Genomic DNA, 126,802 nt, shown 5'->3' with positions numbered 1-126,802 from the left:
GTCTATCACAGTAGTCCCCCCATAGTCTGTAGTGGAGCTCAGGGGACGAGTCAAAAAGGGTTTTGGGTTCACCATTTCCATGTGATTTAGGTGAGCAGGAAGTGGCAAAGGAAGACATTAGGGAATTGGTTGATTGATTGATCATTAATTATTATTCAATTAATCAATTAAAGGACAAGTATTTTTTCAAGGCTAGCCTGTAGCAAGTGAACGAGGCAGAGGAGAGGAATGGAGAGGCATACACGAGATGGATGAGGAGGAAAAACTAGGAAGAACAACAGGGTACTGAGGATGCTGTCAGGTCTTCTGATGGGAGGCCATTTTTGTATTTGTCCACAGCAGGGAGCGGTTGTCTACTAGTTTGTCTACAGGGAAGCCCACAATGAAGGGCAGGTTTGGGTGACCCCAAGGGATTCAGGGTCTACAAGGTCATCACCTCCCACCTTTGCCAGAAGGGATCATTCTCCTCGTAGTCATTATTTGCCACGCTGGGGTAATGCGGTTGTTCCGGTCGCTCGCTCAGGTAGCTAGCATAGAAAAATTGAGCAGCAAAGTTCATCCTGGACAGTCCCTCTTCTCTCTTAGGCTATAATCCAAGTGTTTTCCCTGTCTCTTTCTCTCTCCCTCTTTCTCTGAATCCCTCTATTCCTTCAACCGCTGCAGTGAGTCCGAGGGAGAGGACACTGACTGGTCATGCTCCCACGGTCTAACATTCTCTGCCCTGGGTCCCTCCCCTCCTTTCGTTCACCCAGGGCTTATTTAAGGACGGATTACCCTCAGACACATGCCTGGTGGCCCAGCGGCCAGTCTCTTCGCTCTATTCCTTGGCTCCAGACTGGGATTTACAACCCCCCCCCTCCTCCTTCTGTGACGTAGCACTAATCAGACAGTGTAAGGAGACTTACAGTAAGATGCAGACTTAAGGCTTATCTGGGGGACAAAGATCTTGGCTCACCCTTGGAGACAGCAGTGATTTGGGGATCAGAGATGAGGAATAATGGGGTGCCAGTGCCACAGGTAGCCTAGCCTTAAAGTCACCATATCAGGATTTTCAACATCTTGTAGCTATATATTTGCAATATGGATTATGTTCCATTAGCAGCCATGAGACTGAGCAGACTTCTGTCTGTGTCTAATACACCACCGAAGTTGCATTGAGACGTTTACCCCTGTGATGTCACTGACTTGCCTAAACTCTGAAAGTGAAAGCTAGGTTTTTAGCTGCTACCCTCAGTGGCCTTGACATTGTCCTTGCTCAAGGACACTTCGACACTAACTCTGGGGGAGCCTGGGATCGAACTGGGAACCTCGCAGTTCCCATCCAATCGCTCTACTGACCACTATACCGCTGAGCCACTGCCGAGACATGAACCAGATAATTGCCTTGCTTCACGCCCACTTGGGTGATTAGAGGGAAAGAGTAAAACTCTCTCCTATGGTACCTCAAATACCTTTGAGGCCGTTGAGCTTAATCCCTAACCACTCCATTCAAGCTGGTTAGTGTTCAACTGTAGATCATTATCGACATAACGCCTACTTCTTGATGTGAACATAAAGCAGTGTGTGAAAGCAGTGTTACAAATTATGCCATAGTGTAACTGTATTAAATGGGATTAGCAACACTGCAGATACAAAGAAAGCGAGAGTAAGGAGGTAGAGAGATGGGCAGATGGCCAATCGGCAGATAGATTGAAAGGGCTATAGGGAGGAAGGATAAGTCATAGTAGATAGGGTGCAGCCAGCTCACAGCAGGTATCGTAGATCCTATTCAGTCAGGATAAGTCCAACGTATCCCTCCTCTTTGAACTGAGTATACGGTCAATGATGCAGAGGAGCAGACGTGCATCATGAGAATTAGGGAAGATGTAAAATACTGCATGCACAGGGCCCCACAATAAATATCTAGGGCGGATGTGTGTAAAACCTTCAAAAAGTATATATACACAAAAGGCACCTGGCCAATATGGTGTACTCAGCCAAGTACTCAAAGCATGTGCAGATATCTTTACTAGCATCTATAACGTTACTCTACTCAACTGTAGCATGCTTCGAAAAAACGTCCCTGTACCTAAGAAAGCAAAAGCTCTCTCTGAATGATTACCACCCTGTTGCACTTACTGTACTCGAGTGCCTTGAGTGTTTAGAAGATTGGATGTACTGTATAGTGCACTGGTTCTCAACATGGGGTCCTTGAGGGGGTTCCAGGGGGTCCCCAGCAAAATGAGGAACAGTTTAAACACACACTATATTTTTTTCTGGCTATTCGAAAACAGCCCATCTGCAAGCTCACCACTCACAATGCACAATGTGACGCGTTGTGAACTTGTAGATCGAGTATTTTGGGAACATTTTGACAAATGTTGAATCTCTTATCCTTCTTCCCTGGTACAACATGTTTTCAAATGGAGATTCACGGCCAATGCATCAATTTAGGGGTCCTTGACACGAAAATGTTTAAGAACCACTGGTGTAATGGACAAGCTGGGATGCCCTGTGTGAGGTCATTAATGTCAAGTCTTTTAAGTCATCTTTATTTATATAGCACATTTAAAAGCAACAGGAGTTAAGTTACCCACCCAGTGGCACTCACTGACTTTGTAGAGACTTGGAGATATTTTTCACACATGAAATATCTTTGCTTCTTGTCTGGTCTTTGTTATGTTTATGGTCTTTTTTTCTGCTGTCTGTCACACAACATACAGTATCAGCGTGACCAGGTGATCCTCTGTGTGTGGCTAGCATGTGTCTACTGGCCATGCATGTTTGAGAGATTATCCTCACAAACTGACCTTTGGCACACATTACAATGACTACCTGTATTTGTTACGTCCTATTGTCAAAATGTCAAAAGATGTTTGATTTTTGATTGAACTGTATTAATGACCATCACGCCAGACGTCTCTGGTCCTATGTCAAAGAGGCCAGCTTCTGAAGGTGTTCTGTATACACAAATCCACGCGACACCGCAGCAATGGCCGCCTACTGCCTGTAGGCGGCCATTGCTGCGTCTGTTGCGCGTCTGTGGATTCGTCTATTGGGGCAGGTGAAAATGATACAGGTACATTCGTCAGTATGCTTAGACTCGCTGCACTCGCATGCTGCCAAGCCGTGGTCCAAAAATAAACAAACTGTCCCGGCGATATTGTCAGCGAGGTGGCTCTGTATACTTTATGATAGTCAGTCACTCATATTTGATACAGTCTGTTTCTGGCAGGGGAAAAAAAAGAATTTGGCCGCGGTAACATTAGCGTTTTCTCGCCGTCAGTTGATGCTTCATATCCATATGAGTCAAAACGCCGGAATCATTAGTTTAATTTTGGAACACAGTTCTTATATGACGCAATATTAAACAAGTCTATGGGAATTCTGAATGGGGGAAAAAAACACGACCCAGGTAGGAATGTGTAAATTCCGTCAGACTTCGGTGCTCTATTGCCAGCATGGTAGGTCTTCACCTTTGACACCATCTCCCGGGTCCCACATGTAGCGATAGATATGTGTGAAACCCACCATCTTCGACTCCTTCCAAGATGCCGCCAGAAATGTGTATGTGTGTAATAGACAGGTCCTCAGGGATAGAACGGAGCATCTCTTGTGACACCTTATTGTAGGGATGCCTGGACTTGAGTCTTGGAGCTTGGAGGCGGCGCTATCGTTGTTGTATCATATTTCTGGGCTTTCCTTTTCAGGGCGAGGGTAGCAGCCTCACATCTGAGGTGCTTGGACTGGCAGGTGGAACAAGGGTGGGCTTCAGGCAGCCAGCTATAATCTGGAGGGCATTGTTAATGGCAAAATCAACCTTTTTTCCGTGTGGGCTTCTGCTCCAGGCTGGGGCGCAGTATTCGGCTGCATAGAAGACCAGGGCTTGCATGGACATTCGTAGTGTTGGAGGCTCCACAGGTTGCACTGGCCGCCCTGGAGAGGGACAACACCAGACAAAGTTCTTGTCTGCATCCAGGCACAGTGCTGTCCCAAGAGGAGGATCATGGGGAGAGAGTGGTGGTGTATTACAGCTGGTCCCTTGGTCACCCAGAGCTGCAGGTGGTGCAGGCTCGGGCTCTGAAACACTTCTGCACTTACCTGTATGGCCAATGGTTCCTGCTGCAGAAAGACCACGCCTCCCTCGCAGCTTCCGAGAGACTGAAGGACACCTGACCTGGTGGTTCAAGATGCTCCAGGGCTATGATTTTGCGGTGCGGCACCAAGCGGAATGTCTCTGTGGAACTCCATGGACCTATAATGTCAGCAACTGGAGATACAGAGCATGGTGGCGGTGACACCTATTATTAATTGGATTAGCTGCAGCTGTGTTGCTTACATCAGTGGTTCTTAACCTTTTCAGGCCGCGACCCCCGAAAATAATCATATTTGAACTATGGACCCCCCACCCTGACAAGCACTTGGAATGTAGGCACTGAGGCGTTACATTTAGTTTGACTTGTTCCACAGATACATATTTTGAAAATAGCCGATCTATAAGCTCACAATGCCTCGCAACAAGCTTGTAGATTGGCTTTTATTTTATTTTTTGCCTCTTTCTTATATTATTTGATAATTTGGCCAATGTTGGCCAGTTTGTTGAATAACCTTTGCTGCAGTAATGGTCTTTTTCATGTCTTTTCATTTAATTTCTTTCCTTTTCAGGTATTAAAGAGGTCTTAAAATTCATTAAATTGTCCCTTTACTGTCATCTCGGGACCCCCCCCAAAATCCTGGGGGGTCCTGACCCACAGGTTGAGAACCACTGGCTTACATCACAGTGTTATGCAGCCTTTTCCTTTTGCTTGAGAGTGTTGAACCTGAAGTGGACAACAAACTACTAAATCAGCCTAGGGTTTCATGCCCTCAGGTGGTCTTTGACAGGTCATGATCTGTGCCCTCTTCCTCTCATCCTTACTCTCTTGACCCCCTTGCTCTCTTTTGCTCCACTTGTTTTTTCTTAATCTGTAGAGCCGCTTAAAGGCCAGTCAATGATCACTTAACTAAACGCGCGCGCGCGTGTGTGTGTGTGTGTGTGTGTGTGTGTGTGTGTGTGTGTGTGCACGAAAGACGGAGGATTTAGAGGGAGTTAGAGAGTCGATTGATATGACAACAATAACCTAACCCAAACAATGCGTTTATTAAGGGCATTTTATAGAGACGGAATTGATTGATACATTTGTCCGCTCAGACAGAATTCACACCAAACAAATTGACCTTTGGCATACATTGCAATATCATGTCCTACTACTGTCAAATATCACACTACCCTTATAACTGCCTTATGAACACAAAGAACTTGGAGTTCTCACTCATAAACATGTCCCCCCTCCCCCCCCCCACTTAATTTCCAGTTAAGATGAAACATCTTAAACATTGATAAGTCATTCTTATGTTAGGTCAAGTTTAAAATCTAAGTTAGATTAAAAAACAAAAAAAAGATAAGACAAAACTTCACAAAAACTTTTCTCTCTTTAAAACCGCAAAGTTTGGCTCGGATTTTTTCATAAGGCCCCCCCTGAAAGAAAAGTCCCCTCCCTTGTAAAAAAAAAAGAAAAAAAGAGAGAGAGAGAGAGAGAGAGAGAGAGGGAGAGAGAGAGAGAGAGAGAGAATATCTTCCCGCCCCCTTCACCCCTCAACCACCCCCCCCTCCCAGATAGTGGGCTTTTGTTCTGCATACATAAAATGTTTTCATTAGGAAACTGGGCGCAACCGAACCGAGTGAGAGAGGGAGAGAAGGGAGTAAGAGAGCAAACGCCGGGCAAAGAGACGGCAGAAGAGGAAGAGTTTAAGAGTTTAGAGGAAGAGTTTGGTAGGGGTAAAGAAGTTGTGCCACAGTCCAGTTCAGCTTCCAAGGAGACTTTGGGCACTGGGTACTGTGTAAGTATATTGCTTTTCTCCACTTATCATGCTTGTCTCACCCACCCACACCCACACCCACACCCACACACACACACACACACACACACACACACACACACACACACACACACACACACAATTTAAAGTTAAATTAACACAGGATTTTGCAGTGTAAGTGTGTTCCAGTTTTGATGCACATTGATTTTATATCACTTCACAAGTGAACTGTGCTAGCTCAGTTATTAGACTCTCAATGTTAAATTACCACTAAGCATTTTACTGGGTGTCTGCGCGCGCACATGCACACACACACACACACACACACACACACACACACACACACACACACACACACACACACACACACACACACACACACACACACACACACACACACACACACACACACACACACACACACACACACACACACTCCAGTATTTCCCAGCATGTGTGCGACAGTGACTAACTATTTCTCCTTCTCGTCACAGCAGCTGCTCTCCAGGTTGTCACTGCACCATGCCCCGCCCCTCCACCTCACTGGTTGGACTCCTCTGTCTCCTCATTGGCTGTGTTGTGGCAGGTAAGGTTCTCAAACTTTAATTAATGTAGTTGGCCGCAGACCCCCATCTGAAAATATTATACAAGATTTGTGTTGTTAAAATGTTTCCAAAATATTCAAACGTTTTCACAGTTTTCAAGATAAATAGCAGATCTACAAGTTCACAGTGCATCACATATTTGCGATGCATTGTAAGCATATAGATCTGCGGTTTTCAAATAACCAATGTATAGGGTTAAAGTGGATGAACTGATTTTGATGTTATATTAACACATTTTCCTGGGGGCCCACTGGAACCACCTCAAGGACCCATTGAGGTGCCCGGACCCCACTTAGAGAACCACTGCCATAGATTTATATTATACAGTAACTCTGGTTGTTGTCAAAAGGGCACAGCAGATGGGAAAGAAAGCCATCCCAGAGTAGATTATTGGTTCCTTCAGTCTGTTAAATGGTGGGTTGATTGTACTCTGGAGAGCAGGCTTCCTGGAACAGGTGATCTGTGTTGTGGAAATAGCTTATGATTCAGTGTAAAAAGAAGCTTTTCTGTGAAAACTAACCTGGGAGGGGCTGTCGGTTGATGGAATGCCTCAGTCATTTCTATAAAAAGTTTCTACTGCATGTTTTTGTCATTCACACTAGTGTGAATGACAGCAGCCAGTGTATACAGTATTTAAGAGGATTAACACACACTTTCTATAAGTGTGTGTGGGTGATTGTTGGACGAACATACATGACGCGGTATTCACATTATGAGTTTGCTTGTGTATGCATAAAACGCATGTGTGTGTGTGTGTGTGTGTGTGTGTGTGTGTGTGTGTGTGTGTGTGTGTGTGTGTGTGTGTGTGTGTGTGTGTGACCGTGTGTGACCGTGTGTGACCGTGCGTGCATGCTTGTTACTGGATGGGTGAGCCAGCACACATATGTTTCCAATTTCACCGTAACTGTGACGATACTTAATTGAATATAACGTCAGCACAGCCCCTAAAAGCAGTCCTTCACTTCCATATCCATATATGTCCCTCTTCATTCCCTGAACCAGACAGTTTTTAAGCGTTGTTTACCTACAAATTCCATGGAAACTCACAAAAAAAGAAAAACGCTGGCCGCTCCTCCACAGCGAGCTCTGTGCAACATCAACTGGCTCTGTGTGTGAAATACAGTGACTTCATGATGCAAAAATGGCCGAGTGTAGCAATTCTCACTCACTCACTCGCTCGCACGCACGCACGCACGCACGCACACACACACACACACACACACACACACACACACACACACACACACACACACACACACACACACACACACACACACACACACACACACACACAGAGAGCTCTGCGCAAGGTTGAACTAATCTAGCTTATTCTTGAGTGAGTGACGTAACTAGTTGATGTGAGCGTACTTTGGGTGGGTCCCACCATTCTATTAGGTAAATGTTGGCTTGTACGGGACCTCACTGTTGCTTGGACCTAGCGCTTTGGCCCAGGCTGTGTTCTCCATTACTCAATCCACTGAAGTCACCCTCCTGTGGACTGATGTTGGAGCAGACAGACTGGGCCAAGAGTACATGTATGTGTGTTAACGTACATGGACGCACTTGGGCATCGCTCAAACATGCTTCTCTCTCTCTCTCTCTCTCTCTCTCTCTCTCTCTCTCTCTCTCTCTGTGTAAAGTCAGTGTATTAGATCATGACTCCAGTGAGACCCTGTTTTGTTTTCCTATGATCTGTTTCCTTGCAGCACAGAGAGGCAGGGTGGATGGAGGGGGTATACTTAAAGGAGACATCCGGGCATTTTAAGTGTTATCTTTGATGTGTGGCAAATCACTCACCAACGTAGAAATGCCCATTGAGTTACTCCACAGATCCCCCTGTCGACCCCCACCGTTGGCATAATAGGAGGCGCGTGAATAGCCCAAATTCGCCTATTTTAACAAATGCAAAGTCTGTTTTTTTTCTCCTAGCACTCATAACAGAACGAGCTAACGCTGGCTGCTTGTCTCTCTGCCTGGCAACACCAGGTTGCCAGGTTCGGAGAGAAACCAGCAACGAGCGTTAGCTCGTTCTGTTATTAGCGGTTAGCTTGTCGGGACTTTCAGCGCCTGTAAGGGTATCATGGGACTCCCCAATGAGTGCTAGGAGAAAAAAAACAGACTTTGCATTTGTTAAAATAGGCGAATTTGGGCTATTCACGCGCCTCCTATTATGCCAACGGTGGGGGTCGACAGGGGGATCTGTGGAGTAACTCAATGGGCATTTCTACGTTGGGGGTGCATTTCGCCTTTCCGACATGTCGCCTTTCCGACGTTAAAGGTATACGCGGGAGTTCAGAGGTAAATAAACACCAGCAGTACTTTTCCCCGACCACCAGGGGGTGACGCAGGAGGGAGTTCCATAGCGAGGTACTTTTGAAGGGATTGGTGCCCGAAAACAGGTTGCTTTATTGGGATACAATATGCGGAAATTCCCGCCCTGCTGGTTCTCTGATTTTTTATTTTTAAATAGGCTCTTTCATGATAAATTGACCACATATATGAAGTTAAACAACTAAATTCTATCCACACGCTATCTTAAAAGTAAATTCTGTGCCTCAAAAACGAAGTTTGAGAGCGTTTTAAAACCGAAAGTAAATGTTCATACGGACACGGACGCGCACGGACGCGCACATGCGTGCGTTAATTTACGTCCCGGACATAAACATAGAACACATAAACATTAGGGAAAATACGGATTTCAGAAGGAGGACTGTGTTTCAATGGAGGAAAACACCCCAGCATCATTATATAGTGGCTGATAGAGGGGAAAAAAATGCAAAATATATATATATATATATATTTTAAATTTAGGCTTAATGTTCCCTACAATACCTTTAACGAACCCTATACCTAACCCTAACCCTAACCCTAACCGCACGCGGAAGCCACTAGTCGGAGTGGCGAGATGTCGGAATGGAAGGAGCACCCCCTACGTTGGTGAGTGATTTGCCACACATCAAAGATAACACTTAAAATGCGTGGATGTCTCCTTTAAGCTAGCATACCCACACAGCCTCTGGACAGCTGTAAGCTTGATTGGAGTTGCACAGCAAAAATTGCCATTCTATAAGCTCACAACGTGTCACATCACGACATGTTGTGAGCTTATACTGTAGATCTGATATTTTTGCTGCGATACTCCGTCGTATGATGGATAAATTAAGCTGTAGGCTAGCCTGCTCTTTGGACTGCTACGGTGCAAAACCAGGCCAGGAGCACGCTTTGCTACAGTATATGAGCTGAAGGTCATGGTACAAACCACTGAACATTTATCGCTCGTTTCATGTCTTTAGCAGATTGCAGCCAGTACATTTATCATTGTCAAGCAAAGAGTTGGTGAGCTTTGCCAAGGGGCCTTGCTGCACCAGAGTGAATTTAAGTACACCTTAAGCTGCCTCTGGCTGGGAACATACAGCAAGATTAGTTCACACAACTATCTTTAATTCGTAATCACAAATTATGTTGAGCTTTAGACTTTAGAGTAATTTTGCAGTCCGCAAGTGCTTTCACTTTTGGATACTATCTCCCAGAGAGTGTTGAGTATACATCCCATATAGGCGGTCAGCTAATAAGTAAACTAACCCTAACCCTAACCCTAATAAGTCAATTATCATGGCTCGCTCCTACAAAAAATATTTTTCATACAGTTCCATCAGCAGGGTTTGTTCCACTGCTGAGAAGAACTACACTCTTGTTTTTGCTTGTTTCTGCGATTTACTGTATCTTCTTTTCGATAAATCGACTGTTCTTCTAGGCTGCTTACGGGCTACTCCATCACCATGTGCAAGATTGTTCAAGCCTGGTTTGAGTTGACTAATGTCGACTAAGACATGGCTTAATTGTGTTAATGAAAAAGCTTGAGTCAACGTTAATTGCTTTTTCAATTTCAATCAAGATTTAATTAGCAACGTTGATAGACTACACGGTACACCCCTGGCAGACAACCATGAGCATTCACGAGCCAGAGGCCACCGGAGACTCGTACTCTGCTCACTACATACCATAGCATGGAGGGATGATTGCTCTGAGACTGGCTTGTCTCCCGTACAAGTTAGGATATCCGACTGAACAATACTGTAACTTCATTGTTCAGTCAGTCAGTCAGTCAGTCAAAGACATCTGTCTATTGGGCTGGCCCTGCTGGTCCAGCAAAAAATGGACTTGTAACAAGGGATGACATCTGGTGTGTTTCTTCACTGCAAAAGAATATCGTCACTGTCGGGCAAAAACCCTGTATCTCCATATTTCAACTTTGTTTTTATTTTTTGGCATAAATAAACGTAAAATCTCCTCATACAAGTGTGTCGCACAAAAATAGAATAGTGAGAATAGCAGATCTACAAGCTCACAATGAGGCATTGTGAGCTAAATCAGCTATTTTCACTATTTTACTTTATTTTTTTACAATAATAAAAAGGAACGGTTTTGGACATACAAGGTTTCCACCCGACAGTGACGATATGGAGAAGTGTCTTATCTCCCATCCATTCTTTGGTTTTCCTTGGCTTGCTTCCTGGATGTACTTGGCACACCTCAGGGCTGTGTAATGGAGCCTGTAAAATGTTACCGCAGGATTTTGTTGTAAAAACACGCCAGTCCACTGCAAAGACAAGACTATGCATTGGGGGATAGTCAGAGGCCAGATGAATAACAAAAGTCCCACATCTCTCAATGCTTTCTAACAGGGAGGAAATAGACAGTTATTAAGATATAAGATTCAAAAGATAATTGTCTATTCATGCAGGCAAAAAGGCAAAGTTTGTCCTAAGGTTTTCTGGCTTATTGCATAACAGGCAGAAATGCAGTTCAGAATGGATGTAAGAATAGAGATTATCTACACCTATGAGTGGAATGGATAGGCTGGATCTATTTTAGTTATGTTTTTATGTGTATTCTATTCTTACTATACATTTTAAGATGCCTAAAGTTGAATGGCATTGCAGTCTAAGCTTATTGCGAACGCGGAAGGAGGCGCCTCCGACCAAGTGGAGCATACTATGACACTCGGCTCGGCTTGTGTGTCTGTCTGTGTGCAGTATGTGTGCAGCCGCGCCCCCATGTCACTCACGCTCTCATTGGCTGCCCCCATGTGAGTCACGCTCTCATTGCCTGCATGCACTACAGTGTGGCTGAAATTCGCCTGTGCCCTTGGGTGACTAATTACACTCCTCTGAGAAAAATATAGCAGCGACAGTCAAAAATAACACATCTACAAGCATCTACAGGAGTTCATCTATTGGGATATCTAAGAATTCCATGTCATTTGTGCATATTTCAGGCCGGATGGCAAGTAATTGCTCATTCCTTTCTATTCTTCTTATTGTTATTTTCGAGCTGCGTCTTACTTGTACATTTTAATGAAGTAACCAGCCAGAAGAATGCTGTGTTTGAGCTGTTTTGTTTGTGGTCTCTGGATTGTTGGGGTTTCTGGGACAAATGTTTTTGTAAGCCTGTGTATGAATCTCTAAATAGTGTCTGTGAAAAGGGCACACTTGAATGATGACAAAAAGGGGTACAAAAGGATTACTTTCAGCAAAAAAGTGTAGTCCGACAAACAGTGTATTTTCAACTGCAAAAACATAAAACTGCACTGACCTGGATCTCCTGCACAAGTGCTGAATTATTTGTATTATTCTTTTTTACCACTGAGCTAATACTGTAGAGAGCCTGCCTGCTTGCTCTAGGGAGAAATTTAATTTCAAACCAAAAACAGGATTGTGTCTGTCAAACATCATGTCCCACCTAGAGAAGAAGACAGCCAGCACCCAATAAATGTCCTTTTCACATTATTTCACATTTATTTACCTCACCTAGGCCGAGCAATCGGTCTTACTCTTCCTCAGCGTTGTGCCAAGACAACAGGAAGTGAGGTTTAAGTAGTATATGATGCAATCAAGTCCAAATGAATACGAATGTGGCAAACTGTCATCACCTAGAAAGCTACCAATGATGACTACATTATTTACAAGATACCAGGATAGGACAATTACTGTGAAAACATTCAATGAATAAAAAAACCAAACATGACTACATGAATAGAAGACTAGGTACAGTATACACCTAAGGTACCTGAAAGGCTAACAAACCTGACAAGCAGGTATTCAGCTGACTCACACAATTCACCAATATTATGCACATGGTACAAAAATACAATATGCAATACAACATACAATATCACACACTGAGAATAATAATATCTGTCCCAATGTGGCATAAACTAGTTTTGCTCACTTTGATCAATCAAATTGCTCTTATAATTTACAGAATTCAAGTTGGAGGGAAGAGTTCTAGTGCTTCTAGTGTAGTAGCAGGAAATATAAGTACACATTACTTCAGTATGACAAAAATTGGCCCATAAAAAATGATTCCCACAATGGTAGAGTGGAATGAGTCAAAGTATTTAACAAAAGTCGAGAGCTCTCGGAGACTGGCTGCCACATGCAAATAAAGCCTCCGGGATATGAGACATGTGTTCCCTTTATACACAACAAGAGAACACAAATGCTAAATTTACAAATTGTTACTCTGACAGACTACCAGCAGGTGAAAACATGGTTTGCTTACTAAACTGAGTGGTAAATAGACCTGCATAGTGAACAGATGTCCTCTTCGTAGAGGCTCATAGTTGCAGTTGGATTGGATGGCACTGGATGCTTGCCGCCTGATCTAGACATGATGCTAGCTAATCACAAAAGTTTGACCACATAATCAAATGTATGAGAGGGATTTAACACTCCAAGGTATGCAGAGAAGAGAACCAAAGAAATCCAATTTGTGGAGATGACACTTCTTTGCCTCTCCATTCCACAACATCTCAGCACACGCGCACACACGCACACACACACACACACACACACACACACACACACACACACACACACACACACACACACACACACACACACACACACACACACACACACACACACACACACACACATGAATTATTTCCTCTAACTGTTTCCAAATACAAATAAATCTGAAGTTCTGCTTTCAGCATTCCTTCATCGAATTGGATACGAAAATGAAAACTCACACTCATTTCATAAACAGCAACGCGAAGTACAGTACTGGAGCGTGGTCCAACCGCAGTCATTAAGACTGTGAGGGCGTTAGGAAATGGGAGAATGAAGGTTTCCATCTAAATCTGTTGGCTTCAAAGAGAAACACATAATTGGAAACACATCTTTTACAGCAAGAGGAAATAAGGGGAACAATAGTAGCCTAACTTTCCCCTTACTTTGTTGTACTTTGAAGCCTTGATTCTAACCAAGACCACTGTGGTTCAACTCAGATCCTCGAATGTGACCATATTCCGCAGCTTATCTTCCAGATAATAATACATCTATATAATTTTTCACATGTATATAAGAGTCATAGCTTTTAGGAAAGATGCCAATGTTGGTAGATTACATTTAACATCTTATTTTTAAATAATGTCTTGTTGTTGTGCTGGTGTGTATTTTGGATCCCAATAATTGTCTCCGCCAGGAGGAGACTATGTTTTCACTTTCCGCCCCCCCCCCCCTCGGCCAAGCTAACATTGGTCAAGCCTCACGTGACACGTGACAATACGTTGAAAGAGTGTGCTCTGATTGGCTAGTGAGACGCATGACGTATAGCGGCCTATAAATAGATGTGTCACTTTGAAAGAGTCTTGGTCTCTTTCAAAGTGAGGTAAGACAGGAATAATCACGAAATGGCTGAGAAATGGCGGAGCAATACATTATGTAGACACACTGGTGTCATCACAATACGTAATATAAATAGCTTGCCTTAGACAGGATTAATCAAGAACAGTACTTTCCAGTCACAGTTGATGACACAGTGCAACTAACTCTTATTATGCAAACTGAAGAAGCTAATCATTGTCTGCAAACTGATGAAGAAGCAAAGGCGCAACGCCTATCATCAAAGTTCCAATCTTGGAATAATTTCCAATATTTGCTGGCGGAGACTTGTGCTCCGAGGAGCACATTTTCTAGTTATAAATGTATTTACTATTTTATTTATGCGATATGTTGTCATGGGCTTCAAAATTTCAAATTGAGTTCTGTTGTGTGTGATGCATGATTTCGCTGATTGTGGATCAGAACAGTTGTCCATGTTAAACTGGGTCAGATCCCACTGACGGCTGGAGGTTATCTGATCTCTGCTCAGTTTACCAGGAGAGCAAAGTCAGCAGAAAGGCTCAGTGCCAGGTCTGTGGTGGTTCGGGACTGCAAGCTGCCTGCTGAGTGTAATAGCAAACATGTGGAGTTAGCAGAGAAGAGAGAGAAAGACAGACAGACAGACAGACTGACAGAAGGAAATAATGAAATAGAGAGGGTGTGGACTGGTGGAGGTGGGGTAACATCATGGTTTTCCAGTCATAAACAGTTCCTCATAAAGGTGATTTTTTTCGTTGTGCTTTTCTTTTATTGTATGACAAAAAGCTTTAAAGAATTTGTGGTCTGGCTTTGTTTCATTACTTACTTACATTCTTACTTACTCAGCAACAAAGGATCTCCATTCCTGTCTGTTTCGGGTGAGCTTTTCAATGGTACTCCAGGTCTGGTTCAGGGCCTTGATTTCTGCCTCCATTGTTCATGGCCACGCCTCTTTGTGTCTTCCTCTCTTTCAATTTCCTCCTGGTGTCCAGTGAAGCTATTCACTGGTTCTTGTCATGTCATAGTGTTTTTGATATGTCCAATCCCTCTCCACCGCCTTCTCATGATGATGGTGTCTACAGTATGTTCTATTGATGGCAGCGAGTGAGAACTAGGCCAGAGGATGCGCAGGATTTGGCTGTGGCTCCTATGGAATGATAAGAGAGGAGAGATTGCGACCTGTCATGAGCGTTCTGAGCTGTATAGTATAGACATTTTGTATCATGCCTTTCAGTAAATGACCATCTTCTTTTATCTTTAGATAAAACATCACATTCTGTTTTACATAGAAATAATTGATTCACAAAATCAACAACATGGCAAGCAAATATTGTCAGTAGAGTGTTCAGAACCAGACCTTCATGCTTGGGTGATGTCGTGCCATACACTCTGTTGTCCATGGCCTGTTCCGATCACATGCACACCTATCAGACAATCCCTTTGTCCACTCGCAGTCCACATAGTCCCCTAATGAACCAAGAGATCTGCCATCCATTTGAATCAAAAGGACAGAAGAGAAAAAAGGGCCTCAGTGACTGAATTGGATGGAGTGTGTGCTTGTCAATTAATCCTAAAAACAGCATACACCTGAGTAAACACTACAGTCTGTAGCGGCTTAAGTAGGGGAATAAACTGAAGCCAAATTTAAACTGCAAATCACATTCTTTCATATGGAAATCTGTTTTTCTTTGGCAATAGATTGAAGAAGCATTATGGCGTGTCTCTGTAGTTTCAAAGCAGTTTGTTTCTTGTGTATACCTCTAAATACCTGTATGCTGTGTATTTGCTTGACCTGCAGGGCCGGACTATAACCTCAAGCCCAGAGCACTGCGCTCCAGTGCCTGCCAGGATCACAGTTCTCTTCACAGCCGCCTGGATGTAGTGGAGAAGGTATGAAATAATACATGCTCTATGCTTCCCGAGCTTTCCTTACAGTAGGTCCTTGGTGGTTTGAATTCTCAGGATTCTGGGATGTTTGGCCCATTGTTGGCAACATTATCAAATGTCAACCTCTATTCCAGCTGAGGGTGCCAAAAAAAATCCTCAGAATTTCCTGTAAAGGATTTGATTCTGACAAAGACATGGCTTCACTCGGTTTAAGCAACTCTGCATAAATCACGTGTGGCTACTTTTTCTTTATTATAGTCATATCTCGCAAAACATTTTGAATGCTCAAGTTTTCAGTTTCAGTCCCAAAAAACTCAAACCTCTCTGCGTGAGGGCATGACCGTCTACAGCATGAATAACTGTATTATTTATACATAAGAGTGGCTCCATTATTCATATGAATGAATGACTGTATTATTCATGTGGCAAAGTATTAATCCATTATGAAGTTTAAGACCCATTGTGCTCACCCACAAATAAATCTCCTTTTATTTCAACCTGGTGCTGGATCCAATGCATAGTAAAGAGACTCCAATGGAATTCAATATGATCCACACTCAGGGAAAAATATTAATCTGTCTTTTTTATTTATACATCTTTAAAAAAAAACATGATGTCCATTTTGTGTGCAGCCAAACTCTTTGGCTTCTGTCTTCCTCAATAGCTCCCTGCCCAACAGTTTGAGCCCAAGGCCTCTTTCTGTCTTAGACCCAATCCACTAAAACAGATCCTACTACAGTATACTGGATATGCTAATTAGATGAAGGAATCTATTACTTGCTTTTGAAAATAAATACAACCAGTTTGATTATTTGTTGCAAAGGACTAGACCAGTGTTTCTAGCATCCTTATTCTGGGGGGAACATTCGCCCTAAATAGCAGATCTACAAGCTTGCGTTAACTTGAGACGTGTTGTGAGCTTGTGGATCGGCTATTTTTGGCATTTGGTGTAGAAAGACAAAAGCGGTCCGAGTATACAGTTGCAACTCAGGTTTTACTAAGAATAGATGGTTTAATCTGTGGTTAAACCATTATGCACGTGACAACCGCACAAACATGTCTTATGCTTTTCTGCAGAAAGTCGAAGAGACAGTAGGGAAGTTGGAGGCAGAGCTGTCTATTCTACAGGATGCCATTGAGGCCCCAGAGTGGAGCCCCCTCCTGGACACTAGCGGGAAGCCAACGGTGGACATCTTTGACGACCCGGGAGAGAGGGTTCCCTCCTGAGCCAACTGAGGACGCAAGGGAGACTGGACCAGCGAGCAAACATCCAGTGGGGCCAAGCACAACACAAAAGCTCTTGCACTTGGACGATGTTTAAATTATGAGCCAGCCGTTTGATTGACATGTGCAATCCCGGAAGCTGACTTTGATGCCACGCCTGTAGTTTGCAAAGTGTTGTAAATGTGCTGCGTAGGGTATATTTTCTTGTGTATCAAAGCAAAGCCTCTAACCCCAGGAGAGCAGACAGGGCTTATGTATACAGCAGTAAGGCTGATAGATCACGACACTAATGCTTACTGTACTTGTCAGTGTTATATATATTCACTCTAGCTATTCCTGGGACAACCCTCATCCCTTCTCCTGTCATTTAGTCACAGGCCCATTCTCTCCACAGTCAACAGTGTTCCAGCACAGAGGCATGTTTACAATGCTGTTTCCGAGGGACTCATTCACTTTTATACAGTACCATGGCTGGGCTCTCGCACCCATGTCTCTTTGTTGCCCTCTACTGTCTATGAATAGCTCCACGTGTATAACTGTATAACAAAATGTGCCTTTTCAGTACTTTGCGGTGTATCTAAAGTGAGCACTGACTTTGACACAAGGACACACAAGAAGAGTTACAGAGATTACTGGAAGGAGTTTTATTTCTTTATCAAAGCAGTTAAAGCAGCATGTCTGTTTGTTTAGTTTTTTTTTAAATACAGTAGAGCAGTTGAAGGTACAGAATACAAGGCTTTTTAGACTGGAGAACTGCAAGTGAATATAGTAAAAATCCTGCAGTACAGAACATTATGCAAAAGAGGATCATAAAAGGAGAAAAGAGTGGCATAAAATCCAACTTTTTTTTTCTTCTTGATTCATTTTCTAAATAAGGGCACTGATTTACAAAATGTATCCACAATGCAAAGACATCTATGTTCCCTTAGAGCGTTAGGTTTTTTTGAAATCGTTAAGATGGGAGACATGCTGTTGCTGATCAAACACAAGCACAACGCCTTTAGAAACAACTCATGGCAATACAGTATGCTCACCACTATGGAATCCCACACACAAATACACAGGAAACATGTTGGGAGGAATCGCAAGCAAATGTCCAATTAAGGAGTCATCACTGACATCGAGGAGCAAACGGCAACACTATAGATTAGTATTGCAACTTGGACAAAGCTACACTTAAATTATCAATCAAAATCATTTCTTACTCATTTACAAATGATTAACATATAATTACAAAGCCACTTCAGGCTTATGTTTTTTTCTGATGGTGTCTAGACAGATTTAAGGAGAAGCCTTAAGAAGTAACAGAGTTTAACATGTTTTGATGACACAGCAGATAAAGTATTGGGGTGGAGGCAGAACCGGGACCCACTTCTCCTTTGTTTGCTGCAGAGACACTTAAAAATAGCTACAAACACAAACGCCGACTTACACGTCCATTCATCCACCAAGGGTTCAAAGCATTAAGACAACCTACGGGATGCCAGAAGGTACAGTACTGCATATCATCTAATAAAAAGTATCATGCCATCCATATAACACTGGGATTATATGATTTGTACAGTTGTAAATGTTCTTCAGTAAACTCACTGACCAGATGAAGATCATGGCATAGGCCAGGGCTACAGTGTGACCAGGCGAGCAACAGTACCGCTGAGGTATGCTACAGTAAGTGTCAGAAGCTTATACATGCACAAATCAGCCAATCATGGCTCAAGTTCTACGCTTCTGCAAAAAACAGGCTTATACTGTAAATGTACATGCAAAAAAAGCACAGGGTTTGAGAATATTAATGTAATTAATGCAGTTATCTTTTCATGACATATTTGAATGGAGTTTCCACTGTATTTTGTATGCAGCTCCTTAATCTAATCGTCAATCAATCAATCTTTGAGGTGCACCCCATATCCCAAATATCATTTTAAAATGTTATACTGTACATAATATTAATGTGCTTGTATAAATGTTTGTGTCACTTGCAGTAGGAGCACTGAATTGATGTTGTACCAGGAAAAGAGACATACATTCACACACTCAAAGAGTTCCTTAGAAATGGTTATGCAAATGGTAGAAAAGCTTTGGCGTATTTTGCCTACAAGTTGTGCCTGCACACTTGGAAAAGAAGATCGGAATGAGACCGTATGAGCGTTTGGCTTCACACAACTCCTCCATTAGTTTACACGTTATGTAAGCAGTCCCACATAAAACTGTGGTGAGATAATCTTTTTTTAATCATCTATGCTATTTACAGGTTTCTTGATTTTATTAGGCCTTAGTGTTTTAAGGTGGACTTTGCTACATGTTCTCAGGTGTCCAGACTGAGATTAATGGCACCACCTTAAATGTACCACTAACACTACTATAGGAACTTTATCTACACAAGTCAAGTTACCAAGAGCACTGCTACTTCAATATCACCCCACAGCAATTCCCAATGATAGACCTTTACAATTAACAAGCACTGTCAAGAGATCAAATTTAACTAATAATCATAGTCTGTATGCTTTATTTTACAATGTCTTCATTCTATTGTATTAACGTGTATTAACCAGTGGAAAAATAATCTAAGTACATTGCAACACTGTGCTAGTACTTAGGGAAAAGTGCTCTTGCATTGCTACTCAGCACATTACACACGAGGGAGATTGACATTAATCAGTTTAACTTGTGCGTTATTGTGTACTTGCTGACTGCAGATTTCCATAAAATACATAGGCTAATACACTGGGAATAAGGCTAATGTAAACTCAAGTGTTACCAAATCTTCTTATAGATATTTATAGACGATATGTGTTTTATTGATTGGAAATTATTCCTTGGAGCAATGGCTCTGAATGAGTTGCAGCCACAGTTCAGTGCCAGAATGCTGCATCTTGGCAACCATTATAGAGAGAGTAAAAAGTTAAATCGTTCTCCTTAATTACATAAATTACAGTACCTTGATACCATAAAATGCGAGGGGAAAACCTTCACCAATTAGAGTAGCTATTTTTTGTGACAAATCCAACTAGCATGTTGATGCAAATGTATGGCTACAATACAATGGATGAATTATCAACCAGCACCACTAGATTGTGTTTTACAGTATCAGAAACGACATCGTAAGCATCAAAGAAGTCATGAAGCCTCTCTGTACCAGATGGCTTGTGTTATAAGCATCTACTGGAAGGCTGTTCCCCTTTATCTGGAAGTAGCTTTTATCCTCCCACGAAATGGAATTACACTTGGCAGAGAAATAACTGCGAATCCTTGTGTTTGCCATAAGTACGGCATCAGTGAAATAGGACAAAAGCATTCAGACTGAGGGTAAACATCAAATGCAGTGCCATAGGTGTTCAGAATCAGGGTGTGTGTACAGTATACTGTGTGGGTGATATAAGAGAGCAATTAATGCACGGCGGGGACAGCAAGAGAGAAACTAAGAGTTCTACGTCTCTGATACTGTGAGTCTATTCCAAAGTCATGGTCCCCCCATAATGCTATGAACAGGACATATTCGTCTGTATAGAGAAGTTTAGAGTGGAGGGGAGATTTCTCAGGGGAAAAAACTACAGAAAATCGCCTTAACCATGGGCTCCTATTGCACCATCTAGAACAGTCTGTCTTACTGCTTGTGTAAAACAACCTCTCTCTCAAAAAAGTTACTTATACCGTACTATAATGCTATACCGTACGTTGCATAGAAATTAGAGCTTACTCTAGGGCGGGCAGGCAAGGCCTTTCCAGATTCTGCGGTGCTCCCACAGGTTCATTCATGCCATACTGGAAAAGATGCTGCTACAGAGGGAAAACAAACTAAACAAAACTAGGAAAATGAGTGAGCCATTTTGGATCCTGCCATGTGTCGGTCGCCACCTCTTTGTGTTCCTCGGCTTCCTGGCTACACAGAGGACAGTTGTGAGAGAGTCATGGCATGGCACAAACACTTGCAGCAGCCAGAGAGAGAGAGAGAGAGAGACAGAGAAAGACACCGCCATGAGACCACCACCGTGTTTGGCGTCAGCACGGTGCTCGCTAGCAGCTACCGGGGGAGGAGCAGACGGAGCCGCACATGCTCAGTTTGGAGGAGGACTCAGCCTCGGGCTCAGGCCCGTCGTCATCGCCGCCTTCGGCCTCTCCGTCATCGCCGCCTTCGGCCTCTCCGTCCCCGTCGCCATCGTCTGCCCCCGCCTCACCGCCCTCACATTCTCCACCCTCTGACTGGCCTTCTTCCAGGCGTTTCTTCAACCTGACACACACACACACACACACACACACACACACACACACACACACACACACACACACACACACACACACACACACACACACACACACACACACACACACACACACACACACACACACACACACACACACACACACACACACACACACAGGTTTCAAATCATATTCACAGACACATAAAAGATAGAAGGAAAACAGAAGAGAATGCAATACAAAAGAGAAACGTTAAGCTTTTGAATGTGATGAGGTCTGTTACACCAGCCTGTGATCAGCATAATTCTGCAGAATGTGCTCTGTTTGTTTAAATAGAACTCCACTGACATTAATTAGAGCATTACAAGATGTCCTCTCGCCACACAAGAAAGCTTCCAAATAAATGCTGCAGTGGCACCTCATTCAATAATGAATGAGGTGATAATTTAGTCTAGAGCAGAACCAATATTCTGTTCCCCATGATGGCAAATTAGGCTCATATTCTGAGCAACACATACAGTTTATATGGTATGGTCTCAAAAAACAACATCTGCGATTTATATAGCAGACCTGGGATTTACAGTATATAGTGTTAATTTTGTCAACTAAAACTATAACAAAAACATTTCGGCGACTATATTTTTTCACTGACGAAAACTAAATAAAAACTAAGCTATGATGATTAAAGCTATGATTAAATAAATAAATTGAAGAATCAGACAGATCTATCTTGATCACATGACTATAGAGATAATGTGTACCGATTTGCGTGATGTTTGGACAAAATCTGTAGAAGTAATATCAAAAAATGAGCTTTGGCCTCCTGGTGGCACTTCAATAGGGCAATATCAAAAGGGTGGCATTTTTTCCTCAACGTAGTGCGAATGTGCGTGCAAAGTTTCACCAAAATCGTGAAAGACGTTCATGATTTGTGGTATTTTGTTCAAAACAAGTCATTATTTTTGGGGCCACTCCTGCAAAGTTAATTTGTCAATCTTATCCAATCAGTATGGATGGAAAATCTAACAGATTTGTCTTGATCACAGACTATAGAGATCATGTGTACCGATTTGCGTGACATTTTTACAAAATCTGTCAGATGTGAAAAATGCAGGGCAAAGGTTTTTCCTTGGCCTCTAGGGAGTGCGCATACAAAGTTTTACGCAGATCGGTGCAGTTATAGGTACAAACGTGAATCGGCCTGTTATAGCGCCACCATGAGGCTGATTGGAAAATATTCAAGTGGCATTTCTTCCTCGGCATAGTGGGAATGTGGTGCAACATTTTACCGAAATCGCACGCTGCGTTCATTATTTGAGCCATTTTGTTCAAAACGGAGCACTCCAGCAAACTTTAGAAGCCAATCTTAGCCAATCAGGATGAAATATGACAAATCTGAATGATCCGTTTTGTTTAATGAAGCAAGAAGCAACAGTGAATTGAGACACAAAATAAAGTGTTATTGTCAGACACCCCCTCGGTAGACATTCCGTGAATGTAAGTAAGTAAGTAAGTAAGTCAATTTTATTTATAAAGCACCTTTCGAAACAAAGTTACAAAGTGCTATACAGTGGCAAGCAATAAAACAATCAAGTAAAACAAGTTACAACAAGGCACATGAGAGCAATAACACAATAAGAAGTCAAAAAACAGAAAGAAAACATTGACCTACACTGGTGGGACAGGTAAGAACTTCATAAGACAAAATGCTTCCGAAACAAATGTGTTTTAAAACCGTGAACTGACTCAGCATTTTTTATCACTAAAGGCAGAGCGTTCCACAATGTGGGAGCAACCACTGCAAAGGCCCGGTCACCCTTAGTTTTAAGTTTGGACACGGGTATCTCCAGAAGTCCGAAGACCTGAGAGATCTCACATTGGGCTTTGAGTGCAGTAAGTCTGTGATATAAATAGGGGCCAGGCCATGTAGTGCTTTGTAGGTTATCAAAAGGATTTTAAAATCAATTCTAGCCTTAATGGGCAGCCAGTGAAGTGCAGCCAATACTGGTGTTATATGTGCTCTACGATTGGTGTTGGTGAGAATTCTGGCAGCGGTATTCTGTACTAGTTGTAGTCGATGAATAGAGGAGCGGCTAAGGGAAGTATAGAGTCCATTACAGTAGTCAAGACGGGAAGAGACAAAGGCATGTATGATTTTTTCCAGGTCCTGAGAAGAATGCAGTTTGTTGTTACACACACTGCCAGAGGCAGGCTTGAGGCGGCTCAGGTGGGCAATTTTCGTGCCCCCCTCCCCCACACACCTGCATGAGACACAAGCTCCATTATGTTTGGAAATAAAACAGTGAAATAAACAACTTATAATGTAAGTTTACACCATATGGCAGCGAGTGGAGTTGTCAGTGTTGTCAGGGAGTGAACAAACACTGCTAAAAGACATCTGTGGCAGTTGAAGGAGAAGTTGTCATAATTAACAACTGTGTTTTCTTTCCAGTTGAGTGGATTATCCAGGTGAGTTAGCTTAGCTACCGACAGTTATTTATGATAATAGCATGAACATTCCCATGCATGCATGATGCAACAGAGCTGAATTGTGTGTAATTATTTAACTTTTATGATTTTACTTGGTATTACTACTCGAATATAAGATTTGTGTTTTTTCAAAAATATTCCACATTTCTCACTTTTTTTGTTTTGAAAATACAACTTGTAGATCGTCTATTTTCAAATAGCCAGTGTATATAGGTTTAAGTGCTCTTGTGGCCTAGTCGCTTCTTTAGGGCTTTAGTCGCTTCTTTATCGGCAACACTGGTACGTGCATGTGTGTGTGTGTGTGCGTACGTACATGTGTGCGTACCTTTGTGTTTCAGTTGTAGTTGAATCTAATCTGTACTGGTAAAATGTCAGTGGTTCTCAAAGTGGGGTCCCTGGAACCCCATGGGGTCCTTAAGGGGGTTCCCCAGCCAAATTAGTTAATAAATCAGTTTAACTCTTTACTTTACCTATTTTATTCCTCAGCTATTCAAAAATATCCAGTCTACAAGCCCACAACACATCGTAATGCGACACGTTGTGGGCTTGTAGATCGGCTATTTTTGAAAATAAATGACACCAAATACTATGGGGACCCCTGGCACCAATTATTTTCAAATGGCGGACCACAGAGGGTCCTTGGCATGAAAAGGTTTGTTTGTTGTTAAAAAAGAAAAAGAGGAGTGATAATTGAAATTAACAGACCATTAATATGCTTGAAGTTGCTGTGTGCATGGGTCATATACACATGATGACCTTTTCAAGGTCTGAATTCTGCAAATGATGAAAATAAGGACTTCATTTTAGCAATGTTTATCAGTTGTAAGAAGCATGATTGTACAACTCTTGTCACTTGAGTCAAGTGACTTGACCACTGAAGGACAAGTCACATCTACAGTATGTATACTAGTAAGTAAGTAGGCCTACTCAGTGCTGAATCAGGCATTATCGTGTTCTTTTGTAAGTGCAGTTTTACCGTAATCGCAGTAATGGTGACATCATTTACAGTAATAAAAACATAAAATGTTGAAATACGCATTGACGGTGACGATACTAGGAAATCCTTGGCTGTGTTTGTGTTTATATGTCGCGTCCATAACAAAGAGTAGAAAAATACAGGGTAAGAGTCTAATAAACTATTAAGAAGTTTTTTGTTCTATTTTCTGAACAGTATTTTGTGAAAATGATGTTGTAATAATATACACATCAACATTATATTATAATAGGCTAGTTGTATTGTCTTAATAATTAGAATCTTCAAAATGTGACATATTTTAAGATGATACAGTTAGCACAGTCATATCTTAAATCCAATACCTGCAAAGGCCTTATTTAATTGGTTTAAATACATTATTTTATTATTTTTTTGACTAAAACTGGACTGAAACCGTACAGTTTCCTTCTACACAAACTAGACTAAAATGATCAAGGATAGCAATGTCTAAAATGTGACTAAAACTAATCATATTTTTTTGTCCAAAAGTCTAAGACTAAGCTTCCACAAATAACACTGATATACAGTAGCACAAAGGGATGATTGTCACCACATACCAAGGATGGAAAATAAGGCCCTAGTATCGAATAAGAACGTGTTTCGAATCAAAGTTATGGAGACTCCTCAGACTGACTCAGAATGCTATACCCCTGAAGCCGTGTTAAACCCATGACAATAGTAATAAATGCAGTGCACAGCAGCACGCCAATCTGCAAAGGATCATTGTGCCTGGGCGGATTACTTGAGCAAAGCTAGCTCTATTCTTTTCATGCCCTGACATTTTTGTTTCATGGTGAACATAAAATGCTTTTAGCTTTGCATAAATACTAGATCCGCCCCTCATATCTTCTAGGACAGTTCCCTCTGGGATTCTGTTCAGTGGCGGTGTTTAGAGTCGTTTCTGTCCCAGATTTGACCACAAGTATGGTTCAAGTGTAGGGCAGCTATAAATTGTTTTTCTTCATATACATATACATGTCACAAAACACTAATACACTATCATGATGAAATCATGACTGGTGTGCTTTCATAACAAAAACACGTGTTATTGTGGTGTTATACTACTTGGGAAAGAACACTGAGGAAGCAGTGACTCGAGTCCTGTGACACACACATATGATATAGAGATATAGACACATAATTATGCTTCATTTATAGCCATGCATGACATGAACTTGTCGTCTCTTTTTGGCGTGAATGCAGATGTTGTGGTCTTACTTTACACGGTTGAAGATCATGAACTCTTGCTGCACCACTTCAAGGCACTCTTGTAAGTAGTCGTTCTCCTATAGGGGAACAAAGGAACACTCATGAGAGCTCTCTTCCTACTCATCATCTCCATTCTCATTATTATCATCAACATTTTCTTGTTCTTCTCATCGTTACCATTATTATCCAACACTGTCATTATCCTCTTCATCACCTTTAATGTTAGCATCTCCCTTTCATTTCATCACCTTGCCAAGAGCAGGGTTATTATAATTTAGCATTTTTCATTAGTTATTATTTTTATTTCATTTTTGTTTTTCAATTTCAGTTTAGATATGTTTTTTAAACTAGTTTAGTTTAGTTTTTACTTTTTTTAAATGCCTAGTTTTTGTTAAATTTGTATTACTTTTAGTGTTTTTTTATTGTAATATGGATTATTCAGGGGCAAGAAAATTCAACAAGGACAGAAAAGTTGCAATAAAGTTTTAGTTAGCTTTGTAAACACAATACAGTTTCAGTTAATACTTTTTTTTGGTAATGCCTCATTTTCTTTTTATTTCAGTTCACTAAAATATTTTTACAATTCTAGTTCTAGTTATTGTGTTAGTTTTAGTTAAGTAAAACTAACGCCAACCAAGAGACATTTGGAGACATACGGTCAAATTGTCATAATCTTCATCATCATCTTTATCTTCGCCACACAACGCCTTGCAAACAGTCCAGAATTATCCTGCACTCTGTCAGCCCACTGCCTGACCTCACCGCCCCATTAAATAACAATTCATGATTTGTTTGTTCACTGTCTTCAAATGGTTGTTTGGCCCAAGACGAAAATAGAAGTTCTTTTTACAAAAACACCTAGGGCCGTTATTTAAATAGTTGATATAGTCATTTGTGTAAAGGTAGCTTGTATACTCATGGAGTTACATCACTAAACGTATAGGGTGTCCCAAATGGGGGGGGATGAAACCGTCCTAATTAAATCTACAATATCACATTGATTAGTTTTATTTTCAATTCACTAATCAAGGTTGGAAAAATGTTAACAAATTCCCTAAAATATCCCTAAAATGTATGAAAATCTTAAATTAAATTAGAAATTGTATGCAACTTCAACAACAGTGCAGAGAAATATGCAGGCCTACAGTAGAACTACTAACAATTATTTAGCAAACCTGGCTGTCAGTTGATGAAGATTTGAAGAAGCCCATGTGGGCAATAAAATGCAGATAGAACAATTGGAGCTAAATACTGCAGTATAACTTGACTTGACAAATATGTTAAATGATATAAACTCAGTCAGGTTTTAAACCTCTCAGAGCTTCCATTGTGAATCTAGATGGCCAGGGTTTATTTTTTTGTTTTCTAGGTGTATAACAATATATATCACTTCCACCACTTTTGCAGTAAAATATTTTTATACAAGAATCCATTTCATGTATGGGAGGCCTTAGAGATGAGGAAAAACAATGTTGTGTTTGGTCCTACCTCCGTTAGGGGTATCTCGAAAACTGAAGCCCTTTTTGGCTGTTTGTCACTGCCCTACATCTAAGCTCACAAGAGTGCTCCTGGCACACACGTTCTGTGTGTACTGTAACACACAGACTGACTTTAATAACTTTGATGCCATAATGACTGGCTGATGAGAGCCGTCCGTTTCTCATAAATATAGAGGATATTTTCCATCCATGGTAAACAGTCCCCAGTAATAAGGTTAAGAGGAGTCTTGAAAACAAAGGAAGCTGGGGATTACTCATAATTCTAATTCAATTTATTTATTCCAAACTTGATGTCATTTCTTCTTTTGTTTCAGAAACAAATTGCCTACATAGATAATAAGGGCTGTGATTTCCTTTTTGAGTTAAAGTCTTTTGGTGCAGCGCCTAAAATAACCCTGCTAGTGCCTATTTTGAGACGGGTAGATGATCAGGATAAAGGCAGACAATAGCTCACTAAGCAATGCTGCCAGCCATCTGCCAGTTACTCGTGCTTGTCTTTTTACAGTCAGTTACTGTAGTTGGTATTTGACACAGCCGAATGTGTAACACTGTGTGCGGTTATATTTAGCTATGGTTCAGCAACATTCTAAAAATATAGGCTTTGGATGGGAACCTGCAGCTGGGGACAAGTGTAAGCCATGATATGAGAATCATTAGACCTGCCACTCTGGGCGTTTCTATCCTGGAGGTGGGTCTGGTCTGGACTGTTCTGTGCCCTCCCGTGCCTCACTCTGTGCCCTCCTAATAATATACAGTAAAATTGACAGTGTTTATTTAACTCTGACATTGTGATAAAACTGACCCAAATGGACTATTACTGGTCTGAGGGCCTCAGAGTTAAATGAACACAAAGGATTTTACAGTGTGCTGTCTGTAACAGTATTAAAACTGCCTCTGGTACTTTTCCATTTCCCAAATGGTAATCTGATCTGACTTAAGACAGTGAACACGCATTATGTCAAAACAGGAAGGCACAGTACTCTAAAACAGCAAAAAGCCATTTGACTGGATTGTTAAAAATAAAAGAAAAGCATTCTCCGTTATGAAAGACAACTCTGGCATTTTAACTCATTTGGGGGAGGAGGGATGCTTTGGTGTCCAATTCTATTTAGATCAAAAACGTAATATTATTCAAGTGTCTTCTTCTTCTTTTCCTTCTGGCTGTTCCCTTCAGACGTCGCCACAGCCAATCATCTGCCTCCATCTCACCCTGCCCTCTGCCTCCTCTTCTCTCACACCAAGTAACTTCATGTCCTCTTTCACTACATCTATAAATCTCTTTGGTATTCCTCTATAGGCCTCCTGCCTGGTAGTTCCAACCTCAGCATCCGTCTACCATATACTCACTATCCCTCCTCCAGGCCTGTATAATTTTCTGCATATTAATGGGGGAATTGATTCAGTTGGAATCAGAAGATAGAAACGCCCAGAGTGGCAGGTCTAATGATTCTCATATCATGGCTTACACTTGTCCCCAGCTGCAGGTTCCCATCCAAAGCCTATATTTTTAGATTGTTGCTGAACCATAGCTAACAGGGAGGCACAGTACTCTAAAACATAAAAAAGCCATTTGACTGGATTGTTAAAAAGAAAAGAAAAGAAAAGCATTCTCTGTTATAAAAGACAACTCTGGCATTTTAACTCATTTGGGGGAGGAGGGATGCTTTGGTGTCCCATTCTATTTGGATCAAAAAGGTAATATTATTCAAGCATTCTATCAGCCTTCACAAATAATCATTTCCCATCCAAAGCAAAATCCTCTGTTTGTTTAACCTTCAGAGTGAAAAAAGGATGATTTTTTATTATTTAAAATAACAATTTTTTTGCTACGTGACTGTTGGTGAATGCTGATGTAAAGGTTAGACGTAATATGTGAGACATGTTTCCAAGCTCACAGCTCAAATACAGCCTTCTGCCAGTGCTGGGGTATTCAACCGGCAACTCAGTGTTATTCAGTGTTCATCCAGTGTCTTCTTCTTCTTTTCCTTTCGGCTGTTCCCTTCGGACGTCGCCACAGCCAATCATCTGCCTCCATCTCACCCTGCCCTCGGCCTCCTCTTCTCTCACACCAACTAACTTCATGTCCTCTTTCACTACATCCATAAATCTCCTCTTTGGTATTCCTCTATAGGCCTCCAACCTCAGCATCCTTACACCATATACTCACTATCCCTCTGGTAATTGATTAGCAGCACGTTTCTCATCGACAAAACATTCATTCTCTCTGTACATGTCCAGTATAAACAGTCAAATCCTTAGTGTCCTTAATGTAAATCCTTAACTCCAAGAGTGTACAATTCGAACCAAACAGACCCTTCCAGTTACACTGTACTTGTACACTCTGGGAGTTAAAGCAGTGGTTCTCAACCTTTCCTGGATCAGGGCCCACTTGAAAATCTCAAAAGCGTTTGTGGCCCACCCATCTGACCACGTTACGTGGGTGGGCCGCGTGCATTTTCAGAGCATGTTTATTCTAATGATCAATCAATCGATTGGGTTCCGGCTTGGATCATTGGAACTAACGTAGTATACTTTTAAGTGACTATTTACTGGTATCACAAAGAAAAGTATTATTCTTAAGGTTTTAATGAAAATAAATACCATGCAACTTTTTTTACATAATGTTATCATCAAAATCTTACTGTTTTGCCAGTTATTTGGGGGCCCACTTGCAATACCCTTGTGGCCCACCCGTGGTCCCCGGCCCACAGGTTGAAAATCATTTAGTTGAAGCAACACTCAGGATTTGAGGGTGTACACTACAGTGAGTGACTCACAGATTGAGAGTCCTTGCTGTTGTCTCGTGATCGGTTCTTCGCGAGTCTCTTCTTCTTCTTATGCAGTGGCCGGGACTCCAGAATCATCTCCTCCAACTCAAATGTGGGGTCGCAGTGTAGACGACCTTTCTGTTGGACACAACAAATAATCACACAGACACACATAATCGATCAATCAATCAATCAATCAATCAATCAATTAGGGGTTCAACTATCGATTAATTTCTTAGTTGTTTACATTTGCGATTAATCAAATAAAACATTTTTGGGGTAATACTTAAAATGTTTCCACGAATCGACGTGATAAAGTTAATAATTTATTTTAATAATAGACTACACTACATTGATTATTATGCTAACTACTTCTACTCTATTTTATGTTATATTTTGTCTTACAACAGTGAGGCTCAAACATATTAAAAAAAAAGAAAAACTCACAATACGCCACAATATCACATTGAATATTTTATAAAAAAATGTTTTTTATTATAATTAATTGTATCAATTAGTTTGATTAACTGTTGCAGCCCTACCATCAATCAATCAAATGTGATATACCACAGTATGCAGACATGCAACCATAAACGGTGAATTGCACATACTGTAGTGGGCAGTATGAACACACACATGCAAGTAGACATACATGTGAATGAGCACAAAGACAGACACTGTGAGAGCTGCACAGCATGAATGAGCAGCGTTCAATATGCCTTTGTATAATTTATTGGCTCTATACGCTTTCATCACGGTGCAGCAAATACTGCAAATACTGCACATTGTGTAGGCCTACTCTTGCTGACGTACAGATTTACAAAGTGACAATCTATTTGCTTTACATATATCTGCATGCACACGCATGATACTGATATTGTAACTAGCAAAACAATGTACAAGGCTATGTGTGTGGTTTTTCACGCACACCTGCCTGTACCTATACCTCTGTGTGTATGTCTGCTGTGTGACTGACTAAGACTGCACAGTCTACATTTTGAAGGATCCTCCACACTCACATTGGGTACAAAGCCAGCATCCATCTTCTTCTCATAGACGGCGTCCCAATTGACGTCAGCGAGGTAGGGAGATGTCTGCATGTGAGACAGGCTGGAAAAACGATGCTCTGGGTTCACCGTCAACAGCTGGAGGCAAGGGAGAAACACAGGAACACGTGTGTATGTGTGTGTGTGTGTACACGCACGCACGCACGCACGCACGCGCGCACACACACACACACACACACAGTAAAATCCTCAGTGTTTATTTAACTCAAGAGTGTGTGCAAATGGAACCAAATGGACCCTTAGGTGTCCATTTGCTTCCATTTCCACATTTGCATTCAAGCGGAGAGAGCCTGAGGTTCGCTTAACGTGCATCAAAGTGACAGAGTGGAAAAATAAAGTCAATTCATCAAAGCCATTTTAGATAGATTTTCAAAAGCACAGTCCAATGCACGTCCGCAGAAACATGTCGTCTTCTTTTAAAAAACCCTCATCTATTTTTCAGGACGTTTACTAATTTGAAGCCTGACACACAGTCCCCAGTGTGTACTATATGTCCTCAGAACAATCTTCAAGCTATAATTGCATAATATGCTGCCCCCTTATGCATAATTGACATAGCTACCACTTTGTCAAACAGTCTGTCCTTTATTTAGCAATAAAACAGGTCAATCACATATGTGAGTCTGTGTATATCACACCACATATACTAGATAATCCATACATGTGTATAGTCACCAACAGGGGGCACTCTTAATCAGTCAAATCTGACAGAGATCAGTGTGTGTTTCATTGCATCAAAGATCTAATCTGTTTGTGATGGCACATGAGCACAATTTTCCACGGAAAGAAACCCACCACGGGTGATGATACTGCTGTATTCTAACAAAATAACATGCTTTTTATATTGTTTATTGTTTTTTTGCACCTTGTGTTAACTCTTCGTCTTACAGTTTATGGTTTAAAGGCCAATTTGATTTTCTCCTGGAGGGCTCGTTGGGTCCGTCTCCATGGAGTTTATACATGGTAATTGATTAGCAGTCGAGCGGAACAGACTAATGCCATTCGTCCAGAACACTCACAGTCAGAGAGAGAGAGAGAGAGTGTGGACACTAGAGGCAGGTGCTCAGTCAGAATGTGCAAAACAGACACTCACAGTCACACACACACATGAACAGCACACACCACAAGATGGGCATTCACATGAGGTAACAGACACAGACATTCTCTCTCACACACACACTCACTCACACGCACCACAAGATGGACATTCACATGAGGTAACAGACACTCTCTCTCTCTCACACACACACACACACACACACACACACACACACACACACACACACACAGTAACATATGGATGAAGATACACACACACATGCACAAATGCTCTCTTTTCCCTGCCTCTCTCTCTCTCTCTCTTCATCCCTTCCCTCCATCTGTCATTTCCTTCTCCTCCGCCCTAGATGTCCTCTACTCTTTTTCCCTCCATCCCTCCATCCTGCCCCCCCTGCTGCCCCCACCATAGCCTGCCTCCATCATCCCTGTGGCTTGGTCGTCTTTACCCCACTGTGAACCTCCTTATCAACCCTCCCGTCTCCTGTCTTTCGGGTTTCTCCTCCAAAGCTCTGCCTGTTTGACCAAGGTCCATCTGTGTCCATCAGCGGGTCTGATGGACGCAGATGAACATGGTCATTGATTAGCAACCCGTTTCTCATCGACAAAACATTCATTCTCAATCACTTAGGACACAAGAGCAAGCCTTTGAACAACAGATGAAGGACAGGTGCTCTTGCACAATATAATAGTCCCAACGAAGACGAAGTTTATTGCTGATAGCGTGCAAGTTGGCCTTGTAGAAAGAGTAACACTCTAATTGCACTTCGTCGTTTCTTTTTAATGCTATTTTAATCTTTCTATTCTTCATTTCTTATTTTAAGCACTTTGATTTGCCTTTGAATATGAAATGCTATTCAAATTAACTTTCCTGGCCTTGTGTGGCAAAGGATTTCTGAATATTTTGTAGAAAGGCGTTCTTGTATTTATTTTTTCATCATAATTGTTTTGAGGGGGGATTGAATAGTCTTGCTAAGGCAGGCAGCACGTAGCGCTCACCTTCCTCATGAGAGAAACCAGGTCCTTGGGCCAGGCTGGGTTGTACTGTACACTGACTGTACTGAAGAGCTGCATCAGGGACTCCACAGAGTTACTGGCATGGATGTCATAGGGCCTCTGGGAAGGATGGAGGGAGAGAACAACAGAGATGGAGGAGAGGGTGAATGCGTGTGCGAGGTTGGGGGTGGGGGTTTAGCAGGCAAGGGTCCAAAGGGAGGTCAGGCAGATAGAGGCAAAAGAGGAAAGAAGAAGAGATGAAATGAGTGACACGGGAAACAAAGAGAGGGGTGGAATGGAATGAAAACAGGTAGAGCGAGGAATAGGATAGAGAGAATAGGATGAAGAAAATAAAGAGACGGAAGAGGAGAGGAGAAGAGGAAGTAAGGAGAGGCAGGGGAAAGGAAGACAGAGATGGAAAAGAAGAGGGCGGGACGAAAACAAGTAAGGGAGGGGGATAAACAGATGGAGAGAGGTTTAGGTAAGGAAAGGAGGTAAAGAGAGGAGATACAATACAAGACAGGGAAATATATGAGTATAAGCAAAATAAAAAGCATGTATGCTTTTCCATGCTATACCCCTTCCCCACCCAAATGGAAATAAACACAATTTCCCATCGTGCCTCACCCATCCACGCAGCACCTCAAAAGCTGTCACCCCTAGTGACCACCAATCCACTTCAAAGGCATAGCCTGTCCCTCCACTCACAAAGGACTGGAAGATCTCTGGAGCTGTGTGAGGGGAGAAATACTTAGACAGAGACAGCAAAAAAAGTTCCAATTTGCAAAGAGGAACAAAAGATTTAGAGGCCTTTTCATCACCACTCCAAGATATTTCAATCACTCCATGGGTAAGAGAGAAAACACCCCAACCAGGTGCTCACAGGAGAAACAAGTAGCTTAGTGAAAAGTAGTTAAAAGTATCGGAGGTGCTCCTGGATCAAACGGGATAAAACATGAAAAAAGAGGATCCGGCACTCCATAGTAAAAGGAGGAAAAAGCCTTTATTGAAACAAGGCAAACGGCAACATGTTTTGCGACCACAACAGGTCTTCATCGCGATGATGAAGGGCTTTTCTTCATTTTACTATTGTGTCAGGATCCTCTGTTTTTTCACACTACACATTTCTTCTTAAATAGCAAAACTAGCAAATCTACAAACCCACAACTTAAGTGACATGTTGTGAGCCTGAAAATTGCACTATTGAGCAGTCATCTTAGTGTTTAGCATCCAAAAACATTTCTCAACCAAGGCTATGACAGAAGAAGGTACAGAAAACCTACGGGCCAGTCAGGCATGGGAGGTGAAACTGGAACCGGAAGTTCGATGAAATACATTGGAGTCAATGGCAGCCGGCTGAACCAGCTTGTTAACAAACACTATTTCTTAACGATCGCTTCCTTTGTCAGTTAATCGGTTCAGGAATATAAAAGAAGACTTATCACAGGTTTTTTTCCAATCACTTGTTTATCGATTTGCACACTGTATAGTTTTATTGAGGCATCTAAACAGCGGCATATATTATTTCTGGCTCGGCAGTCAAAGATGGACAGTCTCGCGATACTTTCGCGATACTATGTTCAGAAACTGACTTTGTGCTCTTTAGATAGAAAAGAAGCACAGCAGAAAACAATGTGTGATATGTCTTCTTTTATTTTCCTGGGCTGTGTATTTCACAAAGGTCGCAGTCGTTCAGAAATAGTGTTTGTTCTAAGCTGGTCCACTTCATTGACTTCAATGTATTCCACGGCTGCAGTTTGCCTCCCAGTGCCAAGAATCTTTTTTCAGTAGGCTGACAGGAAATGGGGAGAGAGATGGGGAGTGACATGCAGCAAAGGCCGTCGGAATCGGGAGTCGAACCCGTGACACTTTGTCAGGCTGGATTACCAGCCTAGGTAATCTAGACGGTTACGGCAACCGCCCGGGCCCAGGGCAACGAATCTGCCTGCTGGAATTGCTGGATAGCGAAAATGACGTAGATGTCCGTACCTTCTTTTTATTTACCTTGGTCTCAACAGCATGTGTCTCCACAAATATTACAAGAAATATGTGGGTGGTGTACAGTACAGCCTGAATTATGCTTCATTGCGCACCAAAAAATTGCAGATCTACAAGCTCGCAACGTGTTGTGAGCATGTAGATTGGCTATTTTCGGTGTGTGATACAATGCACAATCAGGTATAACTCAGGCTTTAGCAGTCCCTGCAGGTGCAGCAAACCAATGGGGTTTGTGAGTTTTACCCATGTATGGTTTGGTTCCTGCTAAGGCTGTAGCTCTCTCCCCGTCCTTAATTATCGTTGCGATGTTGAAGTCTGTCAAGTGAGCGTGGCCTTTGGGGAGGAAAGGACAACAAAGAGCCCATTAGATGCTGCATTTCTTGAAACAGTTTTCTCGTATTTACTTTCATAAAGTCATTTTCTTCAAGATCCTTTTCAGAGGTACCATTTCAGAGTTAGAGGTGTAATATTTGACATCTCTGTTAAACTCAACCCGGTGTGTTCATGTCTTTTTTTTCTTAACAGTGTGGCAGATTAGATTTCTTTTCTTCATTCTCCCATTTTTATCATTATGCCAGTTCCTCCCACATGTACATAATATGTACATAATATGTACATGTGGGAGGAACTGGCATGATGATAAAAACTATATTATAGTCCCAGTTATTATAGTGACAGTGAGGACTTTCACCGGGAAGACATAACAAATGCGGAGGAACAAGCTATACCTCCCAGTTCCACTCTCTGCTGAACAGGTGCCCTGACCAACCTGTAGGAGTCACGAATGCAATGACAGCGGTCACCCTCCCCTGCCAGCTTTTCATCCACAAACATTGCCAATTTTTTTCGTTGGAGCATCTGGCCAAGCCAGCATGGAGGATTCGGACCCCAGTCTTTGCGGTGGTGGGCAGGAACTTTACCCTGTCCATGCTCCTTTGGCCTTGTTACTGTGGTGAATGAATTGAGCTGTCATTGCTGTCTGTCCTACATGTCACGTCAATTAATCTCTTTTGTGTCTGTCTCTCTATCTGTTGAACTACTCTATCTATTGTCCATCCATCCTTGGTGCTTCTTCAAGCGTGGATAAACAGATGGACACAGCAGGCCTGATTCATATAGGTTTACGAGCAGTTTGTTTCATCCCGTTCAGAGTGCCAGAAGGGTGGGGTATGAAACATTGCTTAACACTAGGAATCCTACAGTATGAATCTAGGATTTGAGATGAAAGAATGTGTATGTCAGTTAAGCAAAACCAGTTTATTACATTGCTTTGTTGAATACTCAGAAAAACAAATAACACACATCGTCCGTTCTTTGGTGCTGAGCTTTTAACTGTATGAAGTGCTTTTAACTTTTAACTGCTTTTAACTGCAACTCACTTTTATGCTCCAAGGTTTATTAAACAAACAGCATATCTGCTGTTTGTTTAATAAGCCTTGGAGCATAAAAGTGAGTTGCGAGCCCTTTGTTGAATACTCAACCTTGATTTGTCAATGAAGGCAATTTGTTATTGTTGAATAACAGACCACTATTCTGCCTTCTGCGGTCTGTTATTGTCGAATAACAAACCACTATTCTGCTTCTGTTTGATATGGAAGTGGAAGGCTGTCATTTCTAAATCAATATTTAATGGGATATTACTGATTTCAGTTGTAAGAAGCATGTATTAATCAGGATAATGTAACAGCAGCCCATCATTTATGGACACTGCCCAGATGTATTTAATTATAATGACCAGCTCATGGTACATTATCCCTTACATAAAGTTATCTGTTAACTGGTGTGTACAGGGTTTACTAATCTACCATACTGATAATCCATGTAGGATAAAAACAAAGCACTGAATTATTAGCTGATGACCTGTGTCACACACACACACACACACACACACACACACACACACACACACACACACACACACACACACACACACACACACACACACACACACACACACACACACACACACACACACACACACACACACACACACACACACACACACAGAGTACAGTTTACATATCCTTACCTTGTTCATCCAACAAGATATTGTCTGGCTTGACATCTCTGGGAGAGACACAAAGAATGAAAGAATGTCAAGTATACAGTGCCAAGTATAACATGCAAGATCCAGTTCTATGCCAATGCTATTGAACAGTGATTAACAACACATCTATTGCCTTGTCACTGTGAATAATTGTTCTGGCTTATCACAGGTTTACAAGTGTAAAAACTGTGTAATTCGTCTTTGTGCAAGCTCCATTGTTTTTGTTATTTCCAAAAAGGAGAAAGAGAAGAGGGGGGGGGGGGGGCAAGGGGAGCAAGGAGAGAAAAAAAAAGGACAAATCAACAAAAGATATCTTCATAATTATATACACATAGCATATCCATCCGGTACAGTATGTACATGAGGTTAGACATAAGGAGCATCAACATAGCAGCAGGTGATACTAGTACAAAAAAAAAAGAATATCAGCACGTTGTACATGAGATTAAGGTGCAAAGAGTTTCAGCGGATTGTCAGATAATACCTGTTTATAGTAGTTCTTTGTGTCTATTACAACAGATTGAGAACATACAGTATACATTAGGGCTGTTCACTGTGTATGTGTTGTGTACTTGTTGTGAGCCTGTGGGAGCTGTTTGCAGGCTAGGGAGGACGTGTGAATTGCATTTGTTGGTGCAATATGTTGAAAAGTGTGTGTGTTCGTGCGTATGAGTGAGAGAAAGAGAGACAAAGAGAGAGAGAGAGACCCCAACCGTTGGCAAAGCGTAACACAGCCATTACTAATCCCAGGAGATTCTTTCAGGTTTGTCCACACATGCTCATTACACTGGGTACCCATGCAGGGGGCACACATGCCACACACACACACAAGTGCTAACGCGCGTCACACACTAACGAACATCTCAACATTTTCTGGCTAGCGCAGCCCCTCTAAGCTTCTCCACAGGCAATTACAAGAGCACACACAGCTTATTTAATTATGCAGTGTGTCGTGCGTGCTGGTGTGAAAAATACACGTCATCTACAGAGAGAAACCGTGCGTGCGCACACACACACACACAATAGGACGCCTCTGTGTCCACAGGGGCTAGTTACTGTATAATGCTAACTTGATCTGCAAAATATCTCTAGGGGAGAGTTACACCACGTGCATGGCCTGAGCTGCCAAGTGTCACAGGTCTTCAGGAGCTGAATAGAGTGATATACAGTGCATGTGTATGCCATACATATTCATGGGAGGAAATTGAGTTTGAGTGCCACCTACTGTGCCACTTGGTTTGACGTAAAACATTACACTTTGTGACAGACTTGGAAACAATTTGATTCAAGCTGGAAAACAAGTCATGCAGATTGTTTTGTATATCTCCAGCGTGTCACAATCTGATAGGTACAATATAACACTTTAAGGTATCAAAAGATAAAGTAGAGCATAGAGCACTAAAGGAGGAAAAGAGGAGAGGAGGAAGGACAAGAAAGGCAAATAAAGGAGGACGGAGACACAAACTAAAACTGACCTAAAGGTTCAGCCCGTGTTAGGATATGTCCGTCCACTCCTAAATATACTTGCAATATACAGTACAGGTATACTAGCTGCAAGGTGAAAGCAAATGGGAATTATATGCGTGAATAAACATCTATGCCAATACTGGGCTCCTGCAATACTGGAGGTTGTATTTTCACGACAGGCAGGCCTTGCGACTCGTGAGGTGTGCCCGAGTGAGTTGCTAGGCAAGTGAGCGCCTGTGCCAAGCAGTCGACAAACGTGCCTTCCGAGTTGGCAAGTTATGGTGGACAAAATAGGTTATCACCCGTTTCAAAATTCCACATATGCAGGATGTTGATTGAAACAGTATGTGTGCTCCACCATCCCTGGTGTGAAAGTAAATGACTGACTAATGTCTTGGTAGAAACTGCACGAACCCCTGGCATTTATTGAAACTTGGCTGGAGACAATTTACTGAGTTATAATGAGTTGGCTATTGATGGCCTCACCACACCGTTTCATGTGGATCAGGATAAACTGAGAACAAGAAAAGAGCGTGGTGGTGGAGTGTGTATACAGTATGTCAATAAGAGCTCATGCGATACAGTGATATTCAGGGGAAAAATCAGCAAACCTGATCTCCTTGCTCTCTCCCTCCACCTCTACCTGCCTCGTGAATTCCTCCATCTATTCTAGGCATCCTTAATGAGTTTTTTTTTTACAGGATCTGTTGAGGAGAAACACCAGGTCAACAAAAAGGTGAAACAGGCCATCAACCAATCCAAAACCCATTACAAAAACAAGATTGAGCGAAAGTTTCAGAAAGGTAATTACAGGGCAGCGTGGCAGGGAATTAAAATCAATTCAAGAGGCCTGACCTGGCTGGCATCCAATATGGTGTAGCTCAGACACAGCCTCATGCCATCCACCACACTAAGCTATAGCCTCACTGGATCGAGCGGTGGTCCCGCTGCCGTGGAAATCCTCAGCCATCATTTCCATCCACAAATAGGACACGGCTTGCTTCTTCAACGACCATAGGACCATTGCTCTCACATCTCAGGTCATGATGACGGTAGGTTGTAGGGTGAGAGACAGCTGATTCAAGGCTCATAACTAGCCTGCTGTGTATCAAACCTGCTGTGTATCGAAACGAGGCACACAGGATAAATCAGCCATCCGCACACACATACTCACAGAGTGCACTGTCTGGACAGAACATTACTGCTCTCCCCTGAAACATTTTGTTCATATGAACAGATGCAGTCTCTGCTTCAACAGTTAAGCATGGCAAGTTGCACTGTATGATTTTGTATCACACTGGACAACAAAGACCTTGTTACTTCAAGAACCCTGCTGTCATCTGTCCACCATTGAACCCGTTAGTTACAGAGGTCCCAGAGAAGGTGGTCCCACATCCTAGGGTGCTAAACTGTTCCTGAACTTCCTGCTAGACACCATTCAGTCACTTGGAGCAGAGTGGAGCTGTGGCCAGGCTTCTATTTGTGGATTTCTCTTCTAGCTTTCACACTATGCAGCCTGTCAAAAAACTGGACAACTCAATACAATCTAGACTACAGTCTGATTTCATGGATTATGGATTTTCTTAACAGACAGACCTCAGAGAGGCCTTACAAGTGGCATTTTATCAGACACACTGTGCACGTGCAAAGGCTCACCACAAGGGTGCCTACTATCGCCCCCACCTGTTCATTCTCTACACTACTGACAGTAAGAGCATCCATCCCAACCATCAGCTCATCAAATTCGCTGACGACACGATCCTTCTCTCCTTCCTGTCAGGGTACGGTCTGAACTAAGGCTGCAACTATTGATTATCCTCTTAGCGATTATTCTATTTATTACTTTTTCGAATAATCGAGAAACGCATTTAAAAAATATATGTTTATAAAAAAATATCAACAAATCAATTAACCACTTGTGAAGATAGCTAATCTACATCCTCCGTGTTGCATCGCAATGTGTTGTAAGCTTGCAGATTGGCTTTCTTCGCTACTTGTTTTTCTTAAAAAAATAAAAAAAAACTTTTCATCCCAAAATAGGGATAAATTATTATTTTATTAAATTATAGATTATTTTTTATAATCGATTAGTTCAATTAACTGTTGCACCCCTTGTCTGAACAGGAACATGGCCCCACCCTCCAATATTTCACAGACTGTGAAATGCAATGTGCCAGCAGTGTGACAATACACTACTGGTGTTGCCAAGACCAAGGAGATGGTCATTGATTTCAGAAGGAATCCCACTAGGATAGTATCCTGTCCCTGTCCATATACATGCTGTGGACCAGTATAAATATCTTGATAACACCTTGACATGAGCAAATTACAGAAGCTGTAGCACACCAACATCAATACTTCCTCAGGAAAGTGAATTCATTCAGTGTCCATAAATGCACCCTGTGTTTCTCCTTTATAGTGCCCTGTCGAAGCCTACACAGTAAAATCCTCAGTATAAATGTATCCATTTGTAACTCTTAATAGTGTACAAATGTAAGCAAATGGACCCTTACATGTGTACACTCTCAGAGATAAATGAACACTGAGGATTTTACTGTGTAGCCTCATTCTATGAGCAGCAGGTCAGGGCAAAGGCTCACGATATCATGGGGTATACAGTTCCCATGTCCTTCACCTTCAGTTCAGGTCTCTGCCTCCCCAGGGGCTCTACTAACCACCTCAGAGAATAATTCATTCCGAAGCCGTCCGCCTGGGGAACAAGGAACTGAAGGACAATTCTGTGCTCTATCTGGCACAATAGAAAACATCAATGTCTACACGCCATATGGATTCTTTGCTTTCCCATTTATTACAGCCCAACACAGTCCCAAAAATGTAATAGTCTGTGTTTATGTCTGTTTCCTGTTGTTTAGAAAAATCAAAATCAAATTGCCTTTGTGAATTAATAATGTCTATTGAATTGAAGAGTGCTACTCCTTTATTTTCCTCAGGGACTCGTCCCTTATCTCCTCTTCTCTTCTCTCATTGGACTAATTTTCCCTCCTTGGGCATGGTGGCAGTTGCTAGGATACCCTTCTTCCCTTGGCACAACAAAATAATTGTATAGTATTCTCCTGTCAAAAACTCACATGGTGAAACCAAATTGTAGAGCCGGGGATGACCACGGCTGGCCAGGGATCAGCTTACAGTATGGCTGGGAGACCTGACACAATGGTGTCAGAGGCAGGCAGCACTGCTGATGCCATTGGGAGAGGACAAAATAAAAATAAAACGAGAAACATTAAGAAATAGAGATCAGCAAGGCTCCCCATTGACGGTTTTGATTTTTAGATCACGGCAGGCTCATTTATCAGGAAGACAAGGAGACTCTGTTGTGTATACTGAAGATGAAGTGTGATTACTTTGCTGGCTCACACGTGCTGGTATTGCAAAAAAATTGGGGACATTGTATTGACTTTGTTCTTTTTTTACCTCTATTTGCCAAGGGTAGATGAGCTGAACACGAATGCTCATTTTCAGCAACGCCCTGCACAATCACACAGACACACACACAATAGTGTTGGAATTGAAATTCACAGCATATCACCTAACCTTAACCATAACCTTAATGCTCAGCTCATACACAACTCTACCTCAGCTCCACAACCATCACTGCCACCACCCATTCCACCCTCACCTTCTGCCTGACCGACATCAAAACATGGATGCAAACAAACTTCCTAAAACTCAACTGCAATAAATCTGAAATCCTAATTATTTGCCTAGATTCCCTGACCTGCTCCACTCATGACTTCTTCCTCAACATTGACGGCTCCATTGTCACACCCTCCACCCAAGTCCGCAACCTTGGAGTTATCCTGGACCCCACCCTCTCCTTCGAGTCCCATGTCAACCAGATCACCAAAACTGTCTTCTTTCATCTTCGCAACATTGCCTGCCTTCGTCCCAGCCTATCACACACTGCCTCTGAGACACTCATTCATGCCTTCATTACATCCAGACTCGACCACTGCAATAGCCTACTATGGATGTCACCACCAAGGTTCTCAAGAAACTACAGTACGTACAAAGGTCTGCCGCCCGTCTGCTCACCAGAACCCGATCCAGGGACCACATCACACCAGTCCTCCGTGATCTCCACTGGCTCCAAGTCAAGCACAGAATTGACTTCAAAATACTAATCACTACCTAGAAAGCCCTAAACAACCAGGCCCCCTGCTACCTCTCTGAACTCATCCAATGCCACGTCCCCTCCGGTTCTCTCAGGTGGGGTGATGCCAACCTCCTAGACACCCTCAGGACAAAAAAGCAAACCTGGGGTGACAGGGCCTTCTCGGTGGCCACCCCCTCACTCCCAGCTCACATCAGAGCTGCCCCCACCCTCACCACGTTTAAAACCACACTCAAAACCCACGTTTTCCTACATAAACCCCCACCCCCTTTTGTTTACCTTTCTTTTATAGTTTTTTAACCTTTTTTAACTAGCTCTTCCCAATAAAGTTGTTTTTATCTTGCTTCTGTAAAGTGACTTTGAGTATCTAGAAAAGCACAAATAAATATGTAACGCTAATATGTATGTATTATTATTATTATTATTATTATTATTATTATTATTATTATTATAACTAATCAACCATAAACCAAACCTTAACAGATACAGCACAAGCCTAACCTACAGTAACTCTTATGGGCCATCCACGCCAAACACTATAACTATAGCTACTAAAACTGCATGCATATCGTTCACCACTGTTTTCGTTAGAGTTGTGGTCTCTGCCGTCCACTTGCTTGGATAGACCCTTACTCTAACCTTATGAAACTGCAGGAAAATCTATTTTCAACCCATTTTGACATGCCATCGCAAATCAACTGGTTTGATATCCAAAATCTATCCCAGAATATGGCCTATGTCAGGAACACATCTGTGATTGGATGGATACACCTGAGTTGATGTGCCCACACACAAACAACATAACTCCATTGATAGATTGTCATTGCCAAATGAGGTCAGGAAGAAGGATCAAGCAGCTTTTTGGGGCCATCTGTGGTTCCACAGGGACTCCCCATACACACATACAAACACACACACAAGGCTGTGCTCAGCAAAGTACAAACAAAAGCAGCAGACAGTCAGCCTTATTTGAGGAAGATGGATGGTAACAATTACAGGGACACGTACGGGGGCTATATTTAGATACTGTATGCTAATGTTTATGTTAGTGGCACGTACAGGGGCTATCATTAGATTGTTGTTAAGCAGCGTACATGAGAGTGGGGCTGCCCAGGTGATTTGACCTAATCAACAAAACCATAAATTTATAAAATGCCAATATTAACCTGTTAAGTACTGTAGATTCTACAGTTAATCTTTGTGTATTTTGGGCTGGGGATGAAACCCAAGGCTGCTTTTGTAGTTTGGTTCATTTTAGAGACGACAGCAGGGTAAAAACAACGATTAAACTAGAAATACTGCATCGCTGTTGCATGCCTCCATATATAGTATGTGTAGTAAATTAAGACTTTGAAGGAATTTAATGAACACGTTTTGTGAGATCACAGTGGCCTTGACCTTTGACCTTCTAATCAGTTCATCCTTCAGTCAGTAAAAGTAAACGTTTGTAACAAATGTCTTGAAATTCCCACAGTGATGGTATAGACGTACAGTACAGTACATACAGGTGAATGTACGAACTGTTAAACGTATAGATGGATGGACGAACGTGCATGTGTGTGCAACGCGGACGACCCAGAAACATAATGCCTCCGGCCTTGGCTGCTTGCACAATGCTACACCTAAATCTTTAACAAACTCATTATTATTTTTATTGGCTGCAGCTGTGCTGCTTTCTAGCCTGCCATGTTTAACCCTTCTGCAGTTTTGACCTTTTTCTTAACAGATACTGTAACAAACTACAAAATTGGCCTAGGGATTCATCCCCCTTTAGATTTTACTGTGTATGCAGCAGATCATTTTCCAGACTGCTCTCAACACAATGGAACCAGCACAGAGCAGCACAAATAGGAACTGCACACCTTCATAAAAAATGAAATAAAACCCTTAATCCATTAAGACCAGAAATACATCTTTGCATTTTAAGATTTCTTTGGCTATTCAAAAATAGCAGATACTGTATACAAGCTCTTAGCGCTATGAGCTTGATCTGCTATTTTTGAAAAATCTTGAAAATTTATGCAAATCTTTTAATATATATTTTTAAAAGCGAACATTTGTAACTCAAATCTTTGCTTCTGGGGGGGTCCCTGGAACAAAACATTTTGAGATGGGGTCTGCTGCCAAATACATATCTAAGAATGTTTTCTAAATCCTAACAGTAGGTTGCTATATCAGTGGTGATTCCAACTTTTCCATGTCAAGGACCCCCAAAATTATATGTATTTGGCCAGGGACCTCCATCTCAAAATATGTTGTTCCAGGGACCTCCCAGAAGCACAGATTGGAGTTAAAAAAGTTTGCGTTAAAACATATATTCAAAGATTTGCACAAATTTTCAACAAATTTAAAAAAAATAGCAAATCTACAAGCTTGTATATCTGCTATTTTTTGAATCGCCAAAGAAATCTTGAAATGACACAGACGCATTCCTGGATTGAATGGGTTAAGCGAAGCTGCGGCTAGTGCCCTCCACCTAACCAGTCCTAATCTTCCCCCTGCACACACTGACTGACACTACATCAAGCCACTGTAGTATACACAGCCACAGGCTCCAGTACTGCACAGCCCACTGCCTCCTCTAGTAACCACTAGGCACGCAGTGTCAACGTAATGGAACACTCCCTCTCGCCTCGCCTGGAGAGCCAGATAAGAGATGAGTAGAGGGCTGATGATGAATCATCTCTACCCCCTGCATAGGCCATCCATCTCTGGGGAGGCTGGTCCCCTACTAGCTCCCCAGAGATGGATGACCACACCTGCACTCTAGAGCAGTGATTCTCAAACCGTTTCATATCAAGAACCTCCAAATTGATACTTATTTAGCCCGCGGACCCCCATTTGAAAAGATATGCCAGGGACCCCCATAAGAGAAGATTTTGACGCCCCCTAGCAGTGATTCTCAACCATTTTAATTTCAAGGACCACCAGTTTGACATGCATTAGGCTACGGACCCCCATTTAATGGCATTTCTATCTCTGGGACCCCTTTGTATATTGTAAAATCAACATTTGGTTCCATGTGTACACTCTCTGAGTTACAGACCCGTAAGGGTCCATTTGGTTCCTAACTATCATTTAGCTGGGGACCCCCTGGAACCCCCTCAGGGACCCCTGGGGATCCCCGGACCCCACTTTGAGAACCAATGCTCCAGAGGTGCAAGGCATTTAGGGAATGGGAGGGTAACAGAGAAATAACAGAGGGGGCTTGAAATTAACTTTATTGGAGGATCAGATGAGTTACATCTGTGGTGTGGGTGCCATAACTATGTAATTCAAGGAATTCTCACACAAAGGAAAAAGATTGTTGTGCCATTCCTTAGTAAAAAAAGAAGAAAACTTTCTCCTTTCACTGGAATTCATTTTTAGCACACCACCAGCACATCATTATATTCAAAAGAAGTCACCAACTTTAGAAGTAGAACTTTATTCCAGCTAGCACGGTGAAAAGTGCTAGTACTGTTGAATTTTAAGATTAAATAATGCAACCTTGAGCCCACCTTGAAAGGATGCTGTGATACTGTATGTACTGTATTGGCTGTAGGCAGGAGCACGCTGAAGCCCCGTTCTACAAAGGGCCTCAGGTTTGCCAGTTTTTAGAACAACTAAAAATACATTTTACAACATTTAAGTCGTGTGGGGAGCTATTGCTGTTGGGACTGTTTCAGTAAACACATTGCAGGCCCATAATTAGCCTGTTTGTTGCCTTTAAAATGTGAAAACACCTTTAAAATGTCTCTTGACAGTGCCAAATAACCTTGATTTTGACATGCCTAAGTCAAAGAAAACAATGGGTCCCAAATACAGGGAAATAATAGAGTGGAGGGCTAAAAGAACAAGAAAAAAGATTGGATTGTTGTATATTTAATTAATAATGTATGTTGCCTGCAATGTACTCTTTCTATAAAAGGTGCTTGGCCTGAGATCTTACTCATTCTTGCTCCGCTGGTCAAATGACATTGATTTGTGTCAATCTTGTCGTAATATTAACTTTAACTGTATTGGTTGCTGTTCATTTGTTCTGGTGCTGAATGTGTTTAATCAATATCTTTTCACTCGTTGTTGTGATGGGAATTATTCAACACAATGTTTATTTGGTGTGTGGTTTCTTTGGCCGTGTTATGAGCACAGCAGTTAAGACATTATCAAGATGTTTGCAGGTACCAGTTTCCTTTGCAGTTTAGATGTAAACAACTTAATGGAGGAGACACTGTGGGGGTATTATAGATCTGCTATTTTTCTGACCTTGTTGAATTCTCCCCTTATCCATTACAATAACAAAATGAAAACTACCAAAACCGCTTTAAAAACTAATTAAAACTAACTGAAAATTAAAACAAGTCAAAACGAAATAAAAAAATAAAACTGGTGAAAAATTCAAAACAATAATAACCTTGTTGTGGATGTAAATAACTTAATGGGCTGACGGGGGACCAGCACTACTTAAATTCAGTGTCTAGGTCAGGCTTCCCCTCTGTTCTGGTGCTTTGATGTTTCAATCAACAAAGGCTCGGCAGGGCCCTGGAGTGAGAATTGTGGACCTGAGTCACAATTTACAGTTTAACGGACACTGGTCTGCAAAACCAGGTTTACCCAACTCCCAATGCTTTGTTGTCAACAGAACTTTAATGTTTTGTTGATGTTACCTAGAATTTATTCAGCATAAAATCACCCTAATAAAATCCTTGAAAAGTTTTGCATTAAGATGAAATATCCACCATAGATGGAAGGACAGACAGAAAAGAAAATCAGTAATCCAACTTATTGTCAAGCACAACTATGAAACCTTTTAGCTGGAAACCATGGTAAGGAAGGTGCATGTACAGTAGCATTGCTACAGTTAGACAGATAGATCAGTGGTTCCCAAAGTTTTGACCCCCCCCCCCCCTTACATCTGCTATACTTCTTGTACGATGAAATAACAAAATTGCTGATCTACAAGCACGCGAGCGTCAATGCGACGTGTTGTGAGCTTGTATATCAGCTATCTTTGCTATTTCCAAAGCTTTTTGAAACATAAAAAAAAACGTTTTTTTTACTATTTTTTAACAAAAATAATGACCCAAAATAGGAATGGAAAGTTGAAAGTGGATGAAAGCAAGTTATGTTTAAATGCTGAAAGCAACATGTTTAAAACGTTTCACTACCTCCAAGCAGACAAGGCCTGATGACCTTTGGCACCCCAACCCCAAGGGGGGGCCCGGACCCCCCACATGGGGAAACACTGAGATAGATGATAGATGGGTACCTGTGGATGATGTGCTGGCTCTGTAAGTAGTCTAGTGCCAGGGTCATCTCACACAGGTAGAGCTTGACAGCGTCCTCAGTGAACTGGACTCCCTGCTGCAGGTGGTAGCGTAGGTCTCCTCCTAGAAGAAGATCCACCACCATGAACATGTCCTCCTCATCCTGGAACGAGTACCTGGAACACGGGGGGGATGGAAAGGGGGATGGGAGAGGCAAAGGTCATAGGGCGCAGTCACATTACTTTTTGGGAATGGACACACTAACGGTCACAACACACACGTGCGCTACATGCAGTGGCAAGACATGAGACTACAAACTGCTTACAGATGTATACTTAACCACTTTCAACCTGGCTTCCCTATTTTGGGTGTGTCGTTATAGGTGCATGTAAAAAATAGCAGAACTATAAGCCAACGAGTTGTGAGCTTGTAGATCCGCTACTTTTGAAAAGTTTCAAATTGGGCTTAAGCGGTTAAAAGATAGTCAAACATGCTAGCATGTTCTTGCGCATATGCAGGTAAAAAGCATACATGCTAACAACAAACATGCATACATGTTTGTCTAAACCCACACAAAGATAAACATTGCACAAGGCCATGTCCATGTATAGCAGCTACAAGACAACATGTTGTAAACATGCATCATGCTGTGTCCGCCCCTAAACATGAAACAGTTTTAATCAGCGTGCATTATGTATGATGTCTATTTATGCATACGTGTCAATGTATCCAAAAGCTGACTTGTGTGTGTGTGTGTGTGTGTGTGTGTGTGTGTGTGTGCGTGTGCGTGTGTGTGTGTGTGTCTATCCTGGTGAGCTCCGAACAGGCGCAGTGACAAACACCCATCATTACCCTAAGACGACACTTGTTTGAAAGAGCAAAGAGACTGATTACTGAAACCAAATTAAGCTGGGAACGAGAGCCCCCCTTGATTGATGTGAGTTAATTGAAGCTTTCTAGTGGTCCGCTAGAAGATTCTTGTCAATCAGGCTCACTAATCATGCACATCAAATTAAAACGCAGCCTCTTAAAGTCCTGGGGGGGTAGGGGGTTCAAACACAAAGTTCCTATCTGTAGACACTGAACAAAATTCAAACCGCATGGGTGCAAAAACAATGAAAATTGTTTTTGTCTTATGAAATAGGATCTAGTATCTCATCTTACAAAAATAATAGAGCGACAATGATTTCTTTATAGGCCTCCCACACAGAAAGATTCAGAGGCCGAAAACAAACTGAGCCTCTTGATTTATTTCTCTTTCTTTCTTCACACTCAGTTTAATACGGCCGTTACCATACCAATTCACCCCAAATGCGCCATCAAAGCTCTGATACTGGAGCGTTATTACTTGTCTTCATTGCCACAGGTTTTCCCCACACCTTCAGGCTTTTAGCCCACAACACTCGAGGGGGCAAACAATGTGATTGGTCGTCACTAGGTGCAATTTCCTGCTTTTCTGTGAGCAATAAATGAGGCCAGTGTTTGGAGCAGAGCAAAAGAAAACACCCAATCTCATCCGAAGATCAGCTCTGCCACGGACTGAATCCCATTTGTTGGTGCTGGTCCTTCTCATCTCCCCAAAAGATAGCATACACAATAATTGATGAAATGCTCTATTTTTTAAGTAGATAAGCAGCTCCCGTGAACACTAAATGCCGAATACCGAATATTGCACACAGGAGACAGACCTTCAAAGGACATGGTATTTTCTCCCTGAAGTGTTAAGATGGGGGAACGACACTGATATATAATTGCAACTTGCTGGAATATTCAGCAGTGATGAGCGCACAACAAAGTTCAACTTCACGTTGCAGTCTCTGATGCCAAAACCTTGTCTAACGACCCCCTCCCCCGCTATTCCAAGGTCCCAATTTATGATAAGGCTGCAGGTCAGCCCTGTGTCTTCCATTCAACAGAATCCGACAGTGGGAGACAACTCCATTACCTCGAACAAAACACACCTGACCTGAGAGCACTGAGCTTAGCCAAAATACAAAGCATCTCATATCACCAGGTGGCCCCACACTCCCACACTGTGCTGGCGCCATTCCCGTGTTGTCACATTCTTATCACCTCCTTGTCACCGACTGATTCCTGGTATCCAGTTGACAGGTGAGCTCTCTGTGTGCCAGGACGTTGTCTGACCAACCCTGTCTTTGCTAGTCTCCACTCCATTCTCTGTGTCCTGCAGAGAAGAGACTGGAGCACCATGTGGAAACGGCCATGCCAGGTCCAATCTTGGATCGTCACAGCAACAACAGAGAGGAAGGTTAGCCGGCTGGAAAGAGTCCGGAGTTGGCTGAAATAATCAGGCCACATTGACAAATGAGTCCGGGGAGGTAGAGAGGAGGAGGAGGAGTAAACAGTACTGCTCAGGAGAAACCGAGAGATAGAAGAGAGATGGAAAGAACGAGAACTGCTGCTTTGTTCTGTAGTCTGTAAAAGTTCCTTTGGCCTAGATAGACAGAACGAGCAGGAGACAGTGGCTAGCACTGGCTGAATGATGATGATTTGATGACTCAATCACGAGACACATCCAAACCTCCGTTGAGGATTCTTGAGACGACGCGGTGAATGAGTGAGCCCTGCCTCTGCTCTTAGCGTCCTCAGAGTCCGACCGTAAGCCTCCCCTCCAGCTGGTCGTGACAAGACACCGTCCCCTCCGCTGGCCTGCTTTCACAAGGTGCACTCTTGTACGCCACGTCCTACACAAAAGTTCTGCGCTTAAGTGGCGAGTCAGGTGCCGTGTGTGGAGAGCTGCTCAATCGTGCAGTACAGCGAGCCGGCGGCAAAAAACACCGTAGGTCTAAGATCGAGGCGTGTTCTGCAAGAAAGGGACTCAAAACACTTTTGGGAATGATCTTGTATTTGTATTCGTGAAACTCTGTTGAGGATAAACTGAAAGAGCAGGGCTTGTTATTATTGCTGACTTGGAGGGGTAGGAGCTAATTTGTTTCCCTGTCACCCAAGGCCTTCTTCCATTCCAGCCAAAAATCAATATTCCTAATGGAGGCTGGACAGGACAGCACTCATCTCTCTCTCTCTGCCTGACTCTGATGAAAGGGTGGATATAGTGAAACAGAAACGCACTCTACAAGCTTTCGCTGATGATGCATAACATTTGGGTTTTGAAGCCCTTAAAATATACTTTAAGACGCTCTATGGAGCTTTCTTCAAAGCTCTTAACAGACACAAATGAGTGTTAACTTCACCTATACTGCTATCTGGAACTCGGTTCCCACCACAGGTGCTATTACCAAAAATAAGTTTCTATAGGTCGCCTCATATGTATTTAAAAAGGTTTTTATCCTGTAAGAAACAACTTTATTAATTATTTTTATGTGTCCCACATGGCTTTTTATTTGTAGATGCAAATGGCTCCATATAGACCCTATAAAGTTCTCCTATAAAGAAAATTCCAAGTGAAATTAGTTTCAATAAAAATAAAAACATATATACTGTATATGGTTCAATATAGAACCCATGTATAGTCATAAACGCCCTACTTCCATGTTCACAGTCACTGACTTTGCTGGCGGACCCAATCATGCTTATTGCCATGGTTACCATATAACCAACACATCTTCGTCTCTGAGGTCGTCATATATTGATGAATTCCTCTTCCATACCACTTCAGTCGGTTCTACATGTTAATTTCTTTGACAGAACCTTTTCCGGTAAGAGTATAAGTACTCCCGCTACACCTTCCCTCTGGTCTTGTTTCAAAGGTGTCTACGGTTGATGGTGTCTGAGAGTGATTTGTTGTGATGCAACACTTACGATTCACTGGCAGTGAATCCATTTTTACCACTACAGCCTAATGCTACTTGTTACCTGGTTGCTTCCAACCACACTTAACAGAAAGTGTTAGCCTTTTCAGTGGGTGAGAGAGAGAGAGTGTGTGTGTGTGTGTGTGTGTGTGTGTGTGTGTGTGTGTGTGTGTGTGTGTGTGTGTGTGTGTGTGTGTGTGTGTGTGTGTGTGTGGGGTGGGAGGGTGGTAGTGACCTGTAGGGCTTCAGATACAGGAAGGAAAAGGCATTGTTTTCTCATAAGGGGCAAATCCTTAGAAGGCTTTGCAGGGATTGGGAGTGTGAGGCAGATGATAGCTAATTTTGTACTCCTCTGAGGTGATCCATTTCATTGACGCCCACACACACACACAAACCGAACACTCCCAACTCCATTCTTACCCACCATACTATATCTTCCAAGGAAGGGAATGGTCATGGCAATTACTGACTCAACATCCACACTGTTTTACAGCAGCCGATGGGATTGCATTTTTTTCTTCTTTTTCAGAGGCTCCTCCTAATGAATTTCCTCTGAAGCATCGGATGGAATCTCTTCAAAGTAACGGCAGAATTCAAGACAATCAATGCAAAGCCTGAATTTAAAACACAGTAAAGTATGTGTGTGTGGTTATATTGGTACATGCATGTGAGAGACAGGGGGGAAGACCCTTAAAAATCCTTAGTTTGCGTATCTCTGCCTTTTTTTTAAAAAATCGATGCCAAATCCCTTCTCAGCATTGTCTTTGAGACCCTGCCTTCGCTCTGCGATGGGCGGAACCATTACTTTTCCCTGACAGTTGTTTTGGTGCATTTTTCTCCCCCTCTCCGCCTCTGTGCAGACACCATATCAGTAAAAGAACTCCTACAGTATGACGTTAATGAAATCCAGCAGTTTGTCATGAGTTACCCCTTTTGTTGTTGTCTGCGCTTGGGAATAGCATATATAGGTAGCTTTCAGAATCCCCCAGCTGGTACATTGTAGCTCCATCAATACCGGACTGCGGCGCCGAAATGCCAAAATGCCAGGAAGCCCTGTTTGATGAGCCTATGGATACTGGCAACTCTCCAGTCACCAGGGAATTAGTGTTAGCGACACAACACATCCAGCCGGCCAATTATGCTCCCCGTCGTTATAGACTGAGGTGGATGATTGTGTGCCGAACGCGGAGCTCTCATCATTCTTATCTCATTACCTGACAGGCCAAGACGTCATCTCAATGAGCAGGTAAACAGAGCAGACAGTTTATGCAGTGTATACAGGTGCGCCACATAACAATGCTGTCGCGCACATTATGCTCACATGTGTCCACGTGAACTGGGGCAGAAATAACAACTGCTCCGCAGAGCCGTGCCATGAATTGATTTCCTTTATGTCTCGGTGAGTTTCCTCGTCTCTCCACTCTCCGAGGAGCTGGGTTCAAGATACCTGAATTCCGGCTTTTTGCACACTGAGTGTCTACACAGCTGGGCATCAGATGTTCATGTTTGGAGGAAGCTTTTATAAATCCAGTATCACGGCAAGAGGGTCTAACTAACCCAAAACAGGATTGCTGGTCTGCCATAAATGTATAGCCTTGTTTTGAGGCTCAATGAGATAAAAAATGATATGCTGAGGCAAAGATATTTTAGAAACTGTTCTCGAAGTATTCTCAGGTTATATCATATGGGGCCTAGATGGTCTCATCTTTAGGGATCAAGGGCTTTTGGGCTTTTGTGCTGAACAAAGTGTGGTCGTCTCCCTGCGATGGCGTAAAGCTTCGAGTCTTTTGTTCCCTCCGGGTCACTGGGCGGCTGATCTCTGAAGACAGATTCTGCTAACAGCAGAATCTGTCAGCACCACTGCCTCAAACATGTAGTGTTGTTGTTAGTCGGAATAAACACAGAAGCACCCGGAAGGAAGTGGAATAAATAAGGGGCGGAGCCAAACCAAGTTCCTGTTTCCACTCAAATTCCACTCAGATTACTGGGCGGCAAAAGATGTGGCTTGACACTCCATCACTGAGCAGGTTTCTAGAGGGGCATACGGTATATGAGGCAAGAAAGATATGACTTGAGGGAATGGTCCGGCTCAGTCTGAAGAAGGAACATTCCCATTCAGGTCTGGACATCTGGGTCATTGTTCGGAGAAGCTGCAGGAAAACTACCCCCCCAGCCCCTCCTACTTGCACATAACATAAGCTGAGCAGTTCATTTACTGAGTGTCCCTCTGAAGTCGACTTAAAGACAGAGCAGAGTAAAGGATTGTGAAATGCAGAAGCGCTGGCTCCCACCTGGCTGTAATGATGCTGTTTAGCGTCGTTGTGATCAATGGAGCTTTTAAGTAGTAAAGGAGAGAAGGGGAGAGAACAGAATGCAAAGAGAAGAGAACAGAAGAGCAGAAAGACCATGGTAGACCAGAGCAGATTTTGGCAGCCATACAGCCCTGCAGGGAATTCTACTATAGAATAAATGCACAGACCTTTACTACTAGCTCATTAAAACGCCTTCTGCTTGTTCTAGTTGACTGGCTTCTCCAGCGGGCTCGAGAAATCACTCTTTAGAACTTTAATCAGCCACAACTTGTGGAAGAAATGATCCTGGGTCTTAATGCTAGGGATGAGTTCAAATGTTTGAATATTAAAATAGTCATCCCAGTCTCAAAATCATATTTTATATCCATCTTTGTGTCTGTCCGTCCATTCGTTATTAAGACCAGTAGAACATTCAAAAGTTAATTTGGGCAGTAATGCACATCCCTAATTACTGCAGTAGGCAAGACGTGCATGATTTGGCTAATCTACTCGCAATATCTACGTACATGAGAACAAAATACTCTTGCGGCGATTACTCAGAGGAGGTCGACATGTGCAGTATCGTTCGCCCAATTATAGTGGAGTTAAAGTGCTTTATGTAATAGTCTGTGAATGCCACGTCAGGCCCCCAATTACATTTAGAAATGTGCACTGAGCACAGGAGGAGATTGTTAAATAAAGACAGCACCTTCCATTCACCCACATATGAGACACCAGGGAGGAGTGAGGTCATTTCAAATCATAGTAATTATCAAATGTGTGCTGCATGGGCTGATCCAGTCCTTAATGAATATCCCAAGAGTTCTACTGTAATCTCCCATGGAAATTAATTGCAGTTGGCTACCTGTCAAAACAAAACGCACCCACGACAAATGAAAGAAATATTGGTGAGGGTATGCAATGTCACTCACTCTATATACTATGCATTTAGTATAATAGGGTTTGAACTTAGTTTAGAATGAGCTGGCTAACTTGAGAAGCTCTCACAACAAACAGCGAGAATACACAAGCAGACAAACAAGCCACACAGGCAGTGCAGACCACATACATAGAAGTGTAAAAAGTGAAAAAACATAGGATAGTCACCAGAGATTTACTAAAAAAACATGTTCAATTTCCTGTAGGATCTCAAGCTCTCTAAAGACGTTTCGGACCTCATCTCTCTCTATGCACTGCTGCTTGTTCATGTACTTCATAGCGTACATCTTCTCTGTGTCTCTCTTCTGTACGATGCAGACCTGCAGGAAGACAGGAGAGAGAGAGAGAGAGACAGAGAGACAGAGAGACAGAGAGAGAGAGAGAGAGACACAGAGAGAGAGAGAGAGACACACACAGAGAGAGAGAGACAGAGAGAGACAGAGACAGAGAGACAGAGAGACAGAGAGACAGAGAGAGAGAGAGAGACACACACAGAGAGAGAGAGACAGAGAGAAAGAGACAGAGAGAGAGATGGTAGTTAGTGTATAACAAGTAACAAAAAAGCAACTGTGTGCACACTGCACAGTGCACGCACACATTTACTCAAGTACTATATTTAAGTACAGATTTACAATATTATTACTTAACCTATAAAACATGATGTATTATAAAAGTTTAAGCAACACAGCAGCATATAAAATAAATCAATAAAACCAGCCCCACAAACCAGCCAATGCATTTGTACTTTTACTCAAGTAAAATGTTTTACTTAAGTAAATAATCTGAGTTAGTCACACACACACACACACACACACACACACACGGGGGGACAGAATGAGAACGGCACTGATCTAGGCCAGTGCAGTGAATTATGGGTACTGGTTGTTGGCACCACCATGTTAGAGGGACATCTAGCATTACATCATTCCAAGAAGAGTCTAAAAATATTCCCCCAAAACCTGGTCTAACTGTTATGTAAAATCTGAGCTGCTTTCAAAAACAGCTGACCGTCATCAATTTTGATTGGATTTTAGTGGATTAACCCATTAAGACCATGAGGCCGATTCTACAAATGCCTTCTAAATCAGTAGTTCTCACACCTTTTTCAAAAATGTTCAAAAATAGCAAGCTTGCAGGGTCACTTTGTGACGCTGCAAGCTTGTACATCTACTATTTTTGAATAGCCAACGCTAGAAATCTAAAATGACACAGATGCTTTCCCGGTTTTTATGGGTTATCAGTGTAAACATCATATATGGGCCGACAGTTAAACCATCACTTTCAGCCTACTGAAGTTTGTGGCAGACGCCTCTCGCAAAACAAACAAGCTCATTATTTATTAATTAATAATGGCGGTTTTGTCGGGAAGTGGTCGTGAATGGTCAGCGGTGGGCCGGGGACCGCCAGATTGAGGTCAGAGTCATTACCGTAACATTACTATCATCCAACCAGACAAACGAGACAGATCGTGTGTCCTTTGATTCCATCCTACATCAATGAAATGCTTGTGTTACTGCTGCTGTTTATCCGTAGATCCATGACAGGATACACAGTCAAACCCTTAGTGTTCATTTAACTCTGGAGAGTGTACAGATGGTACCAAATGGACCCGTCCGTCCAAATGAAATTGACTATTCTTTTGAGGGATTTAACAAAAAAAACAATTTAGAAATGATCAGATTGGAATCCAAGCTTTCCTTCAAACGTAGAGAAAATGATCAGGAGAAAGAAAAGTTGCAGTAAACGCCCATTAGAAAAACACTCACATCATGAATGCAAAAAGGACTGAATAAATAACCTTCAAAGTACGGTACCACAGGGATTAAATCAAAGCGACTGCTATGGCTCTAAAGATTCCCCAGGTGCCTGAGGCGGAGTGTTTGACCAGCCTGGGTAGCAGTAAATGAATGTTACAGTGACTCCTACTGCTATAAGCAGATTATTATTGTCAGTTATTGTCCAATAGCTCATCTGGCTGACTCATTACAGTCAGAGAGAAGACTACTTTACAGTCCCACCGTGGGTTATATCAGGAACATGCTGCAAAAATAATCACCTCTATTGATATTATGCTAAAAAAATGGCTTGAGACAAGCTCTCAAATGAAACAATGTCTCATCCTTCTATGATGAATAGTTTAAGTGTTATGTATGACAATGTGTTAATCAATAATTGAACTTCTTGACCTTGACCATTGACCACCAAATTGCACCATATGGCAGATATAGAGTTACAGATCTAATATATTAAGTTTCATGACCTTGTGTTGTGATTTGATGATACAGTCACTGTGGACAGAGTGACATACATAGTACATACACATACATTTGTTTTATTATACATTATACACATTACAATAGTTTAGTTTTGCAACCTAGAAGTATGCATACAGTAACTTTCATTGGGTGTTTCAGCCCAAGTCCAAATCCTAAATCCAGCACAAAATCATTGGAGATAAAAATCTGCAACAACCGATAGACCCAGTCCATAACAAAAAATGCAATCCAGGTCTACAATGACCTATACTTTCTCTATCTTATATGGTAGGTGACCAGTCAGTGCAGGCACAGTGAAGTGCCACCTCACACTGATGTGGCACTGCAAGTGACCTCTGTCTCTACTTAAAGAACTCATCGTGTCAAACATGGAGGAAATGTGTCCAGAAAACGTGGTTGCTTCGCGTACTGTGCTAGAAAGAAGAGGAGGCACTGGAGTGTATCCAGGGCACAAAGGAACCAAAGCACAGAGCAGACAACAATGCTATTCGATGGTTCACAGAATGGATGTGTGCCAACAAAGGCACCTGCTTTGAGCAAACTCCCCATACTGTTGGAAAATCCCAGCGGGACTACACCAATTTGTTTGCCAGGGCAGTCCCTCATTCACTCATTCAGTGATGCTGTAGGGGTGTAATGCACATATATATTTTGGTATGAATGTCTCGATTTGTTAGAAGAAATAAATAAAATATAGCTTAAATTGAGTGAAATATGTTTAAACATTTCAGTGCTGTTCAACAAAGCAGCACACAATGAGACAAGATGCAACTCTGCCAAATGGCTGATAAGCTCAGGCAACGACGAATGAACGGCTGATAATCAATCCATCTATCTATCCATCCATCAATCTATCTATCATCTATCCATCAATCTATCTATCATCTATCCATCAATCTATCTATCTATCATATATCCACTTATCGATCACGCTGGGCATGACCTAGCCGGTTGAGAGTCTAAACGGAAGTACTGGAATTTGGCGGAAGTACCGCCCCAAAGAAATGACGTTGATGCTTTACAAATCTGTTAACATTTTCCGTGAATGAAACAAGTGTTGTGATTGGTCGAAAAGGGTAGTTTCCGGGGGAAATACCTACGACAGAAGTTCCGCCCCTACAGACACTCTCTGCTTTAGGTCGTGACCAGGCTCTTCTCTTCGCAGATGAGTAAGGCTGGGAACAAGGCTACTTATCTATCTGTCTATATATCTATATCCACCCATCTATCAATCTATCTATCTATCCATATATCCATATATCTATCAATCTATCCACCTATCCATCCATCAACCTATCCATCGCTCCATACATCCATCTATTCATCTATCTACTATTCATGTACACACAACCTATACTTCTAGCATACAGTATATATATATTGTACTGTCATTTTAACAAATACAGAATACAATACAGAATACAAGCCACTTTTGATGAAGGTCCAGAGGGACCGAAACGTCATGTCAATGCTTGAATCACATTGATGCTGCTGAGCAGGAGTAGTGTGCAGGATTTTTCTTCATGAATATTTCTTCCTGATTGGTTCATTTGTTATACAGTCCAACGCAGCTGCATCTGAGCTAAGTGGATGTGTGAACATTTCCTGCAAAGACTACAGAAGACAACATTAAATGAGTTGTTAAAATGGACATTTCTTGCAACGTGACAAGAGGAAATCTATTACCCTTTCTAAAACACTATCTCTAATTGTGTTCCTGCTTTTCTCCCCAAAGAGCTCAAACCAGCGCGCCTCTCTCTCTCTCTCTCTCTCTCTCTCTCTCTCTCTCTCTCTCTCTCTCTCTCTCTCTCTCTCTCTCTCTCTCTCTCTCTCTCTCTCTCTCTCTCTCTCTCTCTCTCTCTCTCTCTCTCTCTCTCTCTCTCTCTCTCTCTCTCTCTCTCTCTCTCTCTCTCTCTCTCTCTCTCTCTCTCTCTCTCTCTCTCTCTCTCTCTCTCTCTCTATTTTCCTCTGTCTGGCATTCGTCCCGGATCGCCCCCACCTTCTTCTTGTCAGTTTCATGACAAGCTTGCTCATCACAGAGCAGATTAGACAGACCTGCTCTTCCTCATTCATAAAGAGACGCGTTACATGAAGGGGGTAAGAGGGAGCGAGATCCCGGGAGGGTGAGGAAGGAGGGATAACAGTGAGATGCAGTACAACGGATGATGGGCAGGTGGTGACGAGGAGGGGAGCAGCGTGCAGCGTTATATTAACCCATTCAATCCTGGAACGCAGATCTACAAATGTCTTCTAAATCAGTTTTCTGAAAACCGTATGTTGCTATAATATCAGTGGTTCTCAAGCTTGTCAAGGACCACCCAAAATTATATGTGTTTGGCCGCGGACCCCCCCCCCCCAGATCCATAGCGCGGCATTCTGCGCCACGTTATGAGCTTGTATATCTGCTATTTTTGAATAGCCCAAAGTATAAAATAATGGTTATAGCTCAAGTCTAAAATGACACAGATGCGTTAGCGGTCTTAATGGGTTAAGCACCAGGTTCTCATGGACTGATCCATGGGCCGATAACTGTCTAAATATTTCTTCTCTATTTATAGTTTGTGTACTCCCCACCCAGACACAACCATTCCTCCCTTTCCACTATCTTCCCACGCGCACGCACACGCACACACACACACACACACACACACACACACACACACACACACACACACCCTTGCCATGGTGACAGTAGCGCTCCTGGCCCTCCCTTATCCCCTGTGGTCCTGGTACAGTATACTGTATCTCGACGCAGACCCACTTTCTCCTGCCTGCACTCAGCCAGGACAGCTTGCACCATCTGCATTGCGCTAGAATGTTGACAGAGTGCAAGAAAAATAAATGAAAAGGAAAATCCTAAAGGCACTCAGCTATGTTCTTCCTTCTCATAATGTTATCATACCAATGTAATCCTCAGTTGTTTATGTGGGCATCACTGGGGCAAAACACAGTAGTAACGTGAAAAGTATAGGTAGTTACAGTCGATTAGATAGACTAGACTTGTACCCACTGGGCACCGGCCCACCCGGAACAATACAAGTCGGGAACAATGCAAGTCGGGAATGCATACCCCACCCAGTTATGCAATACCCGTTGTACCACTGTCAGAGTACCCGTCTGCCTCCCTTTTATGCCTATATTGAGATCTCTGTATTTGTCTGCCTGCCTGTGGCCCTTTTATGCCCATATGGAGATCCCTGATGTCATGTGGTTATGTTGGTCTCTTGATTATGTAAGCAAAACACACTGTGCTAGTGAACAAAATTCCTGCCTTGGAAGTCGTCTCAATCATATTCATATCCAAGGGCTACCTCCACACAGAAACACTGCCTTTGAAGCTACTCATCTCACGCAGATGGTCCCCTTTCATGTACCATGGCATGCTGACAAACAATGAATGTGGACCATGTCAACTCAAGTTACAGTTTGGACCCATCTGTGACCTCAGCTCCAGGACATGGTCACATAGCATTGCCATCCAGAATTGGGGGATGCCGGGCGAAATGGTGTATTTTTGACCTATTTCCCAACGTCATATGGAGAAAAAGAAATTCAATTCAATTCAATTTTATCATAGTGCCGAATCACAAGTTGTCTCAATACACTTTACATAAACTACTGATAGTAGTAAAGATAGGGTGGGAAAATGTTATTCCGCTGTGAAAGAACTTTTTAAAATCACGTTTTAACAGCCTGTGCCAAATCTAACAAGTGCATTCCTGAGCGGCTGCTGACTGGGAACGTGCATTAAACTCTGTGTTAAGACAGAGAGACCAAGGTCTCTCCAGGTCTCTTTGCCTGTGTGTGGTGCACGTGCACGCGTCGTAGGTGACCACAGTCTCTCTGTCTTTTTGTCTGTGTGCGGTAAGGTGTGTTTGTTTCTCTGTCTATGTGATGAATTGTAAGGCAGTGGTGTCACATTACGCATGCTCTCTCTCGCTACAAATAGATCCCAGAGGTCGGACAGACAGCTTGCACCCTATTGGTCCTACTGGCTAGTTCCACAACTATAGCCTCACAGACACGTATCGCATAGCCTGGAGGGATGGTGAATCTGAGGTTATAAATTCACATCGTTGTCGTTGATGGATTGGATTTTTTTTATATTGGTTACAATATTGGCAGTGGCACAAACCATTTGATGCTGATCAGTGTAGTAGTTTGCAAGAATAGCTCCGGATAGATAGACAGACAGACAGACAGACATTACAAAAAACATTATCTCCATTCTCTGTCAAACCTAACCCCAATCTTATTTCAAATCCTAGCAGTCCAGAAAGAGAAAGACTTTATTCATATATTCATAGAGCACATTAGCAATTCTATGCATAAGATCTGTGGGGTATAAGGAGATAATAAAATAAAATAAATAAATAAATGTGGCAATCAAACTTTGAGATGTGGGGCCGACCATTTTCTGTGTCTATTTGCATATGAATGGAAACGTTTTCACCTTTACCATAGATGGAGATAGGAGAATCAGGTTATTGCTCTATGTCCTGGCTTAGGACAGAGGCGCTGACAGAGAGCAATGGCTTCAGGGACTCCATCTCTCTGAGCAGTAATATGCTCCAAACTGATCTATAATTAATTCTGAAGAATTATTTCCAAAATGGTAATGGGCGGGCACAGTCCAAAGTGATATGGTACCGCTGGCTAGGTTTTCATTGCTAAATTCTCACTGCGGAACACCTGCTCTCCTGCCTGAAATTTGGGATAGAGGAAGGTCAATTTGTTTTGTAATGGGCAGGACAGGCCAGCCCGCGGTTTGAGCCAAGTCTCCTGCCAGGACTTGCTCCGTTTTATTTCCTCCCACATTTTGTCATTAACCATGTGAGAACATTTACGTCCCATAATTAAACGGCAGGTGCTGCTGGACAAAATAAGTGGAACATGGGAAAAGTCTGCACACTGCAAACGGCTCCCTTATGCGAGATGTATTACTGCAGTGTTGTAGCGATTTGAGTCACCATGCTCTTCATATCTGATTAATGTTACAACTGTGTGGTAATAAATCTGGCATAAGGGAACGGTTTGCACTGAAGTGTGCAGACTATTTTCTCATTTTGTCATTAAAAACCATGTGACCATTTCAATTTCATGATTCACTGGGCTGACTGGCAGTGATTTCCACTGGGAGGCCATCTTGGGGGTATTGAGTGAGTACCCTCATTGGTTAGTTACTTTTTATTTAGTTTATTTGTACAACGGTGCAAGATAAAAACCAACGGGGCTGATGAATAGTCTATCCCACTGTGTGACAAACATTTTGATACTGTGGTTGGACCATTGGTCGGTGAGTGAAGATACTCAGGAATTCACAGGACTGAGAACTAACCAGCCAGGTGCATAGAATTCAGCAAAGCTCACAACAGCTGTACTACTCGGACCAATCCAGAAATTCAAGAGGTCGAGCAAATACGTGAGCGGTGAAAATCCAAAATGCAATTCATGGATTGTGGACCCAGACTAGTGGCCTGTCTCCTGACTCAGCTGCTTTCCCAGCAGAGAGGAGCATGTCAGAGTGCTGTCCAGGGGTGAGGAGGTGTTCAATGTTGTCACAACACTGACAGCAATCTCTGACCACAAGCTGTGCAGTGTCTGGTTATCTCTGCCTGCTAAAAAAAGCGTTTTACAGGTGGCCAGACAGGCACACACACAAACACACACACACACACATGCTCACACACACCTTCACAGAGACAGACAGACAGACAGACAGACAGACAGACACATACGCACGCGCACAGCCGCGCACGCATGCACACACACGTCTCCTAGGCAGAATCTATTGATTTTCAGTGCGGACAGATGATGTTACAAGTGAGGGGCCATTTGATGCGAGCTGATTCAAAGGATAGACAGACACGTACTGTACGGAGGGATGCTGCTCTCTCCCATCAGATACATCACAAAGCCACTCCCTATCACCATACCAAATAGCCTTTATTAGTTCTTAAGCTCTGAAGCATGAGAACAGAGGAAACTTTGTTCTTCAGTAGCATGATAATTTCCTACTCTGTGTTAGGAAAAGTGTATGGAATATTGCTAATAATGAGCTGCCTGCCAGGTAGTTTGCTGGATACAATCTTCGCGGGGTCAGCCAAGACACTTGGCATGCATTTGTGCAATTGAACAGCACATTAAAAAGCAGGAGATTCTAAATAAAGCCAGGAAATAAACATGTTATTCTGCCCAGGGTGTGTGTGTGTGTGTGTGTGTGTGTGTGTGTGTGTGTGTGTGTGTGTGTGTGTGTGTGTGTGTGTGTGTGTGTGTGTGTGTGTGTGTGTGTGTGTCAGTGTGTGTGTATTGTATATATATATATATATATTGATAGAGAGATATATTATATACGGTGTGTGTGTGTGTGTGTGTGTGTGTGTGTGTGTGTGTGTGTGTGTGTGTGTGTGTGTGTGTGTGTGTGTGTGTGTGTGTGTGTGTGTGTGTGTGTGTGTGTGTGTGTGTAAAACTTTTGAGTACTACTAATGAGACAATTCTACTAGTAGAGAAGAGGATAACAATGGCAGGCTTGTCACACACCCTATGATGGGAGCAGCAACGAATGTACAGTGCGGTATAATGCAACAGTAATTATCATAGCCATTATCTTGGAGACCAATCCTTATAGCCTCCCGCATTCAAGCATCTCACACTTGCTGTCGGACTCGGAACACCACAGAGCACAGACCACACATATCTTTACACTACTAATGGCATATCAAGTCTTAATTGGGCTAAGGAATGTGACAAATCCCAGAGTATGACTGACAGTTCAAATGAGATACGCATGCACAACGAGCATGGTGCTATGCAAGACAGACAAAAGGATATGATGGCTTCAGATTCAGCAAAGCCGAAATTGAGTCTGTCACTCAAAGGCATGGGTTTGATTCAGAGTCAGACTATCGGAAGGGGACATTCTACATCGCATGGAATGGAATTTGTGGTACCTTTGGTCAAATTCAGCTGAAAACATTGTGATGCATCTATATTTTTTAACATAAAGTAACAACCAAGGCTATGTTGTGAACTTGGAAAATGTAGGAAATAAGTGTATCAAGGTTAAGCCTTTAGAATCATGAGACTCATGGTGTACTCCTCTGAAGAACTGTGTCAGGCTTTATCTGCCATCTCATGCTCCACTGATGGGGATGGTGTTAATTATGGAGGTCACTGGACAAACATTCAGCAGGACACTGTGTAATTCACAGTGACAAAATGATTCATCATCTCAGGCACAGCAATTATGATTTAAGTTGAGAGCAGAAAATATTTTTCTTTCCTTTGCTGTAAAATAGCAACTCACCCATTTATACCTGTTCAACTTGAATCCCATTGTTATAATATAGCAGTATTATGTAAGGAGATCAATATTACAGTGTAACAGAGACAATTCTGTGTGTTTTCTGTGTATTTCTCCGAAAACGTATATATCAAAAGCGTCATTTCACTTCATGGATTGTACATTCAATGATGTGAAATTATGTGTTTGACGTCATCGCTTTGTCATCGGGAGTAAATTGTGTATGTTCGATGATGTTACTGTAGACAATGTTTATGTAGTCTTTTCGCATTGTTAAGATTTTGCAAATTAATACCCAGAAAAACTAGGGTATTTGTATCAGGGATGGGATGGCTCAGGGTAGAAGACAGGGTTTTAAGCATTAAAAAAAATGGGATTGGTTTTTAAGATAGTCAAAGGGGTAGTGCCCTCAATACCCTCATACTGTACCTGACAAACTACTTCTCCAAAGTGAGTGACACCCACAGCCATAAAACTAGAGGGAGTGAAAACAACCTGGTAATACCCAGACGCGTCGCTAGGTCTCTACTAGGTCGGGGGCTTAGCCCCGCAGGCAACGGGCACATGCACGCGCGCGCGGATTAGGGTGCTTTTTTCCCCGTTTTTTGTTACTTTATTTCGGTTTTAGGGTTAGGGGTAGGGTTAGGTTAGGGTGATAGATATATAATAAAAAAAAAATAAAAAAAAAATAATAATAATTTAAAAAAAAATTTTATTGGTGGCTTTGGACAAAACATTGGTGGCTATAGCCACCGAAGCCCACCCCTAACGACGCCACTGCATGTGCCCCTCCTCCCGCGCGCGCGCTTTGCGCGCGCGCGATTTTTTTCGCGGATTTCGCGGATTAGGGTGCTTTTTCCCCCGTTTTTTGTTACTTTATTTCGGTTTTAGGGTTAGGGGTAGGTTTAGGTTAGGGTGATAGATATATAATTAAAAAAAAAAAAAAAAACTTTTAATTTTTTAATTTTTAATTTTTTTTTATTGGTGGCTTTGGACAAAACATTGGTGGCTATAGCCACCGAAGCCCACCCCTAACGACGCCACTGGTAATACCCAAATATAGAACATGTGAAAATGTGAAAATTCTCATTCTACTACTCTGCCACCAAAATGTTGAATACCCTGACACCATCCATTAAAAGTTGTAAATCACTGGATTATTTCAAAATTGGCCAAAAAAAATATCCATCAAGAGACCACAAGGGGTGATAAATGCATTTTCCCATAGAAAGGAGGTGTCATTCACTGCCGTTTTTTCCCCCCTTTTTATCCTTTGTACATATAATGTTTTGTATATGTTGATGACATGTATTATTGTGTTATTTTTATGCTATGCTGATTGAATTGAATACAAAGGACCACAATGGCAACAACAAGCCGCCAGGACTTTTTTTAGTTATCCTTTTAGCCTGAATGTCTGACCGTTTACATTTTTTGACTAATAAAGTATTTAATCTATCAATCAATCAATCAGAACTATGGGATTTAGGTTGATTATCTACAAAGTTTCCATTTAACTGCTCACCAACAGAATATCAGAGTTTTTAGAAACACTGGTCAAATACCTGTACGTTTTTTTTGCGTGTATAATTTATCCCAGGAGACTCTTTGTTCTTCAACTGCATTCAAATTGCATGGGTGTTCAGGGCAATGAATGCTCCTGAAGTAGAAATAATTTTAGTACCGTGAATGGAGCTGCTCAATTCAAAGATGGCCAGCTCTGCCAAAACAACCTTTTGAGGGCTTAAGAATACCTTACAATAGAGCTTTGTGCTGCCACGTTTATCAGGCTAAAAAGGGAAGAGAGGAAATTAAGATTGACAGGCCCATAGAATGGAGTTAAAAATATGTTTAAAAAATGGACTCGCAGTTACTCTGATAGCTCAATTTATGCACGCCATATAATGGCCATCGGTTCACAGGAACCTGTGGTTGCTTGTCAGCCACCATTTCTTACCCATCTCTCTAATGGACTGTGTAAGGAAAAGGAGTTTTGAAGTTATTTTAAAACTATAATCAATATGCACCAATCCATTGATTACAGGCTTTACAAATGTAGTCAAATGGATGGTCCATTTGGTTACATTTGTCCACTCTCAGGGTCCAAGGGCCACTAAACCGATTTTGAACACAAGTCCCGTTTCGATGAATTGAGGACATGCGCAACAAACATGATGTTGGAGTGTGTTTTCGTGTTTTTGTCACCACCAGGCCGAAAGGCATGGCCGAGACTATGTTTTGCATCCTGTCCGTCCGTCTGTCCGGCACCATTGGCTTGATCACAGAGAAACACACACTCCCTGGATGCCAGAGCAGGACCTCTGCCCCAAATCTTTCATATTCCATCCTGATTGGCTAAGATTGGCTTCCAAAGTTTGCAGGACTGCTCGGTTTTAAACAAAATGCCAAAAATCATGAACACAGTGTGCAATTTCCATGAAATTCTGTGTAAAACGTTGTATGCGCACTTCCTAGAGGCCAAGGAAAAGCCTTTGCCCTGCATTTTTCACATCTGCCTTTTATAGCGCCACCAGGAGGCCGACTTATGTAAAAAAAATGATATTACTCATTCTGATTTTATCCAAATTTCACGCAAATCGGTACACATGATCTCTTTAGTCATGTGATCAAGACGGATCTGTTTGATTGACATCTAAAGTTTGCAGGAGTGGCCCGTTTTGAACGAAATGCTGCAAATCATGAACGCATGAGTCTTGACTTAGGGGGTGAGATGGTCCAGTTGAGGGGCGACGCCCCCTCACGACCCCCCCCCCCCCCCCCCGTGACAGTGGACATGCAACCGCCCACCCGCAAAGCAATCTTAATATAGGATTTGGAGGAGGTTCCTCCTTGGCCTGCTGGGAGTGTGTGTACAAAGTTTCACGGCGATCGGTCCCGTGATGTCCGAGATAATCTGTACACAGATGGACAGACAGTCAGGTGCAAAAACATAATCTCTGCATCCCGGCCTTTTGGCCTGGTGGAGAAAATTAACACTCAGGAGGATACAGTGTGCTTTCAAGCAGACTGTCAGATAGGGGTTCAGTGTCAAGGTCAGTGACAGTACAACAGGACTGCTGAGGGACACAGATACTTTTGTGGGGATCAATGACCTTATGGAGACATTGCAGCATCACTCAGTATCTGGGTCTCAGGCCTCTAGGGATCATATAACTTAACAGAGCCAACTGCTCAATAGCTACTGCAGCGCTTCTGTCTGCAGGCTCCAGGCAGTTGAAACTCACTGACTAGAGCCAGACCGATATGTCCATTATTTGACTTTTTTGGAATTGCCAACTAGGGGTGTGCCGATATATCGTTCCATGATATATCACGATACGTTTTCGTGACAATGTATCGTTTTGGCGTTTTTGTTGCAATAATAATAATGCAAAGACGGAAGCATTTGTTTGCATTAGCTCCCCCCCCCCCCCCATATATTTTCATAAGCTTTTTTTCCCCCCCCATATATTTTCCTAATAAAAAAGTGCCATATATCGTATCGTATCGATATCGTGAGCCCAATATCGTGTATCGTATTGTATCGTGAAATTAGTGTATCGACACACCCCTATGCCAACCTATGTTTCCAGATTTTCAACCACTTTTAATCTCCATTTTTGTCATTATATGGGAAATCTTTCAAAAGGTTTTCCAAAATATGTTCCATTGCGATGCATTGTGAGCAATGTGAGTTGCTATTTTAGAAATGTTTTGAATAGGGCTTACAGTTAAGGTTAAATGAAAAGTCATTTGAGTTGTATTTTTGTTTCCTTGCGTACGTTAAGGGTTCTCAAATATAAACTTTAATCAAGTCTATTTCAAATTGATAGAACAATGTTGCCTCTCAAAATCGGTAAGAGGGGTCTAGGGCTCTCCAAAATCAGGATGCATATTAGACCCAAAAATCGAGCTATCAGTTGGGCTCTAAATCTCACCAAGGCAAGCTAAATTCAACTCGCCCATGCTCTGTTTGTTCCTTATGCAAGATCTCTCCCCGACGATGAAAGAGACCGATAAGGGCACACACACCCAGGTCCCCTCAGCCTCCAGCATTCCCTCCCTTCATGCTTAATCTTAATGTTACATGCTCTTTGAACACATGCACGTATTAAATGCATATTAGTTGTAACTTATCGTTCCGAAAAAAATAGCTCTTTCATGTTGCCCTTCAAAGAGAAGCCTCACTGTTCATCCCAGTATCCAAGGGTTGGCTGCAGCCTGGGTTAATGTTTACCTTTTTCATATGCCTCCTCCTCCTCGCCCACCCCTTCTCTTTGCTGTTCTGCTATAGTTAGAAACCCTATCAATTGTTGTCACACGGCCCAAGCCTCCTGGGATGACAAAGCTTGCAGAAAAGGAGAAAAAGGTTGGGTGTTAAATTTAGTGGAGTCAGTCATGAAGCTGAAGAGTTTTCTGTTTTCTGGGTCAGGTAAGTGCCAAGTGGACCAGAAGCCTCGGTCTAAGCCTTCTAAGGCAACGTATGACGTTTCAGCAAAAAATATGCAGAGTAAAATGGTTTAACTATGAGTGTACAAAATGGACCCAAATGGACCCATAAGCGAGTTAACTGAACAGTTAGGATTTTTCTGTCTGAGTGTTAATGTTGACATGCCGTATACAGAGATTGGTTTTGAGAATGGTGCACGTGTGTGTGTGTGTGTGTGTGTGTGTGTGTGTGTGTGTGTGTGTGTGTGTGTGTGTGTGTGTGTGTGTGTGTGTGTGTGTGTGTGTGTGTGTGTGTGTGTGTGTGTATGTATGTATGTATGTATATGTGTGTGTGTGTGTGTGTGTGTGTGTGTGTGTGTGTATGTACGTTTGCTGTCAGTATGATGACGTAACACTCGTCACGTTCAAATAAGCAGTGATTGAAACTGTTGTGTAAACCAGTGTTTCTCAACATGGGGTCTGATAAACCCCAGGTTTTGAGGTAGTTCCAGGGGGCCCCCAGCGACATGATTGATAGCTAGGAACCAAATGGGTCTGTAATTCAGGGAATGTACGAATGGAACCAGATGGAGCCTTACGGTCCATTTGGTTCCATTTGTACACCTATTTTGACAACGCTAATTAACAGCCACGTGCAATGTCCACGATGAGGATTTGAAAGTGTAGATTAGATAACTAGAGCTTGTAAATCTGCTATTTTTGAAAATGTGTTAAACGTCTTGAAAGAACTAGTGGCTTAAAAGGCATTTGTAGAATCAGCCTCAGATCTTAATGGTTAAGACCTGAGGCCGATTCTACAACTACCTTCTAAATCAGTAGCTCTTTTTCGTAATTCAAAATTATTCAAAAAATATTATTATTTATTCAAACACTCAGCGCGGCGCTGTGAGCTTGTATATCTGCTATTTTTCAGACAAATACACACAGATATTGTACACTGTTGTGATTGCCACATTTGGGACAAGGGAGAGCTTTTGCGAGAGATAATGATGAGCGGGGCAAATACACTTTCAGGCACTGATGAACATGTCATCCAGCGAGAGAGGAAATAATTCCCTTTTCCGTTTGGTTCTTCTGCTCCATGGCGGCCACTGTCAAGCTCAAGGAAATCAAAGTGTTTAGGGCGGCCATTTACCAAGCTCCATGACACAGAAAGGCAGGCATGGCCATTAATAAACATACAGTATAGCCATGGAGCCAGGGCCAGGCAGTGCAAATTGTTTGACAGAGACGCTCTATCGCAAAGTTTCTCCAACAGTTGTTTAGGAAAAGGTTTTTCTATAATAGAACAAGAAGCACATGCACATATGGTAAATGTCCAGAAATATGTCATGGTGACAATGGTGCAGAGATAGACTGTAGTGACAACTAACAGCTGTTACTAAGTAACACCCAATGTGGTATAAACAGTGTTTCCTCCAGAATTATTTTCAGGCCTGATGGTGCGTACTGAAAAAACCCTAAACAGATGCGCGGCACAGGATGGCGTACCGACACAGTTGGAGGGTACAGCACGCAGTCTTCAATTTATATTTGCGTTAACATTTTTGTTCACTCTGTATATGCAAGACTTAAAACAAACGGATCACAAGGAGATTTAATAAGCTGCAATAATTAAGCCCGCCAGGACTCTACAATTAGAGGGGAAACACTGTATAAGGAGTGAGTACTATTTCACATGCAAGGGACAGCACCAGACATTCTATGGACATTCTATGTTTCAACAGAGCTCTGGAAATGACGTAAATACGTTTAGAGAGGCGGTGAGTGGAGACCAGCTTCACTGCAACGCTGGTGGATGATGTAGTTCCTAAGGTGAAGGTAAACCGTGGGTCGACAAATCCACCTGGGCTGCTATGTATATGCGCGCACTGCTGCTTATAATGCAGGACTTGTTTCTGGTGATATGGTGGAATATAAGGCAGCCTGAAACGGGAAATAGACGACACAAAGCAGCATCATAAAGTAAAAGTGGAAGCTCTGTTCCGGAGCAACCCAAAACCCACATTCATGTTGATGAATTGAATACATTGGACCACAATGGAAACAAGTCCCCTGGAACTTTTTGTGTTATCCTTTTAGCCTAAATGTCTGCCTGTATCTCGTGCTGTTTACATGTCTGTCTAAAAACAATCACAGATTACAAGGGCAAGCGCTAGTAGATCGAGAGTGCTGATGCTACACTGGCAAACACTCTGAATGCTTTCTCTGGAAGGTTCGAGGCTAAAAATGCTAGCACTAACCTGGCAGCTGGCACGATTAGCCCTATGGACGATGATTGAAGTGAGTGCTCGACCCTTGTAGCAGAAAACACGCTTGTCTACTCTGAACAGTACATGATGATGATGTCAAAAAGGGTGAACATCAGGAAAGCAGCCAGACCAGACGGCATCCTGAGCGGGTCATCAAGACCTGCGCTGACCTTCTGGTGCCAGTTTTCACCACCATATTCAATCTCTCCCTGGCCCAGTCCGTGGTCCAAAATAATGATGGATAAACACCATCCTAGTAACAGTGTGTGATGATGCAAAACAGAAATTGCTGGAGGTGTCTCACAGCCCGGGGCTCAAGGCTCAAAAAGCGTTTATTTTCCCCTGCCGCTGTCAAATCCCTGATATGAAGACATGGTCAAAATACAAAAACAAAATAACAAAGCCAAACTACTAAGAATCCGCAGCTGCTCAAAATGTTAATTGCACCTTTACGTGGACAAGTGATTTTAATATGTGTGCCTTTTTTCCACATTTGACACTGCTGCTAAAAGATATCGAATCTGTCTTTAGATGTTTATCATACCTGCCATTCTATCTGTATTTTATTTCTATCTTGTATTGTGTTAGCACAGTCTCATGTCTCACCAAAATGTTGTTGCTTGTACTTGTTTGAGTAAGCTACAAATAAATCCCTCTCGATTCCCTTTTGATTCTTGAAAAGACCCACAGAATAACTATATATTCTAAGCTGTGTATTAGTATGCATTCAACATTCTTCTTCTAATTGCTTGAATAGTGAAAGTGCTCTGTTCTCCCCAAGCAAACTAAAAACGTGTTATTGTGCCACAGAGGTTTCAGTTTCATGCCTTTGTCAGGAGATATGTTCCTGTGTGTGTGTGTGTGCGTGTGCGTGTGCGTGTGCGTGTGTGTGTGTGTGTGTACGCACGTGTGCATTGTTTTATCTAGTAGGCAGAATGTGTCTCAGTCAGCCTTTGTCACTAAGAGAAGAAGGAGAAAAATAGCAACGGTAAAAGAACAGGCGTTTGAGTGTTGCACTGCGGGAGGAATACCTGAACAGTTGCATCATGACTGGAATACCTGTATCAGGAAAGTAACTGATAGATAAGTAAAAAATCACCACATTGGCGAGAGATGCAAATTATGGAGAGAAAAAAAGAGCTCAGAGCACAAATTATGTATAAACCAGTGGTTCCTCATTACTTTTTAATTTCAAGGACCCCATAACTCTGAGTGTACAAATGGAACCAAATGTGTTTGATTCCATTCGTACACTCTCAGAGTTACAGACCTGTAAGGGTCCATTTGGATTCCCCTCAAGGAACCCTGAGGGTCCCTGGACCCCACTTTAAGAGCTGGTATTCATAGATTTGATGCAAGACGGTGCCAACTCTACAGCATACAAACACAGACTTGTGATGTATGGAATGAGGTTAATTACTGGAGGGAAAATAATTATAGGACAAACGATTTCTTATTATTACTGTACATAATTGTGATTGTTGTGTTAATATGTTATGCAGAGTAGATGTTCACAAAAACAGACGTAGAGAGGATTACAACGTACTGACTACATTAATCAAAGTTTTGGTTTCTTTGAGGTTGTAGTCTGTTGTACTGCAGTAGTTGAGTGCATTCATGCAGATTCACAAGCCCTTATTTGAAATTACAGCCTGACAGTTTCAGCCATTAGATTATTATTTATTTATATTTTGACTTCTTAAACGACATCGGTATCATCAAAATACCCTATTATACACATGTAATAAAGAAACCTCTGTCCGTCAGTAAGTCTCTCTGTTCCACATGGTTCTCCTCAGTGGGTTGAGCAATTGATCTGAATTTGCACACGGGCATTGACCATTAGCATATGCAGACAGTGAGGAAGCCCGTTTTTCACTTTCCCAGAATGTAAGCTGTTTATTAGCGTTTTTGTGTAAACACCGGAGATTCTGAGTTTAGGCTATGGGATCTGTTGTCATGGTTACAGCCCCGCAGGCTGTCGGAGCTAGGCAGAGATCGAGTCATAGGGACACACAGCTGTTATATTTTGGCAAATTACTTTTGAAACTGTAAATATTCAGAATATGTGTGTGTGACCTATTGAGAAATGTATATGAAATGTATATGACAACAGAAAGAAAAGTTAATTTCTAGTCCTGATATACTGTGTACACAGCACATAACCCTAATGCTGCGTTCACACTGTCGGATACAAAGGCTACACAGGCTACCATTCTTTTTCAATGGTCGCCAGCGATGCTATGCGAGAGTGCGGTCTAGCCAACACCAACTGGGGACTCCTGAATCGCTGATTCGCTGCCCTCCACACTCTCCTACAGTATCTCCACACAATGGTTGCCAGCGACATGTAGATACATCCGATGTTTGTAGCTGCTACAAAAGCTATAACAGCTACAAAGCTACAAATAAGTTGAGCTTATTTCAACTTCAGATACAAAGCTACAAATATGTTGTGTATCTTTGTATCTGCCATGTGAACGCAGCATCAGTCTGCAAATACTTTGAGTTCTCACATCCCCAGGTATGGACTACATCAGACGAAACATCAGAAACAATCGGTGGGCTAGGACTTGGACCCAGAAATCTGACATTGTTTGAGCTCAATTTGAATTCTTGCTCAGTAGAAACTTCTTGTACACGGATGTCTGTGTAAGTCATGCCATAGATGAGCTAATTAATGAGAGTAACACTTCACACAATATTCTCATATTAGGTGTCCGCTTTAAGAATCTAAATAGGACTGGAAATCAGTGCAGGGCAGAACCAAACGCAGCACAAAGGTTGTTTGTTGTATCCGTTGGCTCACAGCTCATGCTTCCTCTGCTTGGATGTCTCAGGAAGTGAAGCCTCTCAAAGTGAAGCCTTGAAGTCTCTGTTAAAAGGGTACTTTGTTTGTATTGCTTGGTCGTATCCAAGGGATTTTTTTATTTATCAGAGGGACGGAAGCAATCAGGAAAATGTCCTTAAGGCACTCTTCATTTAGCTGACACGGGCAGCACACAGAACAGCGGATAATCACAACAACTACATGTTACACTGACAAATATAACTTGCAGATGCACAAATGTCTTATTATCTAACAATAAACAGGAAAATGTCCTTAAGGCACTCTTCATTTAGCTGACACGGGCAGCACACAGAACAGCGGATAATCACAACAACTACATGTTACACTGACAAATATAACTTGCAGATGCACAAATGTCTTATTATCTAACAATAAACATGTTTACAATGCTATTATTAAGACTTATATATCCTTATTAACAAATACTAAGGTTAATAAGCATCTTATAAGGACTTATAAGTATCTTATTAACTGTTAATTAATGCTTGTTGATAGGATGATCGTTTGAAGTGCTACCGAAAAAGGACACTTAGATTTGCATGTAATGTGAGAAACTCTTTTTTCTTGGAATGATCACACAACAATACAGTAAACAGAAAAAAAACTGAGAATATACACAGCACAGAACAAAAATCTGCAGCCTGTCAATACAAAAACTAAAAGTGCTGTGCAAACAAAACATAGGCCTACTATATGCAGAAGTATACTTCAGTAACGAAATAAAGTTACAGTGCTGGGAATCACTAGACATCCTGTTGCTCCTGTCTGTTTGGCCACATATTCTCATCGACCTGTTATGACATCTAAAGCTGCATCCATTGCAGCAAGCAAAGACTGATTTAGTGGTCGATGATTGTATACTTTCCACCTCCACACAAGAATGGAGAGTATGGTGGAAGGAACTCCAGTCATCAACATTCTTGGATGGGCCACAAACCATTGTCTGATGATGACATTAAAGCTGACATTATCGCAGCTAAAGCCAAAAAATGGCAAGCTATTTTCCCCAAACCTCTGTCATTCCCAGGGATGTGATCCATGTAGAGAGTGTTCAGAAAAGTCAGCAGGGGTTGGATGTTGTACATTGCGGCACACATCGTTATTTTCCCACCATGATGGCCAGCCTGGCCCAGCTTGCAGGACTATGTTCTGGCCATGCTGCTTTTTGACAGATTAAAACCAGCCTCATCGACAAGACATTGTAAGTAACTGTCTGAGTTTTTTAAGCTTATGAGTAATGACTCGTGGATGATGTCAATATGACAATTCTTCTCACCGTCTCTGATTGTCTTTAATGCTTTGAAAAGTCCAAAGCCATCACTTTGATTTAGAAAGTGAAGTAGAAAGTAGACAAAAGTGCAGAGATGGCCATGGAAAACACGCTTGTCTTCTCTGAACAGGACATGATGATGATGTCAAAAAGGGTGAACATCAGGAAAGCAGCCGGACCAGAAGGCATCCTGAGTGGGTCATCAAGACCTGCGCTGACCTTCTGGTGCCAGTTTTCACCACCATATTCAACCTCTCCCTGGCCCAGTCCGTGGTCCAAAATAATGATGGACAAACACCATCCTAGTAACAGTGTGTGATGATGCAAAACAGAAATTGCTGGAGGTGTCTCACAGCCCGGGGCTCAAGGCTCAAAAAGCATTCCCAGGGATGTGATCCATGTAGAGAGTGTTCAGAAAAGTCAGCAGGGGTTGGATGTTGTACGGCCCAATTATGAGAATATGTGTACTCACACCATTTTCAGACATTGCGGCACACATCGTTATTTTCCCACCATGATGGCCAGCCTGGCCCAGCTTGCAGGGCTATGTTCTGGCCATGCTGCTTTTTGACAGATTAAAAACAGCCTCATCGACAAGACATTGTAAGTAACTGTCTGAGTTTTTTAAGCTTTTGAGTAATGACTCGTGGATGATGTCAATATGACAATTCTTCTCACCGTCTCTGATTGTCTTTAATGCTTTGAAAAGTCCAAAGCCATCACTTTGATTTAGAAAGTGAAGTAGAAAGTAGACAAAAGTGCAGAGATGGCCATGGAAATAATAACAATAACACACTTGACTTTTAAAGCAATTTTTGAAAATGGGTTACAAATTGCTCCATCTACGCCTTCCCTCTCAGCTTTCCTACTTACTATCTTGATAAATTAAGTTCAAAGGGATGAGGACTAACCACTCTCCCTCTTTAAAAACACATGTGTTCTCCATCTCGTCTACTGGACTAGTATGCATTAGTATTGGATGGAGTGGTAATATTATTGACCACTCATTTTGTATGTCTTGGCAAAAATATAGTTTAAGGAAAATCACATCACAAGCCCAGGGGTTGATGACCCCTGGACAACACACTATACAGTATGGTATATAATTTAGTAGGTAACGTATGTAGAGCACAACAACGCTTTAACTACGCATACTGGTAGCTCCTTCTGTACTGTTAATGTAAAAGGGGGTTTATTTTTTTGTTTTAGTTTTGTCAAAAAGTGAAAGCTCTATATACAGTAGTAACTGATGGTAACCATTGCCATGTTTGTTCAGTATCAGGGGTCTCCTCATCTCTCCACTCTTTGGTAAACAAAAAATACATTTTCAGGTCAGGATACTAATATATCCAACAAGGAGAGAGAACCCCACAAAGATCACTCAGCTTCAGTTTTATAGTGTTCCACTTCCAATTGTGTTTGCTCATTTTCTTTGTTTCATCACTTCCAATTTCACATGTACTGTATGAGTTTGATTGGATAAAATTCCTGACCTAAAAAACGTATTCTGTTAACAAAAAAGCTGGAGAGACAGGGAGACCCCTGTTACTGAACAAACACTCTATGGCAATTATTGCTATCAGAATATTGAGATATTTAACACACAAAAAAATGTTGGGGGGGGGTTAAAAATGATAAAACATATTGTGGCAAATACTTTCTCACAAAGAATTCAGCATAGAATAGAATAGAACTTTATTGTCACATCACATGAATTACAAGTAAAACAGTGGGTGAAAAACATTGTAGTGCAGCTTAAAACAACAACAGCAGTTGAGAGTACAAATAGTGCAAAAAAACGTTAAGATCGTTTTAATTTAAAAAACCTAAACGACACTCATATTAATAATAAAAAACAACAATATTATTTTAATATTATGCATGTATGTGGCAAGTGCCTCAGTATAATCATCAGTTCATGTAATAGTCAAAGTGTGCAATCGTATTTATGTGCTCCAACGTGCAATTTCTGTGAGGGTGCTTTTGGAGGATGATGGTAGACTTCTCAGCAGAATAATATTTAGAGATCAGAACTCTGATCCCTGAGAATTACTGCCACATCACCACTCACCTCATTCTCACCACTGGAATGCTAATGCCTCGAAATACTCTCTTTAGACTTGACTATTTTGTCAATCTCAAGGTCGGTGCTTCCACTATTTCCTTACAATAAAGAAATTCACTGGATTGACTAAGGAGTTGCTCGTACGGGTTGAATATAGGACATTCAAGATTTTTTAGCAACTAGGCTAAACGTGGGTGTTGACAGGGTGTGGATGCCTGCTCACTCACTCACAAGGGTATGATTCCAGTTTCAGCCGTGAACGTGGAAAGATCTTTTAACCCAATGTCCTGTTTTGAGCGTGTGCATGTAGAAATCTTCAGACCAGTGGTATTCATACTAAGACATCATGTATGTAGCGTTTGCTAAATCTGAGTAAGAAAAAACATTGTATGCATAATCGCCAACATTTTCTGTGTGTAATGCAGCTATTTAGCCTTGAAGCTAAAAGGGTTTTAATAGACAGGGTGTCCTGCTGTTTAAATGCCTATGCAGCGGATGCTCTGTACTGAGCAGTGACTATAGAACTAAAGTGTGCTGTAGTGGAGAATACACAGTTCTAGGCTAATAGGTTGCCTGAGGCCGCGATGCGGCAGAGCTGCAGCAGCACCCCTCCACTCTGCAACGCCAACCTTCATCTGAAGTCTTCACACCTGTGTGACGGACAGGAGGAAGAAGAACAAAGGAGAGAGAGGGCGGTGCAGTCTTCATAAACTAAGCCACAACTGAAGTGTCAAGTCTTCCAAAAGCACGGATGGATAATTTACCGCAAAGCGCCCGGCGGCGGCGCCCTGCAAGAAGACGTGGACAGAGATACCTTCTTCCATCACTGAAGTAATTCACACAGCAAAATCCTGATCGAACTCTATTTATTTTGCCCCTTTTCCTCTCTCTTATATCTCTCTCTTTCTTTCTCTCTTATTTCCAGCAACTATCCACAAATCTATAGAGAGACATCCCTCTCTCTATTTCTCCACACACTCTCTCTCTGCATCACAAGGTATCGTAATGAGGGCTCTGGGGGGGGCGGGGGGCCTTTACAGGCACCAGCTGAGCTCCCACGCACCACCTCTTACCCCCCCCCCCCCCCCCCCCCGCCCCCATCTCTCTGCTGAGACACTCGTCCCTCTATCCAACAGTTGGCTGTCACTTTATTAGCAGCACCCAGTGCAGAGGACACTGTCTCAGAGGGGTGCGGCTGGGGGCAGGCTCCTGGGTGTCATCCCCGACTGGCCTCATCCAGTTGCTCTAACAGGCCCTTAATGAGCCCCGCAGCATGACGGCAGACAGCTTCTTGGAAGGGAAGGGAGAGAGAGAGAGAGAGAGAGAGAGAGAGAGAGAGAGAGAGAGAGAGAGAGAGAGAGAGAGAGAGAGAGAGAGAGAGAGAGAGAGAGAGAGAGAGAGAGAGAGAGAGAGAGAGAGAGAGAGAGAGAGAGAGAGAGAGAGAGAGAGAGAGAGAGAGAGAGAGAGAGAGAGAGAGAGAGAGAGAGAGAGAGAGAGAGAGAGAGAGAGAGAGAGAGAGAGAGAGAGAGAGAGAGAGAGAGAGAGAGAGAGAGAGAGAGAGAGAGAGAGAGCGAGCGAACAGAGAGCACCAGGGGGCAGGTAATTATCCTCAGCCTGGTGCTGTATGAAGCATGTACCTCTGCCTGGGTCCCCAGGCTGTTCAGCCTCAAACAACCTACATGTTAGTCCAGGGGCCAACACTGATATTTTCACAAATTGGTACCACCTAAGGTGACCGTAAAGTTTTTGTATTTTTGTATTCCTACATGTCTCTAGTTTATATTTTGGTATGATAACCCTTCCAATCTTGTAGCTTAATGGCAGTTATCACTACCTACCGGCTAATGTATCCGGTAGGAGACACAAAGTAGAATCTTTGTGTCTCCTACCGGAAATACACCCGGGCATCAAATTATTGCGACACAAAACTACATATATCCATGTATTCAAGGCTTCATGGGGTGTGCAATTGATAACTTCTCAGATTTTTGGTGTTTGCAAAAAGACTGCTTTCCATAAGCTTGTAAAAGTTGACCCTCCTTCGGTCTAGGGTGGTCATAGCTGAATGGGTAGAGAGTCCCACTGGGAAACTTAAAGGAGGAGTTCACCCAAAAAAATATTTATTTTCTATCAATTGCACACCCCATGAAGCCTTGAATACATGGATGTATTTTGTTTTTTGTCGCAATGATTTGATGCCCGGGTGTATTTCCGGTAGGAGACACAAAGATTCTACTTTGTCTCTCCTACCGGATACATTAGCCGGTAGGTAGTGATAACTGCCATTAAGCTACAAGATTGGAAGGGTTATCATACCAAAATATAAACTAGAGACATGTAGGGAGACAAAAATACAAAAACTTTACGGTCACCTTAGGTGGTACCAAAATATGGCTTGGCCCCTGGACTATGTTGTCTGTCTCCATCAAACCACTCACTATAGCCCGACCCATTTATCGGTCGCCTATTATATCTGTGTCTGCATATAGCGTGTATGTTGTTCGATATGAAAACATGATGCAGTAAAAGACGTTTGGGGTGGTTTGTGTTTATTTTATTTTTTTATATTATCTATAATTATTAATATAAATTATTACAAATAAATAACTCAATAAATTGTGTGTGGGGGGGAAGAGAGAGAGAGAGAGAGAGAGAGAGAGAGAGAGAGAGAGAGAGAGAGAGAGAGAGAGAGAGAGAGAGAGAACATCAGGAGCAAGAGAGGACTAGCCGCCTATACATGAAAAGGACTGAGAAGGACATGCTCAGGCAGACATCAAGACTGAAGAGCCGAGAGAGCACAGGGGAATTGACAACTATAATATTATATCTGATGAATAGAGAGAGCGGGAGAGAGGGACTGAGAAAGAGAGGGTGATATGAACATATGCCAGTGTGGGCCACGCCTTTGCAGTTGATTTTTAGAGAGATTTTTTTCAGCTGTAAACAACATCTCCTCCTCCACGTCTCCTGTCAAATTGCCTCTAACAGGCTCCCACCTGCCCCCTATCGCCGCCTACTACCTACTGATGGACCAACTGCAGTCATCCCTCAGTTTTACAGACACATGCCTCTTACACGTAGTCCACACGCCAAACAGCCTATTTCACCGAGACAATGGCAGAGGCTGGACGTGCTTTGCAACTCTAAGGCGAGTGGTATATACAGCACTCGCACTCTCTCTATCAAACGCACATGCATGTGCTCATGGAGAATGGAGAATCTCGCTAGTAAATATTCAGAAATGGCATGAGAGCAGAGAGGGGTCACTGAGGGCTAAACAGCACAGACAGGGTGACCTCCAACTAGGAGAAACAGTATCTGAGCATCTCTCTGGGTGTCTGTTGTGGAGAGTGTTTGGTAAAAGTGTTGCATAACTATCTCATAATCATCTCAGCTATCACACCAGCCACTAGCTGTTAGCTGAAGATGAAACTTTGTTTTAAAACAACATAATGGAAAAAGACAGAGTTCCAATATGCTTGTATTATTATTATTATTATTATATATTTTTTTTAGTCTAATCACATGGCAGGAAGAAAATAAAATGCAATACATTAGGGACGAATGACCTTTCATACAAGTTAGGCCTGTTGGCAGTGAATTTCATTACCACAGCTTGAGAAACCAAGGCAATAGGAAATATTAACATATATTCACATGGTAATGTATTCCAACACCGTCAGCGATGGTCCGTCGTATAAAAAACGCACACTTTGAGAAGGGTAAACAAAATCATGTTTCGAAAGGAGCAAAGCGGAAGGAATTTGCCAAGAATAATTAACAACTAGTTCAAAAACGCAAATAAGCTCATTTAGTCTCTGGAGCACAATCGTAGCCATGCTTTGTGCATGCACACACACACACACACACACACACACACACACACACGCATTATGTCGATTCCCAATTCCCCCACATAGTCACAGCGGACCCTTGCTGGTTGGTCTTGGGGAGGGTGTAGACCAGTGGTTCCCAAATGGTGTTTGGCCTTTGGATTTTGTGACAATCACACATCAATATCATTATTATTAGCGGCCCGGCCAAGCCAGACATATTGTGTAGAAGTTTGAACCCCTGAGTAATTCAGTGACTGAATTGAATTGTTCGGACAAAGAATGGAACATACTGTACAGTACGTGTAGGAGGATCCCAAAGTGTCTTATCTTTGAACAAACGACAATATCCAATTGTTATACAGGCATTTGAGACAAAGTTGAGAGGAGGGAAGGTTTGACAATAAGCAGGCAAACACACCCACACACATATTACACGCACACCACGCTCTCTCCTGGTGCAATTCCAATAAACAAAACATTTTTACACTTCACAGAGTGTAAAAATCACTTAACCACATAAATGTTCTAAATTATTTTGTAAATAGCCGATCTTTAAACTCACATCGTGTCACACCACACACCGTGTGCTTGTAGACCTGCTATTCTCGAAACTTTTTCAAAATATTTTGATTGTTTTTTTTTGCCCCACCTATTAATGACTTGCCCACCAGGGTTCAAATGTTAACTGACCACTGAGCATATTACTGTGTAACTTCCCACTCTATAACATGTGATAGGAAGCTTAATGTAAATTGGTTCTCTTCTTTATCTCATTACCATTAAAACAGACAGGGAACAAAAAGGCTCAATGTTATTAAGCAGTGGGGTGAGATGGGATCTAAAAGGTAATTACTTAAGGCCTACTTTGGCTGGCCTTTTTTTTCCAGAGTTAATTGGAGTTGCAGAATCATCTAGAGATCTTATGACTCACACATAAGACATACACTATTGTATGCATGCATACACACAATAACATAAAGACATACAAATGCTGACAACAATTGCGCACACACAGACACCCCCCCCACACACACACACACACACAAAATCTACAGTACCTTTCCAAAGCTCCCCTTCCCAATGGCTCGCAGAATTTGGAAATGGTCGAAGTTCACTGCAACGAGGAAAGAGAGAGAAAATATCTGTCAGAAAGGTTGTTTTGCCAGCTTTATCAAAACAGATGGTGTGATAATTTAAAGAACAGGGCAGCAAAGGGAGTTGAGTCAAGGTAAGTACAATGTTTTTTCTCTTGCCCACAGTGTTTGCCTTCTCACAGAGAAGGCAAACATTAGTAATCCGGAGGCAGGATACGGTTCACCACCCCAGTGCACTAGTCAGGAGGAGTGACATTTATTGAAACTGTGGTGTGTAATAAAAACAAGACTAATCAATGCATGAAATGTGCACATATTCATGTGTTCTGAAATGCCCTGGTCAGGTAGTGATTTGTCAATGAGGAAACAATCATTAACAACTATTTAGAATCAGTATAGCCTAATACTATTTAACTGTGTAATACTATTTAACTGTATAGTAAAGTATAACTCGGCTTGGATGGATTTGTTTGTGAACTCCTGAAGACCCCATGATCTGTAAATGAAAATAACTGATTTGGAATTCATTTTATCGACATCAGAACATGTGTGCCAGCCTTTTTTTTTTTAAGGCATGGTGCCGAAGGGGCCAGTCGTCTAGAACAGGGTTGAATTTATCTCTTTATCTCTGTCCCCACATAAGTGGACCAATAACAGCACAGCTCACGCTATCATGTGTGTACAGCAAACTATAAAGCTCAGCTGACGCTGCTACGCCATTCACAGCTCAGCAACTTTAGCATTAAGCTAATTCTGCTATATGCCATTCACAGCTCATCTCCCGTTGCTACATGCATACAGCGAACCACACAGCTTAGCTGATGCCACTACAGCGACCACAGCCAAGCTCCATATGCAACGTTATCAGCATTACCTCAAAGCTCACATTACATAATTGGGAATGTGTAGGCATTTGTTCAAGATATATCCATATCACTGTAGCCCAATGTAAAGGATGAAAGAAAGCAAAACAATGTTTTCAATTCACATTTTAAGATGTTGGCTAGTTATATCTAGAGGGATTCTAGCCAGTTAGCCAGATAACTGATCATCCATTTTTAGCCAACCGTCTCAAAGCCTTTTCAATTGCACAGCGAAGCCACATAGTTTTGTGTCTTGTTTCTTTGAAACATCTCAGAAGTTTAATCACTCAGGTTAAGTTTTTAGACCAGTGTCTTGTTTCTTTGAAACATCTCAGAAGTTTAATCACTCAGGTTAAGTTTTTAGACCAGTGTCTTGTTTCTTTGAAACATCTCAGAAGTTTAATCACTCAGGCTAAGTTTTTAGACCAGTGTCTTGTTTCTTTTAAACATCTCAGAAGTTTAATCACTCAGGTTAAGTTTTTAGACCAGTGTCTTGTTTCTTTTAAACATCTCAGAAGTTTAATCACTCAGGTTAATGTAATTAATCATGATGTGCAACTATTAGCTCAACATGAGGTTTCAGTCAGCTGAGGAATCTGCCACCCCATTGCTATGTATCTTATGTGTGTATCAAGGCCTCCATGTGGACCGAGTATTTAAAAGAGAAAGAAGCCTGTGTGTGTGTGTGTGTGTGTGTGTGTGTGTGTGTGTGTGTGTGTGTGTGTGTGTGTGTGTGTGTGTGTGTGTGTGTGTGTGTGTGTGTGTGTGTGTGTGTGTGTGTGTGTGTGTGTGTGTGTGTGTGTGTGTGTGTGTGTGTGCGTGCGCGCGTGTGTCACAAAGCAACAGTGCCTCGCAGCAGCACAGCGGCACGATGCTTACACTTATCTCTTCCTTAAAAGTAACTATTTCTAAAGCTCAGATTTCAAACAGAAATATCACAATGGAACAAAACAAAACAGATTCAGTTCCCAAGTGTTGAACTCTTTGCATTTTATTTACCAGACAGCTGCCAGCAGGGCCAGGCACCTACAAGCATGTGTTCATAAATCTTACATTCATTTTCACTTTTGCAAATCACAGATGACACAAGCACTGGATTGACTCCATGGCCTTGGTACTGGTTAAAGCTGGGCATACACTATACCGAGTCAAATTTCCCTCTAGTCTATGTGTGCACTCAGGTTGTGCTTGATGATCAGACCGTACTGTGTGAGCACATAAATTGTGAGATTTGGCTTGACAACACAGGCGATTCCCCCGTACAGTGCCAGTAATAACATGAAATAACATTTCTAAAATCGCACAGTGTATGCCAGGCTTTAACCCATTAAGACCTGAGGACGATTCTACAATCAGTTTTTTTTACCACGCAGCGCGGCACGAAGTGACGCGTTGTGAGCTTATATATCTGCTATTTTTGAATAGCCAACGCAAAAATCTAAAATCATATGTCACGGATGCTGTCCCGGTTCTAAATGGGCTTTAAGGAAGCAAATCCCCCTAGCTGCTACCGCCAGACAAATTATCTAGGATTAGTCCCCTCATAGGCTGTACAGCACCCTGGTACACAGGCTCAGGCGAATACACTGATGCTCCTGTTTCGAGCAAAGGCGGAAAACATCTTCAAAAATGTACCGGGATTAATGAAACAAAGTGACTGCAAACAATGGTTTGGCTGGATGGTTTATTCGTTTATCCACTGGTGATCAGACCTCTCCAAAGTATTTCAGAATTCAAGAGTCAATAAGTCTAGAGTTTCAGCTTTGAAGCAAATTTGTGTGGTATCTTCCAGTCACGTAAGTGATGGGCTTGTTATGAATATGAAGACATATTTACACATTGCACTGTAGACGTAAACGTTCACATTAAGCTGACAAAACAACGGTGCTACTTTTTATCTTTCTCTGTCAAAGAAACCTTTTACTATTTCCTAAAAGTGTAAATTATGGCTGAACTGTGTCATGAAATCCGAGCAAAATGTAATGTATGTAGTACTTCACTACTTCTCCGTTTATTCACCTCTGTGGTGTCTACAAATCGCTTTTTTATATTGGACTGTTTAGCAATCAGCCAGAAACAGCACCTTGCTGTTCAGTTTCAATCTCCCAGGGTCTTCATTAGAGCATGACTGAAGCCATTTTCAACCAATCAAACCCCCTCGCTTCCACAGAGATGTTCCTTGAATCATGAGTCATAGGAGCTACTAGGAAATGAAACAAAACCACCCCCTATTTAAGTGACACGGTGAAAGGAGTCACTCATCTGAAATAGGCGAGAAAGAAAGCTTGGATTCCCCATGGGATCGTCCCCTGCTGTGTGGATAGATAACAGTGAACACTGTGCTTCCTGTATCCATTCACTGTTATAGGCGCTCCCGACTGGCATGCTGAGGGCAGATTTATTGAGGAAGTAGAACAGGGCTGACAGAGTTCAAGGAGGCTTCAAACGCTCAATAGTCACCGTCTTGCAAGGATGGCCAGCACATTTCAAACTGCAGAAAAGCTGCTCAGAGTCCAATTCAGTCGCGGTGAACTGGGCCACAGTGATACAAAGGATGTTTATGCTGACTTCAATTTCCTGAGTGTCAACAATAATAATTTCTCTCCATACAGATTTTGAATGGCAAGGGCACACTGCGTGTAAAAGCACTTCCTGTATCTATTTCAAAGACGATCCTTTGGCGTGTTGTAAATGAAGTCCACCCAGCTTACAATGCCTTATTTCAGTGGATGTCAAGATGATGGAACGTCCTTTTACTACAATTCACAAAAATGGGAGAGCTCTCCACAATCTATCTGTGTGCACGTAGAGTAAGGGGCAGTTTCAATTACCATATAGCGTGATTCATCTGCTCTGCTGTTAACATTACCTAGCTGCCACTATACAGTACACACCGCAGAGGCTAAGTGCATGCTAATTCAGGTCATTTCAGGGGTTAAGTGGTGCTCATTGAAAACCAGTGGAAAGGAGAGCGGAAGGAAGAGTTGGTAGAAAGAAAAGGAATTAAAGGATTCAAGATTGTATTCGTTACATCTCATACAAGTGCACAAGAGTCAAATTCTTTGGTTTCGGTTCATCAACATTGTGCAACAATAACAAAAGAAAGAATTGAAGACAACAACAAAGTAGTATGGTAAAGAAAGAGACGGAAGGAGTAGAAGTGAAAAGTGTCAGCCTCACAGACAGATCTCAAACTGGTTTTAGAGTCATTGTTGATACAGACTGCTGATATACTGTACATACAGAATATAAATTAATATATTAATTGTTCACAGACTAGACAGACAGACAGAAAGACAGACAGACATGCACAAATACTGATGCAGAATTGCAGACACCGGTTGCAGGTACTGTATCAGTACCAGACGATTATCCTATTCATTTAGACTTGTTTTTTGACCTTTACTCATATCTGTACCCATGGCTCTCCAGTGTTTCAACCGGCTGCTATGACAACTGCATTGCTCATCTTATTTCAAAACGCTGTTGTAAACGTGGTGTGAGTGAAATTGAGCTCCCATGGCAGGAGATAGGAGTGCTCGCACCCTCGGTGACATCTTGCCTGCTCAGGGCAGGAGGCTGCTGACACACCATGGTGGATGTGCTGAATAGGCTTCCGACAGCCACTATGGGTGATTGGCTTCAACGGGGAGCTGATATTGGCATAGAGCCCATGTCAAGGGGCTAAAGTGTGTACAGTATGTGGTGTCCTCCTGACCCTCTAATTAAGTGGCCTGCAGTCACACAATGCGCCTCCCCCCACCTGCCAGGATGATTCACGCCGCTCAATAACCGACAAGCAAAGCGGACAATTTACACCAGGTCATAGTTGGAGAGATAGCATCTCGTGAATCAAAATGCAGATCTTTTAATCATTTGTCATCTCGTCCTCAAGTCCCGTTTCACTAGCGGCAGCAAATCGGTATGACTGACTGCACGGCGATGTTTAAAAGGCTGCTAGGTGAAGGCAGCTTAGCCCGAGATAAGCGTGTTTTGGAGCGGCAGTTCTACAGCATGCCTCCTGGGATGTGTGAGGGCTGGCGTGGCAGTGGGGTGGCAATCAGTGGGGGCACAGAGCTGTCACTCAATTGGTCTCGCTCTGGCAAATGCCATGAGCGAGCTAAGGGAACAGACCGCAGAGCCTGCCAGCGGCCGGCTACTATTGATGTAATCAATGATTTCCTACTTTCCCACTGAAAGTTCAATCTTAACAAACTGAGGGCTGGAAGTTACTGACTTGCGATGTTTGATTTGGAAGAGGAAGTTATTAAATGATAATTGCAAACCACTGTAATTATCTTTTGACTCATACTCTTTTGCTGTTTTGACATTTGGTTTTATTTGCGGATGTGTATTATTTTTTTTCTATGACTGTATTGAGTTTTTTTATCAGATGGATTGTTATTTGAGGTTTACCACAAACTTCAGCATACGTATTATGGGGAAAACTTTAGCAGAAAATAGCAGATCTACAAGCTCACAACACGTTATGAGCATGTAGATCTGCTGTTTTCAGCAAAGATGTTTGTAATCTGGAGCGAAAACATAAAAGTCACTAGCATAGAGCCCTGAGGGACTGCGGTCAACCAAGTATAGGGTTTAAGTGGTTAACCGTGTGCTCTCCCTCATGCCTCTTGGCACACGGAGAGCTCTTTTGTCTAATAAGTCGCTGTCGTCTTTTACAGGGGGAGTTACGTCACGGCGAAATGAAAGGCCTGCTGCATGGATGATCCTTTTAAATGTCAAAGAAAAACATAACCTCTTATTTGGGTTCAGGTATTATGAGGTTTACTCAAGATGCCAAAGGTGAAACATTAAAACGATCGATGTAATAACAATGTCTTCAAAACAATCTTCAAACAGTCTAACTCAGAACAACGACTTTAAAGGTCTGTGACGTCTGTGCTTGCTGCGACAGCATCATGTTCCATTTAGCATTGATATCTTAACCCGTCCAATCCGGCAAAGCATCTACAAATGTCTTCTAATTCCTAACAGTTTTCGGAAAAGTGAAAACCGTATATGATGCTATAATATCAGTGGTTCTCAAACTTTTTCATGTCAATGACCCCCAAAATGATATGCATTTGGTCACGGACCCCCATCTCAAAATATTTTGTTCCAGGGACCCCAGAAGCAAAGATTTGAGTTACAAATGTTCGCTTTAAAAATATATCTATTCAGATTTGCAAACATTTTCATGATAAAAAAAAAAGAAAAAAATCAATTGGTGAACCTATATTAAAATTGTCTTGTGGGTGGACGTTGGGTGGACGGTGGACGGCACAAACATAACATTCATATGAAGACCGTTCTGGCGTGCAGAGTTATATCATATTTCTGGTTTCACTGATGTCACACTCTGACATCGCTCTGTGATATCACAAGTCGGCGTGCGCATCACCGTCGTGGGACACAGGTATAAAGACAGGAACAGACATCTCCATAGGCCTATTTGGGCACAATGACAATAGTGACGCAGACAGACGGGTAAAACGGGTACTCTGACAAAACCTCCGACAGACTCGGCGGGGCAACGTAGGTATGAGGGCTGCGTAGCTGGCCGAACCTCTAGTACTGTATATGGGCATAAAAGTGACACAGGTGGACAGAAAAAAAGAGGAAATATTCAAGTAAAGAAAAATGACAGTACTTAAAAGGAGAAGCTCACCCAAGAAATTACTTATTTTCTATCAATTACACACCCCATGAATTATTTTGTTTTTGTCACATTCCTAAGGTCGGAGACTCAATGGAGAATGTTTTCCACCGGTCATCTAATTATTGGCTTAGGAATGCAACAAAAACAAATAAATCCCCATGAATTCAAGGCTTGGGGTGTGTAATTGATAGAAAATAAGTATTTTTTTACAGTAAATGTACACTTGGTTACTTTCCACCACTGCAGATAGACAAACAAACAGCTGTAGCTCAGGCGTTAGAGATTTAAAGACAATGTCATAATCCTTCAGGGATCAGGAATCTACCGTGTTGAAAGGACATGCATGGGCGACAGCCTAGAGGACTGGGACGGACATGTGGGACCTACACAGAGAGGGAGGACACGTGAAATCTGAAAATAAGTGTAAATGTATGAGCATGTGTAAATTTCTCCTCGGTAGTAAAGCTTCTTTAGTAATATTTTGCCATTAATTATGAATACTAAGATGATGTAATTTTCATGAGACGTTCCGTATTAATCACCATCCCAGTCTTTGCTCCCGGCAGAGTGTTGGGTGTGGAGGGGGAGGGGTGTCAAGAACACAGATGCTGCCGAAATGTTCAACTGGCAATACAAGGACCTGAGGTTTAGATTGCTCTGGCATCGTGATTAACCGCTAACAGATGCTTGGCGCTCAGACGTTCTGACTTTGTGTAATTAAAGCAGCATCATGTCTCGTTTGGGATGACTACTACAGCCAACAACTAGGTTAAGGTATTCATAGTACAGATATTCCTATTCATAGTGCAGACACTACTAAACTGTGGTAGCAGCGCAGATTTGGTAAGGATCAGACAAAATTGGACAAAACCAAGAACCCTAAAACATAAAAAGAAAAAGAAACAAGATGTCCTGTTACTTATCCTATTAATTTAAGAGTTATTGAACTAATACTACTGCTAGAATTATGATCAAAAATCTCAAACAATTGCAAAGAAACCCCTCTAAAATAATATTAATGTAGTTCTCAAGGAAATGAATTAAACAGCCTTCAGTAGTGTTAATTGCAATACCACCAAGGACTATAGATCAGCCGAGCACTGATACATTCCTTTGTAAGTCAAGGGCCATCATTGAGACATCTCATGCTTCATGCTTACTTTTCTCTGGGCTCCCCAAAGAGGCCACACTGTACCTAAATGGGGGAGAGACTCATGTCATAATCAATATACTAGGCTGGTGATACTGTCGCACTGCTATTTGAAAGGGATGTATTGACCTGGGATGGGATGGTTTCAGCACTGTGGAGGAGCCAAAGTGCTATCCTAACCCATTCAATCCGGGAACGCATCTGTGTCATTTTAGATTTTAGCCATAAAATCACCATCATTTTATACTTTAGCTATTCTGCAAAAAATAGCAGAAGTACAAGCTCATAGCGCGGCACCGTGTGACACACTACAAGCTTGTAGATCTGCTATTTTTGAAAAATCAACATTTGTGCAAATCTTTGAATATATATATATTTTCGAGAAAAGTTTCGAGAACCACTGATATAGCAACATAGTTTTTTTCAAAAAAATGTTAGGATTTACACCCCATCTCAAAAGATTTTGTTCCAGGGACCTCCAGAAGCAATGTTTGAGTTACAAATGTTCGCTTTAAAAAATAATGTACAAAGATTTGCAAAAATGTTAACTATAGCGCAGCACAGAGTGCCGCGCTATGAGCTTGTATATCTGCTATTTTTGAATAGCCAAAGACATCTAAAATGACAGAGATGCGTTCCCAGATTGAATGGGCTAAAGGAGAGGGCGGGGGGCAACTCAATACCAGACAGTAATGTCTGTGGAGAACATTTGATATGCAATACAACCTAAAACTACAGAGCAGTGGGAGACTGTTTGCCACGCAGAGTGTTCCAGAGGCACCTGCCACCAGCCGGATACGAACATTAAACATTCCAGCTACTTGTTAACTTATTTCATTTCTTATTTGTCTACGAGCTTCTGACTGATCGTCCTATTAAATAGGGAGCCTTGCATTCAAATGAGCGGAGCCCATGTCATTAAAATGAAAGAGAACATTGTAATAATAGTCGTTGGTGTCACCATATGTAGCGTTTCAAGTTTTCACATCCTAAACTGATAGGGTGCTGGCTCTGTCTTCTGTATATTATACTGCATCTGGTGATACTTCATACAGGTCTCAATAATACACTCTCTCAATATGTCTGCAGCTGCTTTTATCTGGATCAAACAGACATAATGTGCAAATACACTTAACTTTATGTCTGTAGTAATAGTAAAGGAATGTCTTTGTGAGACAATGTTTCAAGGATGTCAGATATACCAAACACAAACATCAGAAACAAACAATACTATAGTTTTGACTACAATCAAATCAATGTCATGCCTGATTACTAAACTAAAACGCTCATGGGTATGGTATACAAATTATGTGTATAGGTGATGGCTCCAAAATCTACAACCATAGTTAGCAGAACTCAGGTCCATGAGTGGAAGTGATCATTATGGTAGCCTTTACTAAGTAATAATAGTGCTTTATCATTGTCTCCGCCAGGCCGAAAGGCATGGCGAGAGAGTATGTTTTACCCTCCGTCCGTCCGTCCGTCCGTCCGTCCGTCCGTCCGTCCGTCCGTGTGTGTGTGTGTGTCCGTCCTTCTGTCTGTTAACAGCTAATCTCTGCCACCGTTGGCCCTGTCGCTGTGAAACTGCACACACACACTCCCTGGATGCCACAGCAGAACCTCTGCCCCACATTTTTCAGATTAGCCTGTCATAGCGCCACCATGAGGCCGACCTTTGCAAAACAATTTTTTTGCTATTACTCCTACAGATTTTGTCCAAAAAACACGCAAATCTGTACACAGTATCTCTATAGCCATGTGATCAACACGGATCTGTCTGATTTTCCATATTCCATCCTGATTGGCTAAAATTGTCTTCCAAAGTATGCAGGATTGGTTCATTTGGAACAAAATGCCTCAAATCATGCACGCAGCATGCGATTTCAGTGAAATTTTCCACAGACATTCCCACTTGGCCCAGGAAGAAATGCCACTTGAAAACGTTCACATCAGCCTCATGGTGGCGCTATAACAGGCCAATTCACGTTTTTAGCTATAACTGCACCGATCTGCGTCAAACTTTGCACGCACACTCCCTAGAGGCCAAGGAAAAATCTTTGCCCTGCATTTTTCACATATGCCTTTTAGAGCGCCACCAGGAGGCTGAGTTTTGTAAAAACACATTTTTTGCCCTTACTCCTTCAGATTCTGTCCAAAAATCACGCATCGGTACACAGTATCTCTATAGTCATGTGATCATGATGGATTTGTCCGATATTTCATATTCCATCCTACTTGGCTAACATTGGCTTCCAAAGTTTGCAGGATGGATCCCTTTTGAACAAAATTCCTCAAATCATGAACGCAGTGTGCCATTTCCGTGAAATTTTACACACACATTCCCACTAGGCCGAGGAAGAGATGCCACACTTTTCATATTGGCATGTTATAGCGCCACCAGCAGGTCTAATTTAGCAAACCACATTTTTGGAACAAAATGCCTCACATCATGAATGCAGAGTCCGATTGTCGTGCAAGGCCTAAGAAGAAATGGCACCCATTTCACATTGGCCTATTATAGCGCCACCAGGAGGCCAGAATAATCTACCTGACCTGGCGGAGACTTGTGCTCCGAAGAGCACTTTTTCTAGTTTGAACTGTATCCTGCCTCATGTGAAGGAATCCCACACTAGCCAGAAACAGCATTTCTCTTAAATATTAGGCACTTGATATAATATTCTCTATATTATATTTAAACCAGTGTATTATAGCTCAAAAACACCCTTTATTATATTCTGCACAGCACAAAGGCTTGAAGGATTATAGTTTTGCACAGAGAATTTCACCTTAGTGAGTTTAATTGGAAAAGCTGGCATGAGGCCCAACATACAGAAGAATAACCATATCAGCGCAGATATTGACAAATTGTGTTTTCTATGAATAATTTATCATATCAAAGTAGAAGTAGAATACAGCTGAAATCTATTAAAGATTTAAGTTGTTGATATAAAACAGCTTAACTATAAGACTTTTTTTTACTGATCTCTGCCTGTAGTCTTCTTTTTTGAATATTGAATTCCCTTATGTTTATCAATTATTACACAAGACAGTTTATTTCAGATATTGATGTCAGGATACCATTTCATTAAATAGTATATATATGCCAAGTATGCAGCATGCTTGGTGGGTTTTGTGGGTTTGGTGGGCTGTGGCTGGTGGCATAACATTGAATCTGAAGAACAGAGAGCCTTACAAAAGCATACACAGTGTCATTTCTGCATCTTTAATGATGACATTAGGAGAGTTATGTGACACCCGATACACATGTGTGACATTCGATCTGGTGAAACTAGGATCATAGCAAAGACTGGCCAATAAAAAGAAAAGCCCTTTGCTTTACAGCAAGCGGTTTCTCCCACATGACTGTTGAATATTTCATTGTATTCAGTAGTATGCCATGATGGGCTGTAGTTGAAGACATACTACTGGAAAACACTGGGCTCTCTGAAGACTGCGCTACACATCACTCTCTGTAGACCTGAGACAATTTTGCAAGTGACCACCACCACCACCATTTTGTTTCATGAGGGCTCTGGGCCAAAGCGATGCTCGTGAACCATCCTGAGCCTGGCCTTGCATGGATCTTCTTTGATCTCTATTGATGAGACTCTCATTACAAGATTACTAGGTGGCAGTGGGGGGGGAAAGCTCACATGTTCTTTTGAACTTGTGATTAGTACCAGAGGGAGGATGCTCTGCACGTGCCTGACTCAGCTCCAAAGTGCTGAAGATGCAGTGGCTCTGTCCGTCTCACACATAAGCAGCCAAGTCCAAGTCTTTGCTCTGGTCTTCTGAAGCTAACTAACCAGCCTCCAGTAAGGCGACATCTCATATAAATAAGGATATAAACCAGTTATGTAAACAAACGATTATGCAGCCTCAAAGGCTCGGCCGGTCTTCGGATTACTCCATGTAGATTTAAAAGGATCCCTGGCTAATGAGGCAAATACACCTTAATACATTCTAATTGGCCTCTATAACTAATATAAAAAATTAAAAATACCTTAAATATTTTATTTATGTTATATTTATGTAAATAGTTCATCTTTTACTCAAGCGGGACAACTCCCGTCGCAAGTTGATGATGACATTTGTCCACGTGTGGTCCAGCCCTAAGGAATGTTATTAGCATGTCTTAATAAAGAAAAAAAACGTAATACTTCCTACGGTTACTATGAGCATCAAAACTATATTTTAAATACATTTTATTAGCACATGCATTCCATACATTCCATAGGATTGGACCACACACGAACAAATGACATCAACTTGCGCCGGGCGTTGTCCCTCTATTTATTTATCTTATAAATAAATAGAATATTTAAGGTGTTGTTAATTTTAATTATAGAGGGCAATTATAATGTATTAAGGCATATTTTGCATATTAGCCAGGGATCCTTTTAAGGACTATAAGATTTGCATGTCAATAACACGGTCCAGAGTTGAATGTGACAAATGAAGACCTACCGTCGCTGCAAGTAGTTCAATAAAAAAGGAAAGAAAACAAAACACTAATGTACATTAAACAATTAAGTCTGATTTAAAAAATATCCAAAATAGCTGATCTACAAGCTCCCAATGCATCACAACACATTGTGAACTTGTAGATCTGCTCTTGAAGAATTATTTTACAATTTTAAAAATCTTTTGTCCAAAATTGGTATGCTAATCTAGGTTGAAATTAAAAGACTGTATATGACCAACGTGTTTACTTAAATGAAGCCAGGACTGGGGAGATGGGAGATGGGAGTTTACATTCACAGGGAAGACTTACTTTGTAATTCTACTGTGGAATTCAGGATGAACAGCTTCTTGACATAAGCAAGAACACAGTGCATGAATAGTCAAGGGAAAACGAGATAAAAGTGTATACACGTACACGACTGAACTGACTTGGTGTGCTTATCGAATAATAAACCGTGGATCAAAACAGATCCCTAGGTTTTCAGAACATTGTGGAGATGGCACAATGTGGGAGCTGGGGTGTATGTACAGTAGAAGCACTGAACGTCTAACACAGCTTAATTGAAGGCTCACTAAATAGAAACTCATGAATACTCATGAGCGCTACAGGGCCCTTCATATTCTTCTGAATGCATGGATCCCAATAGGGGGCCCACGGCCCAGGTGCGGCCCACAGGGAGACAATTGTGTAGCTAAAATATCTGTTCTACAAGCTCACAATGCATTGCATCACAACACCTTGTGAACTTGTATATCTGCTCTTTCTGCACGCCCACAGGAATTTAAGTGTGTTTTATACATAATGAACCAATGAAAAGTATTACCAAGAGCTTGTGTGTAAATAATAACTACACTGCATGCATTGGAACACAGGTTATTCTTTTTTCATTTCCTGAAAAGTAACGCTTTTGGACAGGTTTCTACCCAAAAGCGACAAATGACATTTGAAAACAACCAGTGAGGCATGTGATTCATATCCTTTCTTCCCTGCTACCCAGTTACTAGAGTTGCCAATCACATCAGACTGCGCTTGAACTGCTGGTGTTTGTAAGAAGATCAATAGAGGGCACAGATCAGAGATGTGTGCATCCATCACAAAACTTTTATTGGGTATCTCAGCATCGGTCAATGGAAACAATTGATTTTTCTTCTTACCTGCGCCGTCAGGCCAATTATTTTAGCATCTGCATCCTGAATGATTATATTCCTCAGACAGGATCTGTTTTCCATAAGTTTGCACAAGAAGCATTTCTGCCTTCCGTAGTGCCATCTATCCACTGATCATTTTTTAATTGTGCACTTTTTGTATATTTGACTTTGTGTATTTGATTTGACTGTGCCTTCCTGTTATTTGACTTGTTCTGTGTTCCTTTCTTCTCTATTCTCTCTTTCCTCATACTAAATCGTCCTGTAACTGCAATGTTGAGGGGAAAAAAGAATTTCACCCACTCTTCTACACCGGTAATCATGTTATAAGACATTAAAGTTGATTCTGAGACTCAAATGGACAGGGAAATCGGGCTGGTAATCATGTTTCCCCATGTCTAATCATGTGTGTAGGTCACCCTCTCAGAGATAACCACACATCTGCCTCTCTTCATTTTACACTATTACCTTTTCACACACTTTGCAATTAAGTCTTCTCTCAACCCATGAGCAATCCATGCCGTTTTTGCTCATCCTCCCCCTCTTCCCTCTATCAGCCAGATTTATTAGCTTAGCACTCTGTCAGATTAAAAAACAGAGTCTGTAACATTTCTTTAAGGTACCCTTATAAATTAAATCATATGGTACTGCCTAGCTTTTTCAAGAAGCCAACTATTAAAAGTTTTGCCTTCAATGCCGGTGCCAAATGACTGCTGGCAGAGCGTTGTGCATTGTCAGCAGTCCATATGACTAACAGCAATACACACACAGTTTGCCAGCTTTATTCAAGTATGCAGCACAAACTAAATCGACTGAATTGATACTGATTTATCCATGACAATGACATTCACGTGTCTGGGCATATGCATTCAAACATCAGCTGTAAATTTCAGTAAGGCATGAAACTGCACAAACTTTATAGTATAATCTTCACAAACAAGGAGCTGCACTGCTGAGTAGGGAAAGGGAGATGGTTAAATTGGACCTCTACACGACGATGGCACTATAGGTCGCCATAGGCAACTGTCAGGTTGTCAAGATGCTGAGAGCGTGCACAGGAAGCGAGAGGGAACACACTCCAGAAGATAATACTGCACCACAGCATGGGGGACCCTCACATAACGTTGTGCACACTATAGCGTCCAAAAAACACTGAAAACTTCTGAGGTTACCATGGCAATGTGTGTGTATGTTGTTGTGCTGTGTTTGTGCCGTGTCGCAACGCTGCCACAGCATCTACTAGACCATGTATACTGTCTTCTTATCTAACCGAGTTCAGGCATCATATGCATGCTATCATTTATTGTTTTCACCAGAAACCCTGCTTTGGCGGCCAGCATAATAGTTTTTCAATATGAGGGAATGCATTGCATTATTAAATATTTAAAGATTCACCAGTTCAAATGCAACGCTTGAGATCCCATGAATTCAACAGCCAAACATAAAAAGTTTGCATAAACATGCAAACTTTCATTAAAACATTTTAATTCCTTGGTCAGCGAAGCCGCTAAACACTGCTGACAGATTAGTGTAAACAAACTCCAATAAACAAAATGGGTGTATATATAGTCCCACAGTGATTCCCAATTCCAACCATTTTGTCATAGTCCAGTGTTGGCTCATGTGCCTCACCATTTTGTGAACTATTTAAGGTCTGTTTTCCGCTCTTTGTTTTGATTCCTTTGCGGCCGGTGTCTCCTCAGCCATGAATTCTACCAAACCATCCACAGCAACCGTGTCAGGCGGCCACGTGTCATGTATGTTTGACATATCAGAGTTCCTTACGCAGGGAGATTCAGTTCAACATGGACAATCTAGCTGCGCTGATAACAGATGCCATATGATCCCTAGGAAATATATGGCTTGAGCAGTTGGCCAATCAGTGTTTGTTTATCGATCAATAATAATATTAATCAACTTTATCACCCCCTTGCATTCCCTTTTATCACTCCCCTCACCCATGAAAAATAATTGCTGGGTAAAAAATATACATACTGTACATGTGCACAGAATGGGCTGACCTAATTAATTCAATGTGATTCATGGTATTCGTGGTATACTAAACTGTCCATGTTCTATTATCCCACCGGCCAGACACAAAGAGAGATTGTCTTGCCTGCATCGTGTCTGGCCAATATCAGTGTTAAATTACGCCTGTAAAAACAGCAATGGGTTCACTGGACATCCTAGCCTATAGGGTCATTATGACCACCTCAGGGAAGAAGCCCTATGAAACCAGGCCAACTGCTACAACACCACTGAAGGTAATGTTATGGAAGGGCTTGATCATTATCGTCACCACTGGCCCATCACCATCATTGCTTCTCTGTGTCCCTGCATACACCCTTCCTCCCGCTGGATCCACACACCACAGGGCGTTGACACATTCTGGTAGAGAAATAGATCTTGCTCCAGGGTTAAAGTGCCACATTAACCTTTCGACAGGCCACAGAGTGATGCATCAAGGAGCTATATTGAGTGGAGCAGGGCAGAGGTGGTGGGAGGAAAGGGTTTCAGAAGAGTGACAGGAGGAAGTGATGAAGCATGCCATGGTAAACTGCTTGCAGTGAAAAGGCACTTACGTAACCACACAACAAGCCCTATTTCAAAAATAGTGAATATAACTCACATCACGACACGTTGAGCTTGTGGATCAGCTGTTTACGCCGTTTTGGAAATATTCTGAAAACTTTCACCTATAATGACATCGCCAAAATAGGGACGCCAGGTTGAAAGTGGTTAAAGCAGATAGATAATTAAATGTGGTTGTGTGTGATACCAAATTTTTAAGATGTATTTTAAGAGTGAGGAAATGGATGCAGTGGCCTAGTTATCTCTCCTCAGTAGCTCTGTTTTGGGGCAACGGTAGGACACTTTGTGTTCTGGCCCAGATACACCTGACTTCTATTAGCCCTCGCAAGTATTTAGGACAAGCCCTCCTGTTGTATATCGTCATTGTCAGGCAGAAACCTTGTATCTCCATCTCCATATTTCAACTATTAATATTTTTTTAAATTGATGCCCTACTTCGTTGAGCAAGAGTGCCGTGCAAAAGTAGTGAAAATAGCCGATCTATAAGCTTACAATGAGTCGAGACTCGTGATGTGACGACGCGTTGTGAGCTTGTAAATCAGCTATTTTTGCTATTTCAGAAAAGTATTGAAGAGAGAAAGTGGTTAAGTGTGTCTGTCTATGAGTTTTATAGATACTGAACCAATGAAAAGTATTAACAAGACTAAAGAGCTTGTGACTATAACTACATCCATTGGAACACAGGTCCTTTTTTCTATTTCATTAAAAGTAACGGTTTTGGACACACGACACGACAAGGTTTCTGCCCGACAGCAACAACATATGGGTTTGCTTTTTGGGTATGCACTTTAATTTGGCCCAACTGAAAACACCAACATGATTACCAACTTCTGGCTGCCAGACTAGCCATTTAATCAAAACAACTGAAACCTTTGGCCACCTGCATGAGGCTGCTGTATTTTTACACCCCTATGATCCGAGTAGTGGAGGTGGATGGTTTGCTGTGCGCTCCCTGGGGGACCAATGGGCAGCTTGAAGGGTGGAGCCACTGTCAGCTTTGATGGTGTCACATAGCACAGGCCATTCAGTGGGTATTTCAAGAATGAGAGTCAAGAATGCGTGCGTGCGTGTGAGTGAATGCGTGCGACGTGCGTGTGTCCGGGCACGTGCCACCACACAGCAAGTGTGACGAGCCCTCTGGCACTGCAAATGAGCTCAGTTGTACCAGAGGTAGTGTGGTGGCGGGTGGTATATGATATTCAGACATCAAAGGGCCAGGCCAAATGACGCCCATCCTGTCCTGTCTTCTGCACTGGTGTGGTGAACAAAGTCACCTTTCCTTTGACCTAATTCTTTTAGAGATACGAATAACCTCTAGAAGACAATATTCAATCTTAGGCTGGCCATAATAAAATGAAAGTGAATTCACATCATGTCACTGGAAAACGTTCAAACCTTCCATTGTGACACGATTTATCTCGGATTAAATACATTATAGTCAACTAATAATAATGGGATGTTATCAACTACTTTAAATAGCCTATTAAGTATAATATAAATGGGCAACTCATAAGTAGTTGTCACATACCCATCCTTTATTTGCCATGGGTGAGTGGAATGGTAGAAGAACCGAGAGGGTGATAAGCTTGTGCTGATTGGATAGCTCTGTGGTCCCTCGGGATTACAAAGCAACTGACCAATCAGCATAAATAAATTGCCACCGCAGGCTGAACTGCCAACACGAGTCGAGTGACCTCAATGCTTAAGGATCTCATCATGTCAAACAGTAATAAACATGGTTGCAGGCAGCAACTTGTATTTTGATCCAAATCTCCCAACACTGTAAGAAAATCCCAGAGGGACTTAGTAACCATTCCTTAGTAGTTCCTTGTTGACAGTAATGTTTGTCACAAAGTGTTGATCAAAAGCCGTTTTCTCATTGTTTTTGTGAATAAATATGAACAACAACAAAAAGTCGAGGACTTGAAATATCTCAGTGCTTGGACTGCTTCAATGGAAACGGTTCAAATCCGCCACGGTGCAGCATCTACACCAGTTTTATAAGGCGTGAAAATGCCTTTAGGCGTCCAATTCATCTCAATGTCAGAGACAAGGAGACACAGACCAACCAACAAAGATCTTACTATCACCAACAGACTGAGACTTTAACTCAACCAGACACATCATCTGACTTACACAGGAGAGAAACCCCACATCTGTAACCAGTGTGAGAAGAGTTTTCAAGTACAAATTAAGTTTCCTGAACACACAACAGCGTGTCCTGTCCACAATGGAGCAAAACCTTTCCACTGCAAGCAATGTAACAAGAGTTTCTATCAGTCAGGTCACCTGAACAGACACCAGCGTGTCCACAGCTGGAGAAAAGCCTTTCTATTGTAAACAATGTGAGAAGCGTTTCAGTCACTTTGATGCCCTGGAGAAGCACCAGCGTATCCACACTGGAGAAAAACCTTTCCACTGTAAACAGCATGACAAAAGTTATCAGTGTGTTAAGTAACCTGAGGACACACCAGCATGTCCACACTGGAGAAAGACCTTTCTACTATAAACAGTGTGATAAGAGTTTAAAACAAATTAGGTAGGCTGAGGAGACACCAGCGTATTCCACACTGGAGAAACAGTGTGACAAGAGTTTCAGTCGGTTACATATTCTGAAGATGCATCAGCGTATTCACACTGGAGAAAAACCTTTCATCTGTAAACTGTGTACCAACTACCAAGACTTTCAGTGGTTATAAATTATATAATATAAAAGGAACATCAGTGTCTCCACACTCCACAACTTTGATCGCCCAACTCGGGTCCTCAGTGCTACACACAGATTCCATGCCTTTATAGAGACCGAATACTCAGTGAGGATCCTATGATACTACCAGGGAGCCAGTCTATGAAGTCAGTATTATGGAATCTCCATATATGGGGATTTGTGGATTTATATAGATATTTTTGGAGAACCGCTGATCTAACCGACTTCTCACCAGGGAGTTGATCGGATACAACGGGTATTGCATAACCGAGGGGCGTGTGTTACCAATGGGCATTGCCCTAGTTCACACCAAATCAAACTTAATCTTTATTCATACCGGAGAAGTCTCATTGATCTATTGTACGAGAGAGCCCTGTGTAGAGAGCCATGTGTAGTTATAAATAACATTTAAAACAGCCGTGGTTGACCAACGTGCTGTACAAGTTAAATGAACAAAGCAATACAGCAGAAGCAAAGGCAAATAAGAACATTATGCCAGTGAATGTCAAAGGAAAAAAGCAATGGAGTAACAGCGACAATAAGCAGCAGTAGGCCAATAATAAATGTAAGTGAAGGTCAGGTGGAAGAATGTACCATATATATATACACACAGTATAGTATAGTATATAATAATAAAAATGGGGCTCTGATAGCCTAGCGCAGTGGTTCTCAACTTGTGGGTCGGGACCCCCAGGGGGGTCCCCAGATGACAGTGAAGTGACAATTAAAAAAAAGAGAGAAAAAGACAAGAAAGAAAGACAATTACTGCATCAAAATGAATCAACAAACTAGCCTACTATAAAAACTGGTCAAACATTGGCTAAATTGTCAACTAATATAAGAGAGAGGCAAAAATTGTGAATATAGCCTATCTACAAGCTCTCAACGCCTCGCGTTACGGGCCGTTGTGAGCTTGTAGCTCTGCTATTTTCACAATATTGTTATCTGTGGAACTGAGTCAAACTAAATGTAATGCCTCAACCCCTACAATTCCATGTGCTTGTCAGGGTGGGGGGTACCCAGCTCAAATATGATTGTTTTGGGTGTCGCGGCCTGAGAACCACTGGCCTAGCACAGTGATATTCAACTGGTGGCCCGCGGGCCAAATCTGGCCCCAGTGGAGCTTTCTTGTGGCCGCTGGAACATATTTCATTTCCAATGTAAAATTTAATGTAAAGATTTTTTATTAGATGGTTGGTTGTACAGGACGACTCTAACCTGAAGCTTAATGGTTGATCAACCATTAACAGATAAGAATAAAATGTAACATATCCACTGTGATAGACATTGTGATAGACATAATGATACAATGGAGGAATGTTAATGACTCACTCAGGATCCCAAATGAACACCTACTGCATTTGCAGTCAAGACACTGCTACAGGAACCCAAAAGCGCGTAAATGTAATGTTTGGCGAGTCATCCGTAAGTCATCCCTAAGAAAATCACTTGGTTTAAAGTGTTAAAGTAGCTCACTTCATATGTACTTAAGAAAAGCATCTGGTGTTAAAATGTATTAAGGATCAAAAGTAAAAGTACATTGTACTGATTGTACTGATTGCACGGTTTGACACAGACACTTTTTGTTTGTGAGGACACTAATTTTTCACCATGTAGCATCGCTGCATTTCAGTGGCATATCAACATAAAAGAGCACAACACAGGAATTTTGAATGCAGTTCATCCATCACAAACCATCCATTTATAACCATTTCAGAGTTTTGAGATTGGATGTTGTTAATTACACCAAAGAAATGATTCTCCTTCAGCATCATTAGCTTGTATGTGTTAGTAGTTGTGGGTGGATTTTGTCCATCTTCTCCAACTTCATCCACTTCAAAACACATCATAAGAGCTTGTGCTCTTCTCTCCATCTTCTCCATCTTCATTCATACGGACATGTAAACTCTTCACCTTGCCAGCCTGCCTACAATACAATTCTCAAAAAGATGCTTCCATGCCAGGGACCCGTGCACAGAACACACTGAAATATCTACATCTTATTTTCTTGATATCAAGATCTAAGCCTGTGCACTATAAAGGACTGACACAGAAATGATCCTATCAAACATCGAAATGCATGAATGCAGTATGAAGCAGGCTCTAATAAGTTACCATAATGAACATATTTCCATTATGTAGGAAAATATAAAGGGAGGTTATACATGCATGCACGCACACAAACACACACACACACAAATATATATATATATATATATATATATATATATATTATTATTTTTAAGTGGTTTCAGCCGGCTGGAGAAAAATGACAGGATGAGGTTCTCTCACTGTCTCTGAGGACTTCACTTTGAACACTCACATGCACACACATGTACTTTGCATGCATGCAACACACAAATACAGTACACATCACACTCATATGGGTATTAATCAGGGAATTTACAACTAGCATTTACATACATTTACAATATTACCTAGAGTTTATATGTGGAATTTGTGAAATGGCTCCTGTTGATTCAATTATCTGGGATCAACGTACATCTTCATTCTTTCCCTTTCACCCGTCTTGATCTGTTTCTCAGCTCACTGTGATCGTGCTTACAGTTTCACACGGGTTTCCCAAGGGAATTGGCTAAGCGGGGGTTTTCTTGTCCCTCTGCCAAGTAGCTATCACACATATGACATCCAACTACATCCAGCGCTTCATTAAGCTACACTTGTGCAAGGTTTACATTTATTTATATAATGTATATACTATACGCACACACACACACACACACACACACACACACACACACACACACACACACACACACGCACACGCACACGCACACGCACACGCACACACACACGCACACACACACGTGTTCTATGTTGAGGAGTAAGTTTACTGTGTTGCCAAACACAAATTGAAATTATACTTCTACTGAGAGTGCAGTGTCTGATTCACTGCATGCGTCTGTTATGAAACCCAAACGATGACTTGTAATGTAAGGGTTTATGACAGACAGTGAAGCACAGTCTGTTCCGTCCCTGAGAGAAGGAGGAAGGACATAAAATATACTGCCACAAAAAAATGAAAGAGTAAGCAGGTGTGAGAGCATCCACACTGGGCTTATGACAACCTTCTGGGCCCACATCAGTTGCATTCCATGTGTCCTAATCCTTCCTCCCAGCAAGGGGCAGCGCACTAGGCTTGGGCAGCATCTCCTTTTTCATACCTTCCTGACATTTCACCCTGATAGGCTGCTATACGTATGATGGTATTTGTGTTATAAAAATCAGTGGTGGAAGAAGCACTCGAGTAAATGTAGTAGTACCAAAATGTAGAAATATTCTGTCACAAGTTAAAGTTCTGTATTCAATATTTTACTTGAGTAGAAGTACAAAAGTATTGGCACCAAAATATACAAAAAGTAAAAGTACTCATATGCAGAATGTGAGTGGTGGTGACAGAATGGCAGTTGAGCAAAATTATGCGGTTATAAAATAATTCTTCAGAAGAAAAGTCTTCTGAAGATCAAGTTAGGTTATATGTGGCAAAATGTTCACGATTCCAAAAGTGAATCTGGAAATCATACTTTGGGATTTCTAAATATCCTATACTGTACTACCTTGATACCGCCCAAGCCTATGACATACACATATAACCACACACAAACAGAATAACACACATGCACAAGCACGTGTACACACACACAGTCACAGACACAAGCAAGCAAGCGACCTTTCCTCTCTGTTTTCATCTCAGCACCCAGCTGAGTTGATCTCCTTGATGACACCTTTGCTCTGACACAAGCACTGCTACAACTGTCATCTTCTCAGCATTACCAGAAGCAAACAAGGTTACACGGATTGGAGAGGCAGACTAAAAGTGTATTCCAGAGAGTGTCACTTGCCTTTCAGAGGGGCTGTACTCTACACGAGTACACAGAGCAGCTAAAGGGATTTGTTCCAAAAAATTTGACGCCAACTGACTGCAAAATGATTTATAATTCAAAATTCAACCAAAAGTAAATACATTTAAAAAGAAATAATATTTTTGAGAGACTGCAGTTGTTATGTCATTGGTTGGAAAAAAAATCAAATTGCATCATATATTAAACTAGAGTTTCGGGGGGCTACGCCCCCCTCAACCCCAGCCGCGCACGGGGCCCAGCCGTGTGTATATTGGGGGACCCAAATCGCCGGAGTGAAACTGTGGAAATTTTTTTTTGAAAAAGGAAAAAATTTGAAGAAATAATATTTGTTATGTTTCAGGGGGTCCACAGGGGGTCCGCGGACCCCCTGATGGTCCACTGACCCCCTGTGGAGTGTTGGGACGCGCGGGGACACCCCTGGAACATTGCGGACCATTTCGGGTTTTTTTTTTTTTTCATGAAGGTGGTTGCTTGTTTCTGGCGCAGGCTGTGCAAACCTGCCAACCCAGCGCATGCTGCCGCACGTTTAAGTGGCGTAGCGTCATGAGGGTCAGTGGGGCCGTGGCTCGGTCAGTGAAGACCCTGTAGTGCGGATGATATGTGGCATAGAGGGGCAGATTGTAAATCCACAGAGGAAACATCCGTGGGCTACGATTGGTTGAGCGATGTGTGCGGTCGCCCTGCGGCCCCTCCTCCTCCACCAATGTGCAGTATTGAGAGCCCTGACGTCACAACAATTGGAGCGATGGGCACTGCACTGTGGTTGGTTAGGGTACACCTAGGGCCCAGGTAGAACCCAGTTAAAGCCTGCATGGGCAAACCCAGTTAGGACCCGCCTTGGTCCCACATAAACATGGCTAGTTGGGGCCCACCTAAGGGCCAGGTAGAAGCTACTTATAGCCTGCATGGGCATCGCAGTTGGGACTGAAGTGGATGCCGCTGACATTGCTGACATGGGGTCCATATGGTTTAGCCCACCTTGAAACCATATGGGAACTACGCTGGCATGCTGGCTGTAATGCAAACGCTGCATCATACCTGCAGTGTGTAGTTTGATGTTGTGTGTGTAGCAGATATACCTGCAGTGTGTAGATCAATGTCCATAGGAAAGTCAATGCCCAGCAGTGTTTTTTTTACCCAGCAGAGTTTCTAGTGTCTCTGTGTCTCTCTGGAAGAGGTTGCACATGAACTCTGCAGCCGCACTGAGGCGCTCCAACACAAACACTCTGACATTAAGCTGCTTCACACAACAAACATCAGCACCACGCTGCTGTTTGTCCAAAAGACACAATATCTGCTCTCCCACCAACGTCATGTGTTCATTTATCGACAGCCGTACAGACTCCTTTTGACACATTTTACGTCGTTTATCCAGCTCTCACTGACTCTCCACATCGGGCTGTTATTTTGCTGCGATCAAGTCAACGATGTGAGAGATTAGCTATCACAGACGGACGGACAGGGGGTGAAACATAGTGTTGCGCCATGCCTTTCGGCCTGGCGGAGACAATAAAAAACCGAAAGTAAAGGAAATGGCCATTTCTGCAACAGAAGTAGTCAATAAACTATGCTATGAAAACATGGGCCACATTGGCAAAGAATGTAAGAAAGAGGCAATCATGTAGAAAATAGCCGATCTCCAAGCTTACAAAGCCTCTGAACGTGAGGCGTTTCGAGCTTGTAGATCGGCTATTTTCACAATATTTACTTGTGGAACGGAGTCAAACAGAATGGGGGGGTCCCAGATCAAGTACGGGGGGGGGGGGGGCGGCGTGAAAGGGTTGATAAACACTGCTGTAATCGGAGCGAAATTATCTGAAATGACTACATGACCATAATGCAGCCTAACATCTGTTGCACGGGGCGGTCCTGCCATTACGTTAGTTACTGTAGTTGCTGTGGAGCGACATAGTTCTCCAGAAGACACACACAAACATACACCATCTACAATGGACGAACTGAGCAGCAATATAGACATTCACCACACGAACGTGCATTGTTGACAAAGTGATTGCACAGCCGCTGCAGGCATGACAACCAGGTTAGCGTTAGCGACATGGCAGCTATCACAGCGCCCTGTCCGTCGTGCTGCAACTGCCTGTGATGGCTACAGCAGTAACAGCAAGCTGTCTGCGATGCCATTGTCTGGAGACTGCTCTTAGCGTGACACGACCAATGAGAGTGAGCGCTGTAGTTGTTGCTAAGATACGGTGGCGTCTCTGGCCCATAGCTTGTAGATCTCTCACACATGATTGGCGTAGGCTGCGTTGCCAGGTCTGACTTTGTGTCTAAGCAATGGTCGGCTGATTTTGGCGCGCCTTTGGGCTCGTTTGCATTGTGCGCACGGCAGCGCTTGTTTAGCGTACGTCAGCGCGACGTGGCAACGGACGTGGCAACGTGAAAGGTGATTGGCTGGTGAAAAGAAACACCCGACGTTACACCAGAAATGGTGCCTGGAGAAAATGGTGACCAAAAAAAAAGTTTGGAAAAAAAGGAAAAAAACCCCGCAGCGGCTGCGTGCAGTTGTGGTGATGAGGTCGTGCGCACGGTAAACGGTACGAAGCTGCCTCCCCTTCCGTTTTGTCCGACATTTGGTGAGTAGAATTAATTATGTTGCGCGGTGGAAAAGGTGTATTGAGCAGTGAGATGTCCCCTACGCGAGGCGTAAATTCAGCGCGGCCGGCGTGGCGAGTCAGTTGGCGACATGTGGTCTGGCGGTGCGTTGTTTAGTCGATAACAGAGCTGTGGGGTGTGGACACCGAGGGTGCGGAAGTTGGTCGCCATTTATATAGTTAGATAATATATATGAACTATAAATAATTCCAAATTGGTTTACATGAGAAATTGTACATTTGAGAAGAGCAAAACACTCTATGATAGTGCTCCAGAACTTAAACTGCAACCTCCCTCAGGGATCAGATGACACGGCACTATGACCACGATATTATCACCCACATATTGCATTACTTGTATGGGTGCTTATGGTAGTCCTCAGCAGATGGAAGCCAGTAGCTGCAGGCAGACGTAGAGCTCAGTTGAATACAGGGAGGGAAAGAAATTGAGAGCCAAGAGCAAAGATGAAAGAAAGTGAGGGACTCTGTATTCCGTTTGTGCATTCAGCCATCTCCCTCTGTGTCTGTCTTTATCCTTGACCAAATCTGCTCTCAGCATCCCTACAGTACGATACTTAGCATTACCTTGCAGGCATTCGCATGTACAAGTGCTTGAGCATGCAAAGTGCATGACAGCAAGCATGCCAACGAACAGACACAGGCACACAGACAACCAATGCTTTGTCTGTAAAATATGAGGTAACCAATGTATGCTGCATGAGCACGCTCAATTAAGACACTGGCATTTTTCAATTCTGCACTGGCCACAACACTGTGGTGATTCACTCTGAAATGTGCTCTTGCCGTTTCAAGTTCAGAGGAGGTCTGGTAAAAGAAAAGAGTGCTCCATTTGTCTTCAGGGCTTGGCCCATAGTTAGGCTATATACCTATAGGTCTGCATCCAATGTGTTGACATGGTTGTGGTCGAGTAAAGCTCATGTGAGGTGGCATGGTTCTGGATGCGTCCCGCTGCCACAGTCATAGTCATTACATCATTGCATTCAACAACAACAACACCATCATCATGGGTGTCATCATGAAGCCTTTCATCCAGGCCACAATGGTTGGCAGTTTCCAAAATTCACCTGCAAATCCCTCACACAATGTCTAGTTACCTCCTGGTAAAGTAGTAGAGTAAGATACAAAATAGAATAAGAATCTATGTGTTCTTTGAATTCAACTCGTAGCTACCGCTAATTCGCCTCCCTGGACAATGTTAACCACTTTCAACCTGCATCAAAAATACAATAGAATTGAATTATTTCAACAATAGCGATATATTATGCAGCATTGTGAGCTTGTAGATCAGCTATTTCTATGCAATACTAAGTATAAAAAGGGCATTAGTGGTTAAGAGTGTTGTTGGAAAAAGCAGCATGCTGCTGATGCACAGGAAGGATGTGCCCGTGAATCAATTCCCTGGCCTTTTCTGCTAATCGTACAATCTGCTACAAAGAAACCTTTTGGCAGCCATGCATGGACACTGACCTGACCACTTGATTGTGTTTGCAGCCTTTCGGGCCAAATGCTGCTCTAATATTACTGCCTAATGTAGGCCATATGCTGTTTTCCAAGAAGCCAAAGAGATACTATTTCCTAGAGACCTGTCAGGCGAGAGCCATCAACAGTCTGCAACAAACAGGCTCAGCATCCACAATGCAGTACACAATAGTGTGCCGAGCTTCTGTTATCACCGCTGGAGCAGCGCTTCAAAAATATGCAGCGGCTATGAGAAGAAGAGGCTCCCTTACACAGCAAGAGAGCACTAAAGCTAGTGTAACAGCTGCAAGGTGTTCAGTGTGACCCGCGAAGAGAAAATTACCTGAACATTGAAAAGTCTGTGTGAGTCATATATCCCCCCCAACTACTTTGCACCTTATTTTATTATACACTTTATTATATCACTGCATTCTTTACTATAGGACTGCAGTTCTGTGCTGCCTTAGTTACAATAATGATAGAGCAACTCAATCAAATGACACCTTGGCTTGCACCCAAGAACATGATGGCCACCATTAATATATGCACCAAACTGTTATAATGGTGGTCATAAGGACGAGTCCTGGACCATAATGATAATGATGATCAAATGCATCAACTCTTGGCAAGGCAGGGAAAGAGAGATGCAGACAAGTTTAGGCTGATTATTAGGGTCTCGCCGACTCTCACAGATCATGCACAAGTGGCACTTGCATCGTATCTCTGATATGAGGTTATGAAAATTACCCTGAAAATAGACATAAAGGAGAAACATAATGAAGATGATATGGCCGCCTTCTTCTCACTCAGCATGGGTATAGGATAGAAATAAGCCATCTCAGCCTTGAGCAATTCAGCCCCATGGTTCAAGGTTTCTCCATTAATCAGTACAAGTGGTAAGAAACCAGAAGGCCTCGCCTAGAGCATCTCTGTGCCTGAATGCACTCACTCCCTGGCTACTAAGCTTTCCTTCTGATAATGACTGCTAGGAGGATAAAAGCAGACTGCATAAAACCTGAGAGGCAACTCCTTGCTGCTGTCCCCCCCCCCCCAGAATGTATCAGGAATAATTAGTTGCGCTGCAGGACACTTTGTTTAGACGTCAAGACATCCATAAACTGCCTAAATAGGTCACCCTTGTCAATAGATGTTGGCCTACGCATGTGTGCTACATACAGTAGCCTAGGCATTGACATATGGACACATAGTGCACTCACTCACTGACTCTCACACACACACACACACACACACACACACACACACACACACACACACACACACACACACACACACACACACACACACACACACACACACACACACACACACACACACACAATAGATCACAACTCTGCTGTGAGCTGACCTCATTCACTGATGTCTGTAAGTGTCATCATCTGTCATTTAAAATAACTCAAGAAACTTGAGAAAGAAGTAATTTTACCTAGATAAGGTGCTGTAAGCGTTTTGTTTTAACAAAACAATACGCTTATTGTTAAAAAGTTAAAGCTCTATATTCTGATTGTAATCATTGCTATAAAGTTTTTGTTCAGTATCAGTAACAGGAAGTCTCCCTGTCTCTCCAATAAATCGAAAATACATTTTCAGGTGGGTCACCAATAATGATATTATATATTTAATCAGAGAGAACTCCACAAATACCATTTATTAGCGTGTGTTCCAGTTCCAATTTTGTCTATCCGGTATCCTGTATGAGTTTTCTCTCCTGGTTGGATGAAATTGATATCCTGACCAGAACATGTGTTTTCTGCTTATTAAAGAGCTGGAGATCCGGGAAGACCCCTGTTACCGAACACTCTCTATGGTTGTTAAGAGAATAGAGCTATTACACTCATTGTAATTAAAAACAAAACAATAATCACTTACACCACCCTTAAAGAACATTTTGAATCAGTGCCAAGAATATTTCGTATAGCCTACAATAGGATTATTTCCCATACAATGATAGCTATCAATGAATGAATTATTACTGCCCTGCATGGCACTAATCTTTCCTTAATTATGCAATTAGGCAACTCAATGTCTTCAATGGCACATATTAAAGAGCTCAAGCAATCATCCATGCATTCTCCATGTCTGTGCTCCCCGCTATTTGTTCTATTAATATCTGTAATATGGCTGAAATCACTGCATTCTACGTGTGTGTGTGTGTGTGTGTGTGTGTGTGTGTGTGTGTGTGTGTGTGTGTGTGTGTGTGTGTGTGTGTGTGTGTGTGTTTTTCCCAGGGTTTCCCAAATGATGGATAGTTAACCAAATGGACCCTTATGGGTCTGTAACTCTGAGAGTGTACAAATGGAACCATGGTTCCATTTGTACACTCTCAGAGTTAAATTAACATGTTAAATTAACATTGATTTTACAATATAAATTGGGGTCCCAGAGATAGAAATGTTATTAAATGGGGGGTCCGTAGCCTAATGCATGTCAAACTGGGGGTCCTTGGAATTAAAATGGTTGAGAATCACTGCTAGAGCCATAAAAATCTTCTCATATGTGGATCATATCTGGCATATTTTTTCAAATGGGGGTCCGCGGGCTGACAAGTGTCAATTTGGGGGTCCTTGACATGAAAAGGTTTGAGAACCACTGAGCTAAGGGGTCCTTGGCCTGAAAAAACGTTGCAGAGTGTCTATTCAGTAGAAAGTTGAGCGCCACACCCCCGAGCTCTGCCTAGACATAACAAGCTGTGAGGCTAATGGTTTATTCAGCCATCAGCCTGAACTCCCCTGGTCAGAACAGCTAGTCATTATTTGCTCCATTCTCTCGCTTATATGAACTTGTACAACTCAGACAGTGGAAGTCATAATGTTGTGGAAATGGTCATTCTGTGGTGATCACTGCGCAGTGGTGGATAGTAACTAAGTACATTTACTCAAGTACTGTACTATAGTATAGTTTTGAGGTATTTTTCTACTTCTACTGCACTACATCTCGGGAGCAAATATTGTACTCATTACTCCACTACAATTATTTGAAAACTTTAGTTACAAGTTACTTAATAGATGTTGATTATTATTACAAAACATACATTAGCCACTCCAGCCCTGCTATTTAAAAAATATATATTTTTGTTTTCGTTGTTGAAAACTTGAAATAGACATTTTGCATAATGACTAATGAGTACTTTTACTTTTGGTACATTTTGATACCAATACTTTTGTACTTTTACTCAAGTACAGTTTTAATTCCAGACTTTTACTTGTAACGGGGTATTCCTATATTGCAATATTGCTACTTTTACTTAAGTAAAAAAATGTGAGTACTTTTTCCACCACTGCAACTCACAAAACAGTTGAAGTCATAATGTTGTGATTTTGGTCATCGCGTGATCAATCTGCGCATCAAACATCTCCATTTGCCTATAATTTATAGTATTTACTTACCATCTTCCTTCTCGTCGAACACGGGTCTCTTTGAAGAACTGTTCGAGCCCATCCTCTTCTTCCACTTGCTCCATTGAAACATCGATGCGAGCTCAGATTGCATTCCTTTTCCCCTTGGAAGGAAAAAAACTACAGCGGTGTGTTCTGTGTGGCTGGACTGGATGGACACGTTGATCAAACGTTGATCAGATACATCGCGTTGTCAATTATTCTCCTCTCATTTTACGCACCGTACGACGCGAGAAGAACCCGTAATGTTACACCAACTACCGGATATTTTTGGGGATAACAAAAAGCTGTTTTTAGATAAAGAGAGATCGGGGGAGAGAGAGAGAGAGAGAGGTAGAAAGACACTCGGTGGTGATTTCTCTTCTTCCGTAATAACCAGCCAACCAAGTGACTTATGTTGTCGGAGCGGTCGGAGCTGAGTGTGACAGTTGTTTGCCAGAGACTCACACTGTCGTGCATGTCAAGATCCAAGACCAGAGGAGAGCCCAGGATCACACGATCATATCATATCATACACACACACTGTCTGCAGCTTTTCAACCGCCCACTGTACTCGGCTACTACTAGAGGAAGTGGGGCTGTGGTCCGTATTACCTCAGTGGATTTAGACATTAGGAATCTCATTAGAAGATGGGTGGGTGGTGCCTGCTGCTCATTGAGAGGAAAGGGCTTTTAACGCTTTATGTCCCTGGCCGGTAACCGGAAGACTCGCCCCAAAACACGCTCACCCCCATTTCTTTTTCCCGTGGACCGCTTGCCCAGGTTCTTGTATTTGTTTTACTGAGGATTAGGAATACATTTAGAGTTTAGGCATAATTTTACTGAGGTTAAGTTTAGAAATACATTTAGGCTTAGGCATGGTTTTGCTGAGGTTACGTTTAGGAATAAGGTTAGGTTTAGGCATAGTTTTATTGAGGTTACGTTTAGGAATACCTGCTGGCGACCGTTCCGAGGTCACCAGATTTGTCTCGGGGCGACTGTGTTTTGGGGTGATCGTTCTTGTATTCCCCTGACCCACTCATGTCGCGTTGCTCCATCGCCTGATTGATTGATTGATGTACTTTATTTAGTAAGACATGAGAACAGTACATGACAGTACATAACAGTACATGGAAGTACAAATTCACAGCCTTAAGAGGCCCAGGTGATAGATAGGGTATTCACAGTCATTTAGATTGTAACAGTTTTTGCCGATTAAAATAAACATTTGAATTTTCCAAATTTTAAAAGAAAGAAATCATACAATGAGAACATAATGCACACAACAAGCGTAGTGTTACTTCGTAAACTTTAGTGGATTCGTGCTCGCACTGTTTGACAGTTGACGAGCGCCGTAGTTGATGTTGCGTTGGTTACTAATGGATACGACACCTCTCGTAGGATGGTAAAAAAAAAAAAATCGACGATTCAATTTACGTTTTAGTTCATATTGAGAGTTGTTTTTAAAAGTAATGACATGGTTAAGCACACTCTTTAGTCTTTATGAATGAGTTGTTGCGTTGTACTTGTACCTCAATAAATCTTACTTACTGTAGTTTACTTTCTATTGTGTTGATTAGCATAGGCAAGCTATTCAGCCCAAGCCGATACAATAGTGTTGCAGATTAAACCTTTTCATAGATTTCATAGATAGCTTCATCAACTATCAGTGTTATGTGAATTCATGTTTTTTGTTTATTTCAGACATTTAACCACTGAAACCCTCAATACTTAAAACTTGACCGTTGGCGTTGGCTCTGTACTTGATCTGCTCTTTTCCCTCCCTCTACACCAAACCTCTTTGCCAAAAAATAGCCGATTTAAGCACACAACGCCTCACAGCGCAAGGTGTTGTGAGTTTGTAGATCTGCTATTTTCGGCTAATGTTCCCCTCGGAATAGGTATTCTAAGTGGTAAAAAGAATTTATCACATAAAGATTTGGCGGCCCCCCTGTTGTAACTCTGAGAACCCCCTAAGGGTCCCGGACCCCTGTTGAAGACTCCTGAGCTAGATGATCGAGCAATACATTAGTGACGAGTTTAAGGGGACACACAATAATGCAGTGTGATTCTTTTTGGATGTCTGGAACTTGAAATGTCTGGGAAAGATTGTTACCTGAATATTATTATAACATATATTTTGACTCAGACTCTGAGTCTCAGAGCTCTTGGTTAAACACATTTCATTGTATTAGCTCTAGGCACTGTGGGAGCTGATATGACTGAAAATGACACTTGACAAATGGACACGGAATGATGAAAATTCATAATATGAAGTAGCCTACTCACCTTATTTGTTACAAGTAAAAGTATCAATACCCTAATGTACAAGTTTGGTATAAAACATTTACTTGAGTAACAAATTTGTTTTCCGATTCATACAAATCTTTTGAAAATAGCAGATCTACAAGCTCACGCAACGCGTTGTGAGCTTGTAGATCGTCTATTTTCAAATAGCTCAAGTATATATAGGGCGGAACTTCGAAGTGATTAATGGATGTTTTGTAATAATAATCAAAACCTACAAACTTAAGTAACTAGTAACCAAAGGTTTCTAATAATTGTAGTGGAGTAAAAAGTACATTATTTGCCTTTGAGATGTCGTTGAGTAGAAGTAAAAGTACTGAAAAGTGTACTTAAGTACAGTACTTGAGTACATGTACTTAGTTACTTTACACCACTGATAATACATTATACTGCTGCATCACAAATATCATATCTGCAATGTCCTTCCCACAGACAGAAGAAGCTCCTGATCTGCATTTGAGCCTTGATTGTGAGGACAGTGTTGTAAATTCCCAGACACTTCACCTGCCACCTGAGAAATGTGTTGCACCAGAGACAGTGTTTTTAAGCAGAACAAAGTTGAAAGACGTTGCAGAAAGTATTTTGAAAAATGGCTCGCTAAAGGTCAGTTTGAACTTCATTCATTGATCTATACTTCTCCCCACCTGTTGTGATATCAATTGGCTGTTAATAGTAGATGTTATTGTTATTATCGTACAATATATATTTGAATTTCTAAGTATTTTTCTTCACTGGATCATAAATTATATATCACTTTTTTTTATGTCAGAATTTATATCTTGAAGGCAATCAGATAGTCACTCTCCCAGATTCGATGTTCACCAGTTTGCCCAACCTGGTATGGCTGGACCTCAGAAATAATCACATTTCATCCCTTCCTATGAAAATTGGTTTTCTCAGGTAAACCACTCCTTTTCCCTTTTTAAAAAATAACATGTGATATTGTATTGTTATTCCAGACCTGTTTCTTATCTACTGCTTGTCTTCAAAGGTCAGTGTTTCTGTGTCACCTGCAGAGTATTTGATATAGGCAAACTCATTATTTCTTTCAACACTGGTCCCAAACAAGATATCTCCAAACTACTGGCTGGATTACCATGGAATTTCATGTGAAACTTCATGCACCCAAGAGAATGAACCCTACTGATTTTGTTGACCCCATAGCCTTTCCTCTAGAGCTACCCCTTGGCCAAACTTTCCACTTGACTCGACTCGACTTGCCTTTTTTGGTTTGCCATCTGGAAAAAGTTGTGGATAGTACATGGTATCTGATACTTATTTGGGTATCACCTCCATCGAGGTTCCAAGCGAGCTGAGGCGATACCAAAGGCAATAAAGTAGAAAAGTTTGCGCTCTAAAAACTCATGGCTTACCAAAGCTAGTACCAGGTGCGAGTGGCCAGCATTCAAGTCCATAAACAACAGATAAGGCTTTCACACTAACAGAAGAAGGTTGAGGCTTTTTGGTTGCAAATATAAATATATTTAATTACAAAGTGAAATAAAGTGACATGGTGAAAAAAAGTGAGTGGACGTTTTGGACTACTGATTGGTCAAAGACAATCATCACTAGCATTGTATAATTTAGCCACAATTCCCTTAGAACTGTATGGAAGCTCCCGAACATTGTTAACAAGATTCTAAACTAGCCAATGTGAAATGAATCAATAATTTAAAAAAAATATTGGACTGTATAGAGGCCATTTCCAGACAATTCACTATTGTCCTTTGGTGCTCTCCTACAGACTTGTGGGTTGGATGTTGCTATGATGACCAGGTACACTGAGAGAGTAGTATCTGCAGTGGAAAACAAAGTACCTGGTACCAAAAGCGAGTAGAGTCGAGTTGAGCGTCCAGTGGAAAAGCGTCATTAGGAGTCTTGCTGCTCTCTTAAAGGAGGGTTCAACCATTTAGTATCTGCTTTCAAAATAACTTAACACTACCTCAAGAACTGTAAAAGTGTGTAATCAAAGATCATTTGAGATCCGAAGAAGGTTAATATATATATATGTTTATTTGTTTCTTGCAAAAAATGGGAAATTCTGCCACTTAGCTCTACTACTCATTTACGTAAGTAAATCTACTGTATTGATTTAATCTCTCTAAATGGTTCATTCAGATCTCTGAAAACATTGCTGCTGGAAGGAAATCCTATTTCTGAACTTCCACTGGAGCTGGGTGAGTTAAGTTCAGTCACCTCTACCTGTAGTGATTTCACCTCATATCTGATTCAAACTAATATTGTTTTTTTTATTGTTTTCTTTGTTTCAGTACTGCTCATTGATACATGTCTTTTATATCTACTCCATGTGCCATTTTAAAAGTAGCAAACGAGGTAATAATACATATTTTTTTCCACTTCCTAGGTAATGTGATGACCCTGAAAGCTCTGAACCTGAGGAATTGCCCCATCAGGTTCCCACCACCGGTCATTGTGCAGGAGGGGGTCCAGAGCATTCTGCAGTTCTTGAGGAGTGCTATGGCTGAGCGATCAGTACACGTATGGAAATCTCATTCAGGTGAATGAAATGAAAATCTCTCACCCGAACTTGTACGATGCAGCGTTGGGTATGCACGTGGCCTCTGTATGCGTCCTAGACATCTGCTCCTTTAGCATAAGAAAAGGGAGGGTGGTCACAAAAATAGCTTGTTGCCCTGGTTCCACTTCAGTGGTGTGATTCTGTTCCCTTGGAGACAGTGCATGCCAGTCGCCTGACCCCCCCCCCCCTTTCCCCTGCTGCTATACAACACTGCAATTATTTTAGCCAGATGAAAATGATCGATCACCTGTGGGCTCCTAATGGGTGTTCTCTGTCTTCAAGCACTGTCCATAGCTAATCATCTTAGCCTGGTTTATACTTTGTGGTAAGATGGTGTCACTCGCCAAAAAAAGCTGATCTACAAGCTCACAATGTGTTGTAATGCTATACGGTGTGCACATGTAGATCTACTATTTGTGAGGAACAACACCATGGTAAGACAAAGTATAAATTCATGAGCAGGCAGAGACAGGAAGAGCTGCTGTTGCACATTGAGAAAAGACAAACGCCACAGTCGGCCCATTTATCTTATTGTCTACAAGGTTATAAAAAAAAAGAGGCCCCTCTTCCCTGGGGAGCAATCTCTGAGCTTGTTGCGTGTGGTGTGCTCAGCACTAGGTCTACATAAATGCACCAACATTCATTGGACTCTTTTTATTTCCTCAGAGCATATCCTTAGTGATTGACCTGTCACAGTAGACTTGCGAGGCTTCTGTTCACTACAGCTTTACATTCTGTTTTGCCATCAACCTGTCAATGCTGGCAATTTATACAATATGTTTACCCTATTTCAGCATCACTCATCATATTGTACAAATAGTTCAGAAGCAGAAAGCACTTCAATGCCATGTAAGGTTATGTATGGAATAATATTTAAGGAATTTGCCGTGGCACCTGTGACATCCACTTAATAATTAACAATGAATACAGGACTACTGGAAAGATAAGTGCATACAGAACTCACAATAGTGCAATCGGACACTGCATAACATGCACTCAGACACCAGACATACAGTACAGATAACCAGTTCTTAAATATATATTCTGAATGTGTGATCATTATGTGTAGGTGTGAGTATGTGTTGAGAATGTTGTCACGTCTACTCAGTGAATGATCTGTTACCAGTGCACGACTTTTCACAATTGCAGAGGGTAATGTGGCCTATTCTGCATCTCTGAGGCTTGTAAAGCCCCCCCCCCCTCTCTTTCTCTAAATATAAGTGGTAAACCTGTCTTGTTGGGAAATCAATTATTTGTAGACACTTATCAATTCGTAAAACTATAGGCAGGTCATAGCCAGTGTCCTCTAGCTCCCAAAAAAGTGTGGTTTCTTCCTCTAACGTACCCCTGGGTGTGATTGGAAGCTGTCCTGTTGTTTTTCTGGCAGACATGCCCCTTGTGGAAAAACTCCAGTTATCAGAGCTGGTGGGGTCCAGCATGGACCTGAGTGAGGAGGCTGTGGATGAAAATGAACTCCAGAAGTTCAGGGATCTCAAACACAGGATGATTCTCATGGACAGAGCCGAGTTGGGCTATGGAGAATCCATTCTACCCTCAGCACAGCAGCCCAGGGCAGCACAGGGTGATGGAAACCGTGAGTCAAATCCCCTGGCCATTATCCAAAGGTAGGTAAATATTTATAGTAAAAGTGGAAGAAAATATGATTTGCTGAGATACACAAACATGGTGAATGTATGGTGTGTGGTTCTGATGTGCATGTGCTGTGAATAACAATTTCCTGGCTGAGATTGTCCCTCCCCCCCTGGTTCATCTCATTTGTATAATCAATTTGCATCTCTACTGATAATTTATAGTACAGTGTACTGTATATACAAAACAAGTATTGTAATTAACAAGGTCGTTTTGAGTGTTCAGCCTGTTTGGAAAAACAAACAGCGCTATTTGCAACATTACACATTCCCCCCAAGTTCCCTATCATATCGTCCTCCTGGAGTGATCAAATTAAGTGAACACATAATGATAGATTTATCTACAGTTGGAGGGTGGTAAATGTGTTTTGATTCAATTGAGAACTTTAGTGCTGAGGTTTGGGATTTGTTTGCGAGGGGAGATGTTTGGACACGGATAACATAGAACTTCTTTAATGATATTCTCGGCAGAGGAGAGCTATTGTAGTCATAAAAATTCTCCCAGCCTCTCCTCCACAGGGACTTGGAGCTCTAGTGAACAATAAAAAATAAAGCATTTTGTTTCGATTTACTTGTCAGAAAAAAAGAGATTACAAGGGCCAACATAATTCCCGAGCGCCACCCATTTGACATCCAGCACGGCATGAGGTCAGAGGAAAGGAGACTGGCTGCGATGAAAGAGCTGAAAGTGAAACAGGCTATTTTGGAACAGAAAAGAAAGTAAGTGTCTGGAGTTGTCTGTATAAATCTTATTTCAGTGCATACAGTACTCAATCAACTGCACGTTGACATTATTAATCATCGCTGAATCGTGTTAGTTAGTCGTGTTAGAATTGCACACAATATTTATCCTACACTATAAAATCCTGATGATTTTACTGTGTACACGCAATGCCAGAGTGGAGAAAGAAACTCCAAGGGGTGTATTGTGTCTAATTGGCATTTGATGAACTGCCAGAAAGTCAGGGATCAATATTATGTGCTGGATCTTTATGATGAGACCCAATTGCATTCTAATGCACTGATATCCATGCATCCTGACTGATCGTTCTTTTTCCATAGAGACGAGGAGTTTCTTCAGGAATGGCGCAAACATACAAAGGTGATGCAGCAAGACAGGAAGGTCTTGGAGCTCAAGAAGGAGAGACATGAAAGACACAGGAGAGAGGAAGTACGTGAGCTTATCTAAACTGTGCCTCTGCTCTTTATTATTTACATTATTTTATTTGTATATGTTTGTTTGTTTATTAGCTATATAGATCATGTTCCATGTTAAAGAACAGTTGGTTCCATACAATGATCACATTGGTTTGCCTTGAGCCATAATGGTGCACTCTCACTGAAGCTTGTGCACTCTCTGATAGGAGTGGAAATTTAGTTCAATTTGTTTGCTCTCCACTCTAGACCGGATATGCAAACTGCAACTACCAAATTTCAACATCGCTTAAATGTTTTTGGAGTGCACTTACTAAACACAAGGGGGTAGCATAGCACCACCTCTGTATGGCCAACCATACTAACAAAGAAATGTACTGTATAAGATATAACACATTTGACTTAGCTCATGAAGAGTGGATATTAGAATTGGCACAAGAGAAGATATAGATTACGCTAAGGACTATTTATGTGTTTCAATTCTTGACACCCAGATATACTCAGTTGAACATTATTATGTCTGAGGCAACAACAGAGAGTAGTGATGGAGTGGAATGCAAGGGAACTGGGCCATTTTGCTACGTGGGCATTCCGTGCAAATTCATATATCTGTATTTATATTTGTAAAACGTATTAGAATTCCCCAAGGCCAAATGATCTGAAGGATTTCCCTCGCCACCACTGCCACTATTATGAGAAACCAACACATTATTATGAGCGAGAAAACACAAACAAGCTCTGGAACAAGTATAAATCATCCTATCCTATATTAAAATTGGCTACGGCCCCGTCACTCTGACTCAGACATAACCATAAACAAAACCACCCATATATAGGCATGTCACTATGACTCAGACATAACTATAACTATAGATATACCCATACCGTATATAGGCATATATGGAGATCCGGTTGTACTGAGCTACAGATCTGACCGCTATGCCCATGGTCATATGCATATACTGTATGGGACCAACCGACTTGACATCTGGCAAGGGTTTGAGGGAGTGTGGTGCCTGATTTCATAATATGACATCAGGGCACTCCATATATGGGCATAAAAGGGACACACGAAGACAGACAGATACAGAGATCTCCATAATGGGCATAAAAGGGACACAGACAGACGGGTACAACAGGTACTCTGACAAAGCCCCCGACACTATGACTCAGACATCTTGGTCGGATCGGCGGTGCGCGTGTGAGGGCCGGCCGCATAGCGGCCCGAACCTCTAGTTAAATAAAATCACACAGGAGTCATTACTAAGCAGTACAGCGTTTGTCACAACAAGTTAACTCAATCGCTAAAATGTGAGACCGCCAGAGAATAGTTTGTTTCAGATGTAGCAAAACCTTTGAATGCATTTGAATATTTTATATAACATTAATTACTGTGCAGTTTGGGGGAATGGGCCCAGTTCTCTGTGCATCAAATATACAGGAGTACACCATCAGTTATCCTCCAGCAGCATATAGTCAAAGTTAAGCCACTTCAGTAAAGTACAAGTAAATAGACATTCACAGATACATTATGTACACAGACAACCACAGGTGAATGTTAAGTATTTATATGTGTACCTGCAGTTATGTGCACACACACAGAATATCCCACAATATTTGTGCTTTTACAAACTTCAACCATGTGAACTTTGACTGAAAATACCTGTCATACACCGATAGCAACTAAACACACACACACACACACACACACACACACACACACACACACACACACACATGTTGTTATACTATAAAAGTTTTTTTTCTGCTGCAGCATTCAGAGACACATCATGCTGGCCACAATCCTGCCCAGAGGATACAGAAGTCCTTTATGTCCCAGAGGGAGCTTGAAGAGGCCAGGTAAATGGTGATCACATGGCTGCTACAACTACAGGCTGCAACTTTAGTATAGACTCAGCACAGGCCCACATCCCCAGTGACTTCTGAATCATTTTTTTTGTTGCTTTTTACCCCTTTTCCGCCTCAATTTAGTGTTTATGCCAATTAATTCCTCCCCACAGACATTTGTGTGTTATCACTGCTGTTGTATCCTACTGATTCGCCTGCCGGTGAAGAGCCCCCACCGGCAGGACATACTGTAGAGCCTTCGTTCTACTCCTCCTGCCAAACACTCCCTGCTGACAGGAGACACCCCAGCCTGTAGGATTCCGTGCAGTGATATCACCCTCCCCGCCCGGCTACCCTCCCCCGAATACGGGCCAATTGTGTTCGTATAGGTGCTCGACAAAGCCGGATACACCACGGTGGATTTCGAACCCACAACCTCCGTGGTGGTGGGCAGGCACTTTACCACTGCACCACCCGAACGCCTGTGAATCATTTCTTTAAAATAAGAATAAGTGTAACTTATTTTGCCACGTGCAATAAACACTCAGGAATTTATCTTGGTGTCATTTGTCAGAGAAATTAACAGCCTGCAAAGTAACCGTGCCTGCTGACATAAGGCCAACATGACCTTGAATACACTGCTAGTAACACGGTGCATGCTGACACAGGGCCAGCCTGACCTCGAATACACTGCAAAGGGACAGTGCAAGATGTGTTGTAGACCAAGGGTTCCCAAACTTTTCAGTCCGCGAACCCCCAAAATAATCATATTTGAACTGGGGACCCCCACCCTGACAAGCACTTGGATTTGTAGGCATTACATTTAGTTTGACTCGGTTCCACAGATAAATATTGTGAAAAAGCAGAACAAGCTCACAACGCCTCGCAGTGCTAGGCGTTGTGAGCTTGTAGAACGGCTTGTAGATCGGCAACTTTCACAATGTTTGCCTCTTTCTTATGTAATATTTGACAATTTGGCCAATTTGGTGTTAAAAAGGTCTTAAAAGTAATTAAATTGTAACTTAAGAAATGTGCAGATACCCTGTATACACCTATACTGTATGTTGGTTTGTTTACTGTTGAGTTAGACAACAATTTGGGAACCACTGTTGTAGACGAAACATATAGACCCCTTAACAGACGACGTCATACTGGCTGCGTGCAGCCAGTATGCGCGCAACGAAACCCATTATATCAGGTCTCGTTAGGACGCGTCTCACTAGCCAACACACACAAGAGGGGGTTGGGGTGTGCTGAAACCAGTGCACCCCGAAACAGGTTGGGAATTGATTGCGTGAAACAATCACCTGTGCGTCCAGGCTCAATGTTAGTAAACAAATAATTGGTCTATCCAATTCTGTATAAACATTCAGCACCAATTAGAAACACAGTACATACTGTCATATATACTGTGTGCAGATGATATGGGGACAACGGCGTTGTCTAATCAGACTGAAAATGCACAGATCAATTGTGAAGTCAATGGCACACTTCACTCACCTATTTACTGTGGTGCTGTGGCCCATTGAAATGGAACACTAGAGACACCTAGTGGTAAGATAGAGGCAGCACAATCATCTATGGTATCAGGAATTTTCTTTGTTCTTTTTGAGCCATATTTGTCCAGTGAAATACCCAGATTTCTGTCAATACTATGTGGTAAGCACCACTAGAAACAACACCTCAAACATTTAAATCTTCATCTATATATTTAATAACTAATTGTCCAGCAGGCTTGCTCCCCTATAGGTTTATACTATTGTATACTGTTGTTCTGTTTTGACAGCGCTTCTTGTTTTCCTTTTTCTTGCCTTGTATTGCTGTATACGACAGTACTTTATTTACTTACTCTTTACCTTCTAACTCTGTAACTCTTAACTGCTGTGCTGCCTCTGTGCGACTGGTTTCCCCCCGCGGGATCAATAAAGGCATCTATCTATCTATCTATCTATCTATCTGTCTATCTATCTATCTATCTACCTATCTATGTATCTATCTATCTATCTATCTATCTATCTATCTATCTATCTATCTATCTATCTATCTAACCTAGTGGTGACCTGATGATCAGGCCACCACCACCCTATATGGATGTGGAATAGTTAAATAGAAGGTTACCATTCCATCAGCCAGAACATCAGCAGCAGATTGAACCTAAGCAATGAGACTGCAGCATTGTTTCAAAATGTAAAATGTGACATTTTACCATTACCCTGTGTGACCCTCCTAGAGCGGCCCGGGATTTGGAACTGGAACAGCGGATCCAAAGCCATGTCCAGATGATGCAGGAGAGATGTGGACATCCTATAGGCACAGTGGAAGAGCAGATCACAGCTGCAAAGCAAGACATGGAAGAGGTACGTTGTGCCATATAAAAGTGGGAAAAAAGGGGGGGAAATAAATCATCCTTATGCACCATAATATACTTCCCCCCCCCCCCCCTTTTTTAATGAACTGAACTCTTTTTTTGTGATTGACAGACAAAGAAGCTACAATCAGAGCTTTTGGAGAGGAAGCAGAAGAGAGATTTTGAATATCGATTCACTGCCTAGTGCCTTCATGGGAGATACCTAGTTAGTGAACAGGATCTGTGTGTCCTGCCTGCCATTTTAATGTTGTAACATGAATGTTGAACTGTGTCTTTCACATCCATTACAATATTCACAAAAATACTAAAGTAAAAACCTCAAGGTTGTTACACAATCACATTGTTTTGATTTGTGTTTTCTAAAATGTGACAATATGCTTATCCATCTTATCATATCTTTAAATCTATCTTTCAATGTGAAGGCAATGTTAAGCAAACAAATTTGTACAGTTTAAGACTGTGCAAAATATCTACAGTAGGCTTAACAAACATATCACTGCATGCTATTCAGTTTGTTCATCTTGGCTTTAGTTTAACCAGACATGGAATTTATCAACCTAATCTGAGTACATGTAAACTACTTAAAATATTGCACTCAACATGGTGCACCCAAATGATTATGGTCACTTTTGTGCTGTATTGGCCTATTTACATATTTTACATAATGTTTAAAATATGATTAAATATTTACAGAAATAGTTAATTCTGACAGTAATATATGGGTCTATGCAGCACCTTATAAAGCACAAAGGGGACAAACTATAAAATGACAATGACTGAGGTATATGAATATGCTGACCTGTCTAGTGGTTCTTAACCAGTAGTGGTCCTTGAGGGGCTTTCAGGTGGACCCCAGCTAAATGATGGAGAGTTGGTAACCTAATGGACCCTATTAGATCTTTAACTCTTGAGAGTGTAAAATAAAACCAAATGTACCCTTACTCTTAATAACCCTTCATTGTACTCTCTCAAGAGTTAAATTATTGTTAAACATATGCACATGACTTAATTTACAACAGTCTACACAACAATTTGAGAATGTAGAAGAATTGTTATTTTGATCAACTGTTATTATCTCCTAATGGTACCAACATCAATACAGCATGGAATTGTGGACAAAATCTTTATCCAACGATAACAAAATATTCCAAGTTTTGGGTCAGAGACCTAAATCTCATCAAACGGTGGTCCGCGGCTCAAATGCCGAATAAACAATGGCCCTTGATACGAAAAGGGTTGGAGGGGAAAAAACACTGTTATAAAGCACAAAGATGTAGGCTACTGAAAGATATATGAATATGCTGACCAGTCTAGAAAGGCGTCATGAGACCACTCTCTCTCACTAGCAGATGTTGAGGCTTTTTGATATAGAGGCCATAACACCATTGCTGGTCTCAATGAATACTAGTAGCACATTATTCCCAGTGTGAGACAGAAGGGTAGGCCTTATCTCGAAAAGCTTTTTAGCTCCTCGCACACTGTCTGTGCGTGATGTCACCAGTGGCTAGAACAGAACTGTTGTAATTGACTTGGTGGTGGGGGCGATCATGATGGCGTCATTCCATGCCCTGGTGTAGCCTCACCGTGCTCTAAAAAGAGAAGGGAGTTAGGATTTTTGCCCGACCGACGCGACCGTGGCTCCCTTGGCCGGGATCGAGCACCGCCAGGCCGGACACTTCACCCCAGGAAAACATGGAGGCTGCTGTGGCCGAGGAGGAGCTGCGGGCCGGCTCTCGGGTCCCTGTCACCATCGATCAGATACTCAACGACACGCTGGTGGTGACTCTCACCTATCTGGAGAGGAGCTTCACGGGGATATTACTTGATTGCCAGAAAAAGTGAGTGGATTCTCTTGGGATTTATTTTGCATATAAAAAAATAAACGGCTAATATGCTAACGTTAGCTAACGGCTAATCTTGGATGCTAACAAGTCAAAGCTAGCTAGTTAGCTAGCTAAGTGGGCCTTCATACAAAAGACTGTAAATGTATTGCAACTGACAGGGTAGCTTTTCTGTTAGCCAACCTGCTATAGCTAGGTTGGCTAACAGAAAAGCTACCCTGTCTATGGAATACATTCACATTTTAGTCAATTATGCGATTTTAAACAAAAAAAAAGTGTCATTGCGAGGGTGTTCGACTGAATACATAATTAACAGTTTGCCAAAACAAGCACAGAAAGTACAGTGAGTGTAATACAAATGCAATGCCAAAAGGCT

General features: G+C 42.0%; 5 protein-coding genes across 7 annotated transcripts in view; 3 read left to right on the top strand and 2 right to left on the bottom strand.

Annotated features, from left to right (window-relative positions):
- The window catches only part of LOC311059431 (L-threonine ammonia-lyase), a gene marked incomplete at both ends in the record, with an annotated part of 9,232 nt that extends 8,673 nt beyond the window's left edge, over positions 1 to 559 (bottom strand). Inside the window, one exon of the mRNA XM_084077359.1 lies at positions 444 to 559. Coding sequence (XP_083933485.1) covers positions 444 to 559 — 116 coding nt within the window. The remainder of the gene's footprint in view (positions 1 to 443) is intronic.
- Positions 560 to 5,682: 5,123 nt separating this feature from the next.
- LOC311058055 (placenta-specific protein 9-like) lies at positions 5,683 to 19,915 on the top strand. 2 transcript variants are annotated; one of them, XM_084075358.1, is made up of 4 exons: positions 5,683 to 5,859; positions 6,336 to 6,424; positions 15,891 to 15,982; positions 17,057 to 19,915. In XM_084075358.1, exons 2-4 carry the CDS (start codon positions 6,361 to 6,363, stop codon positions 17,204 to 17,206), a joined length of 306 nt encoding a protein of 101 aa, XP_083931484.1. In that variant the 5' UTR covers positions 5,683 to 5,859; positions 6,336 to 6,360; the 3' UTR covers positions 17,207 to 19,915. The 2 variants fall into 2 exon arrangements, with proteins under 2 accessions (XP_083931484.1, XP_083931483.1); XM_084075357.1 differs by having other exon boundaries at positions 6,333 to 6,424; positions 17,057 to 19,899.
- A 194-nt stretch (positions 19,916 to 20,109) lies between these two features.
- On the bottom strand, positions 20,110 to 113,248 carry stk32c (serine/threonine kinase 32C). Its single transcript, XM_084075356.1, has 12 exons — positions 112,732 to 113,248; positions 82,733 to 82,788; positions 55,541 to 55,692; positions 48,375 to 48,548; positions 37,510 to 37,547; positions 35,724 to 35,813; positions 34,110 to 34,213; positions 33,486 to 33,602; positions 31,383 to 31,508; positions 30,373 to 30,501; positions 26,106 to 26,173; positions 20,110 to 21,431 (listed from the first exon to the last, which is right to left on the bottom strand). The coding sequence occupies exons 1-12, from the start codon at positions 112,832 to 112,834 to the stop codon at positions 21,218 to 21,220; spliced, it is 1,371 nt and encodes a 456-aa protein (XP_083931482.1). The 5' UTR covers positions 112,835 to 113,248; the 3' UTR covers positions 20,110 to 21,217.
- Positions 113,249 to 115,537: 2,289 nt separating this feature from the next.
- On the top strand, positions 115,538 to 124,769 carry LOC311059165 (leucine-rich repeat-containing protein 27-like; the record flags this gene model as incomplete). Its single annotated transcript, XM_084076848.1, has 10 exons — positions 115,538 to 115,629; positions 115,796 to 115,926; positions 117,145 to 117,203; positions 117,392 to 117,544; positions 118,953 to 119,190; positions 119,794 to 119,934; positions 120,277 to 120,385; positions 122,144 to 122,229; positions 124,448 to 124,574; positions 124,698 to 124,769. The coding sequence occupies exons 2-10, from the start codon at positions 115,841 to 115,843 to the stop codon at positions 124,767 to 124,769; spliced, it is 1,071 nt and encodes a 356-aa protein (XP_083932974.1). The 5' UTR covers positions 115,538 to 115,629; positions 115,796 to 115,840.
- A 1,221-nt stretch (positions 124,770 to 125,990) lies between these two features.
- The window catches only part of pwwp2b (PWWP domain containing 2B), a 9,629-nt gene continuing 8,817 nt past the window's right edge, over positions 125,991 to 126,802 (top strand). Inside the window, exon 1 of one of the 2 annotated variants that reach the window (XM_084076781.1) lies at positions 125,991 to 126,423. In XM_084076781.1, coding sequence (XP_083932907.1) covers positions 126,278 to 126,423 — 146 coding nt within the window. In that variant the 5' untranslated portion in view covers positions 125,991 to 126,277. The remainder of the gene's footprint in view (positions 126,424 to 126,802) is intronic. The other variant, XM_084076782.1, reaches the window with a different exon arrangement.

The sequence above is a fragment of the Gymnoscopelus microlampas genome, assembly GCF_963454915.1.
Source record: "Gymnoscopelus microlampas genome assembly, chromosome: 13".
NCBI lineage: Eukaryota > Metazoa > Chordata > Actinopteri > Myctophiformes > Myctophidae > Gymnoscopelus > Gymnoscopelus microlampas.
The sequence above is the reverse complement of the archived record's forward strand: the minus strand, read 5'-3'. Positions and strand labels throughout refer to the sequence as shown.

Coding starts and splice junctions, on each gene's coding strand:
- stk32c (XM_084075356.1), bottom strand. CDS start 112,834: ATGCAATCTGAGCTCGCATCGATGTTTCAATGGAGCAAGTGGAAGAAG. Junction 48,549..55,540: donor GTTTTTTTAGTAAATCTCTG/GTGACTATCCTA, acceptor CCCGTGTTCCAG/GTACTCGTTCCAGGATGAGG. Junction 37,548..48,374: donor AGCCAGCACATCATCCACAG/GTACCCATCTAT, acceptor TGTCTCTCCCAG/AGATGTCAAGCCAGACAATA.
- LOC311058055 (XM_084075358.1), top strand. CDS start 6,361: ATGCCCCGCCCCTCCACCTCACTGGTTGGACTCCTCTGTCTCCTCATT. Junction 6,425..15,890: donor CATTGGCTGTGTTGTGGCAG/GTAAGGTTCTCA, acceptor CTTGACCTGCAG/GGCCGGACTATAACCTCAAG. Junction 15,983..17,056: donor GCCTGGATGTAGTGGAGAAG/GTATGAAATAAT, acceptor GCTTTTCTGCAG/AAAGTCGAAGAGACAGTAGG.